The following is a 144,179-nucleotide window of genomic DNA, read 5'->3' on the forward strand; positions in this document are numbered from 1 at the left end:
CTGGAGTTTTCGTAGGCTGTATGCCGGAATGCCGTTGTACAGGGCATTGGCATAGTCTAGCCGGGAGATCACCAAGGCAGACATGATAAGTTTAAGTGCCAGAGGGGAGAAAAACCGGGAGACAGTGCGGATAGTGCGGAGCATCAGAAAGCAAGAAGAGACGACAGAACTGATTTGTGAGTGGAGGGTGAGCTGGTTGTTAATTTTTATGCCAAGAGTCTTGACCGTAGAAGAAGGAACAGGAGGGGAACCAAAAGTGGAAGGCCAGAAGGAAGAGTTCCATGGACTGGAGGAGCCACCAGTAAGCACCAACTCAGTTTTATCTGGGTTCAGCTTCAGATGGTTGTGGCTCATCCAGTCCCTGATAAAAATCATAATAGTTTGAAAATTAGAGATAGCGTGAGGGGAAGAAGAAAGGTTGAAGACAAGCTGGAGGTCATCCGCATAGTTATAGACAGTGACCTCCAGCTGCTGAAGTGCAAAGATAAGAGGATAGATATAGAGATTAAACAATAGGGGGGACAGAGAGGAGCCCTGGGGGACACCACAAGTGATCTTAAGAGGGGCTGCCGTGAACTCACCCAGCTCACTCATATGTCAGGTACTTTTGCTGGTGGGCATCTAATTCATGATATCTTTACTCATTTTAAGGTGGAAGCAGCTGCCAGCTTTAATCACCCCCTCCAAACCTATGATAATCCTTTCACGTTGGCCAAACAATGCTGCAAATTATTCCAAACTTGCCACTGTACACCAAAAGTTTGAGAAGAAAATACATCCACACATACAATCAATTAATCAATAAAAACGTTGGCGAGTCCTATTGTCAGCAGCAGCACTTTATTCCTTCGATTATCAACAGAAATCGATCTCCTGTGAAGAGAAAAGATTAATGAGTAGATGAAAAACTGGCTGATGAAAAAGTAATGCAAACAAATGTATATATGCAGGTGTCCCATCTAGAGAGATGTTTACTGACCAAGTTGAGGTGCAAGGGAAGACAGAAGTTATTGTCATTAAAAGAGTACACATTGTCAATGTTTCTTAGCAAACAAATTACTCTTGTCAAGAATGTCCGCCAAGAGAAATTGTTCTGCAAACCAGTTGCTCTACCTCACAAAAAAGGCATGGAGATCATCAAAAAATGCCACTCAAAAGTTGACCAGTAGGGAGATGCGGAACATGTGATGTGGCTTGGTGGAAACAACTGCATTCTCAAGCCAGTAGGTCTGTTGTTACTTATTTACAGGTCTAATCTGTACGTGGTAGCGTTCTGCTCTAGGCAATCGGAAATAGAAGTTGGATACACTTAGGAATAGAACTATTGAAAAGAATATGGGTTTTAAATGTATATCTGACTTTTATTAGGTAGCTTAGCTGGAGCCCTCTCCGTCTTTGTCTCGACGCACACTCTATATTCTTGTTTTGTTCAGAAAGATGAACACTGCATTATTTATGCTTTGTTTTTGAAAGTAGCGAAATTAATAGCTTTGTCATTTACAATGCCAATAGTTTTAACTTTTGCAAATATGACACCTATAGCATTTGTAATGCAATATGTGTTGTATTTACGTGACTTAGATGTATTGATATTACAAATAGCAATGGCTTTAATTTTTTTTTATAATTAATACGTTAATAAAAGTTATTGTAATTTATAATGGCAATAGCTTAAACTTTTGTAAATAACTTTTGCGAAGGTTATGTTCAGTGTGTTTTATTGTGACGAAAATCCAAGAACAGAAGTGAAATATTAACATCTTTTGGTGACATTTGTAATATAGCTTGAAACATTGAGAGAACATACTTGAACCAGTTGTTGTTGAATGGTTGCACAGATTGATGCAGTGGTGGCGCTGAGTGATGCTGTGGTGGCACTGAGTGATGCTGTGGTGGCGCTGAGTGATGCTGTGGTGGCGCTGAGTGATGCTGTGGTGGCGCTGAGTGATGCTGTGGTGGCGCTTGAGTCTTGGTTACCTGGTAGCGCCTTAGGTTGCAGCTCTGCAGCATTACTCAGGCCAGGAGTAAAAGCCCCAGCACCCAGCTGGATATGCTACCCTTGCTCTACAGAGCGCTCAGAGGACTCGCATTTGTTAGCGCCTGCTGTAGGTGCTGTAGGCGCGCTGCGTCGTGCTTTTAAATACTCGTTTTTCGTTATCAGTTGTAATTATTTTATTCTCCCCTGTTTTTAAACTTTGTGCATTTTCCTCATACCTGCATCTTAATTGTGGAATCACCGCTGCTTCAGCGGGCCCGGTCCGGGGGTTTTCGATACCTGGGGGAATCGGCCGCCATCTTGGATGTGGCTGTGACGCTTCTGGGCGACTTGGTGAGCATTCTAGTGGTTTGTAGTCACACGCTCTCCCTTCATAAGCCAGTTCTCCGCGCGCAGCGGTATCGCGCATCGGGAGCGCCCTCATCGCGCCTGAGTCAAGCCAGAGTCCTGCCCGTCTGCGCCCGTCAGCGCTACGGTGGCGCTAGGCGTGGTGGTACTCTGCTCGTCGGGGTTATTACCATGTAATGTCGTCGTCACATGTATATTCCCGGGATGAGTTGCTCGGCATCAGGCGTAATGTCTCATGCTGTACACACAGGCCTGTCAGTCCTCTCTGCGGCCCTTATACGTGTGCTTGTGGGGAATGGTCTCTTTCAGACCCCTCTTTGATCTCTACCGTTACGGAGTCTTCCCCGGTAAAGCCTCCTTGTAGCAGACTGCCGGTCCCACGAGACATTACTATCTGGAATCTAAATATTAGGGGGCAGATTTATGAAGGCCTTGCGCCGCCGGTGCGTCTCTTTATTTGACGCAACGGCGGCGCAAACAATGCGCCCTATTTACAACGTGACGCATTTAGGAGATGCGTCACGTTATAAAGCCCTGCGCCATAAGGAGGCGTTCCTGCGCAGGGGGGGGGCGTTCCTGCGCAGGAACGCCTCCTAAAAGTGGCAGAGTGAAATCTATAAGATTTCACTCAGTCACTTTCAGGACAATGCTGCGTCAAAACCCTGCGCCTGCTTGAAGCAGGCGTAGGTCTTGACGCAGCATTGTGGAGATGGGGCACCCCCGAGCCTTGCTGGAGCTGCGTCGCGCTTGCGACGCAGCTCCAGCAATGCACCACCTTTACGGCACAGATGCGTCACGCATCTGTGCTGTTTTTGCCCCATGGTGCGCCGCATTGTATATGCGGCGCACCATGGGTGGCGGAGCAGCGGCGCAGGATGACTGCCGCATCCCTGGGGATGCGCCAGTCATCATAAATCTGCCCCTAGATCCCTTCCGAAGCATTATGCTGAACTTTATGATCTAATAATTGTTGAGTTACCAGATGCTTTTTTCATGACGGAAACTTGGCTGCAAGAAGCCGACTCAGCAGTCGTGAATCTTGCATTCCCCCCTCAATACTCCATTTTTACACACAATCGGGCATCTAGGGGTGGTGGCATTGCTGTTGCCGTTAAATCTTGCTACCCATGTGATTGGAGGGTGGTGGATCAGGCAGGGTGTGAAAGCGCGTTTTTTAAAATCTCTATCAGCCATCAGTTTACGCTGTCCGGTCTCTTAATTTATCGCCCCCCTGGCTGTGACACGGCTTTCAGAAAGGCTCTTCCGGAGTGTGTTAGCTCCTTTGCCTTGTGCTAATTTTTGCATCCTGGGCGATCTTAATTTGCATTTTGATTCTGGCCACTCGCCCGTTGTCAGCAGTACCCTGGCTGATTTGGAGGCTCTTCAGCTCACTCAACTGGTCACCTTTCCCACTCACGTGGGTGGCCATATTCTTGATCTTTTTTTTCCAAATCTAAGTGGGACCAAAGTAGCCAGGCCCAGTCCAGTTGCTTGGACTGACCACTTTTTAGTGAACATTTCTCTCGTGACTAAGGAGCATCCATTCAAGCCCCTGGATAGATTAGTGCTTAAACGCCATTGGCGGAAACTCAATCTGGAGGAATTTCATCATCTCCTAAAGGTCAACTCATTAGGCTCTCACCTTAGTGTACAATCTGGGTATGACGCATTTTGTGATTGGGTTTCCTGCACTTTAGATGCTCTGATTCCTGCGGTCTGGACCAAATGCCGTTCTAGAGAACCCAGCCCTTGGTACGACAGTTCCCTGGTACTGTTAAAAAAAACTTGTAAACAGGCTGAAAGGGACTGGCGGAAATCCTATGATGCTGGGAAAAAATCTGTTTATTTTTCTAAAATTAAACTCTATCATAGAGCGGTATGTAGAGCTCGGGCAGCCTACTACTCCCAGGAATTTAGAAACAGTTCTAATCCGTCCAAGCTTATCTTTAAAGTCCTCAAGGACCTTACGGTGAAGAAAGCTACTGCAGCAGAAATCTGCTCTGCTGAGCACTGTGAAAAGTTGGCTGCTTTTTTTATTGATAAAGTTCTAACGATTTACCGTGCCTTTCCCATCGTTGAAAAGGTTGCTGAGTTCTTCAGTCCTACTCTAGTCTCGGATGTACTCTTAGACTCACTAAGATCCATCTTGAGCCCCCTCCTGTTTAACATCTTTATGGCTCCTCTGGCAGCGGTCGCGGAGTCTTTCGGCGCCCGGATTGTCACCTATGGCGACGACACCCAGCTCCTGTTTGTGAGCAACAGGAATGGTCTGTTTAACGACGATCAGGTCAGAGGTTGTCTGAGTGCGGTTTTCGAGTGGTTTGGACACCATGGACTGAAATGCAACTCCGACAAGTCGGAGCTGCTCTTTTTTGGGTGCACCTCTGAGCCGGACTGGAAACCCTGGTGGCCGCAGGATATGTCTCCCCCCGTTAGTTCATCCCGGAAGGCCAAAAATTTGGGAGTGATCATTGACAGCGACCTATCTTTTGGACCACATATTTCCTCTCTCACTGGGAAATGTTTTGGCATCCTTCGGATGCTACGTAAATTTTTACCTTTAGTATCCATCGAGCACAGGAAAATTATCGTCCAGGCACTGGTTGGCTCCAGACTGGATTACGCCAATGTTTTATTTCTGGGGCTTCCCAAATACCTGGTCAGGCGTCTTCAAGTTGCTCAGAACTCTGCAGCCCGAGCAGTCTTCGGCCTCCCAAGAAGAGCCAGAGCCACTGCTCTTCTCTCTACCTTACATTGGCTCCCGATTGATAAAAGGATTCTTTTTAAAACTCTGACTACGACCTTCAAGGCCTTACATGGTATTGGTCCTAAATATATCTCCAAACGTCTGTCTTGGTATCAGCCCTCTAGATCTCTTAGATCTGCTGCGCTATCCAAAGTGAAGGTTCCCATTATCAAGCGCGCCAGAGCAGGAGGTCGGTCCTTCCGTTATCTAGCTCCTCGTGCTTGGAATGACCTCCCGATTTCTCTAAGACAGGCTTCTAGCCTGCTGTCCTTCCGAAAGGCCCTTAAAACATGGCTTTTCCCTTAGACCGCTGCTGTTTTTTATGTGTGTGTTGCATGTCCCTTCAGTGTTATGTTTCTCCCTCATCTGGTGGGTACCTTCGAAAAAGCGCCGGGATGCTCCAAATGGAGTGGCCGTGCGCTATAGAAGCATAAATATAACATAACATAACATAACATAACTCACTGCCTAGCCTGCCGTTGGAGTCATTCTACAAGTTGGCTTCTAAAATTAAATCGGGCTCACCGGATGATCCCCTTAGGCCTACTCAGTTTAGGGAATCTGCTGCTGTCTGCCTCCCTTCAGTGTGCCATCTTATTAATCTTTCTCTCGCCTCGGGTGTTGTTCCTACTAAGTGGAAACAGGCGGTTGTAACACCTATTCTTAAAAAGGCGACTTTGGACCCCTCTAAACTTGAGAGTTATCGTCCGATTTCTCTCCTTCCCTGGGCCGCCAAAATTGTGGAGGACCATGTGAATGGGGTGCTGTCCGAACATCTTGCGAGGGCCTGCATTCTTGACCCCTCTCAGAACAGGTTCCGGGCTGGCCACAGTACGGAAACTGCCCTGCTCTCGATGACGGAACATCTTCGTTCTGTGCTCGATTCTGGTCAGACTGCGGCACTAGTACTACTCGACCTTAGTGCCGCGTTTGACACGGTTTCGCACAGAATTTTACTCCAACGTCTTCGTGAAGCAGGGGTTGAGGGTACAGCCCTTGACTGGTTCCGTTCCTTTCTTGCTGATAAGACCTTCAAGGTTGCCACGCCGCCGTTTGCTTCCAATTTATATCCCCTGGACCTGGGTGTGCCCCAGGGTTCGTCTTTGAGCCCCACATTATTTAATCTTTATGTGAGGCCGCTGGCTGCTGTCGTCAAGCAATGGGGAATGACTATGGTCTCCTATGCTGACGACACGCAGCTGGCGGTCGCCTTGAGTGGGGACTCCGACCTTAATGCCCCCAGATTTCGGGATGGACTCTTGGCAGTGGCTAGCTGGATGAATTCTAACTGTCTCCAGCTTAACGCTAAAAAAACGGAGGTCATGATAGTGGGCAAGCGAAAGGATCTTTGGGGCAACATGTGGTGGCCCCCTGAGCTAGGTACAACCCCTACTCCAGTCTCCGAGGTCAAAAACCTGGGGGTTTGGTTAGATCCAGCCCTCAGTTTCTGTGGCCATACAAAGAAAGTAGCGGCCACCTGTTTTGGCATCCTAAGAGGGTTGAGACCTATTTTGAGGTTCTTTGATGCCTCGACTAGGCAGCTGATCATACAAGCATCCATACTATTGAGAGAGCACAAGTCTGAAAAATGTATAAGTGCACCATATTTACAAGCACGTAGTTAGTTTAAACATGCTTTTGCACACGAGTGTTTTATATTTAGAAGTGAAATACACAGAGTGTCTTATATTCAGTAGTGAAATGTATAGAATGTTTAAGTAGAGTAACAATAATCATAACTGTGTGAGATTAATGTAGAAATGTTGGAATGAATATGAAAACCTCATGTTCTCATGTTAAAGGAATCATGTTAGAGTTGAATAGAACTCTAAAAATCCAGTATATTGTGTAGGCCTTAGGGCAATTCACAGCAAATCTAAACGTGCTGCTAAAATAATGTGAGATGGAGTTAACCTGGTTCTTCCACAAATGTATTATCGAATTAAGTTTAAAATATATGCTTTATAGATGTGTTATTTTAGAAACGTATGCTAGTTAAGAATGTTGCTGTTTAAATCAAGTTAATGTTTTAAGAGTGCAGGGACCTGCTTCATGTAAATCAAGTAGGCCTGAACTGATAATGTCATATCGTTTGAACTGCCATGTGCTCGTTGGGGAAGAAGTCGAGAGGTGTCCAGCACTGAGCTTTGAGTGTGTTTTACGACCTAAAGATATGGTGGAGTCTGGAATTTGAGGCCCACTGCAGGACGGACTATATGCAGGTGCGAGGGTCTTAATCAGCTAGAATGAAAGGGGCTTTGTTCAGTGGCGCTTGGCGCAGGCCTGTAGGAGTTTCCAGGAATTTCAGGGGGTATCAGCGCACTGGAGAAGAAGCCTGGGAACCAAGGTCAACTATAACGAGGGTCTTGAAGAGTACCATCATGGAGTTTACCGCGCAAAGATGTACCACGTGAGGGGCGTCCCAAGGGGCGTTCCTATCCGAAATGTGATTTGGTATTAGGGAAAGAGACCCGGGAGGAGAGCAGAGCAGATGATTTTGGGAGCCTAAGGAAGCGGATGGGTAGGCAGATAGGCTGATCAGGAGAGACCCATTATCAGAGAAGAGACAAAGAGAAGTGAGTGATCTTCTTAGGAAGTCATCACGGCTGACACCTAGAGGGGTAAAGATCTTGTTAAGTAGGGATGTCACTTAGTATAGTGTAGGGACAGACTAACCTTAATTTTCTTTTCTGTAATGACTTTGAGGTTGCAACTTGTATCCATTTTGGCAACGCTTATGTTATTGGAAGTTGTACTCATTATTCTGTTTTTCAGACTCAGATTATTCAAAAAGTTCATGTTCATAGTGATTCCAATTTATCTTCTGAATCTCATTTTGAGAAGTTTGTATCTTCAGTTATCTTTGACTTTATATTAAATCTTTGAAACTTAAATTTTGGTCAGTGGTCATTTAGAGTGGTGTAAGTTCTTAAATTGATTGACTTATTGTTAGATTACCTTTTACTCAATGACAGGTACCAACGATTCAGTCGACTTAGTTTGGGATCTGGTAAGGTAACTAATAACCAGTAATCCCGCGTTAACAGTTGGTAGCAGAGTGAGGATGGTTATCTTCTTGAGGAAGGTAATCTAGAGAGGTTAGTTTACCCCAAGGCCCGAGACGCCGAGAGACGAGCAGCGGAAGAATCGTGTGCCGAAAGGTGCAGACGGTGCGAGAAAAGCAGCAGTATCGGAGAGTGAGTATAAAAAGGGTCATGCGTGAACAGATTGCGGTGTTTTGTGTTGTATTTGTATTGTAATGTCTTGCGGAGTTGAATGCCTGTAGTGTGAATGAGAGAAGGTTGTGAGCGCGCGCAACCTGGTAAGCTGGTTACCTGGTAAACGGGTGAACTGGTGAAATCTTAAGTTCAGGCCAGAGCTTAAGTGGTTTTGGGTGTATCGAACATCCAGGGTAGTTGTCGACTATAGTACGGAGGTCACGAGGTACCATTGACCGCCGTGGATCCAAGATAGGGGGAGTGTAAGAGTGAGTGTATGTGTAACGGACGCTGGTCGAAAGTTACTGTGTGTGTGAGTAACCTATCGGAGAAGGCGATTGTCTGGAAGTAAACGGAAAGACATTTCGCCAAAGTTAAGGTGACAACTACAGAGAAGACTGTGGGCGTACAGTCAAGAAAGGTGATCGCTTGGACGGAAGTAATCATTTTTCGGAGTATGAATGGGACGCGTGCATGACCGAGGAGACGAGCTGAGAAAGGAGGGGAACTGCTGCGAAGGGGGACGGGTGACGTCGGCTAGAGCCGCGCTGTGATTGAGCGGTTGGTGTGACGTTAGCTAGAGCCGCGCTCTGGTTGGGCGGCTAGAGTGACGTCGGAGGAAAGTCGCGTACGGATAGGCCAGTTAGTGAGAACGGGGCTGAGATTGGTGGAATATCATCAGGAAGTAAACAAACGCGGAGAAAGAGCGAAATCATGAAGTGTTTTAAGTGTTTGAAAGGGATTTTTAAACGTAAACGAAGTGAACATTATTATGGGGAGGAGGCTCCGCCGGAGGGTACGCCAGCTCATTATATGGCAACGAATGTTGGGCTGCATACCATATTATGGATTGGGGCTTGGAATAAGCTTACGGAAGGGAATGAGGAAATGCAGTTCCCGAGGTACGGGACGTTTAAGTTAGAGGTGTTACATCGGCTAAAAGCAACCATGTCCTCATTGAAACCCTCGCCCAGACCAACACAGTTTGAGGCCCTTAATGCATGGATTAGGGCTGCACACAACAGAAATTTGAACAGGCGTCAACAAAGACTGACGCGATCGGTAAGAGCAGTGTGAGATTCTAAATGGGATGAGGAAGCAAAGCGGTGGAGGGTACAGGTTATTGAGGTGGAAAAAATGTATCCGATGAGGGAGGTGGCAGGAGGAGGAGGAAACCTCATGGAAGAAGACGAGGAAAGCGAGTCGGAGGACAATCTGATAAACAGATTGTTAATGGATAGACCACCTCCGAGAGTGGGGGTGATAGAAGATAGAGGGCTCGCAAGGGAAGATGGGAATGCCATTGAGGGGTATACACCACTCCCTATATCGGAATGGACACCTACCAAAGGTGGGGAGACACCTCAACCCAGCACAGTACAGAGTGTAGTGGGAAGGTTTGTGGTGCAGAAAACGCCAGCCACCGAAAGGGTTGAGTCCTTTGGATTGCCAGATGCTCTTCAAGTGCCTGTTACCATAGGACCTATAGTATCGATCTATAACCCAGAGAGCGATAGAGAGGAAGAACAGAGGCAATTGGATAGAGAAAGGATCGAGATGGAAAGGAGGAATAACGTGACAAATGCATGGAAGCAATTGCCAGGTTCGGTAACGTGGAATACCCCATTAGATACATCTGTGGGTCCCAACACAGGACAGGGAGGTCTGAGAGGACCGATGGACCTACGGGGACCGCGGCCAAAGTCCTATACAGAATTAAGAGCTGATTTGAGGGAATGGGATGGGTCCGCAGTAACCCCGAGTAATAGGTCAAGAACAGAACCAGAATGGGAAAGTAGAGGTAACGGGACTGTATCTCATTGTGGGGGCAGCGAAAGTAGTCAGGGGCGGGAAGGCCAAAGTCAGGAGAATAGAGGAGTTACACGTCCTACGGAGGAGAGGGAACAGCAGGAGCAAAATAGTAGGAGTGTAGAGTGTGAGGAGATGTCCCGTCTCTGGGAGAAAGGAGGAGATGAAATGGTACGAGCTTTTCAGAATAGATTTAGGTGCCTTCATCATGTACTCGGAGAAGATGTTCAACATTGGAGAAAGGAGAACAGCGATAGGTCCCGCCACGCCTCGAATAATCAGGAATCACAGGGAAGTAGGGAAGAAAGAGGGAGTAATGGAACATCTTACCCTGCATCCCGTGAAACTAGCCAGGATGGGGAGAGAGGGGCTATGAGGCGTGAAGGAGTGTTTCACCACCCACCCCGAGAAGATGGAAAGGCATGGGACCTAGAGAGATGGGAACAGGGGAGGACTCCCTATAACTCACCAGTACCTAAACGTAGATCTCGGAGCTGGGATGGGAGAGATGTGGATGGAGGAGCTAAATTGAGTGTCTTGAAAGCTGAAATTAAGGCAAAGAGGCTCGATGTTACTAGTTTAAAATCAGATGTTGATGAGATAATAGATGGAACATTGCCTTTGGAAAGGATAGAATTGTATGAACAGGATGAGTTATTGTTCATGGCAAAGGATATTACTAGGAAAGCTAGAGCGTTTCATGAGAAACTGACTGATTTGGCAGACAGGTATGCCGTGGATTTATCTAGGACAAGGGCATTGCAGAGTAACCACAGATTACAGTACGCAGACCAAGATCTAGATGAGAAGAGAACTACTGGACTAAAAACACACATAAGAGAGCTGGTATCAGGGATAAGAGTGTGGAGAGAATTGGACAAATGGGAAGAAAGGTGGTCGAAAAAGGGCACAGTTAGACGAAGTGCAAATGTGATGACCCCCGAGGGAAGGGTAATGCACATGGAGGCATTCCCTTTGCGAGAAATATCAAAGGAAATTATGTACATGTGCCCTGGAGTAGAGGAGACTTAGCTGCATTTACCAACTCATTTCCGAAGTTAAGGGACAATCCAGTAGAGTGGTATAAGCAGGTAGAAAGGTTTGTCAAGATCTCGAAAGTATTGTGGATTGATTTGAATACGTTGTTTGACATCGTGGTCCCATCTGATTTGTGGACCCCGTGCAAGACTAGTGTTGAATGGCCAAATACTGAACCAGTGAGGGATGCTCGGACTAATGGACCGTCCGAGATTGTCATGCGAAAATATGAAAGGGTAATAGCATGGCTGAAAGATAAGGTACCACCACAGGATATAGATTGGGTGAAAATAGACCGAACAAGGCAGGAACCCAAGGAGACAGTTCACAAGTTTTATGAAAGATTATTGAAAACATTCAAGCAATACAGTGGACTAGATGTAATGGATCCCAAAGATATAGGGCAGTTTGTGTCAAAGTTTGTCTTGGGGTTGAGACCTGATATTTGTTTGATGATACAGAAACATTTAATCTGTTGGCAGAACAAACCACTAGATGAGATTCTACGTTATGCGAGATACTGTAGTGACGAAATAGATTCTAAAGCTAAGAATTTAAAGGAGAAATTAATGGTGGTGCAAATGCAGTCCGCTGGGAAGGGGGGCCAGCAGAAGCAGGGGATGGGACGAAAACCAAACGGTCAGAACAAAGATAATGAAGAAGGGCAGAGAACTAGGATAGACTTTGCCACTTTAAAGAAAACGATGAAGTGCCATCAGTGTCACCAGGTGGGGCATTGGCGACGCGAGTGTCCCTTTAACCCTGAAAATGGAGAGCTAGAAGTAGAAGAGCAGGTCCAAGAAGTCCCAACTCAAAAGGTGACAGTTCCAGGTAGCAAGGTGGTCAAAGGGGGGACTTCGGCTCCACGGGCCCAGTTCCCACAGCCACCGAAGGTAGCGACAGGGGGAAAGGTCTTTAAACAAATGCCTCTATTCATCGAGGAAGAAAAGTGTTATTATATTGATCCATTGACAGGACAACGTGTGAGCAGTGAAGAGGACTGTACCCTCGGGGCAGTCCTAGAGGTGGATCAAAGAGGGCCATTTGTTGAGGCAGAGGTGGCAGGGTGTCCCACTACGTTCTTGGTGGATACTGGGACTACCCGATCAACTCTGAGATCGGCGGTGGTTCCAGACTTGCCGATGTCAGGGGAAACAATTCAGGTGGTAGGAGTCGCGAACAAAAGGCTGACTAGTCCCTTGACAGAACCAGTATCTGTGAAGATAGGAAACCATATGAACGAGCATCAGTTTGTGGTTTGTGACTCAAGTCCGGTATGTCTGTTAGGAAGGGATTTGTTGTGCAAATTGAACTGCACCATATACTGCACCCCGCAAGGAGTGGAGGTACAGACTACCGACGATGATGCTACCTTTAAGGTGGCCAATTCAAAATCCTGTGTAGAACTATATCCTACTCTGACAGTAGAAGATCTTCCCCAAGACTTACGAGATACAGTGGCGTCAGAGGTATGGGATTTCACAGGAGAAGAAATAGGATTGATTAAAGGGGTAGAGCCGGTAAAAATACTGGTAAAACCAAATGCCGAGTTTCCAAGAACGCCTCAATACAAATTGTCCCAGGAAACGATTGCGGGGATAAAACCTGTGATCGAGTCAATGATACAACAGGGAATACTGAAAGAAATCGTGGGTAGTCCTTGTATTTCCCCGATTATGGGTTTACAGAAACCTAGCGGAAAATTCAGGATAGTGCAGGATTTACGAAAGATTAACAACATAGTCGTTTCATGTTGTCCCGTGGTACCGAATCCTTCAGTAATACTATTTCAAATACCATGTCAGGCAGAATGGTTCACAGTGATAGATCTTTGCCAGGCTTTCTTTTCAATCCCATTGGATGAAGAGAGCAGGTATCTTTTTGCTTTTAAAATGGAAGATCGCGTTTTAACATGGTGTCGAATTCCACAAGGATTCACAGACAGTCCATCCATCTTTAATCAGTTGTTGAAAAAGAATCTCGAAAATCTAGTACTGCCCCAGAACTCGGTTCTGGTCCAGTACATAGATGACCTACTTGTTGCGTCAGAGACAGAGGAAGCCTGTAAAGCAGACTCAATTGCCTTACTGAACCATTTAGCTGAAAATGGACATAAGGTATCTCCGAGCAAGTTGCAGTATTGTCTGACAGAAGTACAGTATTTAGGGCACCGGTTAGAGAAAGGAAAACGTAAGGTGTCACCAGAGAGGATTGAGGCGATAATGAAGATGAATGCGCCTACAACACAGAGAGAAGTTAGAATGTTCCTAGGAATGGTGGGTTACTGCCGACAGTGGATAGTTAACTTTTCACTGAAAGCAAAGCCCTTACAGAAACTGACGCACAAGGAGGTGAGTGATCCGGTACCATGGGACGAAGAATGCTTGGTGGCGTTCTTGCAGCTGAGGGACGATTTATGTCGTGCTCCGGCTCTGGGAATGCCCGATTACGAGAAGTCATTTTCACTCTATTGCTGTGAGAGAGAGGGATGTGCTTTGTCAGTCTTGGCACAGACCCACGGAAATGCCCGTAGACCAGTTGCATATTTTTCGGCTACATTAGATCCAGTAGCCGCAGCGTTGCCCGGATGTCTCAAATCCGTTGCTGCAACAGGTGTCAGCATTGAAAGGAGCGAGAGTATTGTGATGGGACATCCAGTGGTGGTGTATGTACCACATTCAGTTGAATTGCTAATGACCAGGACGAAGACGCAGCATCTGACCAATAGTAGGCTCACGCGCTACGAGCAAGTTATTCTTGCCGCGGAGAACGTGACCCTCAGGAGATGCTCTGTCTTGAATCCTGCTACTTTAATGCCATTACCTACTGTAATAGAAGGCGAAGGATGTGAAGACCACGATTGCCTTGATGTGACTGAACTATGCACGAAACCCAGACCAGATATTGTGGATGAGCCGTTGTCTGACCCCGATGAAATTTATTTTGTTGATGGCTCATGTTTAAGAGACGATACTGGTCGATTGAGAGCAGCTTATGCTGTTTGTACCATTACTGGAGTTGTGGAAGCCGCTTGCCTGGAAGGAGTACATTCCGCACAGGTAGCAGAAATCATTGCCCTAACTCGTGCCTGCATAGCAGGAAACGGAAAGAGAGTCACCATATACACTGACAGCCAATATGGTTTCGGTGTGGTTCATGATTTCGGGCAGTTGTGGTCTCAGAGGGGTTACATGACCTCCTCTGGTTCGCCCATTCGAAACGGAGAATTTGTGAGATTGTTGTTAGAAGCATTACAAGGTCCAGTTGACATTGCAATCGTAAAGTGTGTAGCTCATACTAAGAATACAGATTTTGTGTCACAAGGCAACAGATACGCTGATGAAGTCGCACGTTATTGTGCGGAACAAGATTATTCGATTTCAAAAGTGGAAATAGATGGTGCTGAAGAAAAGACAGAATTAAGCATGATGTTAGAAACTGTAGACACTTGGGAGGATTTAAGAATGATGCAGGAGAACGCACCTGAAACAGAGAAAAAGGCATGGGAAATAGCAGGTTGCGTGCGAAGTGAAATGGATTTTTGGGTTTCAGCAGATGGGAGGGCTGTGTTACCTGAAGAATTAGCAAATCCCATGGCGAGAGAAATACATGGTCCAGTACATCTAGGAAGGGATGCTATGATGAGAGTGTTTAGGCAAACTTGGTATTGCCCTAAATTTAGAATAGCAGCAGAATCAGTATGTAAGCGATGTGTTACCTGCCAACAACTGAACGTAGGCAAACGAACACCAGTCACACTGAGTCACATTGGGAGGTCGGGGGGGCCTTTCAATAGAATGCAACTAGATTTCATCGAAATGCCAAGAGTAAATCGCCTTCGGTATGTGTTGGTGATAGTATGCGTATTTTCCAGATGGGTTGAAGCGTACCCTACACGTAGGTGCGATACACTCACAGTGGCTAAATTGTTGCTCAGGGAGTTGATACCGCGCTTCGGGGTGCCTGCCTCTCTGGAATCGGACAGAGGAAAACATTTTAACAGCGAAATAGTGAAGATGTTGTGCTCCACACTGAATATCGATCAAAAGCTGCATTGTAGTTATCGACCAGAAGCTTCAGGAATTGTGGAACAAGTGAACGGCACTTTGAAGAATAGATTGGCTAAAGTAGTGGCATCCACATCTTTGAGTTGGCCAGATGCTCTTCCTTTAGTGCTTATTAGCATGCGCAGCACCCCTGACAGGAGGACAGGTCTCTCTCCACACGAGATTCTGATGGGGAGGGCCATGAGACTTCCCACAGTTCCAACTGCTGCCCTATTGAATATTACAGATGATCTGATCTTGGATTATTGTAAAGGACTGTCTGACGCCATCCATTCTGTGTCCCTTCAGGTGCATGCGGCTGAAGTTCCAGCATCGAGGAACCTGTGTCATGACCTGAACCCAGGGGACTGGGTGTTGGTTAAAAAACACCTCCGGAAGAACTGCCTAGATGTTCGCTGGCGCGGGCCCTTTCAGGTAATCCTGATCACGAACACCGCGGTGAAGTGCGGGGGGGCTACCAAATTGGATCCATGCATCCCATACTCGAAGAGTTCCAGCACCTCTAGAAGAAACAGCTCCTATCCCAGACGAAAGCCCGGAAGTGGAAGAAGAGTCGCAAGAAGGGATCGAAGCAGCTGAGGGGATGTCGGAAGAAGTTGGGAACGCATCGGATTCAGAAGAAGAGCGAAGGCAGGACGGCAGTGAGACTGAAGACGCAACTGAAGGAGAGAGCAGCAGTGAATACGAAACAGACACAGATCAGTACCAAAGTGATCAAGAACCGAGTGTGAGGACGAGAGATAGGAGAACAAGGTGTGAGGCTGCCACTTGGCCGGGAAGAGACAGGAGGCTAAGTTTGAGGTCGGCCCAGGAAGAAACACTTGTTCCTATATCCGAAGACTCGGATCAGGAAGAAGATACCCAGGAGGGAACCGAGGAGGGCCCTAGAAGATCAAGGAGGGTGCGAGTGCCTAGTAGAAGATACTCTACTCCTGATTGGACCTACCTCGTTGCAGATGTCGGTGGGGCACAGAACCGGGAGGGTCAGGGAAGTGAACCTGATCAGAACTGACCCAATCATCACTGTACAAATTCTGTTCCTGCTACCGGGGGCGGAGACTGAAAGGTTGCTGACACTCAACATCGTCTATCCTCCTCTCCTAAGCGGAATAAGAAAATTGATTTTAGAAACAGTTGAATTTCCAGTTTGCTGTTCACGATATCCAGTGTTGGAGGGAACTCTCCTTCAGTTAGAAATGCTTGAGCGAGTAGTGGAAGCTCTTGGAATGCTCATTGTTTTGGACTAACACTTTGTTGTAAAAAGACTTTTTGAAAGGACTTTGAAAAATTACTGCAAGATAACCTAGCGCCGAGTGGAAGAAGAAAATTGGTAGGGGTTTCCTTTTAGCGGATGGAGAAGGGCTAGGGTTGTCTGTTTTCTACAGGACTTTAAAATGTTTTGCGGAGTAAATTGTCGGCTTCCAAGTGTTCCAAAGAGGGACAATATGTAAAGGAAAGACTTTGTACAGAGAGAAGAAGAAGAGAATGCTGGAAGAAAGTCAAGAACTACACTGTTTGAGAACATGGAGGCTGGCAACCCGAACCGCAGGGCAAAATGTATAGTTGGCACATTGTTGGGAGTGGTGATTTCCCTGATAGTTTTAGTGGTTACTGTCTCATACATAGTGGGACACGAGAGAGATGCAACTGCAGTCAAGGAGGTCAAGGGAGTGTCAACACCGAGAACCACTATTGTTAATGATAAGGGAAACATCAACGATAAAGACAAAGCGTTGTTAGATGCAGAAATAAAAAGGTTACACACAGATGAGTCACAGGGAAATTACAGGTCAAATGCTTATGCTAAATTGCTTTATGAATACGTTGATGCCATGGAGGTGAAGAATTGCTACGTTTGTATGCAATTACCAGCTTCTGTGGAGGAGGGTATCAGATACCATCATCTTCCATTGACATATGGAATCACATGCAGTTTGTTGTTGAGCATATTTTATGGACGAGAGGGATTTGAGTATTATTTCTCGAATTTCGACTCGACATTGCCAGAGGTCCCGAATTTCAAGCATTTGAACAAGTGGGACTACTACAAAAGCGAAGACAGATTACACAAATGGTTTATTCCATGGAAAACATTAGATACTTCACATGCTTGAAGAAACAATCTGACTTGTCAAGTGTCAGAAATTGAGAAAAAGTTTATAGGGCAGGTAGATACTAGATACGGGAGGCAGAAGATTCTGAAGGCCTCAGGACAATGGGAAACAGATTGGACCAAGGAGGAAAGGGCACATCAAAGAAAGGGTAGTATTGGTCCAATTGCTTTAGATAAGGAGAAACGGGGGAAACTGTGCCTCCACAGGAGTTACTCCTATTATGAGAATTTTTATGTAGGTCAAGTCAATTGTGAACATGCCTTTCAACTGGAGTATTACTCTAAGGATTTTTTGAAAGGGATGCAAGCAATTCCAAATGTATATTTTGTATGTGGAAGAAATGCCTATGTGAAGCTACCCGATAATTGGTATGGGTCATGCTATCTGGCTGTTGTCTTCCCTAAAATATATCATGTTGAGAATTTAGAAACGACAAAGAAAGAAATACCAACTAGGTGGAAGAGAGGGCTGGGTGCAGCAGAAGTAGTTGGAGATGTACTCGGTGCTGCATTCCCTATCTTAGGACTGATATTGAATGACATTAAGATCAGGAGGTTAGCTACAGTCGTAGATAGGCTATCTGCCAGTACTGCTAGATCATTGATGCTGATAGAAGGTGAGATGCAATCGATTAGGGCAATGGTTCTTCAGAACCGACTTGCTTTAGACGTTCTGTTAGCTAAAGAGGGAGGAGTCTGTAAGGCTTTGAAGGTCCAGGAGTGCTGCACTTACATTCCAGACAATTCAAAACCTCTAGAGAAGTATATACGAAACATCACTGCCATACACTACGAAATTGAGGATCTGACAAAGATAAATGTGTGGGAAAAAGTAGGTCATGGAATGGGTAAAGTTGGAAGTTGGTTTGCAAACTTAGGAAAGGGTATCGTTTGGTACATACTGAAACCCATCATCATAATTGTGATTTGTGTAATCACTTTGTGGGGATTGGTGCGTTTGTATCAGTGGTATAGAGCAAATAGGTTACAGAGAACTATGAGGAAACAGGAGGAAAAGTTGACAGCGATGCAGGACACCCAATACAGGAGTCTAAAGGCATTAGAGACAATGAAAAGAGGTGGCACTGCTACGACTTCACTTTGAAGGGTTCCACATTTTGTAATGGTGTCTTGATGGTGATGACGCCTGAAGGTCATCAAAGGGGGGATTGAGAGAGCACAAGTCTGAAAAATGTATAAGTGCACCATATTTACAAGCATGTAGTTAGTTTAAACATGCTTTTGCACACGAGTGTTTTATATTTAGAAGTGAAATACACAGAGTGTCTTATATTCAGTAGTGAAATGTATAGAATGTTTAAGTAGAGTAACAATAATCATAACTGTGTGAGATTAATGTAGAAATGTTGGAATGAATATGAAAACCTCATGTTCTCATGTTAAAGGAATCATGTTAGAGTTGAATAGAACTCTGAAAATCCAGTATATTGTGTAGGCCTTAGGGCAATTCACAGCAAATCTAAACGTGCTGCTAAAATAATGTGAGATGGAGTTAACCTGGTTCTTCCACAAATGTATTATCGAATTAAGTTTAAAATATATGCTTTATAGATGTGTTATTTTAGAAACGTATGCTAGTTAAGAATGTTGCTGTTTAAATCAAGTTAATGTTTTAAGAGTGCAGGGACCTGCTTCATGTAAATCAAGTAGGCCTGAACTGATAATGTCATATCGTTTGAACTGCCATGTGCTCGTTAGGGAAGAAGTCGAGAGGTGTCCAGCACTGAGCTTTGAGTGTGTTTTACGACCTAAAGATATGGTGGAGTCTGGAATTTGAGGCCCACTGCAGGACGGACTATATGCAGGTGCGAGGGTCTTAATCAGCTAGAATGAAAGGGGCTTTGTTCAGTGGCGCTTGGCGCAGGCCTGTAGGAGTTTCCAGGAATTTCAGGGGGTATCAGCGCACTGGAGAAGAAGCCTGGGAACCAAGGTCAACTATAACGAGGGTCTTGAAGAGTACCATCATGGAGTTTACCGCGCAAAGATGTACCACGTGAGGGGCGTCCCAAGGGGCGTTCCTATCCGAAATGTGATTTGGTATTAGGGAAAGAGACCCGGGAGGAGAGCAGAGCAGATGATTTTGGGAGCCTAAGGAAGCGGATGGGTAGGCAGATAGGCTGATCAGGAGAGACCCATTATCAGAGAAGAGACAAAGAGAAGTGAGTGATCTTCTTAGGAAGTCATCACGGCTGACACCTAGAGGGGTAAAGATCTTGTTAAGTAGGGATGTCACTTAGTATAGTGTAGGGACAGACTAACCTTAATTTTCTTTTCTGTAATGACTTTGAGGTTGCAACTTGTATCCATTTTGGCAACGCTTATGTTATTGGAAGTTGTACTCATTATTCTGTTTTTCAGACTCAGATTATTCAAAAAGTTCATGTTCATAGTGATTCCAATTTATCTTCTGAATCTCATTTTGAGAAGTTTGTATCTTCAGTTATCTTTGACTTTATATTAAATCTTTGAAACTTAAATTTTGGTCAGTGGTCATTTAGAGTGGTGTAAGTTCTTAAATTGATTGACTTATTGTTAGATTACCTTTTACTCAATGACAGGTACCAACGATTCAGTCGACTTAGTTTGGGATCTGGTAAGGTAACTAATAACCAGTAATCCCGCGTTAACACTATCCCGGCTCGATTACACCAGCTCACTATTATTGGGGGCCAACCTGGCTGAAATCGCCCGGATGCAACGTGTCCAGAACGCTGCTGCCAGAGCCTTGGTGGGACTACCTAGGTTCTGTTCTGCTGAGAGTACCATCCGTTCCCTTCATTGGCTGCCTATGGCACAGAGGATTCACTTTAAGACCTTGTGCCTCTCTTTCAAGATCCTCAGGATGGCCTCTCCCCAGATCCTTGACAACCTGGTGAGGCCTTATGTGCCCTCGCGTCCTTTGAGATCTCTGGGCCAAAACCTGGTCATAGTCCCGCGGTTTAGACTATGTAGAGCGGGAGGTCGCTCCTTTAGGGTCTTGGCTGCAAAACTGTGGAACTCTCTCCCACCTCACATTCGTGAAATTGATGAGCTGCTGATATTTAGGAGGGCTATCAAAACGCATCTGTTCCCTCATAGTTCTTAGGTTTCTGCTCTATGTGCTACTGTCCTGTACTGCTGTGTTGTGCCTGGGTACTCTTCCTGAAGCGCCGGGACGCCCCTTGGCTGGGGCAGCTGTGCGCTATAGAAGTGTTATTAACATAACATAACATAACACCCAGGCCAGGAGTAAACGCCCCAGCTCGTCTGCTGCAGCTTTGGCAGATTTGTTAGACCGCAAGAAATTTATATGTAAATAATTAAGGGAGAGGTGCTTTGGTGGAGCCCTTTCACTCGTTTTTTGGTCCAGTCTACAATTACAATACATAAATACAGATTTCTAAGTATGCTTTCACCAAATTAGCTTGTTGTTTTCACAAGGTTTAAAACACCTGAGCCCTGTAAATGGTTTGAAATAAAGGAGATGAAAGAAGTTAATTTGTTCGTTGTGTTTTGCTCGGCCTATCACTAAATAGGTTTTCCATGCGCTCTGCTCCCTTAATTATCACACTGAATGAGTTGCTATTTTCATCATGTGGCTGAACCTGTAATCTGTGTGTTGCAAAGGGGTGCTATGCTGTTGGAAACCTTGCTGAAGCTGATAAGCTGGAGGGTACTTTTTTTTTTTTCATAACCAATTTTATTATGAGTTCAAGCAAAGCTCAACACAGCCCTCCACAGTCAGGAGGAGACTGTCAACGACAGATAGAAAGAGACACATCATTAGTACAGCATCGAACCCAGCGTTATATAGTGAATGACAGCGAACTACCCCACCCACCCAACCCCAAAAACACCAACCAGCCCCGCCCGCAGCTACCCACCCCTTATCCCACCCTAACCCAGAGCACGTGATCACAGTCCAGCAACATGATATAACCTACAAAGGTGGAGCCGGCCAGCAGCCTAGAGTGCGGGATCCACATCCAGCTGTAATGCATCATCAATGTCCACGGGGGGGTCAAGGAGCAGGCCCCGGTATTCCGCCCACCGTTTCCAGATTTTGTAGTGTTTGCGGGGACATCCCCGGGCTTCAAAAACAGGCTGCTCTAGTCCCATGAGGAAGTCCAGGCCCGCCCTCCAAGCCCCGATTGGGGGGGCGCGCTCGCTCTTCCAGGCCTGTGCCAGGTCTCTCTTCGCCACCACCAGCCCCAGCAACAGCAAATGGCGTTTGTAAATATTGCCCCCAACGTTCTCCAGAACATGAAGAAGGCCCAGCCTGGGGGTACGGGGCAGGTCCCAACCCAACACCTCTGACAGGCAGTCCCAAACCCCAGCCCAGAATCGAGTCAGTCTCTCACAGGACCATACCGTATGAAACAGGGTGCCCTCTTCAGAACCACACCTCAGGCATTCCGGAGTCGCAACAAGGCCCGCCCGCCATAGGCGGTGTCTAGTATAATAAGCCCGGTGGAGGTATTTGAACTGGATGAAGCGAAGGCGGATGGCTATAGCAGCACCACGGGGAGATTCCAAGGCCTCACGCCAGTCGTCATCATCCAATGGACCAACATCACCCTCCCAAGAGGCTCTCAGCGCCGCGAGTGAAGGGGAACAGTGGGTGACCAGAGAGCGATATATCTGCGAGACCTTCTTGTCACCTAGGTCTCCCATAAACAGCTTAGCCTCGATAGGACTAAAATCAGGGAGCTGTTCCAGGCCCACCAGGCTAGGAGTAAGAGCGTGGCGAAATTGAAGGTAGCGGAAAAACTGGGTCTTGGGCATGCTAAATTCGGAGCTAAGATCCCGAAAGGACTTTAGAGTAGTACCCGAGAGGACATGACCTAGGGACGAGATCCCAATTGCATCCCAGCCGTCAAATCCGGACAGAGACGCCAGTGCCGGTAACAGGCCATTGCGCCACAACGGGGTTTCAGCTGTAAGCCGACCCCACCAACCCACCCGGTGCAGGGCCCGCCGCCAGACAGCGAAGACCACTTGGGTGACTTGCGGAAGCAGTCGCCTTGCTGGAGGGTACTTTTAATGCCAATATAGGAGTCTGTAATAGGACGGAATGTATGAAGCTCTGTGGTTATACTGAATAAGCAGCTACCTATGTTATGCCATCTATTAATGTAATAACTGCACTTTCACAATTGCTTTATTAACCGCATGCGTGCGGGCGGAATTCCGCTCGTACGCGGACTTTTGCGAAACCGCAGGTTACGTGACGAGCTGGGCTCGTCATCAGCGTAGCAGGAGGCTACCTCATGACGAGCCCAGCTCGTCATCAGCGTGCAAGGGGTTAACCTTCCTGCTTTCTCAAATTTGCTTGAAAATGCATGATTTTTCATCTTTTTTTCCAAAATTTTCTTGGGGGGGGTATCCCCCCAAACCCCTCTTTTGGTGTTCGGGCTCGCTCCCTGCGCTCGCTCGCTACTGAGCTGTATGCAAATCACTTTGCGCCCCACCACTTTCAAATGTCACCCACCGCCCCTGGTACCGGTACTCATCAAAGATAAGCTCATTGTTGCTGATGCTCACGAACATGAACGAGGCTGTCTGACAGCCAAAGTGCCTCTAGCCCAAGCTGAGCCACCTCTAAACAACTCAGCAGGGGTCATTTGCATAATGTCCGGTTTTCCCCACCGGCTGTGTTTGCGAGAGCAGGGTCCATTCAGGTCATGAGCTGTCAATCACTTTCACACCATGGTGTGTATTTGTGCACACACTCGAATCCAGGCATCCCGCTGACAGCAGCAAGTAAGAAAGCCGCGTGAGATAAGGGGTGTAAAATGGCCTTTATCCCACCTGAGTCTTTTAAATGAGTGTCTGTGTGCTTGTGTCGGGGTGTTTGCCCGCTTGTGTGCGCATGTTTGTGTGTGTGAGAAAAGTGAGTGAAGAAGGGAGAGAATCCAGACACTAGGGAGGTATTTTAAAGGACATTCTTGGAATGCTTTGTGTGAGCATTACTGCTTGTTTCTGTGAGTGTGCACTCAGGAATATATAAGTTATTGGCCACATAGTCGAAGTGTCTTATATGTCTTGTCATTAGCCCCGCCCCTAGCCCCACCCACCTGCTACACTCAGCTCATTTTAAGAGTACCTGCACTTATTTTTTCCCCTTTTAAAGCACTGGCAGCAAGCATCCCTGACCGATGCCGTTGAAGATTGCACAACCATGGAATCATAATGTCAATTCCCTTAAGTTCACCAGACTCTAAGGGCCTTATTTATGAGGCCCCTTGCGCCACTGGAACGTCACTTTTCATGACGTTCTGTGGTGTAGAAGCCTGCTCCATATTTACGAGTCAGCACCAAGCCAGTGTTTTGGGCTTAATGCTGCCTGTTAAATATCAGCCCCTTTAACGCAGTGTTCTGCATTAAGGGGGCGTGCAATGGGTGTTGTTGGGGGCGTTCCCAGCAACATCCATGGCCTTTTGATACTGATCCGGATTTACGAGAAATCGTAAATCTGAGGCAGCACCAAAAGCTTACGCCTCCCCAGTTGGCATTCTGCAGCACACATAGAAAGAGGAAAAAGCCTCTTGTGATTATTTTTGTATAGAAAGGTTTCCCTTCCTGTACAAAAATAATCATCCCCGCAACACAGGCACCCATGCACCATAGTGCAAAGGTGCCTGCGTTGGCGCACGACAGCCCATTGTACGCCGGGAAAAAGGACAGGAATTGGCCGTATCTGATAGATATGGTGCATGCCTGCCCTTTTTCTTTTGCCATAGGAAAGCAAAGCAGGAAGGCCTGCGGCGCTGCCCAATGGCAAAACCTCATAAATGAGACCCTGATTGTTTACACAGACTTATTGCTCTGGCATATCTTTCTGTGTGGGTGGTTGTGTTACCTTTTATTCACTTTGCCAATTGCCCCCTCTTTTGAAGACTATCAGTACTTGTTGCCTGACAGTGATCCACATTGCCCAGTATATTAAGCATTGGCATGGAACAGTCAGAAATGCTGTCAGCTGACAGCTAATATTTCATTTCAAACTGACAGTCCTGTAACTCGACAATCAATGTTTTTTTTAATCTGTGGTGAATAGTAAGATGCAGATCTCTGGGACAGAGGTAGAGAGTGCTTACAGTCAGAAGCAATGTCTGCAACTGCAGAGCTCTGTGATTGTTACCTTTTCAGTCTGTGAGTGTTTTCTGCATGGTTGTCACAACCCAGCTTTGATGAGAAGGATTTCTGTTTGTTGCACACCACCCATGTTCTGACCACTTGGAAGGCAGTTTGCCTTTCACCATATATGTAGTTTTATAAAGGGCGAACTGCAAAGTAACAGAGCCCCGAACAGTAAGAGGGGGCAGCAAATAATAAGGGGGCAGGAGCCCTTTGTAGGGGTTAAGAACAGGTAAAGGAGGGTAGCCATGGTGACAAGGCATAAAGAGGGAAAAGGGCATGGCGATGTTCTTCTGGAACATCATTAACCGCATGCGTGCGGGCGGAATTCCGCTCGTACGCGGAGTTATGCGAAACCGCATGTTACGTGGCGAGCTGGGCTCGTCATCAGCGTAGGAGGAGGCTACCTCATGACGAGCCCAGCTCGTCATCAGCGTGGAAGGGGTTAATAGGGGTGCTAGGCAGAGCAAGGTTTTTACTTTTTTATTAATTAGAGGTGAGGTGGAGCTCAGTGGCAGCGGCGGCTCCTCCGCTGAGCCGGAATAGCCTCACCCCACTGTTTTCATTTTAGTTTTCCTATTGTAGTCAGTGGCTCCCCACGAGGCTATAATGCACAGCCTGGTGTGGAACATGCCCAGCCTCCCATTCCCTGCCAGAGCACCGAACCACGGCACTCGGACCAATCACAACAGGGGAGCCTGGGAGCCCAGGTGCTTCCTGTTGCTGGGACCGGAGACAGAAAGAAGGGGACAGAGGAGAGGAGGAAGCCAGCCGGTCGGCCGTAGCAAAGCATGTGTTTTTTGTTGTTGTTTTTTTTGTCCCTCTGGGCCCGGGTGGAGCCCCTATTGTTTGGCGGATTAGATGGTGTTAACATTCCATACCCTTCTTAGAATGAGAAGTTTGGATGTTGTTTTTTCTCTTTATTTCATTTCTCTGCCTAAAGTCTAGTGACGTTACTGTTGCCTGGCTAGCCTTCTCGAGAACTTCATTTGGATGTGAGATACAGTGGGGTGTCACTGTGTGGTACTTTGTAGAGTTTGCAGCAAGTCTGAAAAGTGATGCTGGCAGGAAAAGGGAGCCACTGGAGATCTCCCGTCAAACATCTGGAAACCCTTATGTGATGTGCTGCTACAAAATGCATGGGGCAGAGCCATCTAGATTCATCTTGTTAAACTATTTCTGTACCTGAAGTTGTTTGCTGCTGTAAGCTATCAGAACAAACATCATCTTGGTGGGGCTTCAGTTTGAGGTATGTCCTAGATATCCAGGGTTAGACGGTGGTAAGTGGGTGTAAATCCGTTCAGTAGTTCCTGAGAAATGTAAAGATTTCTTAGATATACAAATATTGCTGCAGCGGATCCGCGAACCCTCCCGATCTCAACCCTGCGATCTGATTGGCTGCCAACACAAAGCAAAACCAAAGGGGATGATGGACGGAGTGTTGAACATTGCAAGCACTCACCCCCAGTCAACTGATCTGGGTTTAATTCATCATCATTCTTTACCTCACTCCGCCACCCCAGTTCAGACATGGCCATATGCAAATCAGTCTGACCCTGTGCCTCATGGGAACAGTCCAGCCCGAACTGTCAAGCAATGTCTTCAAACCAGGAAGTTTTGGCAACCATCTTGTTGAAATAAAAAAAAAGGAAATGCAGTCTCCTGCGCTTCGTTTCCTTTAGGCCCCTGGTGGGCCAGGTCCTGGGGGCAATTGTAAATAGATATTCAGGGGCCTGCGGAGGCCCCCGCAGCCCCGGGGACCGCCACCTCCCCAGCACTATATAGTTAAAAAATGTGTGGGGCTCCTCCCTGGGCCTATGTTTATCAACTGCTGGGGGCCCAACCCTGGGGACCACCACCTTCTTGGGGTTTAAAAAACAAAGGCATGGGGGGCTCCTGCCTCCCCATGCAGCCCTAGGGACTGCCACATCCCGGGGGCTATTTACTAATTAGGCATAGGGGCTAGTGCCCCCCACGCAGGCCCAGGGACTGCCACCTCCCCGGGGCTATCCTCAAAATAATGAGTGGGGGGCACAAGTCCCTCCCCCCTACACAGCCCCAGAGACCATCACCACCCTGGGGATATTTTGCAAATCTGGAGCCGTAAATGGCCCTGGGGACCATCACCCCCCCAGGGCTGGCTCCAGCAATGTCCATACCATTTGAGATGTCATCAGTGATGTCATCAGTGTTGTCACTGACCATGTCATGAGTGATGTAATATGTGACGTCATCCGCAGTGCATTGCGGGGACGCGAGTTATAGTTACCTCAGCTAACTACAGCTGCTAAATTTCTCAGGTTTTGTATGACTGAAATGTCAGCCTAACTATAATGTCTCTGTAACCTTGGTTTTTTTCTGTGAATTTCTAAGGTTTTTTTAAATGCTAATTCCTAACTATAATGTCCCTGAAACCTGTGTTTTTTTCAGTGAATTTCTAAGATTTTTTTTATGTTAATTTTTAACTATGACGTCCCTGAAACCTGTTTTCTTCAATGAATTTCTAAGGTTTTTTAAATGATAATTTCAAACTATAACGTCCCTGAAACCTGTGTTTTTTTCAGTATACACATATAAATATCTTGAGTAAAACATAGAGTGCTTGGCTAACACCACATCTAATGAAGAGAGGACACATGTTCAAGTGCTACAAAAGGGGGTGGTGATGGGCGGAGCATCAGAACCAATCAAACACTCACACCCAGTCAAAAGATCTGGGTTTGATCCATCACCGTTCTTTAGCCCACTCTGCCACCCCAGTTCAGACATGGCTATATGCAAATCAGTCTGACCCTGTGCCTTATGGGAACAGTCCAGCCCGAACTGCCAAGCCATGCCCTCCCTGGACCGGAAACAAGCTTCCGAGGACCGGTTTCTGGCATTCCAGCCGTCTTCAGCCTGGCTTGCTTGAATCCAGTGGCAAAGTGAGCAAGGGACTCACGTCTGAGCATACCCTGCCACACTTATGGTGGCCAAAAGCGGTACAAAAGGGGGTGGTGATGGACGGAGCATCAGAACCAATCAAACACTCACATCCAGTCAAAGATCTGGGTTTGATCCATCACCGTTCTTTAGCCCACTCTGCCACCCCAGTTCAGACATGGCTATATGCAAATCAGTCTGACCCTGTGCCTTATGGGAACAGTCCAGCCCGAACTGCCAAGCCATGCCCTCCCTGGACCGGAAACAAGCTTCCGAGGACCGGTTTCTGGCATTCCAGCCATCTTCAGCCTGGCTTGCTTGAATCCAGTGGCAAAGTGAGCAAGGGACTCACGTCTGAGCATACCCTGCCACACTTATGGTGGCCAAAAGCGGTACAAAAGGGGGTGGTGATGGACGGAGCATCAGAACCATTCAAACACTCACATCCAGTCAAAAGATCTGGGTTTGATCCATCACCGTTCTTCAGCCCACTCTGCCACCCCAGTTCAGACATGGCTATATGCAAATCAGTCTGACCCTGTGCCTCATGGGAACGGTAGGCCTAATCTGCTCATTGTAAATTGCATGGCTAACCATAAGGCCTCCAAGCGTGGAGACGACAGAGCCGCTCTATTACCTCAGTTTTATACAAACAACCAGGATTTCAACATCTAATTGAACAAATGTACATTAATTTTTAAGCTTATGAATCTTCTTAGGCTAGGAATTCCAAAGATTTAGGGCCTGGTAAACAAAGGATCGATCCCCACTTCTGGACTTTTGGGATTACCACACCGATTGAAGTTGCGGATCTCAGCGCCCTCATGGAAACGTAAGACTGCACGAGAGACCATGCCAGTTGCTGGGTCTGGTGGCTTAGTAGACTAATGCATCCATTGCTGCAGTCTGTGTTTGACCTCATGGTCACAGGTTCAAATCCTTGCGGTCCATTCAGACTCTCATCCTTTCTGAGATCGATAAAATGAGTACCATTGAGTTGGGTATCAATATACATCTGTTATTTAGTGCCAAGATGCCCCTTGGGGGGTGAACATGCGCTGTACAAAAACACATTTTATGTCAATTGTGGGCCTTTTTTTATAGTTCACTCAATGGGTTATGCAAAGTGCCTTAAAGTGAGTCCTTTGTTTGATGGATAGTTAGTGCAGTGAGAGTAGTAGGCTAGAACCTGAGTGAGGTTTAAGGTTAAATTGTTTTTGCACTGGATTTATAGTAGGAAGACAGGTGATTGTTTTGTGAAATCTCACAGATTGCTATAGTAGGCAAGAGTTTGGTATAGGTTAACTCCAATGACAAACCCTGGGAGTAGAAGAGCTTCCCTCTTATAATCTTCTTTAAGCCCACTTAAGAGTGGTTGCATATTATATTACCAGCTGTAATTGTGGCCCCTTTTGCAGTTTTATAGCTTTGCGCCTGGTAATTTCTTTGTGGAAAAGTTTCTGGTGAACACAGTGGACTTGAGTTGGTGATGGCAACAAGACAAGGATAAAGGCTTGATTGGTTAACTGCGAAATATGTCAGATATCATAGATCTGATCAGTTTATTATGAAATGTTACAACAAAGGCAGTAAGCATGAATTACTTATTATGAACCACATTCGTTAAAGACAATAGCCTTTAATAGTGGATTGGTATTATACTGTGTTAAAGCCTGTAAATGCAAATCCTAGGGGTAGAAACGTTTCACTTTTATAACCCATGTTAATGTTCTCATAAGTTGTGTATTGTATTTCAACAGCACTTTTTCCATGTCTCAAATATATGACTGTATGCCTGATGGGTGCACATTGGGAAAGTTTAGGTGTAAAATAGCAGGCTTGGTTTGCTTATGCTGAGAAGCCAAAGATAAAGTGTTTGGGCTTGATTGGTTCATTGGGAAAAGTTATGTCAGTTGCCATAGGTTCAACTGGTAGTAAACCTTTCACCACTCCTAAAGGCCTTTAGGGTGGCTTGCTATTTATTACACTGTGTTAAAGCCTGTAGGAAGCTATTTTGGTGCATGGCTGCTTATAGAGGGTGTTGGTACAGAGTTGGCCCCTGTGACAAACCCTGGGGATAGAACATTTTCAATATGATAATCATGGGCATTGGAATTATGTGGCAATGGAGGGCAAGTTATGTGACAGAGTTGCTAAAAGCAACAAGAAAAGGGAAACATGCAGCATAATGCAGCACACTCAGTGATAGTATTATTTTGTTATATTATCATTTTAACACCTCTTAATACTGTGGGGCAGATTTACAAGAGCTGACGCATCTCTACATATTAGCAGAGATGCGGCAGTTAATTTGCGTCACGCAAAAAAAACTTGCACCACCATGTATGCGTCGCATTTACAATGTGGCGCACCGTGGAGCAAGGATTGACAGATGCGTGACGCATCTGTTGGTGTAACGGCAACGCATTGCTGGAGTTGTGTCGCAAGCACAACGCAACTCCAGCAATGCCTCGGAATGCCTATTCCTATTATGCTGCGTCACTCCTTACGCATGCTTCAAGCAGGTGTAAGGTTTTGACCCAGTGGCGTCGTAGAAGTGACGCAGTGAAATCTTGTAGATTTTACTGTGTCACTGTGGGGAGGTGAGAGAGAGCCTGGGAACCTGGTCAGAAATGTTCGCACTAAGACCCTGGGGGTCTCTTCCCCGGAAACAGAGGCGGAGAACTTAAAGAGTCCTTTCAAAGATGGCTTTATTTTAGAGTAAGCCTTTCTCTGTCTGCTGGTTAGGCGCTCTCGGGCAAAAGCGGCCGGGTCGTAGGTCGCTGACGTCGGGGAATCCAGGATGTCGCCGTCTCTGGTCGGTTCTCCTCAGGAACCAGGGCGCCCCGTGTGGAAGAAGAGAAACAAGTATTAGACTTGTTCGGGCTCTATGATTGTAGGGGACCGGGAGTGAGGGGAACCAGTGCTCAAGTGCATTCACAACAATGTGGCTCGTGAAGGGTTGTGCACGTGAAAAAGGGGATGCAGGGCACTCGATTCAGGGTCGGTATGCTTAGTCTACGGGTGGGAGGCGTTTCTGTCCCAACCAACCCACCATGCGCCCCCGTACCTGTTGGAGCCACACTCCTCCCGTGGGAGTGTGGCGGGGCGGCTCGTGTATCCGGTGGCCTCCTGGCTTCTTCGACTCTTCTCCGGGACTTGCCAGGTTCTCCACGTCTTCGGGATCACGGGTCACTCGCTCCTCGGCTCCTCTTCTCTCCAGGGAAACGTTGTCCGTCGCTTCCTGCTTCCGGGGCTCTTTTGACGCATGCACGTCCATCGTCAGGGGCGGGGCTTCCGGTGTGGCTTCCCATCCCTTAAAGGCATAGTGCGGGTTTTCGTCCCTCGTCGGCCACCAGTACTCGGGGTCCCCGGAGGTCCAGTCTTCTCCCTCAGGGCGGTCAGGGTGCTGTGTAGCGGGAACGGAGGTACGTGAAATACAGGTGGCGGACCACCAGTCCGAGTCCTGAACACTCTCATCAGGAGCCGACAACCCCACCCCGTCACAGTCACTTTTACGAGGCTTTCTTACATCAGAACGCCCATCCTGCATACATTATACCTGACACAGGTATAATGTAGCGCAGGGCTTTACAACGTGACGCATCTTCCTAGATGCGTCACGTTGTAAATGTGTCGCAACGTGGCGCATTGTTTACGAGGCTGCTGCGTCACAAAAGTCACGCAGCGGTGGTGTAAAAGTGTTGCATGGGGCTTGTAAATCTGCCCCATAGTGTATAAAGGTACACCACATTAGTATCAGTTTAACACGTGAAATCAGTCAGTAGCAACTGAAAACCTTTGCAAAGTGCCTGCCATTGAACAAATGTTGTTCCTTTACTGTAACTTTTGATCTGTTTGATTTAGAAACATTTGATCGACAAAATACGAACATTAGGCAGCAGATGATGAAACGTGGCAATTCCACAATTATGAAAAAAAGCAGTGGCCACAGAATTGTATAATTTCCGGGGGCCTGTTGATAATTCATTATGCCCTCTTAAGAGGGATTTATATTATTTTGCAAACTGAAATTTTGTACATATGTACTATGTTATGACTATATGACATGCATTTACTACATGCTGTAAGTGTTATGCCAGACAACATAGGTCTGATCTGATCACTCTGAAATGTTAAAACAGGAGCAGACCAGATTTATTTATTGTGAAAAGCTTATGTTAAAGCCAGTAGGCATGTAAGGATGGATTGTTGTTACACTGTGTTAAAGCCTGTAGACACCATAGTAGGCGCTCATCCCTCGGACAAACACTGGTTGTAGATTTGTATTGTGATAATACTTAATAGGCCCACCTAGGAGGGGCTGTGTATAGTTTTGCCAACTGAACATTGTATATATTGGTCAATCTAAGCCTATATATGTGATGGGTTTTCATGGGAAAGTTTATCATCAACCTAGTAGGTCTGAGTTGGTTATTGGGGCAAGTCAATGGGGAAGACTAGAGGTCAGATTGGTTAGTTGGGAAAAGTTTTGTGATTTGATATAGGCCTGATCTGTTTATTATGAAATTTTAACACAAAGACAGCACGGGCGACTTATTGTGAAAAACGTGTTAAAGCCAATAGGCCTTTGAGGGTGCATTGTTATTACACGGTGCTAAAGCCTATTGGCAGATATTTTGTTAAATGCAATTTCACAATTCACTTTGGGCTGTATATTACTTTACCAACTGTAGATTTATGCATATTTTTAATTTTACAACTGCATGCCTGATGGGTGCCTTATGGGAAAGTTTGCACGCAACGTAGCTGGCCTGAGTTGGTTATGCTGTGAAGTTCATTTTAAAAACTATAGGCCTGGTTGATTATTTAAGAAAGGTTATGCAGATGATATAGGCTGATCTGTTTATTATGAAAAGTTACAACAGAGGCAGCAGGCCTGATTGATTTATTATTTAAAGTATAAGTTCAAGTATGTCATTTGTTATTTGATGATACATTTTATTGCATTTCCAATCAAATTTCTTTTGAAACTTAAAGAATAAGTTCAAGCCAATAGGCGGGCCATTAAGGGTGCATTGTAATTTCACTGTGTTAAAGTCTGTAGACTGCTATTCTGTTAAATGGAATTTCACAAATTACTTTAGTGGTTGATGTTCGTTACCCCCTTTGGCAGACCCTGGATGTAGAAGGTTTGCACTTTGATAAGCCTAGGGAGACTGTCTTTAACTGCTTAAACGCGGCGTGAATTTCACTGCAGCGGTTTTAATGAGTGGGCGGGGCCGCGTCAGCCAACGGACGTGTGCAGCACTATGGAGGTAATGCTTGCGACAGCTGTTGGCCAACGGGAGCACTTAAAGGGTTAATTGTCTGCCAGGCTCGTACACACACATAAACGTCTTCGAGACATATATACCTGGAGGCCCTCTAGAGCAGCACCATCCTGCCATTCGTCTATAAGAATGTCATTCACTCTTCGGTTCTGCCCACAACAACAAACAGCATGGGGGAATTGTTTCTATAGTCCCATGAGTGGGATCTTTCTGCATGAACACATGACTAGATCCACCTGAAAACCGGTGCATTTCAGTGCCAGGGTGTGTGAGACAGTCCTTTATTAGTTTTCTATTTTCTGCTGTTATAGGTCCTGTTTCATTTCTTTACTCCTTCTTTATTTATTTTAGAAGACTGACCGTGCTCACCTACGGAGAACTGAGGGGCATATTACCAAGCAATAGCGATAATTATCGCTATTGCTTGGTTAGAGAGAAAATGTTACCGCTGAGCTGCGGCGATTTTTACCGCAGATAAACTTTGGTATTACCAAGGTTTATCGCAAATGCGATAAAAAACGGCCGCAATGCATGAATATCGCTGAAAAGTCAGCGATATTCATGCATTACCGAGCTAATGCTCTTAGCCATGTTATCCACCTCCCATTGGATAACACGGCTAAGAACTGCTCAGGGCAGGTGTTAGCTTTTGGAGATATTCGCGCTTAGCGCGAATATCTCCAAAAGTTGGTAATAGGAGATAGCGATGTTAGCGACTGTTTCCAGTCGCTAACATCTTGGCACGCCCACTTTGCATATCATTAGTGATAAATATCACTGACATGCAAAGTGGGGCCCAAGATGGTCGCTATCTCCTACTAGCTGTCGCTAACTGGTGTTAGCGACAGCTAGGTAATAGGGAGATCATTTTATCTCCACTTTCTTGGCTTTTAAAGACAAAAAAGCGGAGATAAACCCCCTTGATAATATGCCCCTGAGTACCTAAACCCACGAATGACCGAAGACCACTTTAAATTTATAGGCCAGACCTAATGGCATTGCCAAAGCTTGTTTAATGTAAGACTTGTTTACCTTCATTGTGCGGATTATAAAAGCAACATATTCAATTACAAATAATACGTATATATATTAACATGATGGCCAGATATAACAGTATATTATAGCTTGCGCTACACACGCTTGCTGGATGCTTACACAATTAGAGTGAACTACAGAATAAATAGGGTACATTCAGCAATGAGTAACCAAAATGAAAGCTTTTATAGCAAAGCATCCTGTAGATAAAATATGAGTGAAATACATAAAACTGACACAGTATTATTTTTAAAAAATCTAGAAGCAAATATTCACCAATAATTCAAGAGCAAAATACTGTGTAAATGTATTGATCAAGTCAATAATACGGGCAAGTAAGTGTAGCGAAGTTATCCCATTTTTCCCATTCACAGTTGTCACGGTTTAGGTTATAGTTTTTAATTCCCAATAATGCTGAGCCGCAGAGATCCATTCAGCGCCTTCATCCCAGAAAGCGCAATCTTCAAGAGATCCTGGAGGGGATCTTTACGTCAGTGGCGACCCGGAAGAGCCTTATTTCGATTTCTCTTCTGCTTCCTGGAGCCGCCTGGTCAGATCATCTATCCGGACGTTCTTCAAGTGGAGAAGCTGTTCCAGCCTGCGCACCTTCGCCTGCAAAATCTGCAATGGGAGCAGAAATCAGTATTATTCAATTATATGTCACATGTTAAACAGTCTCTCTACTAATAAAATATAGACCCCCCACCCTGAAAAACCTAAAAAATAAATATTGCACATTAGGTTAAGCCATGAATTTTACACAAAAAGAGATGTACATAATCTTCCGTCTCGTTAAGTACCTGCTACTTTAAATAGTTATTTTTTCCAGAAAATTCCAGAGAGATTTGAGAAAAAAAAGTTGTACATTCCAGTTTAATGTAACATGGCCTTCTGGAAAAGAAATCTCATCTGACCTAAAAAAAAATGCTTATTTATGTGATGCAACATAATGGCATGTTATTTGAAATGTTGTCCAATTAAAAGTAATTGTTTTTTATACTATTTGCATAGCGATAAACATTTACGGTAGGCGTATAGTAAAAGGCAGATGTTTATTTTGGGGCATGCTCATAAATATAACCAGAGGTCAAAATAAAAGTGTTTTGACAACATATATAGCCATATTATAGTATCAAATGTGCTCTCCCTGTAGAGTTCTTGAGGAGTAGTTGTTCCTACTGTTACTAGGATGGATGACTTGGGGGTCTCTTCACTTCATAGTGGCAGAAGCATTAACACCCTCTGTATCAACTATGCTAGCTTCCCATTTGTTAAAGGTTTGGGACCTGTTCACTTGTAAAAGGAAGTCCAGATACTAAACATCCTATCTTCTAAGGATCCGTATATTTGCAAAGTACTGGAGGCAGATGCTGTCTTTGCCTTCATGTTCCTGCTGTGTATCGTTCAGGTGAAGAGTAGTGGTTAAATGAATAGTTCTCTTGGCCATCAGGCCCTTTTTATAGTTAAAGTTATTGTGGTAATTTAGAAAAAAAAAATCTGATATTTTTTGTGCTTTATTCCTCTCTTGAACACAGGTGGTGCAACCAATCTTGCCTCTCACACCAACCAAGACAAAGATGGAGTTATATCAGTGAAGGAACCCTGACAGAGGTAGAGCTGACCCACTGTACAGGGAAATGCACAGTTTTTAGGTCAAGCCTTAAGCAGCGCATGCGCTGCTTGCTTGACTTTAGTAAGGGGCTTTTCAAACTGCTACCCGCCGGCCACCAGCTTGCGGTTACGTGCACAAGCACGCGTGCCTCGCTTCGCCTCTCCAATCGTTGCTGCACACGCATCCCTCATGTGCTTAGCACGTCATCGCGATTACTTTAATTTTCACCGCGATCGCGATGACGTGCTAGGCCCGCGAGGGATGCGAACGCAGCAATGTCCCCTGAAAAGTACCGTTCCTCATAGCTTATTTCCAGTGTCATTGTTGTGTGACTGAGCCACATCCTACCCGTTGCTGCTTCTTTGGTCTTCTGCTCTATTTGTGTCATGTTTATGGTGTAAACAAAGGAGCCTCAGCCTATCGTGACTGGTGGCTGCTTTCTCCACTGGCTTGGTAATATAATCTGTAATAGACTGCCTCAGCTCGCACACGCCGCATGCTCCTGTTAAGTCCAGGTACAGGGGGCATCATCATTGCAGAGGGAAAGGAGAGCAGATGGTAGCCTCAGAAAATAAATGCACCAGTGATCCTCAGCAGTGCACGTGCACCCACCCTGTGTGCACCTTAATACGCAGACAGCTCTCGGTGTTTTGTACCCATCCATTAAAGTGGGTTCAGATCCACTTCACAGAACCACCTACAATAGTACCTTTAAGGAAACAGCCTTTTAAATGTTGTCTCACCCTCGGCGGCTGGCACCTTTCATTGACTGCGTCTGCATAGGCCACTTTCAATTGTTTGCCTCTGGCTGCTCTAACTCCCTTCCTGCCATCTTTCTGCCGCTCCATAGCCCTTTCCAGGTAGCGCAGACGGACGTTATCCCACTCTAACTGCTGATGCATGAGGCGCAGGGCCCCTCGGCAGCTCTCCAGCTCGTGCTCCAAGTTTGGGCCAAGTGCAGATCCATTCATGGATCAGAACATCTGAGGAACGGCTCCTCCCAGCAGCTACTTTTTCCTATCTTGTGTGGCCCTGCTGCCTCCTGACTGTCGGCTCTCTGTGCTATCTTGTTACAAGATGTCCCTGATCCCTCATGGGCCTAGCCTAATCATCTGTTGGGAACTTAAATGGCGTGTGCTGTTGTCATGGCATCTCTGTAAAGCACTTTCTCGTCCTTCTAGACCACGTTTATAAAAAACAAAAATAAAAAATATAAAAATCTACCTTTAGAGGCTGATGTGCTTTCAGTAGCTCTCTTACCTGAGGTCAAGGAGGCGCTATACAAGCACACAAATCAGACAAGAGCAACAGGTTATTTCAACAGACAATCTCCTCGCGGAAGGGGCAGTGAATCTTGACGCTTTGCCTATTACTGGAAGCAGAGCACACTGATAGTAAATATAAGCAGATCGATATTGACTCCATATGATTGGCGGCTATAGAAATGTTAATTTAGTCGCCATCTTGAAATGGGGGCTTTCCCTAATATATAGTGCAACAACAGCCAATACAAGTGAAGTGGAACATTCTTCTAATGAATTGTCAGTCTATTTTCTAATTATTAATTATTATGGCCATATCCGAACTACTGTTTGCCATAACATGCATGTAAACAGCATTGTGTTACTGAGCTGAATTATTATTGCAAACGTGTACACCTTTTGCACTATGCTGTGGCAGTTGTTGAGATGAAAATTTGAAGAATGCCTTTGTCTTGTAATTCCAGAGAGCAGGGCCAGCTCTTATTGCCCACACGTCTCACACTCAGTCAGTTAAGTGAAACCATTAACCAGCCTGCCAACTTGTGAAACATTTTCATCATGTGAGGAGGGAGTGGGGCTCGAAGGGGGTGGGGCTTAGTGCCAAAAACAATCCGAGGCACTTTTAATGACCTCTACGTCCCTCCTCTTCGACCCAGTCATAACTAATGAGGTATATTCCACTGACAAGAAACAAAACAGAAAACACTTTTAGGCTCCACCCACCCTCCTGCCAGGTGCTATAACGACATAGCCAGCAGAAAGCACTTCCTATTTTGTTTCCTGTCGGTGGACATGACAGGGAACGCTGTGGTAATTGCTGGGCACTTACTATGTTTTTGGATGTCTTTTAGTTGCCTCCTTTGCTGAGCTCTTGGGGTGCTTTTGGACCTTCATGGGAGCAGCTGGAGTCAGGATGCGTGGCCTCCTGGACTCCGTAAGTGATGCCGGTCGCCTGAGTTGCTGGGCCTGTCAGGCCTCGGTTGTCTTCTGGCTTCTTCTTTTCCCTTCTACGGTGCATGATCCTTGGCGGTTGTGCCTCTCCACAAATTCCTGGTGGTGTTGTCGCTGCACCCGGAAGTCTGTCATACCGACCACACTTTTGCCACAGTACGGTTTTTCTTCTCTCCCGCTATTTGCAGTGCGGGGAGTTGTTTTCCTGGCTGTTCTCCTTCCCCTCCGCTATAGGTGGAAGTGGTGGGGATCGGGACCTGCTGCAATTGCCTCCGGTTACTTGACAGTTTTGGCTTCCGCTGCTCTGTGCTGCAGGAAGAGGCGCATTCATGCTGGGACACAGTTCAGGGGAGGCACGGAGTCAACGGCTTCCCTAGGAGCTGCGTGTGAAGTCCTGCGCCCTCCTCTGTTGGACCTGACTATGGGTAGGAGGCAGGTGGCGCTACGGGGTAGCAGGCAGGTACTGAGCTGCCCAAGGGCCGGCGAGTCGGGTCAGTCAGCCTCACAGGATGCCGGCTGTTAGGAGGACCGCTACTCCACTACACAGTAAAGCTGGAACTCCTCTCCTTGCATTTTGGCCTACGGTGGACAGGAAATTCTGTTATTTCAGCGTGTTGTAGGCCATGCCCCCTCTTCATACCTTTCGTTCCTCAGAGTCAGCTGACGACTGGCTGAGTTGCCTGTCAATACGCTTGCTGGAATTGGTGCAGACTGCTTCTACATTTTCATTTGCATAACATGGGGAAAACATTCATACTGGTGTTACTACTGACTCAGTTACTGTTTGTCGTTATGGGGAAGCTTCACCTGAAGCGCAGGCATGTTTCTCCTGTGTCTTCTCTGTTTTCTCCAGGGGACAGTGTGGATTCCGGCCCTCCTGTGAAGCAGGCCAGGTGTGATGATGACGTTCGTTTGAAAAAGCAGATTTTGGAGACCTTGTCTGATTTGAACTCCTCCAAGAAGTCTGCAGGCGTATGTTCTGGTGGGGGTCATGACCTCTAATTCTATATTTCCAGCTCTGAGTCTTCCGATGGTTCCTCCTTTGGTGCAGTAAACCTTAAGGGGAAATATATTTCCAAGGATATGTTGCCGGACATTCTGTCCCATGTTAGTGAAAACATGGGTCTCCCTGATTCGGGGGTTGCCAGCACATCCAGGGATGCAGTGTTGCTGCAGTTTCAGAAGCGGTACAAAAGAGGGTGGTAATGGAAGGAGCATCTTAACGAATCAAACACTCACACCCAGTCAAAAGATCTGGGTTTAATCCATCACCGTTCTTAAGCCCACTCCGCCATCCCAGTTCAGACATGGCTATATGCAAATCAGTCTGACCCTGTGCCTCATGGGAACAGTCCAGCCCGAACTGCCAAGCCATGCCTTCCCTGGACCGGAAACAAGCTTCCGAGGACCGGTTTCTGGCATTACAGCCGTCTTCAGCCCGGCTTGCTTGAATCCAGTGGCAAAGTGAGCAAGGGACTCACGTCTGAGCATACCCTGCCACACTTATGGCGGCCAAAAGCGGTACAAAAGGGAGTGGGGCGGGGCGGGGCCCAGCGCTGTGGGCTACCAGGTGTCATACCAGGCAGTGAGGGATTGTCCGAGGATGAGGACCTCCGTCTTGTCTGAGTTCAGCTTCAGACGGCTGAGCTTCATCCATTCTGCGACGTCTTTCATTCCTTCCTGGAGGTTGGTTTTGGCGGTGGCTGGGTCCTTGGTGAAGGAGAGTATCAGTTGGGTGTCGTCGTCGTAGGAGATGATATTGATGTTGTGTTTGCGTGCGATGGCGGCGAGGGGGATCATGTAGATATTGAAGAGAGTTGGGCTGAGTGAAAAGACCTGGGGTACGCGGCAGATGATCTTGGTGGCTTCGAAGCGGAAGGGAGGGAGGCGGACTCCCTGGGTTCTGTCGGAAAGGAATGATGTGATCCAGTCCAGGGACTTTCCTTGGATCCCAGTGTTGTTATTAGGGTGCGGTGGCAGACGGTGTCAAAACATGTAAAGAGAGTGATTGGTATAGAACAAAACACAAAATATATTTCAAAGGTACTGAAATACATCAGTTAAAGTGATTTTTCATAAAACATGCAATACTGCACTGCACAAAACTAATATCTAATTCTGACTGACCACCAGCACACCACCACACAAGCCCTTTGAATGGACGTTGTGCACCTGGACAGGACAGTGTTCTCAATACAGAACCAGGCAGACAGAGACAACTGAGATGACTGGGGGAGCCCGAGCTATTGGCTTTGAGTCTGTTTAGGGCCTAAGGGTGGGACAAAGGGGTCAATACTGCTTGATTTATCCTCCGCCTTCGACACTGTTAATCATGACAAGCTACTATCACTATTAGAAAGAAGGATGGGCCTCTCAGGCACAGTGTTACACTGGTTCTCCTCTTTCCTCAATAACAGGTCTCAAAGAATCAAGATGAAGAATGCTCTCTCTCAACCATCTGGGGTCGACATAGGCGTTCCCCAGGGATCAGCCCTCTCACCTATTCTTTTCAACCTACTAATGGAACCCCTGGCTAATGCATTGAAATTAGCAAATATTCTTTATCACTTGTAAGCGGACGACACCCAACTGTATTTGAAATTCTCCACTCCAGAAGACTTCATCTCCCTCAATGCTATTCTTCTGAACACGCAAAGCTGGCTCATGAACAACCACCTCATGCTTAATACAAAAAAACCAGAATTCATTCTCATCTCCCCACCCAATCACACACCAGAGATAGAGCAATGGTTGAAACACCTAACCGCCATGGACTATGCACCACTCATCATTGACTCAGTGAAATCCCTGGGAGTCACCATAGACAAACACCTGAATATGCAGTCGCACATCTCTAAGGCCACCAAGGGAGCCAATCACCAGATGAGCTTATTAAGAAAACTTAAACCCTTCCTCCTTCAGACCGACTTAAAAATGGCAGTGCAAGCCTTAGTGCTATCAGGATTAGACTATGGAAGCAGCACTCTCTGTGGCCTCCCAAGATACAAGCTGGCTCCGCTGAGGGCCTTACTTAACGCTGCAGCACGAATGGTATCAGGATCTAAAAGAAATAGCCACATTTCCCTGACCTTGAAAACACTGAATTGCTACCATATGAGGCAAGAATACAACTAAAGGTTGCTTGCATGACCCATAAAGCACTTTATAACAACACACCCAGTTATCTAGCCCTAAAGCTTGAATGATCCGGAGGTTGCAGACAACTACCAAGCGCTAGTTCTTTACTTCTGAAACCACAATCCTTTCATAAAAAGAGAACTGGTTGCAGAGCCTTTTCAGGGTACGCTCCTAAGATCTGGAACGCCTTATCCCCAGTGGTCCGGGGAATCTCCTCCTTTACCGCCTTCAAAAAGGAGGTAAAAACACTGCTAATGAACAAATTTACATCCTAAGATGTCACAATCCTCTTATATCTGGGTACTGCCTGTCATTATATGCTCGTTTATTTCCACAGTATTGACCTAAGGCGTAATGACCGATTAAATTGTAATGTACCGTTGCCCTCTATGATGATCATGTGCTGTCCATCGGTCACCTATGCTATCTCATACCTCTTACCTCTTTTGTGAGTAATGTTGTTTATCAAATGCATGTAGACTACCTCATTTCCTATGTCTTTAACTATATACCCTCGTGGGTCACGTTCGCGCTATATAAAACAATGTAAATAAATAAATGATTGGGGGTGTCAGAATGTGGGTGATGTCACTTCTGCTGCCCCTGGCATTTTCGTGAATTCTTGATCATGGAATCGACTAGGTAGGACATCCTATGTTATGTTACATTGGTTTGTACCATGCACTAATCACCCTGAAGGTTATCCAGGCGCTTCGGCAAGGTGTGTAGGTCGATGGTCCCAGGGGTGCTTATACGAAGAGCCAGGTCTTCAGGTTCTTGCAGAACTCAAGAAGTGAGGAGGAGGCTCTGATGTGTTGAGGGAGGTCGTTCCATGTCTTGGGTGTGATGTAGGCGAAGGGAAACAGCGTTTATAACACTGTCAATACCACGCAGGTAGGTAACAACGCATGGCAATACATCGCAAGTCGTTTCTACGACTTGCGCTAGATGGCGCACAACACCAAGGAATGTGTCGGGTTTTAAATCCAACACATTCCCTACTGTTGTGCTAACTGGCGTAGGAATAGTAATTTATACTATTTCTAAGTCCAGCGCGCCATCTAGTGGAAGTCGTAGAAACGACTTGCGATGTAAAACCATGCGTGGTTACAACGCGGACGATGTAACGTCCGCGTTGTATCCTACTGCGTGGTAATGTATGTCGTAGTAACGTCATACATTCGTAGGAGAAGGAGTGACCTCCAGTTTTGTTTTTGCAGGTGCGGGGAATGTGTGTGAGGGAGAGTGCGGCAGAGCACAGGTGTCTGGTGGGTTGGTGAAAGTGCATACGGCGGTTCAGGTATTCTGGTACAGTGCTGTGTAGGGTTTGTATGTGTGTGCGAGGAGTTTGAATTGGCTGCGTTTGTGAATGGGGAGACGCTGAGGCTTCCTGAGGTGCGGTGTGATGCGGGTGCAGCGTGGGAGGTGGAGTACGAGTCTTGCGCTTCACTGCCAACATGTTTAAACCAATGCAGTATCTGCGTGCGCATGAGGTGCCGGTGCAGTGGTTCCTTTGAGTAGTGTGTATTTAACAAGGACCCCCTGAAGGTACAGATACAATAGTTCCTAGGTCAGGGAAATTAAAACTTATGATAAAAAACAACCTAGGCAACTCATATTACACAGTGTAGTATACATAAGGACAATTGGCTACAAAAAATTAGAAAAATATATGTTTTATTGTAGATTTATTTTAATAAAAACAAAACGTATGGCATGAATAAAAATGAGGACAGTGAACACAAATAAAATCATGTGTCATACAATATCAGTGAAAAGTTCATACATTTATAACATTTAATATCAACACATATCAGGTAGGTTAAAAAACTGAGAGTGGCAAAATGGGTCTCTACGCGCGTTTCGGCGAACCAGCGCCTTCTTCTGGAGTAGCCACACAAGCTAAGTAATTTTTGAAAAGAACAACGAAAGTTGATAGTAAGTCTGATTGATGTCTGGATATTTTCTGAGTAGAAGAAGTATTCTAGATGCTTATATGATGTAGCAAATCAAGATAATTCCCGCCAGCCGGAGACTTGTCAAAGATGAGTCATGTTTGGTATCGTTTCGTTTTGTTGACTTGATTTGTCTGTTATGAGAGTTTCTTAAACGTATCCAAGACTCGAAGATATACGATGTTTTGATTAAAAGATCTCCCTGCCCGAAATATTCGGCAGGGCTCTTTAAGTAGAAGGTTTATAAAATCTCCCTGTCTTAGGATTCAGAGGAGATGTTCCACGATTTGTTGGAGGTAGATATACGGTAGTTGTTTAAAAGATCTCCCTGCCCGAGATAATCAGCAGGGTTCTTTCTGTAGAATGTTTAACCCCTTCGGGGCTGATGACGAGCTGGGCTCGTCATGGCGTAGCCTCCTCGCACGCTCATGACGAGCCCAGCTCGTCATGAGTCCCACCCTCGGGGGAAGCGCCAGCGCTCCCCCCGAGTCAGCCCGATTTTTTTAGTTTCTGCGGGGATGGCAGGGGAAGACCTTCCCCTGCCTCCCCCCGCCCTCCCCGCCCGCGTCATCAATGACGTCAGCGCGCGAGGCGCGCTGACGTCACCGGAGGCTCCATTTGTTTACCGACGCGCAGGGAAGCCATTTGCTTCCTGCGCGTCGGATTGCAAACAGGTTAGTTTTGCGGCTGGGGCGGGGGAGATTGCAGTATTACTTCTAAGGAGGGAAAGGAAAGGCTTTTCCTTTCCCTCGGTGGCATTTAGAGGTTTCCTGCTGCACGATCGTGCGATCGTGCAGCAGGAATGTTAGGGATTTTTTTTTTTTTTTGATTGATGATCAATTTCGTTGTTCGGGGAGCGGCCCCTTGGGGAAGGGTCGCTCCCCTTGTTGGGGGAACATTATCTATGAAGTCTTCTCTTGGCTGCAATGTTGTTGAAAGGCCGCTTTTTCTACAAAAATGCTGATGGGGGTCATTTATAAAGTAAAATAATAGTGCTCATTGTAATGAAGGATGCAAGTGCCTCTGTCCTTCATTACTTATACTGATGTGTGTTTCTGAAGTGGCTAAAAAACACACCTGTGCTGCCTAGGCAAAGCTCACTAGTGTTTTTGGCCTGATGAATGTTTTTTTTTGTGTGCTGCTTTTCAAACACATGCTTTGTCTCCAGTGACCATGTGTGTGTTACTATGCCATGTGCGAAGGGGTCCCTTGAGTGAGCTGTCCATCATAGTGGGAAGCTCACAAATGTTTTTGGGCTGTTGATTGTTACCTGAATTTGTGCTGCAACTCTAGCGCCATCTTTGTCTCCATTGACCATGGGTGCGTTACTATGCAACTGCACAAATGTGCGCAGGGGTCCCTTGAGTGAGCTGTCCATCATAGTGGGAAGCTCACAATTTTTTTTGTGTTGATGATTGTTTTCCTGAGTTTGTGCCGCAACTCGAGCGCCATCTTTGTCTCCAGTGTCCATGTGTGCGTTACTATGCAATTGCACAGATGTGCGCAGGGGTCCCTTGTGTGAGCTGTCCATCATAGTGTTTGGGGTATGCACGAAACATGTCGACGATAGGAGTTGATAGGTACATCTGGACACATTACGTTTAGGGCAGCCTATCTTTGCACCCCGTTTATTACCACCTAGAGGCAAGAATAAAGTTTATTGTAAACCTACTGGGCAGGTATTTCACACATCACATAGTCCACTCCTCAAATACACATGCACCACACATAGTCTAATAAAGTGCTCCTACGTAACTTTCGCAAGTCGCAGCACGCCCCAGCCCGTAGAGGACTGGGATGGCCCCAATGATGAAGCATGTCACCGTGGGGCAACCCTGGTGAGTGAGGGGACACCTAAAAGAGGAGCATTTCTCCCCTTTTTTGTACACAATACCATATTTTCACAATCGACCCCAGTGTGTGTTGGTTGTTATCTGAATAAACTAGCAAGGCTCTTAGGTATCGGGAAGCAGAGACCATTTGTTCATCATAGTGGGAAGTTCACAAATGTTTTTGGGCTGATGATTGCTTTCCTGAGTTTGTGCTGCAACTCGAGCCCCATCTTTGTCTCCAGTGTCCATGTGTGCGTTACTATGCAATTGCACAGATGTGCGCAAGGGTCCCTTGTGTGAGCTGTGAATCATAGTGGGAAGGTCACAAATGTTTTTGGGCTGATGAATGTTTTCCTGAATTTGTGCTGCAACTCGAGCGCTTGCTTTGTCTCCAGTGTCCGTGTGTGTTACTATGCCATCGCACCAATGTGTGCACAGGTCCCTTGAGTGAGCTGTCCATCATAGTGGGTAAATTTAGGAAAGATGGTGCACTCCGCTAGTTGGTGGGCGTTGCCAAACGGGGATCTTCTGTGTGAGTTCACATGCCTCTTATGTGTATAAATGGTCAGAGACTGTTGAGAGCAGCAGATGGGGAGAAAGAAGCTCCTGGTTATAGGAACTGTTTTAGGATTGCGCTTGTGAAAATCAAGGATGCAAGTGCCTCTGTCCAGCATCGCAGTGAACCACAGTAATTCTGTTGTCCCCCTCCCCATGAGAATCCCTGATGATGTCAGCGCGCACAGCACGCGCCAACATCTTCAGGGATTCCCAGGCGGTCGGGAAGCCATTTGCTTCCTGCGCCTGGAGGTGTTAGGTTGGTTTTGAGATATTTGGGGGGGTTTGCAAAGAGGCATCAGGGGAGAGGTAAGTGATTTTCCTCTCTTCTGATGTCTCTTTGCAGGGCATTTCTGGCTCACGGTTGCGCACAGCATTGCGATTGTGCGGTGGAAATGCCCCCACTTGCACCAGGGATTTTATTTTAGATTGTAGGAAGTGACCCATTGTGCAAGGGTCGCTTTCAGGTGGGTCGGATTTTAAATTTAGATTTTCTGGCCTCCCCCCCCCGGTGGGCAAATCAACCCGTACTTTTGTCCGTTTTGCCCTTTTTGATGGCCCATCTGTGTGGATGTGATTTTGGGGGTAAATTTGTGTATTGTTTATTCATTTGTTATGTTGTTTGTGAAATGTAGTATTAAATTATTTTTTTTCTTCTTTGTTTTTGATCCAGGCTTTTGCTGTTTGTATTGGTGTAGGTTGTGGTTCGGTTAATGCTGGTTTTGCAGCTTGTGTAGTTGCATGTGCTTGGTAAGTAAATGTTTTTTGTACTATTTTTCCTAGATAAATGTGTTGTTATGAAAAGTGAAGTTATTGCTGTGTGTGTGGCTTTGTGTTTCTTGATTGTTAACTTTTTTTTTTGTATTGCTGCTTGATGTGTACTTTGTCTAATCTATACTTTTTTTTTTCTTTCCAGTGGGATTTCCTTTCTTTTTGCTGTGTTTCAGCAGAGTAGGTGCTGGTGAGTCTTCTTATATTTGGTTAGATTTGAATTGTTTTTGAGTGTATTGATTTTTGTGTGAAGACTCTACCTTGTTTACTTCTTCCTTTGCACAGTGTAGGTTGTTGTTCACTTGTGTGTGTAGTCTTCTTGATTTGTAAGGATAATGGCTGCTCGCAGGATTACTGCTAAGCAGGTTGTTAGTTTGCTTTTTGAGTCTTCCTCTGACCATGGTCCAGACACTGACTCCGATTCGGAGCATGAGGTAGGTGCAGAAGATTCAGGCAGTGAGTTTTCTCTTCGCATGGTATCATCGGATGATGATTCTTCTTCTAGTGCTGATGAAGTGCCTGTGGTAGAGAGGGACATTGATGTGCCGGTAGAGAGGCAAGAGCCATGTGAGCGGCAGCCTAGGTCCTCAAGGTTTCCCTTTTTTTCACGTCAGGAACAGGCAAGTGTGGTAAAGGCTGCGCCCAAAAGGTTTCACATTGCTGTGGTGCGCCAAAGGTTATCTGGTGCTGCTAGTCTTCCTGTTGTAGAGCAGCATGAGGCATCTGGTGCTGCTAGTCTTTCTGTTGTTGTTGAGCAGCAAGTGGCATCTGGGGATGCGAGTTCTTCTGTTGATGTTGAGATGCAAGAGGCAGCTGGGGATGTGAGTTCTCCTGTTGGTGAAGAGATGCAAAATGTATCTGGGGATGCTAGTATTCCTGTTGGTGTAGTGAGGCAAGAGGCATCTGGGGATGCTAGTGTTCCCGTTGATGTAGTGCAGCAAGAGGCATCTGGCCTGCAGGCTAGGGTGGCTTCTTCTCCTCATGTTAGTGATGACGTCTGGGTTGCCCCTGGCATGGTGCAGCCGGAATTGCCAGACTTCACTGGTGTTCCAGGGTGTAGAGTGGATACTGACAATTTTTTGCCAATTCAATATTTTCAGTTGTTTTTTGACGATGAGTTTTTGCAGGAGATTGTGGAGCAAACTAATTTGTATGCAGAGCAGTATTTGAGGGACCACAGTGCCAGCCTTAAGCCCCATTCCAGAGCTACCCATTGGTCTCCCACATATGTTGAAGAGATGAAGAAGTTTTTGGGATTAACTTTTTTGATGGGCTTGCTAAGGAAGCCATCAATGTCTTCTTATTGGTCCACTAGTCCCTTGATGGCAACATCTATATTTCCAGCAGTTATGACTCGTGATCGATATATGCTTCTTCTTCGCATGATGCATTTTGTTGATAATGATTTAGCGTTGCCACGCGATCACCCTGATTGTGACCGTCTTTTTAAGATTCGGCCTGTCCTTGATCACTTTGTTGATCGTTTTCCTGAGATGTTTGCACCTGGAAGAGAAATAGCTGTGGACGAGTCTTTGGTATTGTTCAAGGGCCGCTTGGTTTTTAGGCAATACATTCCTAGTAAGAGGGCACGCTATGGCATCAAACTGTATATGCTGTGTGACAGTGAGACTGGATATGTTTATAATTTCAGGGTGTACACCGGTAAGGATTCCAGCATTAACACTTCTGCTTGTCCGTCCACTTTTGGAGTGACTGAGAAAATTGTGTGGGAACTAGGTAGACGATTATTTAACAAAGGCCACCATTTATATGTAGATAACTTCTACACTAGTGTGCGTTTGTTCAAGGAGTTGGCCAAAGTGGGCACTGTTGCATGTGGCACGATGCGCAGTAACCGGAAAGGTTTTCCAATAGAACTTGTTTGCAAAAGGCTTGTGCGGGGACAGTCTACTGCATTGCGATGTGGGAAGCTTCTAGCTGTGAAGTTTTCAGACAGGAGAGATGTTTACATGCTGACTACTATCCATGACAAAAGCACTGAAGCTCTGCCAGTTCGGGGTGAGACTGCTGAAGTGCGTAAACCTGTGTGCATTTTAGACTATAATAGGCACATGGGTGGTGTTGACAGAGTAGATCAGAGGTTGGAACCTTATGCTGCTCTTCGAAAGGCTTACGTTTGGTACAAGAAGTTGGCTATCCATCTTTTCCACTTGGCATCCTTTAATGCTTTTGTTGTTTTCCAGAAATCTTGTCCTGAGTCAAAGATGCCTTTTGTTAAGTTTCAGGAGACTATAATAGGCAGCCTTGTACTAGTGGAACAGGCAAGTGTGCCAAGATTTGGAGTGGTGGAGGAAGTGGCTAGACTGAAAGATCGCCACTTTCCAGAATACATTCCTCCCACAACTGCAAAAGACAAACCCACTAAAAGATGTAGAGTCTGTTGGCGAAGAGAAGTGCGGAGGGAGTCTCGTATGCACTGTCCTGACTGTCCTTCAAATCCTGGATTGTGTGTGCCAGCTTGTTTTAAATCGTACCACACACAAAAGAAGTTTTGGGAGTTTCATTGAGCTTGTAAGTGTACTGTCTGGTCTTTTTTCTGTAATATTTTTTTGTTTGCTTTTAGGTTTCCATTAGTGCAAAGCATTTAGGTTTTGAATTTGTGTTAGCAGATTTGTAGGTTTCTACATTTGATTTGCGGTATTTCTTTAAAAAATTCTAATTTCGATGGTGGTGTGTGCAGGATTGTGCTTGGATTGTTGGTGTGCGTGGACTGGCGCTTGGCTGGTGGTGTGCGTGGTCTGGTGCTTGGCTGGCATAGTGCATGGATTGGAGTTGTGCTGGGGGGGTGAGTGGATTTTTGCTTGGCTGGCTGAGTGCATGGTTAGGTGCTTGGCTGGTGGTGTGAGTGGATGGCGCTTGGCTGGTGGTGTGCGTGGTCTGGTGCTTGGCTGGCATAGTGCATGGATTGGAGTTGTGCTGGGGGAATGCGTGGATTTTTGCTTGGCTGGCGGAGTGCATGGTTAGGTGCTTGGCTGGTGGTGTGAGTGGATGGCGCTTGGCTGGTGGTGTGCGTGGTCTGGTGCTTGGCTGGCATAGTGCATGGATTGGAGTTGTGCTGGGGGGGTGCGTGGATTTTTGCTTGGCTGGCGGAGTGTATGGTTAGGTGCTTGGCTGGCGGTGTGAGTGGAGTGGTGCTTGGCTGGCGGTGTGTGTGGAGTGGTGCTTGGCTGGTGGCATGTGTGGAGTGGTGCTTGGATGGTGTTGTGTTTGTGGAGTGGCGCTTGGCTGGTGGTGTGCGTGGAGTGATGCTTGGCTGGTGGTGTGTGTGAAGTGGTAGTTGGCTGTCGGTGTGCGCTGAGTGGTGTTTGGCTGGCAGTGTGCATGGTCTGGTGCTTGGATGGTGGTGTGGGTGGACTGGCGCTCGGCAGGCGGTGTGTGAGTAGTTACTTTCTGTTGGTCAATACACACACTGCTAGTTGAGTGACACTCCACACAGTCCATCATTTTGTGTAGTTGCAGTGTCAGAAATGTGGGCGTGTGAAAGTGATGGGCCCTTGAATGGCGCTGTTTGCTGGTGTGAGTGTTGAAATGTGATGGGTCCGCGGCTGGCGGTGTGAATGTTTTGTATGTGTCACGCGTACGAAAGGTGTATGAATGGCCTGTAAAGAGGTTGGTGCCTTGACGTGGCTTTACAGCTCACGAGCTGCGAGTCAGTGGTTCAGTTTATCATACTTTCAATTATACGCAGTGTATTTCATTTTTGATGAAATTACTTGCGTATCCAATTGTATGTACTGAATCATCACTCACCCTCGTGCCAAATCCAACCAGTATGTGTGTATGCTTGCGGATTAGATGGGTGTGCAGTAATAATTGTTTTTTTTCTCTTTCTGCAGTAGGGTGTACATTGCCCCTTATTGTGATTGTTCTTATGTGTTGCTTTTCCATTCGGATGGTGTCAATGGTCTGGTTTGTATCAGGTATGAAAGGTGCGTGAATGGCCTGTAAAACGGTTGGTGCCTTGTCGTGGCTTTACAGCTCACGAGTTGCGAGTCACTGGTTCAGTTTTTATGCATTTATTTATTGACAGAGTATTTCATTTTTTTGAAATATCTTGTTAATAAAATTTTATGTACTGAACCATCACTCGCCCTCGTGCCAAATCCAACCTGTATGTGTGTGTCTTTGAGGAATAGATAGCCGTGCTTGAATGTTTGACTTTTGAGTAACTCTGTTAAGGTGTGGTATCCTTTTACTCGGGAGAACAAGGGGAGCGCAGGGTGGTAGGACTTTTTTGCCGGCACGGCGATCCCACGCCAAAATGTTTGGAAAATTGCTATTTTTACCTATTTTTAAGGTTTGCAAGGAGTTCTGGGTAGGAAAACATTGGTGGACCCACACATGCCATACCTCCCTGGACTCTCCCGGGTGTCTAGTTTTCAGAACTGTTTGGGTTTGCTACTTTCCAAAGAATACCACCCACCCCGGCCCAAAAACTCAGGTGCCTCCCCCCAAAAAAATCAAAGTTATATTGCTTCAGGGTATTTTATATTCACCACTGTTAGATTTGGACCTTTTCCTGTTGCAGCCACTATGGCTACCCACGCAAGTGAGGTACCGTTTTTATCGGGAGACCTGGGGGAATGCTGGGTGGGAGGTAATTTGTGTGAGCCCAGTGATGCCACGCTTTCCCAGACTACAACGTGTGAAAAAAAGTAATTTTTTTCTGCTAAAATTGAGGTTTGCAAGTGATTCTGGGTAAAGGAACGTTGGCGGATCCACGCAAGCCATACCTCCTTGGAAGCGCCCGGGTGTCTACTTTTCAGAAATGTGTGGGTTTGGTAGGTTTCCATAGATGGCTGTCTCGCACGGGGCCAGAAACCCAGGTAACCCCTAAGTCCACCAGCTTTTGCAAGAGGGGTTACCTGGGTTTTTGGCCCCGTGCGAGACAGCCATCTAGGGAAACCTACCAATCCCACACATTTCTGAAAAGTAGACAACCGGGGGCTTCCAAGGAGGTATGGCTTGCGTGGATCCTCCAACGTTCCTTTACCCAGAATCCCTTGCAAACCTCATTTTTTGCATGGAAAAAAATCAGTTTTTTCACACGTTTTAGTGTGGGAAAGCGTGGCATCACTGGGCACACACAAATTACCTCCCACCCAGCGTTCCCCAAGGTCTCCCGATAAAAATGGTACCTCACTTGCGTGGGTAGGCATAGCGGCTGCTTTATGAAAAGGCCCAATTCATACTGTGGAGACGAAAACATTACCTTTAGCCAAATAATCTTATTTTTTGAGGGGGTCACCTGAGCCTTTGGCCCGGGGCTTGGCAGGCATCTTTGGAAACTACCAAACCCAAACAGTTCTGAGAACTAGACACCCGGGGGAGTCCAGGGTGGTATGGCATGCGTGGGTCCCCCAATGTTTTCCTACCCAGAAACCCCTGCAAACCTTAAATTTTGGTCAAAAAACCCACTTTTCCATACTTTTTTGGGTGGGATCTCGCTGCCGGAACAAATGTCCTACCACCCAGTGTTTCCCTTGTTCTCCCGAGTAAAATGATACCTCACTTGTGTGGGTGGGCCAAAGGCATGTGACTTAGGCTGGGGTGCTTAATTTGTAAAACGTAAATATGAGTAAAAACTACTTTTTTCAAAATTCATTTTTGGCGTATTCTGCTTTGGGGCACCCACACAAGTGAGGTATCCTTTTACTCGGGAGAACAAGGGGAACGCAGAGTGGTATGACTTTTTTGCCGGCCCGGCGATCCCACGCCAAAAAGTTTGGAAAAGTGCAATTTTTACCTAATTTTAAGGTTTGCAGAGAGTTCTGGGTAGGAAAACATTGGGGGACCCATGCATGACATACCTCCCTGGACTCCCCCGGGTGTCTAGTTTTCAGAACTGTTTGGGTTTGCTACTTTGCAAAGAATACCACCGAGCCCCGGGCCACAAACTCAGATGCCCCCCCCCAAAGTCAAGGTAGTTTTGCAATAAGGTAATGTAAATTCACCACCGTACGATTTGAACCGTTTCCTGTTGCAGCCACTATGTCTACCCACGCAAGTGAGGTACCATTCTTTTCGGGAGACCTGGGGGCACGCTGGGTGGGTGGAAATTTGTTGATCCACGCAGATTCCAGAACTTTCCACCACAGAAATGTGAGGAAAATGTGTTTTTTTTGGTCAAATTTTTATGTTTTCAAGGGATTCTGGGTAACAAAACCTGGGGGTAGGCAGGCGAGTCACCCCATCCTGAATTCCCCTGGGTGTCTAGTTTTCAAAAATGTATAGGTTTGCTAGGTTTCCCTAGGTGCTGGCAGAGCTACGGCGCAAAAACAAAAGGTAGTCTTTTTGTCCGAATCGTGCTAAATTTCACTGGGAAATTGAGGTGCGACCATGCTGCGTTTTGCGCTGTTTCATGTCGCAGCCACTATGCCTACCCACGCAAGTGAGGTACCATTTTTTTTGGGAGACCTGGGGGCACGCTGGGTGGGTGGAAATTTGTTGATCCACGCAGATTCCAGAACTTTCCACCACAGAAATGTGAGGAAAATGTGTTTTTTTGGTCAAACTTTTATGTTTGCAAGGGATTCTGGGTAACAAAACCTGGGGGTGGGCAGGCGAGTCACCCCATCCTGAATTGCCCTGGGTGTCTAGTTTTCAAAAATGTATAGGTTTGCTAGGTTTCCCTAGGTGCTGGCAGAGCTACGGCGCAAAAACAAAAGGTAGTCCTTTTGTCCAAATCGTGCTAAATTTCACTGGGAAATTGAGGTGCGACCATGCTGCGTTTTGCGCTGTTTCATGTCGCAGCCACTATGCCTACCCACGCAAGTGAGGTACCATTTTTTTCGGGAGACCTGGGGGCACGCTGGGTGGGTGGAAATTTGTTGATCCACGCAGATTCCAGAACTTTCCACCACAGAAATGTGAGGAAAATGTGTTTTTTGGTCAAATTTGTATGTTTTCAAGGGATTCTGGGCAACAAAACCTGGGGGTAGGCAGGCGAGTCACCCCATCCTGAATTTCCCTGGGTGTCTAGTTTTCAAAAATGTATAGGTTTGCTAGGTTTCCCTAGGTGCTGGCAGAGCTACGGCGCAAAAACAAAAGGTAGTCTTTTTGTCCGAATCGTGCTAAATTTCACTGGGAAATTGAGGTGTGACCATGCTGCGTTTTGCGCTGTTTCATGTCGCAGCCACTATGCCTACCCACGCAAGTGAGGTACCATTTTTTTTGGGAGACCTGGGGGCACGCTGGGTGGGTGGAAATTTGTTGATCCACGCAGATTCCAGAACTTTCCACCACAGAAATGTGAGGAAAATGTGTTTTTTTGGTCAAATTTTTATGTTTGCAAGGGATTCTGGGTAACAAAACCTGGGGGTGGGCAGGCGAGTCACCCCATCCTGAATTGCCCTGGGTGTCTAGTTTTCAAAAATGTATAGGTTTGCTAGGTTTCCCTAGGTGCTGGCAGAGCTACGGCGCAAAAACAAAAAGGTAGTCTTTTTGTCCGAATCGTGCTAAATTTCACTGGGAAATTGAGGTGCGACCATGCTGCGTTTTGCGCTGTTTCATGTCGCAGCCACTATGCCTACCCACGCAAGTGAGGTACCATTTTTTTCGGGAGACCTGGGGGCACGCTGGGTGGGTGGAAATTTGTTGATCCACGCAGATTCCAGAACTTTCCACCACAGAAATGTGAGGAAAATGTGTTTTTTTGGTCAAATTTTTATGTTTTCAAGGGATTCTGGGTAACAAAACCTGGGGGTAGGCAGGCGAGTCACCCCATCCTGAATTCCCCTGGGTGTCTAGTTTTCAAAAATGTATAGGTTTGCTAGGTTTCCCTAGGTGCTGGCGGAGCTACGGCGCAAAAACAAAAGGTAGTCTTTTTGTCCGAATCGTGCTAAATTTCACTGGGAAATTGAGGTGCGACCATGCTGCGTTTTGCGCTGTTTCATGTCGCAGCCACTATGCCTACCCACGCAAGTGAGGTACCATTCTTTTTGGGAGACCTGGGGGCACGCTGGGTGGGTGGAAATTTGTTGATCCACGCAGATTCCAGAACTTTCCACCACAGAAATGTGAGGAAAATGTGTTTTTTTGGTCAAATTTTTATGTTTGCAAGGGATTCTGGGTAACAAAACCTGGGGGTGGGCAGGCGAGTCACCCCATCCTGAATTGCCCTGGGTGTCTAGTTTTCAAAAATGTATAGGTTTGCTAGGTTTCCCTAGGTGCTGGCAGAGCTACGGCGCAAAAACAAAAGGTAGTCTTTTTGTCCAAATCGTGCTAAATTTCACTGGGAAATTGAGGTGCGACCATGCTGCGTTTTGCGCTGTTTCATGTCGCAGCCACTATGCCTACCCACGCAAGTGAGGTACCATTTTTTTTGGGAGACCTGGGGGCACGCTGGATGGGTGGAAATTTGTTGATCCACGCAGATTCCAGAACTTTCCACCACAGAAATGTGAGGAAAATGTGTTTTTTTGGTCAAATTTTTATGTTTGCAAGGGATTCTGGGTAACAAAACCTGGGGGTGGGCAGGCGAGTCACCCCATCCTGAATTGCCCTGGGTGTCTAGTTTTCAAAAATGTATAGGTTTGCTAGGTTTCCCTAGGTGCTGGCAGAGCTACGGCGCAAAAACAAAAGGTAGTCTTTTTGTCCAAATCGTGCTAAATTTCACTGGGAAATTGAGGTGCGACCATGCTGCGTTTTGCGCTGTTTCATGTCGCAGCCACTATGCCTACCCACGCAAGTGAGGTACCATTTTTTTCGGGAGACCTGGGGGCACGCTGGGTGGGTGGAAATTTGTTGATCCACGCAGATTCCAGAACTTTCCACCACAGAAATGTGAGGAAAATTTGTTTTTTTGGTCAAATTTTTATGTTTTCAAGGGATTCTGGGTAACAAAACCTGGGGGTAGGCAGGCGAGTCACCCCATCCTGAATTCCCCTGAGTGTCTAGTTTTCAAAAATGTATAGGTTTGCTAGGTTTCCCTAGGTGCTGGCAGAGCTACGGCGCAAAAACAAAAGGTAGTCTTTTTGTCCGAATCGTGCTAAATTTCACTGGGAAATTGAGGTGCGACCATGCTGCGTTTTGCGCTGTTTCATGTCGCAGCCACTATGCCTACCCACGCAAGTGAGGTACCATTTTTTTCGGGAGACCTGGGGGCACGCTGGGTGGGTGGAAATTTGTTGATCCACGCAGATTCCAGAACTTTCCACCACAGAAATGTGAGGAAAATGTGTTTTTTTGGTCAAATTTTTATGTTTTCAAGGGATTCTGGGTAACAAAACCTGGGGGTAGGCAGGCGAGTCACCCCATCCTGAATTCCCCTGGGTGTCTAGTTTTCAAAAATGTATAGGTTTGCTAGGTTTCCCTAGGTGCTGGCGGAGCTACGGCGCAAAAACAAAAGGTAGTCTTTTTGTCCGAATCGTGCTAAATTTCACTGGGAAATTGAGGTGCGACCATGCTGCGTTTTGCGCTGTTTCATGTCGCAGCCACTATGCCTACCCACGCAAGTGAGGTACCATTCTTTTTGGGAGACCTGGGGGCACGCTGGGTGGGTGGAAATTTGTTGATCCACGCAGATTCCAGAACTTTCCACCACAGAAATGTGAGGAAAATTTGTTTTTTTGGTCAAATTTTTATGTTTTCAAGGGATTCTGGGTAACAAAACCTGGGGGTAGGCAGGCGAGTCACCCCATCCTGAATTCCCCTGAGTGTCTAGTTTTCAAAAATGTATAGGTTTGCTAGGTTTCCCTAGGTGCTGGCAGAGCTACGGCGCAAAAACAAAAGGTAGTCTTTTTGTCCGAATCGTGCTAAATTTCACTGGGAAATTGAGGTGCGACCATGCTGCGTTTTGCGCTGTTTCATGTCGCAGCCACTATGCCTACCCACGCAAGTGAGGTACCATTTTTTTCGGGAGACCTGGGGGCACGCTGGGTGGGTGGAAATTTGTTGATCCACGCAGATTCCAGAACTTTCCACCACAGAAATGTGAGGAAAATGTGTTTTTTTGGTCAAATTTGTATGTTTTCAAGGGATTCTGGGTAACAAAACCTGGGGGTAGGCAGGCGAGTCACCCCATCCTGAATTCCCCTGGGTGTCTAGTTTTCAAAAATGTATAGGTTTGCTAGGTTTCCCTAGGTGCTGGCGGAGCTACGGCGCAAAAACAAAAGGTAGTCTTTTTGTCCGAATCGTGCTAAATTTCACTGGGAAATTGAGGTGCGACCATGCTGCGTTTTGCGCTGTTTCATGTCGCAGCCACTATGCCTACCCACGCAAGTGAGGTACCATTCTTTTTGGGAGACCTGGGGGCACGCTGGGTGGGTGGAAATTTGTTGATCCACGCAGATTCCAGAACTTTCCACCACAGAAATGTGAGGAAAATGTGTTTTTTTGGTCAAATTTTTATGTTTGCAAGGGATTCTGGGTAACAAAACCTGGGGGTGGGCAGGCGAGTCACCCCATCCTGAATTGCCCTGGGTGTCTAGTTTTCAAAAATGTATAGGTTTGCTAGGTTTCCCTAGGTGCTGGCAGAGCTACGGCGCAAAAACAAAAGGTAGTCTTTTTGTCCAAATCGTGCTAAATTTCACTGGGAAATTGAGGTGCGACCATGCTGCGTTTTGCGCTGTTTCATGTCGCAGCCACTATGCCTACCCACGCAAGTGAGGTACCATTTTTTTTGGGAGACCTGGGGGCACGCTGGATGGGTGGAAATTTGTTGATCCACGCAGATTCCAGAACTTTCCACCACAGAAATGTGAGGAAAATGTGTTTTTTTGGTCAAATTTTTATGTTTGCAAGGGATTCTGGGTAACAAAACCTGGGGGTGGGCAGGCGAGTCACCCCATCCTGAATTGCCCTGGGTGTCTAGTTTTCAAAAATGTATAGGTTTGCTAGGTTTCCCTAGGTGCTGGCAGAGCTACGGCGCAAAAACAAAAGGTAGTCTTTTTGTCCAAATCGTGCTAAATTTCACTGGGAAATTGAGGTGCGACCATGCTGCGTTTTGCGCTGTTTCATGTCGCAGCCACTATGCCTACCCACGCAAGTGAGGTACCATTTTTTTCGGGAGACCTGGGGGCACGCTGGGTGGGTGGAAATTTGTTGATCCACGCAGATTCCAGAACTTTCCACCACAGAAATGTGAGGAAAATTTGTTTTTTTGGTCAAATTTTTATGTTTTCAAGGGATTCTGGGTAACAAAACCTGGGGGTAGGCAGGCGAGTCACCCCATCCTGAATTCCCCTGAGTGTCTAGTTTTCAAAAATGTATAGGTTTTCTAGGTTTCCCTAGGTGCTGGCAGAGCTACGGCGCAAAAACAAAAGGTAGTCTTTTTGTCCGAATCGTGCTAAATTTCACTGGGAAATTGAGGTGCGACCATGCTGCGTTTTGCGCTGTTTCATGTCGCAGCCACTATGCCTACCCACGCAAGTGAGGTACCATTTTTTTCGGGAGACCTGGGGGCACGCTGGGTGGGTGGAAATTTGTTGATCCACGCAGATTCCAGAACTTTCCACCACAGAAATGTGAGGAAAATGTGTTTTTTTGGTCACATTTTTATGTTTGCAAGGGATTCTGGGTAACAAAACCTGGGGGTGGGCAGGCGAGTCACCCCATCCTGAATTGCCCTGGGTGTCTAGTTTTCAAAAATGTATAGGTTTGCTAGGTTTCCCTAGGTGCTGGCAGAGCTACGGCGCAAAAACAAAAGGTAGTCTTTTTGTCCAAATCGTGCTAAATTTCACTGGGAAATTGAGGTGCGACCATGCTGCGTTTTGCACTGTTTCATGTCGCAGCCACTATGCCTACCCACGCAAGTGAGGTACCATTTTTTTTGGGAGACCTGGGGGCACGCTGGGTGGGTGGAAATTTGTTGATCCACTCAGATTCCAGAACTTTCCACCACAGAAATGTGAGGAAAATGTGTTTTTTTGGTCAAATGTTTATGTTTTCAAGGGATTCTGGGTAACAAAACCTGGGGGTGGGCAGGCGAGTCACCCCATCCTGAATTGCCCTGGGTGTCTAGTTTTCAAAAATGTATAGGTTTGCTAGGTTTCCCTAGGTGCTGGCAGAGCTACGGCGCAAAAACAAAAGGTAGTCTTTTTGTCCGAATCGTGCTAAATTTCACTGGGAAATTGAGGTGCGACCATGCTGCGTTTTGCGCTGTTTCATGTCGCAGCCACTATGCCTACCCACGCAAGTGAGGTACCATTTTTTTCGGGAGACCTGGGGGCACGCTGGGTGGGTGGAAATTTGTTGATCCACGCAGATTCCAGAACTTTCCACCACAGAAATGTGAGGAAAATGTGTTTTTTTGGTCAAATTTTTATGTTTGCAAGGGATTCTGGGTAACAAAACCTGGGGGTGGGCAGGCGAGTCACCCCATCCTGAATTGCCCTGGGTGTCTAGTTTTCAAAAATGTATAGGTTTGCTAGGTTTCCCTAGGTGCTGGCAGAGCTACGGCGCAAAAACAAAAGGTAGTCTTTTTGTCCAAATCGTGCTAAATTTCACTGGGAAATTGAGGTGCGACCATGCTGCGTTTTGCGCTGTTTCATGTCGCAGCCACTATGCCTACCCACGCAAGTGAGGTACCATTTTTTACGGGAGACCTGGGGCCACGCTGGGTGAGTGGAAATTTGTTGATCCACGCAGATTCCAGAACTTTCCACCACAGAAATGTGAGGAAAATGTGTTTCTTTGGTCAAATTTTTATGTTTTCAAGGGATTCTGGGTAACAAAACCTGGGGGTAGGCAGGCGAGTCACCCCATCCTGAATTCCCCTGGGTGTCTAGTTTTCAAAAATGTATAGGTTTGCTAGGTTTCCCTAGGTGCTGGCAGAGCTACGGCGCAAAAACAAAAGGTAGTCTTTTTGTCCGAATCGTGCTAAATTTCACTGGGAAATTGAGGTGCGACCATGCTGCGTTTTGCGCTGTTTCATGTCGCAGCCACTATGCCTACCCACGCAAGTGAGGTACCATTTTTTTCGGGAGACCTGGGGCCACGCTGGGTGAGTAAAAATTTGTTGATCCACGCAGATTCCAGAACTTTCCACCACAGAAATGTGAGGAAAATGTGTTTTTTTTATCAAATTTTTATGTTTTCAAGGGATTCTGGGTAACAAACCCTGGGGGTAGGCAGGCGAGTCACCCCATCCTGAATTCCCCTGGGTGTCTAGTTTTCAAAAATGTATAGGTTTCCTAGGTTTCCCTAGGTGCCGGCAGAGCTAGGGTGCAAAAACTACAGGTAGGCACTTTGCCAAAAAAGGGTCAATTTGGAACTGCTAAATTTAGGTGTGACCACGTTGCATTTTGCGCCGTTTCCTGTCGCAGGCACAAGGCCGACCCACACAAGTGAGGTACCGTTTTTATCGGGACACTTGGGGTAATTCAGATTTGTAAATCAACTGTTATTACCAATTGAGCTTTCATGGATTTCTCCCTTTGAATGAAAGACATTGTGTAAAAAAAAAATCTTTATGAAAATTGACCAATAATTCTCATGCTAGTATGAGTATTCCCAACTTTGAAAATGTGCAATTATATACTGTTTCTGAACTCTATAATTTGTACCCAATTCAGAAATACATAGGTGTCTTTCATACAGATTATTCCATGTATACATTTTCCAAGACAAAGTGCACTATACCCAGTAAATGAAAAAATACCATTGCAAGTTGCTGCTCAGTTTTTGGATCTGGGTTCGTCGGGTTCTTGGTGAAACTACAAGTCCTATATATCCCCACAACCAGGAAGGTCTAACGAAAGTGTAACGGTATATTGCTTTCCAAGAGCTGTCAAAATTAGAAAAAGTTATAGGTGAAAACGTTGAGACAAAAGGCTGTTTTTTTCAACAAAATTTCAAATATTCCAATATCTAACTGTTAGTTTCTATAACGAAACCTTCATGGATTTAGACAAATGACCCCTTTCTGAATTCAGAATTTTATCTACTTTTCGAAAATGTAAAGCTTTCCAGGATCCATTATTGCTTTCAAACTCATTTCTACCATTAACTGGAAGGAGGTGGAAAGCTCTAAAAATAGCAAAAATAGGCCATGTCCCAGAAAAATGCCAAAACTGAGTGAAAAATTTCGGTTCTCTGACAAAAGTCTGTCATTCCCTGAAAGCTGAGAAAATGGAGATTTCAGCCCCACAAACCCTTTTGTGATACCATTTTCAGGGAAACACCCAGAGGCTTTCATTTGCAGCCCGTTTTTCCCATTTTTCTGAAAAAAACAAAAAAATCACTATATTTTGGTTAATTTCTGGGCCCCCTCCAAGGGAATCCACAAACCCTGGGCGCCTTTAGAATCCACATGATGTTGGAAGAAAAGGACGCAAATTTGGCGTGGATACCTTATGTGGTCAAAAAGTTACAAGGGCCTAAGTGCGCACTACTCCAAAACGCCAAAAAAAGCCTCAGCACAGGAGGGGAAAAGGCCTAGCAGCGAAGGGGTTAAAAGATCTCCCTGCCCGAAGATATTCAGCAGGGCTCCAAATGTCCGGCGGCGGGACGGTAACGAAGGATGGCGATTCGGCCGCAACAGATGGCGGCTCGATTGTGGGATTGTGGTTTGTTTCTACACTGTGTAATATGAGTTGCCTAGGTTGTTTTTTATCATAAGTGGTTCCTTTGAGTGCCTTTGCATTTTGGCAAAGTTCATCCAGGACTGGCAATATGATTTATTAGAATATTTTATAGTATATTTTGGTGTATCTGGGTGCATTTTAAGCACTGCATCTGCTGCAGACTGGTTATGTACAACAGCATCCTGTATCCGTCACGCCCAGCTCTGTGCTGGTCCCATGACACACAAACGGCCTCCGTTCCACCAGTCCATCCCACAGCACTGGTTACCACCTGAAGGTCCCTGTGAGCGCCGACACAAATAGCTCTTGTATCCTCTCTAGACCAGTAAGAGCAGGGCACATGAATATGTTTTCACAAGGAGGAGTAAACGCCCTACAGAGGTGGTGGAGAGCAGGAGTAAAGGACATCAGAGTCGGGCGGCGTAAACAAGGGTCAGTGGGACGGAGTAACGAAGGGTTAAATTGGCACCATGTAGTGGAGTGGTATCTGGCCAACTTGTAACGAAGAACTATTGTGTGTAAACACTGGGAGCATTTGCCTGTTCCTCCTTGTCTCTTGATAATGTTACATTTTTTTCAGTTTTTTATGCAACTAATAATCTTCATGCAGGAGTGCTCCATAAAAAGAGTTAAACTCAAAACAACAATAACTGCAAAGCAATTACACGAAATTCAAGTATTAACATCGATTTTTCATAGTTTTGTAGCGCTTAAAGCGGCGCAGTTGGGCAGGTGAAACGAAGCACTAGACAACAAACATGATAGGGCCTGGGGAGAGGTTCCCTCCCTTTCCAAACCTCTTAACATTCACTGTGTTGCTTTATTTACTTTCCTCTTAGGCCTGTGATGTAAAGTGCAGTTCCTGACCCGTGTCTTCTGCGTGAGTAGGTAAGTGGAATGTAAACACACTTAAGCCAGGCTTCAAAACTTTCACAACTTTGTAGGATACTTGTTAACTTTCCACATTCTTAAGGAAAATATTTCTTTTATGTCGAAATAACATATTTTGTTTGCACATTATCTCACTCAACTGCAAGGTTCACCTGCCTCAGGTGTAATTTGTACAGTAGATTCCAGCAACACATCTTGTATTTTTTGGGTGATGTGAAAAGGAAGAAAGAGTAGTGCGCACCTGCACGGATTCCTGCGACGCCAGCAGCGCCTGCTCTTTCTCAGCGAGCTGAATGCGGAAGCTGGTCTCGCCGTTCATCGCCTGCGCGTAGCCGTGCTGCGCTTTGGTCGTACTGTGGAGGCGGGAAAAAACAACCGTTTAGGACTCGGCTAAAGATGGCGGGCAAACATGCGTGTTCTTGTAGAAGCAGATTCACAAAGAGTACGGTGGACGGTGCACATCAAAATGGACACATACAGCTTGCTGGCATGCCTGTATTGCTCAAGAGATTTGGGGCCTCGTTATGAGTTTGGGGGTCCGGGGCGGGACCGCCTTATACCCGCAATCCCAAACCCATGTTTGAACCGCCTACCAGATTAGGTGTTTTCTTTTGTCTGGCGGGCTGTTCTTTGGCGTTCCCATGGTGATGCCTATGAAATAGGCACTGGAATGGGAACGTCATAAGAAGTACCTGCAAGGCATGGACTGCTGCATGTTGTGCTCCCCTGTGTGCATCCACATGGTGTGAGACTCAAGGGGCCCCTGTAGGGCTCCCATTGTTTCGTCACTGCCACACTTGAAAAGAGTGGCAGTGAGGAAACTTGTAATATGCTTTGTGAGGCTGCGGTGGCCCTGCCAAGCATATTGTAAATGTAAATGTCATGGTACTTATAGAGCGCACTGTCACCAGACGGTCACCTTGCGGTGTCGCCTATTCGGCTTCCTGGCGCTGATACTCATACCGCTGTGGAACCCCTCCTGGCTTTCCCTGTGAAGTGTCCACTCCTGGGCACCCCATGGGTGAAGCCAGGCATCCTTAGCGCTGTTGGGGCCGGTGTGGAGGCTAAGCAAGCTATTGCCCAGAGTTGCAGCGTGGGGCCCGTGATTAGAATAGGCACCGAGGCGAGAATTAACAGGTCCGAGGAAATTGAGGCCAAGACCCCGCCGAGGCAGGAATCGAACCCTGGTCCCGGGCCAGAACTCTGCATCAGGGCCTCAGGACCACCATGCAACCACCAGGAAACGGCGGTTCCCTGTAGGTAGCACCAGATGCGGTGGTCCAAGGGTGGCCCGACTGCCCTAGTCGTAATTGGGTGGTCAGGAGACTGCCACCGCGTGGACCGCCAGACTCATAATAAGTCCCATAGAATTCTAGATGGGCAAATTAATTACACATTTTTAAACTAAGGGGTCCTGTGTGTTATCAAATAGACAAGAATGAAGCGATGTCACTAAGAACCCCAAGATGAAAAACATACCCATAATTCACTTTTTACCCATCTAAAATGTTATGCTATGTATGGTCCTGCCCCACAATCTCCCCCCCACCACCCCGACATCAGCTGTGCAGGAGTGGTGGAGTCCTGAATACATTCAGTGCATGGCTAACCTGCATCTGGCACCTGCCACTTATTAAATCTGGTGCCTTACAACACCCCTCTAACCGAGGACCTCCTTCTGGTCATTCGTTCTCTCTACCACCCAAATTTTAAAACAAGATAATACTAGGCCTCTGGTGACCCACCCCACCAACCTCTGCATTTATCTGCCCTGATTTTGCCCAAATTGAATAAACACACTTCATCCTGGCACCCAACCACACCAACCTCTCTTCAATTCTTCACAGACCCAAATAAAAAAAACAAATAACATGGCTGCCTGCCACTCATCCTTACACCCTCCATGCCTTCCCTCCCCCATACACACCGAAGCCATACTTTTCATGCTAGATGGTCGGATGTTGGTAAATTTGGAATTGTGAACCATTTTACTATATTGTTAGCAAACTTGGCTCACACTTGCTGAACTGTCCAGCCTTGTGCCAGGGTCACTGAAAATCTACGTCAGACGGCAAACGAGGGCAGAGAGTTAATTGGTTCTGGCGTTCTGCCCCATTGACTGGCAGTAGTAAAGCAGAGCCCGCAGTGGATCCAAGGATCTTAGTGTTCTGAATATGTCCACATAGGACAGTACCGGTCATTGGGCTCTGTTCTGTTTGAGTAGTGTGTCAGTGTGGCACTTGCTTTGGGCTTGTATTGCAGCCCTAGAAAGTGCGAGGATCTTTCGCGCTCTTTTGTGTTGTTCAAAACCAACTGTCCTACATTCCTATCTCGGAATAATGTACATATTATTTGCAAAAAATAAAACCAAAACTGGGCGTTGAGTTTCTTGAGTTTGTTGGGGCTGATGGAACATTGAGATTCTTATGTGGAGTTTAATAACTTATCTCTGTTGTCAATATTCCTTTTTAGTGGGACAATTTTTCCTGCTCCCCCCCAAAACTAAATTTGAGCTTCTTCATACCGTGGGGCACGGTCCTCTAACTTGTAAAAATAAGTACTCCACCTGACACTCTTCGGCGTACCTCTTTTCAGTTACACGGCTTGTATCTTAATGCACGCTCTATTCCGAAACATGCTTCTTAGCTCTGGGATCCTCTAGACACTACCAAACCAGATTTATGCGTTATTACTGAAACATGGCTTCACTCTACCGCCTCCCCATCTATTGCAGTAGTATTCCCCGATGACTATAACCTAACCAGAATTGACAGGCAGTTAAGAACTGGTGGGTAGGGTCTATATTGCTGCACGAAGCCCATTAAAGATCAAATGTCTAGACTCCTGTTCCACGACCTGATAGGAGATGATTATTTTTCGACTGGAAACTACCTCAAATCTAACCTGGAAGGGGGCTTTGGTCTATCGCCCTACTGGTGTAAAGAAAGATTCTAGTTCTAAGCTCATGGAATGGCTAGCTCAGTATATTCTAGCAGCAGATAGTTTTTCGCTTTTAGGAGATTTTAATTATCATGTGGACAAAAGTTCTGATCCTGATTCTATCCATCTACTTGCAGATTTGTAATCCCTTGGCCTCCATCAAAAGGTGGTAGGTCCTGCCTTACTGCCGGATACACTTAGTGGTTGATCCCCCCGTTGCTCGATGTGGACTGACCACTTTTCTATAATCTCCATCTGGTCATACATAAATATAGAGCTGTTAATCCTAACATTGTAAAATATACTAGACCTTGGAGGAAGGTAGTTCCTGCTGTCCTCTCCCCTGCCTTTACCCCCTCCTTTGAGATATGAATCTTGCTCTAAATGATTTCGAGGACACTTTATGGAGGAGTTAGACAATATTGCTCCTCTGAAATCGAGTAATATTAAAACAAAAACCCTTCTAACTCCATGGTACAGTGAATGCCTAAAGTGGGGAAAAAAACATATGTAAGAAATGTGAGCGTAAATGGAGAAAGTCCAAATCAGATGAGGATAAACTCCTTTTTATATCTGCTGTAAGAAAATATTTAAAATACACCAATCCTGCAAGAAGGACCTACATAGTTGATAGAATAAACTCTGCAAGGAATTCTTCAAAAGAGCTTTATAAACTTTTACAAGAATTCACCGATCAGACAATGTGTATCTCCACGATCCCAGCATCCCAGGTGTTCTGAGATGATCTTGCAGTACACTTTGAACAAAAGATCAATAACCTCTACCAATCTCTCTCAAATAATGTGGCGTTGACAAAACCTTTCTGGAAATCTTAGCTAGTACTCCGCCTACCACCTTGAAGTTTTTTAATTCTTCTACCCCTGAACAAATATTGAATCTGCTTCAAAGGATCACATTCAAATCTCCTGTGGATCCCTCCCCCCATACATGATAGTCACCTTGGCTCCAATACCTCTTGCTCCTATCACAGACCTATGTAATCTTCCATTTAATCTGGCAACCCTTCCCATAAAATGGAAAGCCGCTCGAGTCAGAACCATTCTCAAAAAACCTATGGCTGAGCCTACAGATTTGCAAAACTACAGAGCAATATCATTGCTCACTTTTCTCACCAACGTTACGGAGTCCTTGGTAAATCAAGAATTGGAATCATTTTTAGAATCAAACTCCCTGTTAGATTCCTCCCAGTCAGGATTCCGTGCCTCTTACAGTACGGAGTCAGCGTTAGTGGAGGCTACTGACACAATCAGACTTGCCTTAGATCAGGGGAATTTGGCTATGCTGATTCTCCTCGATCTATCAACTGTGTTTGATATAATTTCCCACTCACCCCTAATCCAGAGATTGGGTGGGATTGGTGTCAGCAGTAAAGCTCTGAAATGAGTGGAAAACTTTTCATCAGCGCAAACTCATAAAGTACAACTGGATCGTTACAACTCTAAAGCTATAGTCTTGGATAGAGGGGTGCCACAGGGATCGATTCTGAGCCCCAATCTCTTTAACATATATGTGGCTCTCCTGGTCAATCTTATCAGGGCACGCGGCTTCGATAAATGTCATATGCTGATGACACATAACTTGTCCTCACTATGGTTTCTAATCTGGAATTTACCAAAATCAGATTTAAAAATCGAATGCTAAAAATTGCCTTATGGATGACTGCTAATTTTCATCAGATTAATACTAGTAAAACAGATGTCTTATTCTTTGGAAAGGTTCTCAGTCTGTTCTACCCACTGGCGGCCATCTGAGCTGGGATTGTACCCGACTCCAAAACAACTGGTAAAAAAATGTGGCTGTCCTTTTGGATGACAATCTTTCCATGAATGAGCATGTTCAATCTATCTCCGAGACCTGCTTCGGCCTGACGCGCATGCTCAGGAAAGCCATTCACTGGGTTTCTGTGCATTCAAGGAAAACCCTATTCTAGGCGTTGACAGTGAGCCGCCTGGACAATGGGAGTTCCCTTATGGTCGCTATGAATGTGGGCCTCTTTTCTAGACTTCAGGTGGTACAGAACACAGCAGCACACATTATCTGCAATCTTCCCCTGTGATCTCCTCTGAACCTTTATTATGTTGCCTCCACTGGCTTCTCATAAAAAAGCGTGCACCTTTTAAACATATGTGTTTGTTTTTTAAATCATTGTATGGGAAGGGACCATGTTATCTTAAAAACAAGTTGCTGCCATATATCCCGGCACATCTGCTCAGATGCAGTGAGCTACTCTTGATGTGCCCCAAACGTATTTGAAGTGACAGCTCCTACACTATGGCGGAGGAGCATCACTCCCCGCCAGCAGCCAAAAAATATAAACTAAAATGATAATGAACCTGTGTTTATTACTGTTTTATTTTTCTCTGTAGTGTCGCCTATGGGGCGGGGCCACGGGGATGAGAGGCAGAGGGGGAGTGGTAGGTGCACTGGTCGTCAGTGCGCATGACGCTTTGGCTGACTTACTCCGGCTGGCCAAACCCTCATGCGCACTGAACCTCTCTTCTTCCACCAACCAACTAGACACTTCGGCTCCGCAGGCTACCTACTCACACACAGACCCAGACCAGGTGGACGGGCATTCTCATTCATCGCTCCTGTGTCAAGGAATACCCTCCCACTCCACATCAGAGCCCCCTCCTCAAGAAGCTGAAGACCTGGCTTTTCAATTAGCCAACTTGTCATAGACCGTGCTCGGCACACACACCGGCTCAGCGCCAGGATACCCTCGCGGGTGACCGCGTGGTTTACAAATATACCTAACATATGTTTTGATATGTATGTAGCCTAACACTTAGTGACGTAAAGCGGTGGGATATGCCAACGTATCAGTCAAACGTGCAGTTGTGAAGTACAAAATAACTGTGGGTAGATCTAGTTTGTTGAAGCAGGTACGTGGGAAAGTAAGTATTGGGATTGCCTGTCAGTATAAGAAAGAAGAAATCGCCCATTTTTATTTTCCAAACATTTGACAACAGAAAGCCATACCATAACAGTCTACAATTTTTGCATAAATAGACACCTGAGGTGCCTGCTCACTCCCACAAAGAGCAAGTGCCTTCAACATTAAGGTAAGTATTGCTGAACAACGCTTGCCATATAACATTAAATATCTATTTCTTACACCTGTTGAAATGGAGATTAAACTATCCCAATGAAAGAGTTGCAAACACATTGGAGTAATCAGATCCATGACTATCTGTCACAACAAGTGTAATTCTTAGGGGGGTAATACAAAATGATGGCCTTTCGAAAAATGTGGTGGGGGAGATTAAAAATGAAAGAGTTGAGATATAGAAAGGCCATGCACTGAGGACAACACCGAAGACTGGTGGGGGGACCCTGCACCGCAGGGGTACAAGGTCCTACTTCATGCCTGTACACGTTCACAGGTTAATCCTGGAGTGGGTTGAACACCTGGCTGACAGACGCAGGCCACTCTGGGACCCTACATAAGGTGGCTTGTTGTTGGTTGTCCAGCGTTGATTGACCAGCTGCTGGTGTTGTTGATGCTGGACTATGGAACTCCCTACCATTATTGATGGGGCACTTTGCTACACCTGGGAAGGATTGCAAGACTTGGCTTCTCATCACCTGTCTCCTCACCCATTCTCTTGCCCGACAACATCAAGAGGCTACAGAAGGACACCTTTGTTATTGACAATCGCTCTATGACGTACCACAATAGACGATCATGATGCAACACAGCATAACCACAAAGTTCACTCCTTCATGTTTGTACCAACACAGGAGCCATATCTCACCTTCTTAGGTTCTACCCAAAATGCATTTCATTATGTGAATCTACTTCTGTTGGTGAGAGCTTACCCAGCAGGTTCACTTTTCGCAGGAGGCTGTGCATTGCTGACTGGGGCATTGTTTTTTTGTTTTGGTGAATAACCTGTATAAAATAAAAAACAAAAGAACCGTATAAAAATGTACCATTAAATATTCAGATGCAACAATGAAGACGACCCTACATTGAAGAGCTGCACGGGATAAGTTCCAGACCAGACAACAAAGATTGGCTCATTTAGACTCCAGGAAAACATCATTGTCACCAGCATGAGATCTCAAGGTGGAAATCCATCTGATGTAACACACACAGGAAGCTACTGAAAGAAGGAAATCACAAACCCTCAGACCTAGAGAGCTAATTCATACCCACCAGCCTACCACAATGATAAACCAGGGTGTCTTTCTCGCACATTGTTATCATCCATCTCAACACTAAGGGCCTAATTATGAGTCCGGCGGTCCAAGGACTGCCAGACTTGGGGGGCGCGGTGGTTGCTGATCACCCTATCCCCTTCACTGCTTCTGACGGCCAACGGCCGTCATGCGCACTACCTCCGTAGTGCTGCGCACGTCTGTTGGCTGTCGCAGCCCCGCCCACTGCGCTAAATTGCTGCACCGCGGTTAGGCGGTTAGTAGGACTTTGGCGGTCAGACCACCATTGCACCGCCGCAGCTGCCAGGGAACCTCTGTTCTCTGGTGGTCCCGCAGCACTCTGAAGACCGCAATATATGCTTGGTGATGCCCTGAGGTACCGCCAAGCATATTACAACTTTCCTCATCGCCAGCGCTGTCATAGAGGTTCTTTCTCCATGAAAAGGCTGGTGGTGAGGAAAGAAAGGGGGCACTACAGGGCCCCCTCTAGCCCCTGTGCACAGGGGTGCATGCAGGGGGGCATATGTTGTGCCCCCCTGTATTTATGCATCCCGACTTCCTGCACAGGAAGAAATGCACAACATGGTGCATTTTTTCCTATGCAGGAACGTGCACTGGCGGTCCCACGGTGGCGCTGTTTCAGGCTCACAATGATTGGCGGTGTGGGGGAGTGGCGGCGGCGTGCCTCCTTCCTGGCACCGCCAAAAGTCATAATAGGGCCCTAAATGCCACGCCCCAGGATAAAGACAAGAGCACTTCTCAGGTCACTCGTGGGCTACACAAAAATGCTTACCGTGTAAGCACATTTTCATTGACAAAACTTTTAAAACCACACAGCCCATTCCGGATGTAATGAATGACCAGAGACTTGCTCTTATCTTATGATTGGGAGTAGAGCTTAGGGTGTGATGGGAAAACTTGCAGTTTTGTCGTTTTAGTAGATTGTGGCTCTGAATTAATTCTGCCAAACATCATTCTCTGCTTCCCTCCTCCACTCACCTATCACTCCCTCCCACCCCCTTCCCGCACAGGAGTAATTGCAGACATTAAGTAGGTGGTAAGTATGTTAACCCACCCGAAATAGGGAATACCATGGGGAATTCTGCCTCTTAACTCCTTCCGTGCTGATGACGGAACCGCTCCGTCATCAGCCGCGGTGGCGCTGTGCTGATGACGGAGCGGTTCCGTCATGGCCTGCCCGACGCGCCTGCGCGGCGCTGATTTCCCGCCTGCACGGCGCGTTCTATTAAGCGGGCGGGGCCATGACGGAACCGCTCCATCATGAGCACAGCTCAACCGCGGCTGGTGACGGAGCGGTTCCGTCACCAGCATGGGCCCGCCGCGCCGCCCCCCGCCCCCTTAGCGCTGCGGCGGAATAGCTGCCGCAGCGATGTGGTTAATTCCAGGTCTTCACGGTTGCTCCCCATTCCGAGGGGTAACTCAAAAGTACAGGAATTCTATGCAGAGATTCTGGCTGGTGTTGGAATTGTCTCAGAGAATTCCTGACATCCAGTGCTGGACTGGGAAAATAATTAGGTAATTGTGGGCGGAGAGGGTGGGGAAGATGTGACAGAGGAAACAGGGGGGGGGGGACATCAGGAGTGACGCTTGAAAAGCAGATCTGACAGTCAGCTCATGCACTCATTTAAAAAAAATCTGCTGCAAAGAAATTGTCAATAAGGACATATGTGACAGTAAATCTTTTTAGCTTGATTAATTTGCCACAAAGAGGTGGCCTTTTAAACTATCTTACTGGGTTCTGACACCTGCTGCAGAGATCTCTGTGTGTCCAGCAATTTTAAGGGGGTTATAATAGCAGTAAAATACCTCTGGTGGTTAAGGCAGCTCTGGGAGAGTTATGTGTTTTGTCCAGTGACAGTTTTGATTCATGAAGTAACAGAGGGTTAATATGCCTGCTGCAAAGCACATTGTAGAACATGCAGATCACAGATTGGTATTTTATATAGATGGTAAATGGCAGTGCTTATATAGAAAGGCAGTGCTTTTGAGACTGAAATTCTTTTGTTACTTCTGGTAAGTCACAATCTTTGTAATATAGCACAGTGATCTATTTACCAGCATCAAGGAACTACATGTAAAGTGTAAATCATGGGTTTACATGCTTATTGTTTCTGATGTTATTCTAAGTTTGCAAAAGAGGGTTCCTTTGGGTTGAAATAAAGTATTGTTAGTGCAGACAACCTGAATCACTGCATTACGTTTTATTTCCTGATTATGTGTTTTTCCTGATCATTCACTTTTAACATATACTATCTATAAATATGGACAACATGTAATTCCTACACCTTATAATGCTTATTGTCTTATGTAACATTTCCTGCGCTACGATTTTCACACTTTTTATTTGGTGTATTGTGCCTCTGTGTTTGATGTAAAGTGCTCCAACACCCACGCTGGGACTAGTACGCTACAAAAGAATTAAATAAAAAATTAGTAGGTGCTATTTAAATCATTGTGTAATTACTCTCACACACTGAAAAATTCTGCATTTGACAGTGAATGCACATCTCTTACATAGGAGGTTGAGCAAAGTCAATAACCTGCGTCCAAGACATAGTTTTTCTAAAGTACTTGTGAAGTGATAAACTATGTGCCTTTATTCCTTCCATTACATTGGCATGTAGGTTATGTGCTAGGGGCCAGATGTACATAGGTAATTGTTTGTGATTACCAAATAGTGAATTTTTGTGATTCGCTATTAGGTAATCACAAACACACATGTACAAATGTGTGTATTACACATTTTGTGATTCCCAATGAGTTGCAAATAGTCCTACCTCATAAATATTAATGAGGAAGGTATCGGTTTTGCGACCCATTGGGAATCGCAAACAATGCCAAGGATGGTGGCCTGCAGGGGTCAGCAGAGCACCACGTCTATGATTACTTTTCGATAAAGCAAACTTTTTTTAAAAAAGGCAGCCCGTTTTCCTTGAAGAAAAACAGGATGCATTTCAAAAAGAAAAATTAAAATTCTTCTTTTCATTTTTGAAGAGTAGGCAGTGGTCCATGAGACCCCCTGCCTGCTCTTCAAAAGTGTTTTTACAAACATTCACAAAGCAGAAGGGGGTCCCTTAGGGACCTCTTCCCATTTGTGAATAGGTTATGACGTACTTGAAGTAGGTGGTAAAATGCAAATGTTTTGCAACCACATTCTGGTCTCAAAACATTCTTACATACCACTGTGATTCGGTGGTTGGAAGGGATGACCTAAACACACCAAAACCCAATTTGTAATTTGGCAATAGGTTACGATTTGGTAATTTACGATTTAAATAGGGATTTGTACCTTTCAAAAAGCCCTTTTGCGTTCGAAAACGGGCCTGTTTGCAAGCACAACATTGCCTAGTCCATCTGGCCCGAGAAGGCTCCCAGCTAAGATCATTCTTGATTAAAAGAAGGGATGATGTCCCTTTAAATCAGGCCTTTGTTTTGGGCTTGGTTAGAAGTAAAAATAGGAAAGTCCCATCGCTGCGTGCAGGTTGCTGCTCCAATCGGAATGCAGGCAATAAGCAGGTGCTGCTCAATTATGTCCTGGTATCTGAATTTCACACCAGGACACCAAAGTCAGCATGTTTTCCAGTGTTGACAGGTCTCGGATCCGGCTAAGAAATAGCCGTTAGAACCATGATCCGGCTGGACCCCCCTACTTTCCAGCACTGCTGACAACTCATTAGCAGGTGCCAGGTGGTTACAATTACTTAGCCATCGACATACTACAGAGGAGATAATTCTGTCTCACCTGAATCTTCATGGTTGTTCTCTTCTGCATTTTGGCCTGGCTCCTGCAAAAAATAAAACACATATAGTATTTAGTTTACCAAATTCTTTGAAATTGTTGTTGTTGCTCTTCCTAGCACAGAGGATTTATGGAGAGACATATGAAACTGTGCTGGCCTTCAGACTTTCTATCCAAACACTGATTCAAGACCCACGCGGGTAGTTCACAGAGAAGTCTGGCCAATGACTTTGCCGATGAGGATCCAGGTCTTAAAATGGCTCCCAACTACAGATACAATGGATGCTGAGGCTACCTGTTTTTGAGAGGCCTTATTTAAAAATCCTGTACAGTAGAGGCGGTAATGCCTCTGGATCCAAATGGCATGGGTGGAGTTACAGCTCAACTAACAATATGGTGTAATTCACCTTATCGCACCAACGCTAGAACCTATGTTTCTAGGTTCACTTATGAGTACCAGGTTGGATGATACCAACTCCTTATATCTGAAGGTTGTCAAAGACTACTTGCCAAAATCCAGGTGGTACAGAATACAGGGGTGTGACTGGTAATGGGGCTAAGAAAATTCGACTATTGGTCTGAACTCAGGAGAAAACTACATTAGCTTAAGATGGAAATGAGTATTCGATTTAAGACCCAATGCTTCTTACACCACTATATCTATCTATATCAATTTATACTTCCCCAAAATTATAATATTGTGTTGAAAGAGATAATAAATATCCCTACAAATTTTACTCTGTATATAGACCTGGCAAAAGAATTAGGTTGATCTGACATTAAAAAATATAGGAATTGACCAGATGTACAATACAAATCAAAACTAATTTGTTTATCATAAAATAGTCGTTTAATTTAATAAATTCCCAGTTATCACAATCACTAGTGAAAACAACATTGTAATTCAAACTGAAAATATAAATTCTTAAAACTTTTTGGGGAAACTAAATTCTATATTCAATGGAATCACCTTCTCGCCTGATTGGTGTAAATAGGGCGCAGTGTGGCACATTGTCTATGCCGCCGCAGCGTCACAAAAAGTGACGGAACTGCTTCGCAAGCCCTTCATGAATAAGGGCCCATATCTTTTACATTAACAGCAAGACTCTAGCAAGTCAGAAACCCATATATATCTCTAAGCTGTAGGCAACATAGGTGCGCCCTATGTAACCAGAGGTCTTACTCACCCGAGGGGTGTCTCCCGCCTCTTTGCCTTGCTTCTGTTTCTCATCAATTTTCTGTCTCAGGGTCTTCAACACAAGCTCCACCACCCCAGGCGAGCCCTGGGCAACCTTCTGGACCACGTCATATGGGATGGAGAAGTTCAGTCGGCTCAAAACTTTCCTGCAAATGGTCAACGTTACCAAAGTGGCTGAAGTATTGTCAGGTGCATCAAGGCATTGGGTCGCAAAGCTTTGTTTTACCACTTAAAAAAGAACCACCAGGTAGCCACTGATTGTAAATATCACTTTTTAAGGTGGCTGAACCAGCTGTTTCCCAGTACTGACCACAACTGGTATCCAACTATACATAGAACATTATCCTATATTGATTGCTTTATTATCAGTGGCGGCCCATGCAGGTAAGCACGGTGGGGAGGTGAAAGTGACAAACAACGGGATAGGGAATGTAAAATAAATAAATAAAACACATACCTTGCACTAGTAAGTGTTTTTATTTATTTTACATTCCCTTTCCCGTCGTGTGTCACTTTTAATTGCATTACACCTTTCATACACTTTTTTAATAAATACTTGCATGGAATTCCAGTCTTATTTATTTACAAAAATACCTTTATTATAGATGAACATAAACCATATAAAATGATTCAGTTTTACAACATCAATTACGTATGTACACATTTAAAATCGAATAAGAATGATATAAATGTTCTACAAATTTCCAGAAACCCTCTGACAATACTCAACAGCATTAGGTGATGCTTGGTCAGAGCTGAAGGAGACTAAAAAACCCAAGTGAAGCCCGCTTAGTACAAAGGGAGGGCCTCATTCCGGTATTGGCGGTCCGACCGCCGGACAGCCGCTGTGGTGGAGAATGCTGCCAAGCCGGCAGCATCCAGACTGCCATATAATGAGTACGCCGCCGGGCTGGCGGTGTTGTATCGGCGGTGCCACGGTGGTGGCATGCTTTAGCTCATAGAAAGAGCCCAAAGCATAAGCCGTCACTGTGGCAGCGCCGCTTGAACGTTGGGGCACTTTGTACCATGCACCATGTCATGCGTGGCACACAGTGCATGCACGACAGTGCAAGCAGAGGGGATTACAACATGTGCCCCCATGCACAACCACTATGGTCAAATTCGCCCTGAGGCCCTCTTTGGGGCCCATTCCCTGCCTTTCCGCTGACTTTTTCATGGGGGGGGGGGTTCCGCCATGAAATGTTCAGAGTGAAAAGGTTGTCGGAAAGGCAGGTTGTGATCAGTGCGCCGGTGCGCACCACTGCCATTGATTACTGCTTTCCCCACCTTCGCCCTGTCGGGAACCAGGATCCTGGTGGTGGCGGCGGTCTAAGGTCTGGCTTGTAACGGTCCAACCACCAAACTTGTAATCAGGAGGTCGAACCACCATGGAGGCGGCGGATCGGACTGCCACCAAGGGTACGTTGATCTTGGGACCGCCGTACTCGTAACCAGGCCCTAGGTATCCGAATGTGACACAAGTGACGTTATACAGAATGGAGGATGTCTTAATGTGTAGGTTTGGTGTTGAGCAGGTCAGGTTATGTCTAATGTCCCTATTTACATAGAAAGGCAGAAGGTGTGGGTCAGGGGTGCTATCTAGGGCCAGCAATCACTGAAGCAGAATATTTGCTTGCTCAACACACCCTCAAGAAAATAAAGGCTTTTCAGTGATCAATGTTGAGTCTTAGGTGGCCCAAATGTTACTTCCAAAGAATCTTTGATATGCCTGCTATGGTACCTTTAGCCAATCAGCAATAACGTGTGTATTTCTAGAGGACATGTTGACCCCAAGGGTTACCTTGGTGCTGTTGACATATAACAGAACTACACAGTTAACACTAGTATTATGGTCAACTGGAATTTGTACCAGTGACTACTGGGTTAAGCAAAGATCCCTTAAGTGGTTGCATTAATCCAGCGTTTTCCAAAGTTGGTCCTGGCGGGTGGATCCATGCCAGATTTTTAAGATAACTACATTTATCTATATGGGGATATGCTAAAAATCTGGCATGGATCCGGCCCTCCAGGACCGACTTTGGGGTACCCTGCATCAATCCATTGAGCCTCCAGTCGCGGCTGGTTCACTGGGGTAATAGTACTTGGCATGATGTTTGTAGCCCTATTCCTATTATAATAAAAGAAAAACTACACATCCCAGAATGCACAGAGCCGTTACCTAAAAACCCAGAAAGCGCTGGCATGGGGCCAAATGGCAGCAGCGAGAACTTTTAAACAGCAAGCCCTCTGTGTTTCACAGGCCCAGCTGCCTAGGGTCGTTTGAAGTATCCGACTTTACAATACAAATGCCGGCAATTTATTTTCTGATTAAAGCGACAAAATAAGCCTCTTCCTTGCGTTTACCTGTTGAGAATGGTCCAGTTGCTGAGCTTCTGTTGCATGGAGTTGGCTGGAACGTAATTGTGCATTTCCACAAGTTTCGGGAAGAAATGTTTTACAACCTCTGCAGCCAGCACTGGAATGAAAACAAAACGTTTTAGGATTATGGAAGAGTGGGGCTCGTGCTGAACGGTCCTTTTGCTCTGTCTTGTGGACGTCTGAACTAGAACCAAAGAACAGTGAGAATAAGATAAACGCTGGGGTTTATGTACTCACAGCCCGTCTTCGCCATCGGTGGGATCACAAACGCATCTCAAACTTGAAATGTGTTTATTGTAAGTCACATACGTTCTAAGGCAAAATTACAGCATAGACATTACCACACAAATGTTTAGTTGCTAGTTCATCTAATAACAAGAGCTAACATATTTTCAATTAATGAAAATTAATTATTAATAAAATTAGTGCAAGTAGGCATACATAAGAGAAGTCTGTTGACAGTTAGGAGAATCTGTAGAGATAGACATTTAAAAATTCTGCAAAATAAAATGGTAACAGCATCAGTATAGTGAATGCCTCATACCAATAAAATAACCATGTTAGCTAGTGGGTGACTAAGCAGAGCTGGTCTGGGAATGGTATCAGGGAATCCAGCCTACACATAAAGGTATATTTTAGGGGTAAGCACAGTTTTCAAGATTGTATAGTAAATGAACAAGGCCACAAAAATGTGCTTACAACATTAGGGCAGTGTATGTTACAGAAATTTAAATAATTAATGAGTGGAGAACTATGCACAACTCGCTGTGCCGTAGTGGGAGGTCGGAGTGGTGTTTCTCTTATACAGGGAAGGCTATTTTTGAAGAAGAAAAGTTCTGGAGATCGTTGAACTTTTTAGAGATTTTTGCATTAGTTGAAAAGATGTATGTGATATCAGGATAGTAATTGAGAAAGAAACTTTACACCCTTAAGTGATTTACTTTACTTAAGTTAAAGGCACTGGGAGTTTTTAGTCAAAATTGATGGCAAACTTTAAAAATAATGGAGGCTAAGATATAGCATTATTCTGAAGATTTGACCTGATTTTTAATGATATGTAAAGAAAACTATGAAACTGACCAGACTGTTATATTACCGGGTTAGGCCCATGTAGCGAAGCAGCTAATGTCTTATATTATTCTCACAATAACATTTCAGCTGTGAACTTTTGCACATATTTGTATGCATGACAATGTTGTTTTAGTTTTCCCAAAACTAAACTTGTTTTTACACATCTATCTTCGCTCAACATTATCACAATGCCCTGAACATCATGTACAAGGTCTCTTTTCGCACTATGTACAAATGTCATCTCTATCTTCATCCTCGGGGCTACAGGGCCATCTACATATCCATAACATCACTAATCTATACACACATCGCAAGGCTGCTTTCTATTATAAAAGATGAGTGTTAGACCTGTCAGCCCTAGGGTGGGCTTTCCCTATTTTTTTCACCCTTGCCTCATTTTTCCCACCTTCTTTTTGTTGGCCTTAGGTCTCTGAGCACCTTCTCATTGCTAACCAATGCTAAGGTGCAGGTGCTCTCTACTAAAAACATGGCTGCCATAGGCCCCTGCTACTGCAGCATGGTCTTTTTGTGTAGCACCCTAGTTGCCAGGAGCTGGCTGGAACCCCTAAACATTGTTGCAATACAAGCCTACCTTGCCTGCCCATAGTTAGGGTAGGGAAGCTCCTGGTACCTTCTAGAAGAAGGGCGGGGTCTGCTTTTGCCGCCTTAGAGAGTGGTCACCTGACCTGGGCATATATAAAGAAGGGAGGGAAAGTTTTCAGTCAGTTGGGGCATCACTGACCTGGGGGACCCTACGCAGGAGGTTTAGGCGGTAGGGCCTAGTCAGAAACCTATACCACTGGGGATGACAGGGTTTGGGCGCGGCCCACCAAGCTGTGAGGAACACTGAACTAGCCCACTGATCTGGCCCAGCGGGAGGGGAATCCAGAGACCACCTGCAGTGACCTGCTGAGGAATCCTGTCAGCAGCCTTCAACTCAACCCCCCTCCTCTTCAAGTAACTGCCTCCCAAGGGAGCTAGAACCACCAAGCGCCAACAAGAAGAAACCCACCTGCTCTAACCAGGACTACTGGGGATCAACCAGGTACTGGACTGTGCTACCCCTGATTTCACCTGGGCCCTTCGCTGTCCTGCCTAACTCCCCCTGACTAAACTGCCTGTACTGCGAAGCGCTCATCCTTCATAGCGCTAGCCCCCTGAAGCGCTGTGCCTGAGAAGCGCTATTGCTGAGACTGCCCAAGCACTAAATCTGCTGAGTGCTGCTCTACTTTGTGCCCTGGCGCGAAGGCCCTTGAGCGCTGTATCCCCAAAAGCGCCGCCGGACTTACCGCTATACCGCGGGAGCCTCTGAGCCTGCCTGCCCCCGCTGTGGCCCCGCACTCTGGGAGGCGCCGACGTCACCTTCATCTGCCCCCTTGGCGGCCCCCGGTGCCAGGAGAGGGCCGCCGCCGTGTGCTGTGGGACGCGCCAGGCCCGGAGAAGTGGGCGGGAGAGGCGCCGTCTTCTGGCGCACCCAGGGGCCAATATCACCGCCGCAGCCCGGCCCAAGAGCGAAGAATCCCCGCGGCGGCCCCTGGACCCTGAGGTAGGCCGCCGCGACTGTGTGTAGGCCGCACTAGGCCAGGAGGCCACCATCTCCACTCATGTGACGGGGGCGCCGCGTCATTAGCCGCGCCCCCGCCCCTACTGCTGCCCGATTGGCTCGCTGGGCCGCACCCCCTCAGGCGAGGCCGTTGATTGGCCTAACGTCGGGAGAAGCCCGGTCGGCCTGAGAATCCTCACGGAGAAGGCCCGGAGGAGCAAGAGCCCTCTCCGACGTGCTGCACCCCTGAGGCTGGCTGTATCATCGGCGCTGGGGCCCGGGTAGCCCGGCTGCGTCCCGCGACCTGCCCCCACAGCGCCAGCCACACCGGAGAGCTCTAGAAAGAGCACAAGCCCTCCCCTAGCACGCCGAACCTCCGCAAGGGCCCGGAAAGGGCCGAAGAAACCAGGTAACCCCCGGGGTGGGGGGCAGAAGGTCACAGGAGACCCAGAGTTCGCCCCTCCCCTGGGGAACACTGTTGTTGGGCCCCGTTGGCCCTAATTAGCCAAAGAAGGCCCCTGGACTCGGGGCTAGTTGAGTAACCCCTGCCTGGGAGTAAAGTTGACTGCCAGACACTGGAGCTTATGCAGGGGTATTCTGGATAACTGAAATGCTCATTTTTACCTGATGCACTGTTCTCTTTGCTTAATGAAATGTTGCCTTATCTCCAAAGAGTTTTTCTTGCCTGATGAGATGCTTATCCCTGATTAGGGAACTGTTTATTCTGGCCTAATGACATGCTCATCCTTGCTTGATGATTCGGTTGTCCTTGCCTAATGAAAGGATTAATGTTACCTGATGAAATGCTGGTTCATACCTAAGGAAATGTTTTTCAGATGCTCACTGGATGATTTTACCAATGCTTAATTAAATGTTTTAATCCTGTCTCATGCAGTGTTTCCCTGAACTCCTACAGGTATATGATGAGATGTTTACTGCAGAGTAATAAAGCCTTTATTCCCCTGATGCAATGGTTATTGATACATGCATTGATTAAATGCTTTGAGGAAATGTACTAAGGAGATGCTGATGCCTTGATTTCTGATTTCCCTGAGCCTTGATCTAGATAAAATTTATTGATTTGAATCAAACCTACTGGTGTGGTGTCAGTCATTGCGTGCGTTTTATAGTCTCAGTGGATGTGTGTGCTGTGTAGTCACTTTACACCTAAGCTTCGGGTGCCTACCTGCTCGAGCCAAGCTACCTCCCGGGAAACTGGTGACCCCAGTTCCTACAATGAGCATTCCGATAGATTAGGAGAGGAGGCAGTTCAGCTAACACCAAGGGTCCCTGCATGCTGAGACTTCACCATGCAGCAGTCTGACATCTCGTGAGGGGTGTCCAGTTTGTGACCAAGATGGGGTCCTTCATTCTCTCCCATCAGGTAATGGGGTTTGGATCGTCCCTTGGGGGTATTCTTGACTTTATACCTACACACACTCTAGGTACACTTAGTGTAGGGTTTGTAGGAGTACGCTCAATTACTTCCTTGGTTTATATGCCTGCATACATACACTTTTAACACCATGGTAGAACTATATCTACTATTTGCGCTTTTGGTGCTTGTTATCATATTTATATGCTTCTGTCTATTAATCATTGATGCACACGCTTTTTAAACAAGAATAACATTGGTTCAATAAACTTATAGAAAACGTCTGACTGTGTGTTCTCTGTATACTTCCCTGAGAGTAAGTGAGCACGAGTGGCTGAGCGAAAAGGTTCTGTACTGTTTCCACGATCCCTGAGGGGACAGGGTTGTCATGTTCAGTGTTTGCCAGAAACCGTTCGCTCCCTGGTAAGGTTAGGGGAGCTTACGGTGGGACTGTGAGCTAGCTAGTCTATAGGACAACATATCCTGTGGAGGTGTCTAGAATCAGTCTAGACACCAAGCCCATAGTTTATGTTGTCCAACAAATGTGCAGATCCTGTCGATTAGTAGGAACTACATGACAAGACTACTTTATTTGGCCTAAGAGCAACCTATGCCACCATTATTCAGCCCGGCCCAGGATAAATGTACTTGGCATGCTGGTATTTGTATGCCTGTTCATATAATGGTAAACTATTTATTCATGTAAATGGTAATGGCAAACGTTCCGTGCCTGCAAGCAGCAACAATGCCTCCAAGCCAGAGATCTCCAACCTTTTCACTAATAAGAGCTAATTATGTTAAAAGAAAATCATCCCAATTTACTTATATTATTAGTGTTGTACACATCAGACAAGATTACATTAGTGGCCACCCGAGGTAAGATCACCAGCCGTGGTCACCTCAGTTGCTAGCAGGAATACAAAAAAGGCTTCATCAGTTTGGAATGCCTTTGCCAGGGTAATACATAATGGCCAAAGCTCTAATGCCCCCTGGCACCAAGGAAATAATATTAGTAATACGCCTCCCAGGGCTGCATGATTTATCATTCAAATACCAACTTTCAATATATTTTGTAAATTATGGCTCCTTAGTACATTTCTATATCAAATACACACTTTTCAATTTTGAGATACATATATTAATTCAACCCAACTAAAGCTTCTAATTTAGTAGCTTCTCACAGGTAGCTGGAGAGCTACGAGCAGCTCATGACCTACTCACCGGAGAAGCCTGGTGTAAGCTATGCTGCGGCTGCTGTGGTGCCATTAGAAACTAGAAGGTGCTGAGAACAGAAGAATACCAGATTTAGAAGGAATACCAGATTTAGAAGGGAAGCAATTTAAATAATTCCTTGTTATCATAAGGCCAAGTTGAACTTGTGATTTCAGTTCATTGAGGGCAGACGCGAGATTGGGAAGTAGTTTAGCTAATATATCTATTGTGATATTGAGTTATCTCAAAGATAGTACGTTACGGGGGTAGCCTGGAGTGTGTGTGCACTTATGTTGATGTTGTTATTTCTTTTTTCCGTTAGCTTTTTTTTTCTTCTAGTCCTATATCACCTGTTCATGGACTGGTCTCAGTGGACTTTGCACAACTCAGGGGGAATGTGGGGGGGAGTTTAATATCCTAATTGACACACTATGTCAGGTGTTTTGGTTGTTCCTTTGAAAAGGTCAGTTGCTTTCTTGCTTATATACAATCTGATACTGCAGTTGCCTCTGGGGTACAGAGCCCTGCGACATATGTGCAATTTGACAATAAAATATGTTTTTAAAAAAAAGATAGTACATTACATCAAGATCTTTATCAATAAAGCAATGCCTTTGCCCTGGTACAGTCAATGTTCATGATAAATGGAATCATACTAAGGACAGCATAACACCAATGAAGAACTGGGTTTCCGATAAATGAGGCCAGAAGATAAAGGTCTGAGGCAGTAGAACTCTGGAAAACCATGAGGGAGAACCAAGAAGTTAACATATATTGGCTAAACAGGAAGAGGTAGTTGTGAAGTGGAGGGGGTGATCTAATAGGCCTACTCTGGGGGCTCAGTGACTAATGCATCCACTGCAGGAATCAATGGTGACAGGTTTGAATCCCAACGTTTCTATTTAGCCTGTTTTCCTCACCTCATCAAGTTAATAAAATAAGAACCAAAAAACTGGGTAACAGTATGCATGTTCACCATCACATCTGTGTTTTTTGTGTGCTACATTTGGGGGTCACATGTTCATCCAAGAGAGCTGTTCTTCATACTCCCCTCTTGGTCTGGATCGCCTCATTTTTGTTCAAATTTTTAGTATGTTAAAAAAAATTATGTAAAAAAAAATCTAAAGGCACTTTACATTTTTATTTTATGCATGGAATATATCCACATAAACCACACACATAGAACCACATAAATAGGACTGGGTTTTGCATGACCACACACATATTTTGTTATGCTTACACTTTCAAACAAGAATTGTCAAAGCCAACAGGTCTGGTGTTGGCTGCAAAGCAATTGACTTTGCCAATGTTTGTTTCTTATGAATGGGTTTTGGTAAACCATTCAAAGATACGTGCCCGTGCAGGCACATGTATGTGCAGGGGCAGCAATCTCTGAATGAGTATGAAGCTCATATGAAGATGGCTGCCATATGTAGGGCACAGCGGGTGAGGCACATTGCGAACAGTTGCGAAGGCCTATGAGGAGTATCTGGGGAGCTCCTGGGCTCCCAAAATTAAAAATAAATATGTTTAAAGAAAGGCAAAGAACACTTGTTTGAAAGAAAGAACACATTGGTCTGCCAGACCATGGCCCGGAAAATAGCTATTTTGTATGTGGATAGCGACACTATGTTTAGGCAGAATGCTGTCATTCATGCAAAGGGGAGCTGATGACTGAAGTGGGCAGACCCTTTGTTCCACACTGTATGTGGAAGCTGAATTTGAATGACACTACAACACACCAATGAATGAAGAGGGCTTACTGCAGGTCCCTGTACATAAGTGTGTATGATCAATCAATTTCACCTCACGTGCTATTACTCTTTCAACTGGAATGCCCCAAAGACATGGGAAAATCCCCCATTTTCAGTTGTCTCAGAGCCATGGATCAGTGGATGACTCAAATTGAAAGCTTCCAAAATGGAAATACTCATGTGTGGCGATTGGAAACATTATGACCTGCTTGCCGCCTGGCCTGATGAACTGGGATCACAGCCTAAAGTATTGAAGGAATGAGAAACCTTGGAATGACCATGGACTCCAAGCTGTCGATGAATGCCCAAGTAGACAAACTAGCAAGATCAAGCATTGTCACTATAAAAACGCTGCAACAATTTTTCCCTCATTTGGGATTTCCACAAAAAGTCCAAGCTACCATCTTCCTTGTTCTGTCCAAACTCGATTACACCAATAGCCTCTACCACGGATCACCTTTAACAACCATGAAAAGACTACAACGGTTTCAGAACTCGGCTTCCAGACTACTTTTGCATATCAAACCGCGAGACCACATCTCACCTGCCTTGAAAACCCTGCATTAGTTACCGGTTGCCTGAAGATCTTTGTTCAAGCTGCTTTGTATCACCCACAAAGCAATACATGAAATGGGACCCATCTTCATCAGGAATAAAATTACCAAACACATTCAACAAAGGAACCTCTGCTCTAAAGGGGCATCTCACCTCAAAATCCCAAAATACAAGAAAAAAAAACATCGGTGGCACATCCTTCTCTGTTCAAGCAGCCAAACTATGGAACTCTTTACCCCCAACATAAGATCCACCGACAGCCACCTTATCTTCAGAAAACTACTCAAGAATTGGTTCTTGCCCACATAAGCACCATACGCAAATAAAAATCTACAGCATATCCCTCTGTATATAAACATTTATTTTCACTATAGATATGTACCTATCTTTCTGTATTGCTTTGTATAAACATGTAGAATAATTATGTTGTTAAAAAAAATTCACTTTTTTTTTAAAATCATCTTTGGTCTACATGTACTTGCTTCCATTGTGCATCAATGTACCTCCATGTACTTGGATCTGTTACTTTTCCCCTGAAAAAGCATATCCAATGCACTACCCTGTTTCTCACCCTGTACCTCTATCAATATCTTTAATCTACATAAACTTACCTCCTTTATGCATCTATATACTTTTACTGTACTTATGGATCTATATATACTTTCTTCTAATTTAGAATTTCCAATGCACTATCCTATTTCTCAGCCTATACTTCTCTCAATATATCTTCTAGCCCAACTTTCTGACTCATCTCAAACTTCTTTCTACTACTCTTTCCAATGCACTACCCTATCTCTCACCCTATACATCTATCAATATTTCCTCTCCATTAACTCTCTCATTTATCCCAAACCCATACCACTACTTCTTTGATCCCCAAAATAACCCTTTCTAGACTCTCTCCTACTCTACCCCTCCTTGCATCATCTGACAACTCTTTTACTATACCGATTCCCCAAAACAAACCTTTCTAAACTCTTCCCTTCGACTCTTCCCCTCCAAAAACCCTTTTTACTCATCCAAAAGTCTCTTCCTACTGCTATGACCAAAAAAAAGAAATAAAAAAAATCCTTCACTCTTCTATCCCTCCAATATCCTTTTCGATCAAAATAACAGACTAACATGTTCAAGTTCAAGTTCAAGTTCAAGTTCGGGCATTTGTATAGCGCACTACTCACCCAGAGGGTCTCAAGGCGCTTGGGGAAGGGGTTCATTATTTGTCGAATAGCCAGGTTTTCAGTTCTTTTCTGAAGGAGATGTGGTTCTGAGTAAAGCGGAGGTGGGTTGGGAGTGAGTTCCAGGTCTTGGCAGCCAGAAAGGAGAAGGACCTGCCACCCATGGTGGATTTCCGGATGCGTGGGACTGCGGCGAGGGCTTGATTGGACGATCTTAATTGGCGGTTGGGTTTGTAGAAGGACAGTCGAGTGTTGAGGCATTTGGGTCCTAGATTGTAGAGGGCTTTGTGTGCGTGGGTGAGAAGGCGGAAAGTAATTCTTTTGTTGACGGGGAGCCAATGAAGGTCTTTTAGATGTCCGGAGATATGATCTTGGCGCGGGATGTCTAATATGAGTCTCGCTGATGCGTTTTGGATACGCTGGAGTTTTTTCTGTAATTTTGTTGTGATTCCGGCGTAAAGTGTGTTACCATAGTCCAGTCGACTCGTGACCAGAGCATGGGTGACAGTCTTTCTTGTCTCGAGTGGGATCCAGCAGAAGATCTTTTTGAGAATGCGAAGGACGTTGAAGCAGGAGGACGAGACGGCGTTGACTTGTCTGGACATCGAGAGAGAGGAGTCCAGGATGAAGCCCAGGTTGCGTGCGTGGTCTGTGGGTGCTGTGCCCAGAGCGGAAGGCCACCAAGAGTCGTCCCAAGCTGAGGGGGAGGAACCTAGGATGAGCACCTCGGTTTTGTCTGAGTTGAGTTTTAGGCGGCTCTGTTTCATCCATTCGGCTACTTCTTTCATGCCTTCGTGAAGATTGGATTTGGCTGTGTTGGGGTCTTTGGTGAGGGAAAGGATTAGCTGGGTGTCGTCGGCGTAAGAGATGATGTTGAGGTTGTGTTGACGCGCGATGGAGGCGAGAGGACTCATGTAGACGTTGAAGAGGGTGGGACTGAGTGAGGATCCTTGGGGTACGCCGCAGATGACTTCGGTGGCCTCTGAGTAGAATGGGGGAAGTCGGACTCTTTAAGTTCTCCCAGCGAGGAATGAGGTGATCCAGTCCAAGGCTTTTCCTTGTATGCCGATGTTGCTGAGGCGTTGTATAAGGGTGCTGTGGCAGACTGTGTCGAAAGCGGCGGAAAGGTCGAGTAGGATGAGGGCCACTGTTTCACCGTTGTCCAGGAGTGATCGGATGTCGTCTGTCGCTGCAATGAGGGCGGTTTCGGTGCTGTGTTTGGCTCGAAACCCGGATTGAGATGGATCAAGGGAGTTGTTGGATTCAAGGAAGGCAGCGAGTTGGCTGTTGACGGCTTTCTCGATGACTTTGGCCGGGAATGGGAGGAGGGATATGGGTCGGTAGTTTTTCAGTTCTGAGGGGTCTGCTGTGGGTTTTTTCAGAAGGGCGCTGAGTTCGGCGTGTTTTCAGCTATCTGGAAAGGTGGCAGAGTTGAAAGAGCAGTTGATGACATCGCGGAGTTGGGGTGCGATGATGGAGTCAGCTTTGTTGAAGATGTGGTGGGGACAGGGGTCAGAAGGCGAGCCAGAGTGGATTGAGTTCATGAGGCGAATGGTGTCTTCAGTGTTGATTGTGTTCCAGGCACTGAGGTTGTTAGTAGGGGGATTAGGGTCTGGAGGGGGTGGGGCGGGTTGATCGCTGGGAGAGTTCTTGAAGCTGTTGTGGATGTCAGCAATTTTGTTGTAGAAGAAGGAGGATAGCGCATCGCAGAAGTCTTGGGAGGGAGTGATGTCGTTGGATGCTGCGGTGGGGTTGGTGAATTCTTTGACGATATTGAAGAGTTCCTTGCTGTTATGGGTGTTGGTGTCGAGACGATCCTTGAATGCTGATTTCTTGGCGGATCGAATCAGTTGGTGGTGTTTGCGGGTGGCTGCTTTGAGGGTGGACATGGTGTCGGTGGTTGGGTTATTTCTCCATGTTTTCTCCAGGGTGCGACATAGCTTCTTGGATTTTTTAAGGTCATCATTGAACCAGGGAGCCTTTTTGCTGGTTGATTTGATCTGGTGCTTTTTCAAGGGTGCTAATTCGTCAGCGCTGTGGGTGATCCATTGCTTGAGATTGGTGGCCGCTTGGTTTGGGTCCGATGAGAGGGTGGGGGGGTTTTGGTTGAGTGATGTGAGGAGTTGTTCGGAGGTGATTTTGTTCCAGTTTCTTCGGGGAATAGGTTGTGGGCTGTTGTGGGTCAGGGTGGTTTTGTAGCTGAAGTGAACACAGCTGTGGTCCATCCAGTGGAGAGCTGTGGTGCGATCGAAGGAGATGTGTTTGCTGGAGGTGAAGATAGGGTCGAGCGTGTGTCCGGCTACATGGGTGGGGGTGTCAACAAGTTGTTTGAGTCCGAGGTTGGCCAGGTTGTCCAGAAGGGTGGTGGTGTTGCTGTCGAGTATGTTTTCAAGGTGGTAGTTGAGGTCTCCTAGAAGAATGTAGTTTTCGGAGGCGAGGGCGTGCGGGCTGACGAAGTCCGAGATGTTATCGCTGAATTGAGTGCGGGAGCCTGGAGGCCTGTAAATGAGGGTGCCTCTGAGGGTGGTTCTGGGGTCGGTGTGGATCTGAAAGTGGAGATGTTCGGCGGTTATAAGATTGTCGTCGGAACTGGTTGTGATTTTGATGGTGTTTCTGTGGACGATGGCGAGGCCTCCTCCTGTTTGATCGGTGCGGTCTTTTCGAATAATCTTGTAAGCGTCCGGTATGGCTATGGCGATGTCGGGAGCAGAAGATGTGTTCATCCATGTTTCAGTAAGGAAGGCGATGTCAGGTGACTCAGTGTCGATTAGGTCCCAGAATTCTGTTGCATGTCTGTGGACCGAGCGGGTGTTCAGTAGGATGCACTTCAGGCCGTTGGGTTCGGAGCTGTGTGTGGAGAACGTGGGTTTGGTGAGGATCCTGAAACAGTTGAGCTTGCAGGAGAGGCAGGTGAATGGGCCGTGGGTGCGTCCTGGGGTGGCTTCGCAGCAGTGTGGTGCGCGTCCGGGGTTGTGGGCGAGGAGAGTAGCGGCATCATATGTGATTCGAGGGGGTTGGGAGTGGCGGGGACCAGGGGGTCTGGCGCTGGGTGCGGTCCAGGCGCGGATGGGCGCAGACGGGCTTACCTTTGGCGCACCTGCGGCGCGACCGCTGCGCGTAAACGCTGCGCGTGTGTGCATCTGACATAAATGGAGAAGTGGAGGGGGGCGGAGCGTGGGAGGGGGCAATCCGGAGCGTACACAAGACAGATATGCGAAGTAGGCAAGGCAATGCGGAGCGTTCGCACTTTAACTATTTAAGACACACAAAGCAATGTGGAGCGCTACGCAGCAGAGCGGGTGCTAATGCGATACAAATAGTATTAAATTTAGGCTGTGGCAGTGGTGGGGGATCAGCGCTACGATACCGGTTGCAGTGCTATGTAGTCAGGAGGAAGGGTGGAGCGACCGCTTCACACGAAGTCAGGCTCACTTCTCGAATTCCATATCCCACTATTCTAATTCACCACTAATCCCTTAAGGGTTCCAGAGTAGCGTGCTACTTGCCAATAAAGGGTTTCAACACCCCATCAGGGTTACAAGCGCTATATAAATGCAAACCTTTTCCCCTTTTCTACCTCTCCCCAACCCTTCTCAATCCAAATAACTGACTAACATATCCACTACTCAAATGAATTTCCTGTTTCACCATACTAATTCAACACTAACCCTTTTGAGTTCCAGAGTAGCGTGCTACTCGCCAAAAAAGCCCTTCAAAACCCCGTCAGGGGTAGCAAGCTCTATATATATATAGAAACCTATTTCCCTCTTCTATCCCACCCCCTACCGTTCTCTATCCAAATAACTGAATAACATATCCACCACTCCAATTACTTCATATTTCACTATACTAATTTTCAACACTAATCCTTTATTGGTTCCGAAGTAGCGTGCTTCAACACCCATCAGGAGTAACAGGTGCTATATGAATGCAAACCTTTCTTACCCTTCTATCCCTGCGCTATCCTTCTCTCTCCAAATAACTGACTAATATCCACCACTCAAATTACTTTCATATTTCACCTTACTAATTCATCACTAATCATTTATGGGTTTCCTGAGTAGCGTGCTTCAACACCCCATCAGGGGTAACAAGCGCTATATAAATACAAACCTTTTTTCCTCTTCTATCCTTCTGCTAAACTTCCGAATCCAAATAACTGACTAACCTATCCACCACTTAAAATTTACTTGCATGTTTCACTATACTAATTCAACACTAATCCTCTATGGGTGCCGGAGTAGCGTGCTACTCACTGAAAAAGCGCTTTGACGCCTCATCAGGGGTAGTAAGCGCTATACAAATGCAATTACAATACAATACAATGTATGCTTTTCTAAGAAATGTTTTAGAAAACAACGTCTTGGCTAACACCAGACATAAAAAGAACTAGAAATGTTTTTAAATTTATCAAGAAAACCATTGTTTTTTAAAGATAGGTTTCCTGACTCAACCGGATTCTGAAATCCACCCTCCGATTCTAAATTGAGAGTTTAGCGGCTGGCTTCCAAATCCAGTAGATCTGGCACTAGCTGCCAGCTTTTTGTATTTGTCAGTGATTGTTCTTTTTTTAAAACTGTATCGGTGGGCAAGCTGCTGAGCCCTCAAAAATACTGACATAAAGCAAGAATATTTTCTGTCTCACTTTCTCTTAGTAGTCACTGGTACTTAAGGGAACTTCAGCAATGCTGGCCTAAAGGACATTGGAATAGGAAGGTTGTCTTTCTAAGGTTGTATGACGTTACAACCCATTCCGTTGCAACGCAGGCCTTTACTATGCATGTGCTACAACGCAAATGCAATTACTACGCATAACCTTTACCACGAAAATGCCTTTACCACGCATATTTTTACAATGATTTTCGTTGTAAATCCATGCATGTTAATGGCATTGTTTTGGCAAAGGTAATCTCCGATCCCTGCCCCAATTCTATAAACTGCTCCCGATTCCCACCCACAAACCCTTTTATCAAATACCCCTCCCCTTAACCCTAATAATTTACCCCATCCCTTCACAACCCCCTCATCCCTTAATTTTTTTTTTTTTAAACTAAAATCCCCTTACATTTCCTCGACCTCTCCTCTTCAAGCTCTTCCGTTGTGACGTTGCACGTCGTAAAGAGGAAGCGGAATTGTATTTCCGTTTCCTCTAACGACACCGATTGCCTCCACATTGCGATGGAAACAGGTGAGTTTTTTTGGGGGGAGACCCATCCCAAGCTCCCTTCTTTTTCACATTTTTTGGGGGGAAGGGTAATGCGTGATACAGGCTATTCGTGGTAACCACGCATGCGTGGTTAATGTTATGCGTGGAAACGGCCGCGTTGTAGTGGCCATGTCCCCTTTCTAATATAATCAAGAAAGGCTTCTGTGTTTATTAACTTTTCTTTGTAAACTTTTTGTAGTTAGTTTTTTGTATATTCATAAGTTAGTTTGTAGACAACACATCCGAAAAGATGTACATGCAGTTGGCAACTCTTTAGGCTTCTAAAAACTTAGTGAGTGTGAGAAACAATTGAAAAATACATTTTCCTAATCACCTCTTTCTTTATTTCAGAGGAAAAACTGCAAATATGTCTAATCTGAAGATTGCACCCACTGCTTAATAAGTAAAAATATGACTGCCAGCACCCTGGTCAGGATGCCACTGCAGCTTGCGCCACCTATTGCTCCACCAGTGCTGCCAATGACAGTAACGAAAAGTACCAACACAACTACTAACCATCACGCGCCTACAAGTGTGACAATTCGGACTATTCCAGGCGCCAAAAGCTATAAGAATATCCTGGGTGGCAGATATTAGTCATTTTTAATGTTTATTGAATAATAAACAACTGTTGTACTCATCTCTAAGTTAGATAGACAGCGCCACCACATGGCAGACTGTCATAAGTGCCGGTGTTGAAAATTTAGTGGAGGTGGCAGGCACCGGAAATCACCGGCTCAAATTAAGCCCTGATTGCGCCAGAGGTATCCTGAAGCAACATTTAAGAACTTATAACTGCTCGCTTCTAAAGAGTCTGTTTTTAGTCATCTGGAGATATCGGTACTGTACAATTTTCTAGGGTTTAATAATTAAATGATGCATTACATGCTGATTTAAATCAGCATATTGGAGGCAGGGTAGCACTCAAGTGGCATTGTTATATAAACAAGCACTGGCAAAGCCAGCTGATAGGCCTTTTGTAGAAGAATGAAGAAGTGTGAATGTGTGAAACAGAATTAAGTATTTTATTTTGTTTGTTTTGTTTCATGAATACAGAGTTTAAGACAAATCTGGGGTACTGGTGGCATAAATACTGATAGTTCCATTCTTCAGGATAATGATATATAGGTAAGATGCATAGTAATAAAAACTAGAAGAAACAAAACAGATATCTTTATTTCCTACAGTAACGAATAAAGTAGGAATTACTGATAATTAGAAAATATGCTTGTAATAATGAATTTTGATTTAAGCTTAATTTATACAATCCCTCTAGTACCTTTTATCAAGCACCTTCATTGATGTTCTGCTGTGTAACAATATAGTATAACTGGGAAAATCATGAAAGGAGTCAAATGGTGGGAATGCATTTCGAGAACATTAGTTTTTATTTATTTTTATTTTATTGTATTTTTATTTATTTTTATGTATTTGTTCCTGCTACATTGATATGGTGTAGGATACAGCAGTGCTTTAAATGGGCGGTTACTCTCGGGTACTAAACTCAGAATCCCATAAGAAAGACTTCATACTAGTATTTGGTGCCACATAAATAGTAATCATTCATTCATTCATTCATACAGTAGTGTGTGGATTCAAAACATCAACCATTTCATGGTGTGTCTTGCAAGGGAGGGACATAAACTGGTCTGCAGAAATGGTGTCTCTTGCCTAATATTATTCCTCAATTATTTACATTTTTCTAGAAATGAATCAGCATCTTTCACAGTATCTTTCTGGTACATAGAGTTTTTCCTTTATTTACGTTCATATTTATAATATTTATGCAACACATTTAGCATTCTGCTGTCTCTGGGCTCTAGGCGTTATGATTCTAGGGTACGGTCCATTGTAAATAATAGAGTGAGCCGCCCCATGCTGTGACTCGCTGGTGCAGCAGTTCTTAACCTGTGGTCCAGGGACTCCTGTGGGCTTGCAACGCTTACTTAGGGGTCCGCGACAGCTTAGAAAATTAAAAAAGATTAATAAGATGTAAGAGAAATATGGAATCAAAATTGAGAATCTTCAATCGTTCTGTTAATGAGAAGGAGTTTTAAATTTGCATCTAAAAATCTGGTGGACGCGGATTTCAGTACGGATTAAGTAGAGGTCCACAGAAGTCAAAAGTCTCTGGATAAAGGGGGTCCCATGGACCCCTGACATCCACTTGAAGCTGGTGCAGTTACTCACTGCAGCCCCCTGCAGGGGGATCTCTGTCTCCTCTCTAAAGTGCAGGGGGTGACCAGTGGCATAACAAGGTCAGGTGGTACCGGGTGTGGAAAAATTCTTGTCACCCCCCCCCGCCCACATTTAAATTATTCAAATAAGGGAAAAAAGATAGTCATGCATTTTTTTGCCATTTGGTCACCCCCCACAGTGCCATTTTGTCACCCCCTCAGTGATGACACCCGGTGCTGCCCGCACCCACCGCACCTCCCTTCCTACGCCACTGCAGGTGCCGCCTGTACAGTGACAAACGGAGCAGTTGATTAAAGCAGCCAGTTTATATTTCACTGAATGCGCTGTCCTCAGGGCAGCCTGAGTTCTTGGCTGCTCTGAGGGCAGTGCATTCATTGTAATCCAGCGCATTGTTCATTTTTGCGGCTCTTTAACCCCTTCTCTGCTTATGACAGAACCACGTCGTCATGAGCCATGGGCGGCGTGTGCTCATGACGGCGTGGTTCCGTCATGCTGTGGCCACGCGTCACTGATTCCCCACCTGTGCAGGCGAATTAGTGAGTGGGCGGAGTCGTGACGGAACCACGCCGTCATGAGCACAGCTGGCCCGTGACTCATGACGGCATGGTTCCATCACGAGCATGGCTACGCCGCGATCACCCCCCACGCACCGAGCGCAGCGGCCAAGGGGTTAAAGGTGCACCGTGGTACAAACATGAACAGTGCGTCTGATATATAACCCAGATTAGCCAGTACAGAGATGGAGTGGGGCAGCAAGCTGAATGACCCCGTCCTACCCGCTCCCGGCATCTTCAGGGTTGACTCCACACCCAAGGAAGCTGAGGGGGTCTCTCACAGATAGGAGGATGAAACAACCATAACTGGGGTTGTCATTAGAAACCCATAACATCAGTACAGAGTCTCACCACATCCTGTGAGAGACCAAAGAATTTAACAAGGGGGGTGGGCGGTCTGTAAAGAAGGTGTGGCTTACAGAAAAGGTAAAGAGGCTTTGTTACAGGTGTGAGCTATTTAATGGTGTTTTCTAACACTTGTGCATAGGAATCTTGTGTTTGATAAATTCCTTACCGAGAGAATATCTCAATTAGAAAAATATGGGATATATTCGTATTATCATTTACATGATTCTCTGTGTAGTGCTTGGCATGGGCTCTTTCATGGTGTGACTTTCAGGCACGGAGTGGTCAGGTAACTCTATGTGTATAAATTACTAGCAGCCCGTCCCGACGTTGTCCGGGTATGAAATAGAATGTGTGTAATGTGTGTATTTGGCAAGGGCAATTTATTTTAAAATCTCGCGGTAGACAACATTTTTTGTTTCATTAGAAGAGGTACGGAGAAGGCCCAGCTGCAGCCCTGGTTGATGTTAGCAGGCGCGTGTCATTGGTGTAGTGATCCGCCGCCTGAGCCCGGCTACAGCCCTGGTTGATGTTAGCAGGCGCGTGTAATGTCGTTGAATGAGAGAGTTATCAGCCGCGGGTAAATCCGTTTAATGAGAGAGTTGAGTGACAGCGAGTAGGAGAGGCTGCAGTAATTGTCCCCGCAGACACGCTCATTTGTGTGATCCCCCGCTTGAGGCCCAGATGCAGGCCTGTTTGATGTTAGCAGGCACGTGTTCTCCCGCTTGAGGCCCAGCTGCAGCCCTGGTTGATGTTATCAGGCGCGTTTAATTAGTGTACTGATCCGCCACCTGAGCCCGGCTAGAGCCCTGGTTGATGGTAGCAGGCTTGTGTAATTTAGTTGAATGAGAGAGTTCAGTAACAGCGCGCAGGAGAGGCTGCAGTAACGTTACTTACCAGGCCTCCAGGTGAACGCGTTTGTCACGCCCCCAGCACACGGCCACAGCAGACAATCTTCTGATTAATGTACGACCCACATGGCATGAAGGGCGGAACGTAGTACACGCCCCAACGTTTCTCTCGCCCCCAGCGTGCCCCTTGATGCGGCGCAATTGCGTTCACATGGCATGAAGGCCGGACACACACCCCCAGTGTTTCTCACGTCCCCAGCGTGTCACGCCCCCCAGCGTGCCCCTTGATGCTGCGCAGCAACGTAATTGGCGCTTGTATGTATGACTCACATGGCATGAAGGGCGGACACACGCCCCCAGCGTTTGTCACGCCCCCAGCACACGCCCACAGCCCACGATGTGATGGCCGTACCACATGCCCCCAGTGTTAGTCACGCCCCCATCCCACGCCCACAGCACAACGCAGATACGCCCACAAGGGACTACTTTGCTGGCACGGTTCTTTTACCTTTTAAATGTATAGAGGAGTTGGCCTAACGTCTAAGGCGCTCGACCTCGGACCTGGGGATCTGGGTTCGAGTCTTGGTAATGACGCCAAACATCCTGTGATTCTGGGCAAATCACTTAATCTCCCCGTGCCTAACAAAAATGAATGTGTGTCCTCATGTAACGTAACTGGTGCTATGTAAAGCGCTCTGATACCTGATTCAGTTCGGGTCAAGTTCGCGCTATGTAAAACACTGCAAAAAAATATATATATATGGTGGCCGTCTGCATAGCCTATGTCCTTCTGCTGCAACTGCCCTTTCCAACGCTGTATTGTGTGTTGTGATTGGTGCTGTGGTTACTGAGATTACCCGCCTCAATGGTTTGGGCTCTCTCTTTATAATATTAGTATGGATGAATTAATCAACATTTTATATATGTAGACATGCATATATGACAATGTGTTAATGTCTGCTGCTTGCTAAATTGGAGTTATACTGCATAATGATAAAATTATTCTTTTCAATAAAGGATTTTGACATATTTTCTAAAATAGAACTTTTTTTTGCGCGTTCTGTGACACACATGAATTCTAATTGTTCACATGCTGGATTACTGTGCCTGGCATGAGCTCTTCAGTAAATGTATCAAAAGAATTCTGGGATGGTGTGAAGCGCTCATGCCCCTTCTCACAACTGTAAAATGTGTTATAAGTTTTCTGTGGTTATATCGCCTAACACCTTATCCATGTGCCTAATTATTGAGTTCATATACACTTTTTCACGCCTGTCTAGCATGCGTCTCTAAGTACATGTTATTCCACAAGTGCTGTGAAGCAGCCATCTTGTGGCAAAAGTGCTACATAAAGAAAATAATACAATTTGTTGTAGAGATCGAAGTGTATCCTGCAGGCCAGAAGTTCTAATCATGCTAAAATTGCTCAGTAGGTTATACACCAGCTCCAAAGATTGGAATTTGAGCTCCAAGGCTTCAGCTGAACTATTACAAGACAAATGTAAGCTTTCATTCTTCTGAGGTTGATAAAATGAGGACCGGTGTAATTAACACAGCGGCCTCTGATTCATTCTGACACGGCATGCATTTGGACAAAAATACACCGATCCTCTGGACGGCATTTCCTGGTTTTGGATTTAATTGTTTTTGGCCTCTCGGTTCAGGGGTGGCGATTACTGATGGGTGACAACAAATGGGTTTTATAATGTTGCACTATCTGAAAAGAGATTCCTATTCAACAGATTTCGTACACCAATATAACAACATAGCCCTTTTCTAACACGTAACCTCTCTATAAAGAAATTTTACCCATCCGCTTGCCATTTCACATAACAAACCTTGGATTAGTATTCCTTGAGTTATATAACCACGAAGATTGTATGACTATTGCCTCAAATTCTTCCGGGTTCTCTTTCAAACTTTGGTCCTGATGATGACCCTTTTCTAATTCATTTGGCATAGCGGGTCGAAACGTCGACAATTTATAAATGTGGACTGTTTTTAAGTGAAATTTGATTGTAGATTGCGACACTCATAATACGAATGTCGTAAATAACATCACATTATCCCGGTCAGTCATATATACATAGCATTGTATATAGCACTAGCACACTATTTATTCACCTTATCACCTGTTCACAGCGCCGGCACTTTAAAAGGAGCACCTTACTCAAGTTTGAAATTATCAAAAGTTTATCTTGATTTCAGATAATAATCCTTTTTTGAAATGAGAAATAAATAGATTAATTGCATAAAGATACCTTATTTGTAAGAAGGGTTCGTTAATGTATTATTGCCACACTTCACCCACAAGAACCGCTTGTGTTACTAATTATTGATCTACCCGGGTCCCTGGATTACTGGGTTATCCCCTTTTTTCTTGGAAGGAATACTGTGCCCGGCATGTGCCCTTCGGTAAATTTATCAAAAGAATACTGGGATTCCATGAAGCGCTCATGCCCCTTCTTACAACTGTTAAATGGGTCCTAGGTTTCTTGCAGTTATGTCGCCTTATCCATTTGCATAGTTATGGAGTTAATATACTCTCTTTCGCGTCTGCCTACCATGCGTCTCTAAGTCCATTTTATTCCACGAGTGCTCTGACACAGCCCTCTGATGGCATAAGTGCTAAATAAAGAAAATTAAGAAAATTTGTTGTAGAGCTTGAGTATATCCTGCAGGTCAGAAATTCTAACCGTGCTAAAATTGCTCATGCATCAGCTCCATCCAAAGAATAGCATTTCAGCTCCAAGGATTCCACTGAACCATTACAGGAAACATTTAAGCTTTCATTCTTCTGCGGTTGATAAAATGAGGACCGGTGCTTGGTTATTTACACCTATTTTCACCTGGAATGGAAGTTTGTGCAAGCCAAACATCATAATTAGGGCTCCCGGTTTTATGGTATTTATTTTTTCGACATTTCCGTCTGTATTTGTGCATATTTATTTTTTGCTAATTTTTTCTGTATTTATCCATTTTTATTTTGTGTTTTTTGTATAAACGAAACTACAATGGGTATTTTTCTACATTAATTTGACTAATAAATGTATACTCACCTTTGAATTTCCTAAAGGTTTCAGCAGTATACAGTGCATTAGCATTTTCTGAAAACACTTTCCTTGTAGAATTGCATAAATAACTGTAGATTTGCACTTAATTGAAGCTTAATTAGGAAATCTATTGTCTTTTTTTTAATCTCCCCTACCTCTCAATCTGTACATTTACTGACCTGGCACTAATGACTGACAGTAGAAAAAATTATCTAAAGGAGACCTATTTTTAGTATTTTTCTGTATTTAAAAATAAATACAGACAGGAAAATAAATAGTTTTCTGGCTGTATTTATCTGTAAAAATCAGTAAAAACAGAAAACTGGGAATCCTAATCACAATGCTCCCTTTGCAAGCTATATCGAATAAAACAGGCCAACAAAGGGAGCCTTCCGAGGCTGTCAGCTCCCAACATCCCTCCGGTGTGCTGTGGTGAAGCGCTGGTCAATGCAAAGGGTTCTGCAGGAGCTGTAGCTATCGCTCACCCGAGTGATGGGTGAATAAACAGCTCCATTCCTCAGTGGTGCTCCTTCACACTCTTCTTAAACAGCTGGTTCTGAGAAGGCTACCCAGGCTTCTCCCATTCCTTTTTTTGAGAGGGAAGCTCAACCAGCCAAAAAAAAGCATAACAGATAAACTCAGTGGGCCTGATTCACAAAGAGTCTCCGCACATGTGGCGAAGGTTCCGCATTCGTGGGAGAGTCTCACCAGTGAGAATTCTCATTACTGAAAATCCGCCCGAGTGTGGAGACTCCCCTACGACTGAGGAACCTCTGCCATGCATGGGGAGGCCCTTTGTGAATCAGGTCCAGTTTGTTTTAAGTTTTTCTACTCCTGATGTCCTGCTGGGTCTGGAGAGAGGATGTGTCTGGAGGAACATCATCAAACTGTGTACCCCCATGACCTCTCACTCCTAAGCCAAGACCATCTACCTACCCTGAACAGAATCAGCACATTGTTCTATTGATCAGCCTTGACACAAAGGGGCCCATTAGTATGTCGAGCGGATCGCCACCGACCCCGTGGCGGTGGAGATCTGCCCGACAATACCCTCTGCCCGCATGCAATATACCCCTCGCCTGATTATGTTGGCGGGGGCACCGCGGCGGACGGGATGACCGTCTGCCACTTTCCCGCCGGGTCGATGAGTCGAATGGGCGGAAATGGTTTGAATATGGTGGCGGTGTCTGCTAGACACCGCCATCCATATTACAATGGGATTGGGAAGCAGCCTTAACGCCGACACGCAAAGGCATGCGGATTGCTCAGTTGGGGTCTCGTTGCGGGCCCCCAGGATGTTGGGAGGGTGGGGGGCAGATGGGTGGTACCTATGGTACGCCACTGCATTTGTATGGACGACGTGGCAGGCACCGCGCGGTGCCTGCCACGATGTGCATGCAAATGCACACATGCTTTTTTTGAGGCGTATGCTGCTGACAGCACCACTCGCCGCAAAGCAGAAAATACGGGAAGCGCCCGCCAGTGTGGCGGGCACATCCTAATTGCGCATGCGGGCCCGCCGCACACATGGCGGGTGGTACCATTTCCCGGGGCGATGGCGGGCGGATAAAGTCCGCCCGCCTTCGTAATAGACCAACAATGCGTTGCAGAGAGATATCGGAGGTGAACTGTTGTTTGGCTGCATCCTCAGTGAGAGTCATTTTTTATTTTCACCAGAAGAAGGCTACAGGGCGTCTTGGCTCATTTTAATCCCTGGCTGTTCATGGTATGTACTTCACAGCCACTGACCACAGAACATTCACACATCTTGACCACAGATAAGAGGAAGCAAAATCAAGCTTTCCCAGCAGCCAATGGGGGGTCAAAGGGAGAGACGACAGTAGGAGGTCCCCCCATGTGAGTGGTATAGTCCAGGAAACATGAGTACAGGGATTAGCATGAGGTCTGGGAATGTTTTGGGGCTTTTCGGGTTTCAGAAATTGCTGGAAGGGAGGCTGGAAAGAGGTTTACTCATGCAGGCTGTTAAGGTGTCGAGAAATGGTGAAAGGTATGCAGAATAGGACTGGGAACCCAAAGCAGCCCTGGCAATTTTGTCGGATCATCCCCCAGGTGGGTGTGGGGGCTGCAAGTGTGAAGCACTGCTGCTTTTGTTACTGGGGGCTAATATTGCAGCACCGCTGGAAAACCAGCCCCACTAACAAAACCAACCTCCACCACTGCAAAACCGGCCCCCACCCTTCCAGCCTCCCGGGGAAACGCTTGATACCCGCTACAGCCAGTCTGGTACTGCAGGTATTGTTGATGAAGGGTAATAGAGATCAGAGTGGTCTGGGTAAATAGATATGCATGGCAGGATATCCAATGGGGGATCATATGTCCTATCAGAAGATGGCACGGTTATGTGGGGATGGGTGGACGTAAGGAAGTTTTGGGGCATGAAACGAGGTTGCCGTTGACACGCTGTCAGATTCTGTATGTGTTGAGATTGCTTTTCAGGAAATTGGGCTTGCCGGAGATTAATTTTGGGACCCATTCATTTCATATAGCAGTTGCCATGAGGCCAGTGAAAGAGGTTGTTCAGAAGAGATGGTCAGAAATATGGGGAGATGAGGCCATAATGCAAATTGGGGGGGCGGGAGGAGGGGGCTGAGTAACATTTCTTTCTTTCTTGCTGTTTTCTCCTAGCCTGTGCTGCTGGCCCAACGTCACCGGTTACGTCACTATGAATCTGTGGCACTCATTTGTCCAATGATCGGCGAAACAAGCTGAGTGAAGGCAGTTTGGCGAGCCGATAGGATCTGATAATACAATTATGCGCAGAAAATTGGTATATATCACAGACCAGCTCTGCATCTGGGTCAATTGAAAGGGGTCAGATAATGGGTGTGTTTCCCTGACAATTATCTATTCAGATCCCTTTTAGTCACTGTGCTGTGTTGCCTTCACCTGGTACCCAGCCTCCTCTTTTTTTAACGTGAAGGAAGCGGACAGGAATCCTCGTCTCCCTTTCATTGGCCTTTTTTACAGCACGGAAACCATGTGGGAAAACACAGGTTCCACTTTTCCTTAGCGACGCTCCCTTACATACCTTTCTTCTTGCCCTTACCATCAGGGCCAGCCTGGGAACACAAACCAACCCTGCCAATCCAGCTGGACCGGCCCCTGAAGGGGTTGGGGGGTTGGGTGCTAATGAGAAGTAGGGGGGGGAGGGTAGGGGGCATGGCAGGTGAAGTACTGCTGCTGATTTTGTTACAGGGGGCCAATATTGCACCACAGCTGCAAGAGCAGCCCCCACTGCTCCAAAACTGCCCCCCACCCTTCCAGCCCACCGGGAAATTGCCCGGTGCCTGCTACGACCCTTCCAGGCCTGCTTACCATGCCACCATGCCTGTCACTATTGTCTTCTTCATCCTCCAGCCTCTTTTGCTCCCGCCCTTCTCGCCACAGGTAAATTTGCACCTCTGCAGGATTTCAATAGCGATTTTATGAGGTTTCTGCAGAAATTAGCCCTTCTCCTCCTGTCTTATATGTCTATTAGGCAGGTAACCAGGGCTTTAAGGTGGATACAACAAGTTTGGGGTCTTTAAAAGGGGTTTGACCTACTCAACTCAACTAGGAATCTTTCCCAAGAAGTGGCCTATGTAATAAGGGTGTGCTTAAAACATGTAAACTAAAATCATGTGCTTCCTAAAGTGTGCCAGCCGACCAGTATGTTGGTACCCTCAATTAGCTTTTCGTTATTGCATCCAGACATTTAACACAAACAGACCTTCACCTCAAACAAGCCAGATCTATTGGCTTTGTCAATGCTTGTTAGCATTATAAGGTAAATGAGTAACAATATTTTTCTTGTGAATAATTGGAATTGAAAATGTTTTAGATCTGAAAATATCAGACTGTGAATTAAACATTACTGAGGTCTGTGGAAGGGGTAGTGGTCTTTCGAGTCTTAAGTGTGCCTGCTCTTTCCTTCACACCACTTTCCTCTGCAGTGTTCTCGTTAGATACTTAAACTGGTATTTCCCCGCATCCTCCTGAAATCTCCACCTGCATATCTCACACCTCATCTCTTTCCTCTTCAGCACCCTCTTTTCACTCTCTCACGGATGTACTTCCTTGCGCCTCTTTTGCCATCGCCCCATAGACACACCCACTCCCCTGTAAGTATTGCACTATATTTTGCTCGCCATGAAACCCCAGTTTGGACCCGGCCATATACAACTCAGTCTTGACCCTGCTCTCCATGGGAACAGTCCAGCCTGAACTGCCAGGCCAGGTCCTTCTGTCCGGGAAAGAAGCATCCTGGGACCGGTTTCGGGTATTACCTCTCATCAGCCAGGCTAGCTTGAATCCAGTGGCAAAGCAGCAAGAGACAGAAGTCTGGACATAACCTTGGCCACTTAGGGTGCACATGCCATCTATGCCCTGGTGAAAACGTAAGAACATGTAGAGGGCACAGGAGTGGTCGTACTCACCCTTCCGGTCCACCGCTGACTTGGTCAGTTTGTTGTGGAGGGAAGTCGAGCACAGGAACACACCGGAAGTGACTAGACTTCCGCTGTGCATCCTGCACCAGTCAGGGGCCCGGCACTATATAAAGCAGCAGAAGCCCGCTCTCCAAGCTGAATGAGAGTAAGGAGACGCGCGCAGCGCTTTGATTGTATTTTTTGTGACCAAGCAGTGTGGCATCTGTAATTTTTAAACTTGTATGTTTCACTTGCCGATATTTTTTAAATCACTCACCATCGCTTCCCCAGTCCACCGCTGACTTGGTCAGTTTGTTGTGGAGGGAAGTCGAGCACAGGAACACACCTGAAGTGACTAGACTTCCGCTGTGCATCCTGCACCAGTCAGACGGGCCCTTAGAAGCTAAAAGGATGTCATCCCATGCGCGCAGCAGACGCCCGCAGCGGGCGCGCTCTCAACGAGCCGAAGACGCTCCCAAGACAAGCCCGTCTGCGCCCGTCCGCGCCAGTATGTCGCCTCTCGCCAGGGATCCTGGCCGGGAGGGGAGGGATAGTATTGTCTATACTAGGGATGTTCTATTGGGTCTTAATATGTCATCAGCCTCATGTACAAGGATATCCTTACAACATCTGAGGGGATGCTCAAAATGTACCTGTGGACATACCCTTCCTAAACCTATGACACTTCAGTCTCTGACGACCACCTGCCCTCAACAACAAATTCTGGTAGCACAGCTTAATATTAGATCTTTGGCAAAACATCACATGGAAGTTCATGAATTACTCAAGAAACACTCTTTAGACATCTTGTTCCTCACGGAGACCTGGTTGCAAGAGGACATGAACTCTGTCATCAACTTACCCACTCCAGCAGGATATTCTACCCACCTGCTGAATAGGCAATCTAGGGGTGGAGGTATCGCGGTGATGGCTAAAACTCAATACTCATGCCTGTTCACTAAATTGGACATCGAGGGAAGCAAATGTGCTCGCTATAACATCAAGATAAATCCCCATTTAACCTTATCGGGGATCTTGATATATAGACCCCCGGGACAGGATAGCAGCTTCATCAAAGCTCTCCTTGAAACTGTCTGCTCTTTGGTAATTGGAACAGCTAATTTTAACATCTTCGGGGATCTAAACATCCATTTCGACCTCATAATGGATAAAAAGATATGGGGCCTACTAGCAGATCTTGCCGCATTCCAACTCGACCAGCTAGTTAGAGGCCCTACTCACAGAGTAGGCCATCTTTTAGACCCCATTTTATCTAACCTAGAGGGTGCGTCGGTAGAGGTACCTATTCCAATGCCCTGGACCGACCATATGCTAGTGATCATGTCGGTACCTATTCACGGCACACCTAACACGAGCCAGGCCCAACGGGTGCTGATGCGCCCTCGGCGGAAGCTACGACTCGAAGACTTCTATGCGTTGCTTAAAGATGTCCCTCCCAAAGTCGGCGACAACACTGAACAGGGTTATGAGAATTTTTGTAATTGGATTACCCAGGCTCTAGATGCACTGATCCCGATAGACTGGATCAGGGCTCGTTCCCATGAATCCAGCCCTTGGTGTAACGAGGCGCTTACCATCCTCAGGAAAGAATGCAAAGTTGCTGAGCGCAAATGGAGAAAGACCTACAACCCTGTGCTCAAGACCCAATACATTCTCGTCCAAAAAAACTATCATAGAAACATCTGTAGGTCGCGAGCTGCATACTATGCCAACGAGATTAGTATTAGTCAGAATCCTTCTAAAACGATTTAAAAAATTTTAAAGGATCTCAGCGCTAAAAAAGCTGTCAAGGAGACAACTGCCTCCTATACTCACTGTGAGAATCTGGCCTCCTTTTTCATAGATAAAGTGCGGAAGATATATGACTCTTTTCCAGCCACACCATGTGTTACTTCTTCTACCACTGTACCAAACTGTGGATTTCTTTTTCCACAACCACGGACCTACTGCTCCATTGTCCAGGAGGGAGCTGAGGGCGGTCGGTGCTGCCTGCGCTGCCTGTTGCCTGCTCCCGCCGCTGCCTCTCGCCGGACCCGCTTCGCGGGTCCCGCTTCGCGGCAAGGAGCAGCCTGCAGGGCTTTCAGGTGTGTGGGCTTTGTGTCCGGCGGGGCTGCGAGCTACAGCGGGGGACTCCAAGTTCCAGGAGCCCCCGCGTGCCCGTGGTCATCTGGGCTGCTCTCCCTGCCGGCTCCGCCTCCACCAGGACGAATAAAGCGGCGTCCCTCTTCAGATCCAGCGGATTTCTTTTTCCACAACCACGGACCTACTGCTCCATTGTCCAGGAGGGAGCTGAGGGCGGTCGGTGCTGCCTGCGCTGCCTGTTGCCTGCTCCCGCCGCTGCCTCTCGCCGGACCCGCTTCGCGGGTCCCGCTTCGCGGCAAGGAGCAGCCTGCAGGGCTTTCAGGTGTGTGGGCTTTGTGTCCGGCGGGGCTGCGAGCTACAGCGGGGGACTCCAAGTTCCAGGAGCCCCCGCGTGCCCGTGGTCATCTGGGCTGCTCTCCCTGCCGGCTCCGCCCCCAGAGGCCTATCAGCTAGCAACAAAAGAGGAGCGTCATCCCCGCTGCGCGGGAGCGCGCGGGAGAAGCCCGGGACAAGGGCGGGACCGTTTGAGGCCATTCGAGGACAGAGAGGACTGGCCTGGCCCACCCCCCTTGGCTCTTCGCAAGGTGATCGTCCCTGGGCATTGACTCTAGTGAGTACCATATAGAATATAGAAAACTGCCACTATTATGTGTACCCGGGGGAGTCGCAGCAAGACCGCGCTGGGTCTAACCAAGCCAAAAGGCACCTTGGACACTTTCCTCGTAAAAACAAACTTGGCAATAGATGCCGAAATCTTAAAAATGCAGAAGAGGGTCTCCATTGAGTTAGATGCTGCACGCAGACTTTCCCAAACATTTGCTAACTCTAAAAAATCCTCCTTGGGAAATATCGCGTCTGCTGCATCTCCCCAACGGGTGGAACGTCCGCCTCCTTTATTGATCTCTGCCGATGTCCATCATTCCCCCTTTCCTCCCTCTCCTCCAGCATTAGATTCTTCATTTATTTTCTCCCCCATGACTGTCCAACCTAGAGAAAGTGACCCATCTATTGATCAGGGAAACCCCTTCACCCTCCCGGTTATAACTGCTCCCTCTTTTTCTGTACCAAAAAGTACAAACCCAGGTCGCCAAGCACCGAGAAAGAAAAACAATGTAAAATCTGCCTATGCTCGTAAAAAAGCTAAAGTTGCAAGGCAGCAGTTTTTCAACCATAGAAGACGATTACCCAATGTAGGGGACCATAAACCAACATTACCCCCAGCTATCCACCAAATAGGGGGGAAAAGTAACCTCACTATGGCTCCTGTGGTAGAAAATCCCATTACCCCAGCAGAAAATCCAACACTGGGAGGATTAAACGAGATAGCTAGGAACGAGGACAAAGCGGGTGATGATGAAGATTTTCTTCAGACAGTCTGGGTCACCTTAAAACAACTACTGACACCGTTTGAACTCAGACTGTCACGCATTGAGAGTCACTTACTCGAGATGGATAAAACGTTAGTATCCCTGGCCACGCTTAGCTTAAAACAGCTGGAAGCCGCACATCCCCATATCAACGATAGCCAACCCCTGGTTAGAAAGTCCGACATCCAACCTGTTCCAGCCTCTAACACTGGCACTAAAACAGCTACAGCGCCTAAGGAGGCTTCTTCAGCCCCCTTGACTCTTCCTGCACCCGTTCTACCCCCGTCATCCAAGCCGACCCCGATCCCCAAACCGAGGACGCTGGCAAATGTTGCGGCCAACCCCCCAAAAACTGAGGAAAAACCCCCTATTAAACTTCTTCAGCCCAAACCCCCTCCCAGAGCCGAGCAGAAGGCGAATAATCCCATCACTCCCCTCCTAGGGTGCACACCAAATTTACACCCGAATTACCAGAACTTCCGCGGAGGTTACATTGATCTTCCCCCTGAGGCTGGGCCCTATGTGGTTATCCTGGCAGGGGTACCACCACTTGCCCTGGATATTGTTGAAACCCAGTGGTCCTTAAAAAATAAAGTGATCCACTGGTTTAATAATAATAGGCAGATTCCTTTCCCTAATAGGAGCAGGATACTAATGGTCAGGAGAGTCCCTTGGGTGGGCCGTACCCACAAATCGATATCAGGAGACTGTATCGTGGTGTCTTTTGCAGACCCTCATACAGCCCACCTCATTTCCACATGGGACCAATATGTGACTGAACAGATCATTGTCACCAAACCCCTAACCTTTTTCTACCCTCCAAAACAGCTAGTAGAGTACCCTGGGACTTGGACCACTATCCACAATCACAGACGGAAGGGCCAGATGCAGGGATGGCAAAACGCCAATGATGGGTGGGAAGGTATACATACCATGAATAGGTTTGGATGCTTAGATCAGGTGGACTGACTGGGAACAGTAGATCAAACACCCCGATCAAGCGATCAGAACCACGTAATGATTACCACTAATAGCCACTCATCACCACCCATAGCCAAGCACCTGACCCATTCGATGGTGGTTCCACCCACCCCTGTCCAGTACCCGTCCCCTGTGCAAGTTATACAACACCTAGACAGGGCACATTTTCAAGATCAGGTAGAGTTAATAGAGAGTGAGGGCCACATACATCAGGTAGATAGCGAACCGAAACATTCACTTTTGTCCTGGAATGTAGCAGGACTAGGCAATAAGATCAAGCATCCACTCTGGTTGGAGACGGTTCACAAGCATAGCATACTTTGCCTGCAAGAAACCTGGCTGGTGGAACAAAGGCATATCCTGGGGTACCGTACGTTCCATACACCTGCTGTTCCTGCCACTCAGGGCCGCAATAAAGGGGGTCTGTGTATATACGTTTCGAATGTGGGGGACATAAAAGTGTATAACTTCCACTCAAACCAATACTTTCAAATTCTTTCTTTTAAATGGGGCTCTACACAAAAGGTTTTACTGGTGAATTTCTATAATAATATGCCACTTAACGAGATGGAATTCATCTTAAACAAAATGCTTAGTCGCATCCATAAAGCAAGAGATCAAAATGCGGGAGACCATACAATTATCTGGGTGGGAGATTTTAATTGTGCAGTCTGCCCACTTTCTGAGTTAGGTTTGTGCGGCCTTGCAGATCGTGAGGAGGACGGTCCTTTTCACTTCGCACACACCAAATTGGGGTGTCTCCTTAACAGTATTATGTTTGCCTTTGACCTCACTTTCGTTAATCAGGCATGCTCTCCCCCAGTGCCCTTTGCCCCAACATATAATGGAAGAGGTTGTGAATCCACAATCGACTTTGCACTGATATCCCCCACCGCGCCCAACTTTATAACCTCTTGGGAGATAGGGAAAGATCCAATGAGTGATCATTACCCTATTACCTTTGGGGTTAGGCTCTTAGTGGAGAAATTAAAGGAACCTAGTGGCCCACAATATCCATTCGAGGTTTCCTTAGCAAAGATAAATGGATATGTGGTAAAGTGGGAGAATTTAAACCCCAGCATTTTCTTCCACAAATTAATCTCATCCTGCCTTGAAGACATATTTGTATGCTTAGAAGTAGACGCGGAACCTAAGGCGATTATGGCAGCTTTCGCCAATATACAGGAATACATAAAAGGGGTTTTAACCAAGAGCCATAACAGGAAGGGGAGACGTGCATCCAGGTGGTTTGATTCTAGGTGCACAGCCGCCCTAAAGAACTTGAAGAAAGTTTTGAACACCGTCCCGAAAAATAGGCCCCAAATCTCTGAGGCTAGACGAGAATACAAGAGAGAAATTAACCTCAGGAAAGCAACCATAAAAAAGGAGGCCTGGGAAGCACTGGGAGAAGCTGCCAGGAATAAAGACACCAACCTTTTCTGGAAAGTGATTAGATCAGTATACAACCCAAAGCATACTGATAACTGCATAGATGTAGCAATTACAGCAGAGCTTTGGGTTGAACATTACGGGAAACTCTACACTGATAGACAGGGGAACAGCACGAATCAAGAAAAGGCACTTTTAACACCGAAGAAACCCATGCGGGACTTCCAGCAAAGTGATCCCCTACCCTCGTCATACCCAATTGACTTGGTCTTCACCATCCTAGAGGTTGATAGTGCAATCAGGGAATGTCCTTCAGGGAAAGCTCCTGGTCCGGATCACACACCAGTGGATGCCTACAAAACAAACTTGGAATTTTGGGCCCCGCTTTTAACGAACGTTTTGAATATGGGAAATAAATGCGGCTTAATTAAGACCTGGTCAGATGCCATTGTAGTTCCCATTTTCAAAAAGGGAAACAGGGACGACCCGGCCTGCTACCGTCCCATATCCTTATTAGACGGCCTCATGAAAATTGCAGGAAGGATCGTTCTAAAGAGGATCCAGCATTGGGAGGTAGAACATAAGGTTATTTCGGAACTCCAATATGGATTCCGAAAGGGACTGGGAACCCAAGAGCAATGCCTAAATCTGTCCTTACTAATGTCCAAATACTCTGAGGCTAAAAAAGGGGATCTTTTTGTTACATTTGTTGACCTTAGCTCAGCTTTTGATTGTGTTGATCATCGGCAGCTTTGGTCAACTTTGGAGAACATTGGGGTGGATCCCACAATAGTGGTTTTTATCAAAGAACTTTACAGAGAGGCTGGTGCAAGGGTTAGGTTTGGGACCCAGGGGCAGTGCACACAGAAATTCCCTATAAATAGAGGGGTTAGGCAAGGGTGCATACTCGCGCCCCTTCTATTTAGTTTTTATATTAATTCAGTTGTAGAAGACCTAACAAATCTCCAGAATGACTACCCAGCTATCAATGGTAGGCCTGTTCCCATCCTATTATATGCCGATGACGCGGCTATTATGTCTAGGACTAGGGTAGGGTTGCAGAGAGCGGTAACAGAATTTTCGTCCTACATGGGGAAAAGAAATTTGAAAGTGAACATCTCAAAAACTTTCTCCATGCCGTGCACCCTAAAGAGTATAAGGCCACAATGCTCGATATACCTTGACGAGCAAAAAATCGAGACTACAGACACTTTTTGCTATCTGGGTGTCGTTTTTGAGAGAAAAGGAGCCTGGAAACATGCAGTAACGGCTAGGAGGCTTGCCTTTACCCGTGCTATTGGTGCCCTGAGAACTTTTGCAGCAAAAATTGGGGGCAAACCGACTGCCGAGATGATACAGATTTACCAAGCAAAGTGTATAGCGACAGTCACCTATGGAGCAGGCTTATGGGGCTTTGAAGATGTGTCCTCCCTCCAAATTTGCGAAAATCACTTTATCCGCTACTTATTGGGGGTGAGCAAATCTACTTCAATCTTCATTACTCACATTGAGATTGGCCTCAAATACCTTAGCGACCTTATAAAGCTATCACCATGCTTGCTCTGGCACAAAATTTGGTCCACTAGGGAATGCCAACTTAACAGAGAACTAATCAGGGATTGCATGAGCTTGGATGCCGCAGCCAAAATTAAATGGTTGCGACACGTCCGGTTGATGTTTGCCCAGGTTGGCTGTCCGGAATATTATGATGACCCAGAGTCCCTTGAAAATCTGTCCAGGTCGTCTCTTAAAAAACTTTTACTTGCCCACTTGGAGGGACTCAGATGGGATGCAGTGCGACTCAAAAACACTATCCTGAGTTACCAAAGAATTACTCCCACCGAAGGTTTGCAATTGTATCTCAGGACGGAAACGGCACCTTACCCTCGTATGCTTCTCACCAGGCTGCGCCTAGGTACCTTCTTTCGTATGGTCACCCTCCCTAAACAAAATGATTGGACTGCCCCAAACCTCATTTGCCCATGCGACGATCACTCATCACAAAGTAATATTCATATTATGTTCTTTTGCAACCTGTATTCTGCCCCAAGGAAATTGTATTTATTACCTCTTTTAAAACAATGGGGCTTAAGAACATGCAAAGACGCTTACCTTAAATTACTTTTGTTAGATGAGGCGTATGTCATCTTTGTTGTTTCACGTTTTTTAATTTCAGTAATGAAATATAGAAATTCCATGATGTAACTTGTACATGTTTTAACCTTTTCTTATGTTTTTACATGAGGTTAATTGCTGCAATTTCATTATTGAATCTTTTTTAACTGGAAAACTGTTTCATAGAATCTCACAAAAACTTCGTTGGGGTAATCTTTTTAAATTTGTTGTATGAAATGTACTTGTATGCTTTTATGATTTTATCAAACAAATCGAATAAAGTTAAATTTTTTTTTTTTTTTTTTTTTAAACTCACAAACTCATGAACATACCTGACCTAAGCTAAGAGGAATTTTTCAAACTCTCTGGGAAAATCAAATCGGGCTCAGCTGCGGACCCTCTTAAACCCGCGCAATTCAGAGCAGCAGATAGGCTGGTGCTTAACCCCCTTCTAGATATTATAAATTCTTCATTTACAATGGCCACAATACCCACCAGATGGAAGCAGGCGTGGGTATCCCCCATTATTAAAAAATCTACACTGGACCCCACTATGCCCGAGAATTTCAGGCCCATTTCACTGCTCCCTTGGCCTGCCAAGGTGGCCGAGTCCCACGTCAATAGCATCCTGACAAAATTCCTTAGCTCCAATAGCACTCTGGACGCCTCCCAGCATGGCTTCCGTGCGGGCCATAGCACCGAAAAGGCACTCCTGAGTGTGGCGAAACACCTTCGGACCATTCTGGACTCCGGCCAGACGGTAGCATTGATTCTATGAGATCTCAGTGCTGCCTTCGATACGGTTTCACACGAGGTTCTGCTACTTCGGTTGGAGGAGGCAGGGATTATGGGGCAGGCTCTAGACTGGTTCAAGGCATTCCTGACTGGAAGATCCCTTCGGGTCTCCAGCCCTCCGTTCCTTTCCAAAGAACGTTTAATCGAACAGGGAGTGCCTCAGGGATCTGCGCTCAGTCCGACGTTATTCAATATATACGTCCAACCACTGGCGGAGGTCGCCAAACAATGGGAGCTATCAATAGTCTCATACGCGGACGACACTCAGTTAGTGGTGCTGTTGAGTGACGAGTCCGGACTAAACGCGCAGAACTTTAACTGGGGCCTAACAGCAGTAACCAACTGGATGACAGCTAACTACCTCCAGCTAAATGCTGGCAAGACCGAAGTCTTGCTGGTAGGTAAGGAGGCCAAGGCATGGGGAGACAATTGGTGGCCTGAGATTCTCGGCAATCCCCCTGAGCCTAAAAGTTAGGTAAACAATCTTGGAGTTTGGATTGATTCATCTCTTAATTTTATCCATCACACTAAAATGATTGCCGCCACGTGTTTTGGGATCCTTTGGAACCTGAAGCCGATTTTAAAGTTCGTTGATCCCCGCACTCGACAGCTCGTGGTACAGTCTGCCATTCTTTCGCGGCTGGACTATGCGAACTCCCTATTTTTGGGGGTCAATCAGGCGGAGAGGGGAAGGCTGGAAAGTGTGCAAAATGCAGCGGCTAGAGCCTTGACCGGGCTCCCCCGCTGTCACGCGGTTGTGAGCACCCTCACCAAACTCCACTAGCTCCCGGTGGAGAAGAGGATCCAATTTAAGACTTTATGCCTTGTATTTAAAATCTTAAAAACCGCCTCGCCACCCATGCTCTATCCCCTCTTGACCGCGTACATTCCTCGGCGGACACTACGTTCAGAAGGCCAGAACCTAGTAGTGGTCCCTCGTATAAAGCTAGCTCGGATGGGAGGACGCTCCTTCCGGTATCTCTCGGCAAAACTCTGGAACGCCCTTCCACCCCAAATTCGCAACTTAAATGACCTTCTGTTATTTAGGAAGGCCGTCAAGACTCATCTTTTCCACTAGACTGCTTTGTTATGTTATTAAAACATTATTCCATCTGCTGTGGCCGACTTTTCTGCCTCTCTTAGAAGCGCCGGGACGCCCCTTAGCTGGGGCAGCTGCGCGCTATATAAGAATATATAACATAACATAACATAACAGATCAATTAAGCAAGTGCAGGGGAGAGCGGTCACTTGTGTATTGTCACCGCTGAAACTTGATGTTCTAGTACTAGGTTAAAAATGCAGGGCTGCACTGGGCACCTCACTCAATAATGCACACAGCAAAGAAAGCAGTAAATGTCAAGGCTCACAGGCCCAGCCTCCTCCCTGTGGCACAAGCCGTATCTGTGTACCCATCTGCAGTGAGCTGAAATGTGTAACCCATCTCTTATTAATGTGCTGTGTAGAACAACAGCTTCTGAACTTTCACTGCTGGAGCTACAGAAGCAGAGGATGTGGTGTAAGGGCAGAGCTGCTGACTTTGAAACACAGGATTCAGGCTGGAGTCACTGCTTCGGCTCAACATCCTGTGATTCTGGGCAAATCACTTAATCTCTCTGTGCCTACCAAAAATGAATGTATCCTTGTGTAATGTAACTAGTGCTCATGTATATTGCACCAACACCTTCGGGCCGAGTTTGCACTGTATAAAACTGCAAAAAAAATAGGTGTCGTGGTCAAGGGCAGGTACTTACAGGGCACACAACACATAAATGTGGTCCTTGGACCAAGAGGGGTTTTCCAGCTCTTGACTTGTAGTGTGCCTGTGGGATCTCGAGAAGAACCCAGTCGATGAGCGGTAGAAACATTCACAGGTGTAGAGCACTAGCACAGAGACGGAAGAAGGGGGTCTTCCAATGGTGGCCGGCAGTGTCTGCAAGGCCACTCCGTTATCCCCGGTAGCCAGATGAGTGAATCATAAATACGAGGGACATCTTCCTGCACAAAAACAATCCTCTGACGCATTTTCCTCTTTCTTTGTGTGCTGCAGAACGCAGCAAGCACAGAAAGCGGAAGTAACGAGGAGAAATAAAGATAATTATCCTCGTTACACCTCACCTGGGGAGGCGTAGCATTTTGACGCATTCCCAGTTTTACAACTGATAGTAAATCCGGGAATGCGCCAAAATCCATGGGTGGATGTGTGGGAACACCCATGCCCCACTCATGAAACTCCTCGCTGGGGCGGAGTAATGAATGCAATGATTTGCGCTGCGTTGCGTTACTCTAGCTTTATCAAGCCCCGCAAGGCCACACAAGGCAGCATTGCGTGGCCTGATAACTCTAACTTAGTAGTTGTGTTGTCCTTGTGCCCCATTTCATAGTGCAAGGGCGACATTACTATTTGACGAATCTGGCCCTAAATTTGTGATTAACCAGGTGGATTGTATCGGCAATCCTGTAGTCTGCCTAAGCCCAAATATTTTGAGAGATCGAGTTTCTCAATTGAGGTGTGCTAGAGGGGAAACATCCTTTACAACACGACTTTTACAACGCACTACCATTACGACGCAACTATTACAACGCAAGTCATTACAATGACTTGCGCTGGAGGGCGCTCTAGGATAGGGAATAGTTTAATTACTATCCAACACCTTCCCTACTATCCACGGGGACTGGAGTTGGAATAGTAAATTAAACTATTCACTATCCAGCGCCCCCCAACGCAAGTCGTTGTAACGACTTGTGTTGTAAAAGTTGCGTCGTAATGGCATGCGTTGTAAAAGCATGTGTTGTAATGTCATACATCCGTGCTAGAGCGTGTTTAGGCCTCTTAGGAGGGGAATGCTTTGAACTCTACATGACTGGACCCTTGCAGGGAAGGATCCCTTTGGGATGGGATAGGCCACTGATGAAGCCACAGAGTTGATAAGTTGAACATTATATCCCGACTGAGTCACCGACGATTGTTCCCCTTTTCAGTATTGGCTTCTCCAAGTGACAGATTGGACCAGAACCGATGAGGAGATTGTACCTAGATGGGTTGGCATGGAGGGCCACAACACATCTTCCAACCCTTTGAGTGGGTCTGTGAACTAGTTAGTCTCCTTCCATCGTCTAAGGTTAGTAAGTGTTCCTACATGGGGCTGGCCAGTTCCCTGGAGATCTGCCTGGCATCCTGTAGAGATGGGATCTTGGGGTAGTATTCTTCACAGCCTAATCCTGGTGTAGCTTGTTAGAGAGAGAATGGCAGAGTCACCCATCTCTAAAGGCCCACAGGAACTGTGCTGTCCAGCCACAAAGTTACCGTCCTCTTTCTCCTACACCAGGGGTGTGTTTAGGAATGTTTTATGAAGCAGAAGACAGGGCAGCCTTGACACTGGCTCACTGACACAACTTCGGAAACAAAAATAGAGTGTGGACAGAATATTGTGTCAAAGATATTAAGGACCAAAATATCGAGAAGGTAAGTGTAAATAGGTAAGTATAGATTTACTATTCTTAAATCCATACCTAAGTACCATGAAGATCTATAAATCACCAAGGTACATATATGTGTAGTTATCTATAGTTAAACTTTGCTTACCTATAGAAAATTACCTTCACAATATATTTGACCTCAATATTCTTGACACGATGTTTGGTTCCACTTCATTTTTGTTTCCAATATGCTGTTTACACAGCGTTGGGTTCCTCACATGAGACACGGCGTGAGTATCGCAGGTGATACCCTGACCCAGAACAGTATTCCTGTAACACATGTAACATGTGTAAAAGGTGCCAGGCCATGAATGGGTGTGTTTCTTATCTGTTTGCATATGTTGTGTGACTCCAGGCTGGTTCCAGAGAGCCAGTCAGTGTCTTCATCGCACACCCACAAAAAGGAATCCTTGTGTAAATGTCCTCCAAGGGGACCACCAACCACTCTCTCTTGCAGGGCCAGACTGGAAACCAAAACCGGCCCTGGCAAAGTGCTCGGCCGGCTCCCCCACCCCGAGGGGGGGTTGGGGGTGCGACCGCGCTCTTTGCCAGGGTCGGTTTTCGGTCGATTTCGTTACAGGGCCGTTTGCTCTGTAACAAAAATGGCCCCAGGGGCCCAAAACCGGCCCCCACCCTTGCGGCGCACCGGGGGATTGCCCAGTGCCCGCAACGGCCAGTCCGGGCCTGCTCTCTTGTGTAACACCAATACACCAATTACAGTACACATTTTTGCTTCTTAACAAAAAGTATGGGAACTATGATGCTGCTTGCGGTGGGGGCGATATCAGTAAGGTTTGGAACGGGGTCAAAGGTGTTGCTAAAAACAGCATTTCCTTAACGTTTTTTGGTCTTTCGCCTTTGGTTAACTACATATAAAATAACACACAGCATAAATGAAAAAATATAAAAAGTTGTTAGTAATCAGTGGGAAATGCACTCTAGTAGTTAATGCACTGCAGATGTGTGTGTGTGTAACCAGAGAGCCACAGAACTGAATCTTGGTTGGTGCAGTGGAAAACATTGACTTGCATATTTTTTGTGCTACGAGGTATCAGCCTGTGACAGAAAGCACTGTAAACAAGTAAGTCATGATTTAAAACTTGCATTTCACACAGTATATTGCTACAGTTGCTACAAAATGTGCAAAAAGATTTAGGATAAAATGGTGCTACCAAAATATAGACTTTAGTAATACCCAGAATACACATAGTGCTTTTTTTTTTATAGAACTTTAAAGCACACACTTCACAGCTCAGCTGGAAACCCCCTCGCACTACCACTCAAAAAGAATAATTCTTTGTCATCACAAAGCTTCAAGTGATTCCTTCAATTAAAGCAAGTACAGCTTCCAGGCACCCTTTACATTTGCAGATTGACCAGTTGTGTATATTTGCATTTTTTTCAGGTGTACAGGCACCCTGGCAAGAAGGCTTGTTTATTGTGTAGCCTCCTGCCCGCCTTCCGTTGCACACTGCCTTACACTTCCTCGGCTGAAGCATTTAAACTACGCCCACTACGACCTCTGTCTGGGAAGCCCAAAGCATCTCCACAGACAAAACAGCCTGCATCTACCAAGGTGACTGACTTTATCCCAGCCACTCCGACTTCTGCTGATTTCTCTTGGTGCGCATTCGCCCTCTAGTGGACACTTACAATAACAGTCTGTGTGTAATGCAGACTGATATGCAAGTGGTTAGTGGCTTGCGATTCCAAACAGGTTTTATTTTTATTGCTGCTTTTGAACGTTTTGTTGTATATTTAACCCAAACCGCCCAAATAGATCATTAGCTTCCAGAACATTCTTCTCTGTTTTTCTACAGGAAGTACCTTTGCTCTTATTTATTAAAACTCGGATTGTTTAGCTTCTAACTGTGTTGTTAATTGAACCCTGCTACACACTCACCGTCTATCTCCAAAGAGGTGCGGGTGGGGTTGGAAGGGAGAGTGGGAGGGGGTAGATCTGGCTATAAAGTCCCCACAGACTTAAAGTCTCACTGACCCCTCCCCCCCCTCCCTGTGTTTGTTTACCTTGGCAGGTGTGCTAAGTCAAGTGTACCAAATTCCATTCTTTGTGAGTGCCTTGAGTGTCAGGCATTGGGGCATTGTTCACACGAGAGCCCGTAGGTATGTAAGTTTGGTAAGACTTCCATGCCAACGTGACATCCTGCCTGACACCACTTCTACCCCCTACATATTTATATATACCTTATATTTTTTCCAAAAGTTTCTAGCACCGTCTGTAGACATCAATGGGACACAACGCGCACACAATACCAGTGAATTCGAGTAACATGTGGATTTGTAAAGCACGTTCACCTGAAGGCATCTTGGCACTGAATAACAGATGTCATTTTATCGACCTCAGATGGATGAAAGGCTGATGACCCTCCGGGATATGAACCTGTGACCATGAGGTCAAAAATTGGCCGCTGCAGTGGACGTATTAGTCCACTGCGCCACCAGAGACGAAGGTCGCAACAACAAGGTGTTAAATTACTCTTCATTCAACAGTGATGTAACTGGATCTAACCTCACAATTCACAGGCATAAAAAGGGGGCGGGGCAGGCACAGAAAATAACTGCGCAACAAATATTACTGTATTACAAAGTTAACTGAATACTGTATTAACTGTTGCGCAGATATTTTGTCAGATGAATAGTGACTGTCTTTTAGCACTACCTAACATATGTATTAATATTACATATTAATAATACATATTTCAGGTAGTGCCAAAAGACAGCCACTGTTCATCTAACAAACGCGAGGACCAGATATACCAAAAATAAGTGTGAAGCAGCAGTTACAGATGAGTATTTTAGATTTCCCCTCTCACTAAAAGCAGCGTGTTTTTCAGCTCCGGATAGTTATAAAGGGTTGTACAGACCTCCGTCGCTGAAGTCCCTCGCGATGTTCTTCTTCGGTCGCGACAGAGGGATGTCGTCGACCCAGGCGTACAGGTCGTGCAGCGTTTCCTCATCGAACTGGGCTGACATTCTAGCGTTCGAGGCGCTACAATCCGCGAAAAGTGTCTTACGGGCCGAGTTTGTAAATAATGTTGATAATATAAACAAAATACCTTATGCTAGCCATGCACAACAAGGAGCAAAGTTAAATGAAAATAAGTTCAATGAAAATCCCCTGGTCCCCCGGTGACAGGCTCACTCGATAGACGCAGCTATCTGCTGCAGGCAGCATGAATCCATATTGTTTGATATCTCCATGGCAACTGTTCATGAGCCGCGTCAGTGTGCAGGAAGTGCGAGGGGCGCATGGGAATTGTAGTCTCGCTCACATTCCATTATTTTCAAATTACTTTTAAAATAGGTCACGTGCCAATCAAGAAATTATAGGGGAGGCGTAATTACAGAAGAGTAGATTGTTACCCCACCTGCCTAACATCTGCATTTCCGTAAATTATGGACTGACTGTCATTCAGGCTTGGCAGCAGCTAAGGTTTTTGAAGTGGCAAATAATTTCCTGTTTTAAGTGAACTCCGTTTTAGAATTTGTGTGAAGTAAAATCCCTCTGTACTTCCTTCGATCTTCTTTAGAAATGTAGGGGCAGATTTACAATAACTCTGGCGCATCCCTGCATATCAGCAGGGATGCACCAGTAATTGTGCGCCGCAGCTCCGCCACCCTGGATGCGCCACATTTACAATGCGGTACAAAAGGGGGTGGTGATGGACGGAGCATCTGAATAGTGTGGCAGGGTATGCTCAGACGTGAGTCCCTTGCTCACTTTGCCACTGGATTCAAGCAAGCCTGGCTGAAGACGGCTGAAATGCCAGAAACCGGTCCTCGGAAGCTTGTTTCCGGTCCAGGGAAGGCATGGCTTGGCAGTTCGGGCTGGACTGTTCCCATGAGGCACAGGGTCAGACTGATTTGCATATAGCCATGTCTGAACTGGGGTGGCAGAGTGGGCTAGAGAACGGTGATGGATTCAACCCAGATCTTTTGACTGGGTGTGAGTGTTTGATTGGTTCGGATGCTCCGTCCATCACCACCCCCTTTTGTACCACATTTACAATGCGGCGCACAATGGGGCAAAAACGGTACAGATGCGTCACGCATCTGTGCCGTAAAAGCAGCGCATTGCTGGAGCTGCGTCGCAAGCGCGACGCAGCTCCAGCAATGCTCTGGGGGCCCTATCTCCACAATGCTGCGTCAATCCTTACTCCTGCTTCAAGCAGGCGTAGGGTTTTGACTCAGCATGGGCCCAAAAGTGACTGAGTGAAATGTTGTAGATTTCACTCAGCCACTTTTAGGAGGCGTTCCTGCGCCGGAACGCCCCCCCCCCCTGTGATGCAACGCCTCCTTCTGGCGCAGGGCTTTACAACATGACGCATCTGGGAGATGCGTCACGTTGTAAATACCCCGCACCATGGCGCATCTTTTGCGCCACCGCTGCATCACAAAAGTGATGCAACGGCGGCGTAAGAGAGGCGCTGGGGGCTTGTAAATCTGCCCCTGTACTGTTTAGGGCACGTAGCCTATGCAACAAAATTAGTATTTATTTCAAATGTGCCAGTTTCGTGTTTTAAACCAGTGTTGTAACCAGTGTGTCATGGGCCCGGGTGCAAGCACGTTGTGGCCATTCGCCCCTGGTGCCACTGCGCCCTCTGCACCATTGATAGCTACAATGCGTAAAATTAGAATAAAGTACAACCGAATCAGCTGCCATGCTATGCCACTGATTAATCCTACAACTATGTTTACATTGTATGCTTTGTTTCCATATGTCATGAGTACACAAGCCAGATTTGTAATAAATTACAGTTACTTTTGTCTAGACCAGTGCTTCCCAAACTTTTTAGAACCACAACCCAAGTTTTAGAACATTTGCGATCCACTTAGTTTTAATGGGCGTGAGGTGTGGCGACTCTCTACTTTCAAGCAGCTCTGGGTGCGCCTGGCAAAGGGCTCCTCTAAATTTGATATTCAATTGTGCTTGAATGCTTTCAAATTCTATTCTTCACAGTTTTATGTTACTTACTTTCCTCACCTGCACACGTTACTAATAGTTGGGTGCCTCCTGTTCCATCGCGGATTGTTCCGATTGTATGGAGGCAGTTGACACCAACCGGAAGTGACCTAGGAGCACTTCCACCGGATACTAGAGTTGAGGTTAGCAGTTCAGCTGCCTGCCTTTCTATAAAAACAGACGCCTGGCTCGACACGCAGCGGATGCGCCCAGCGGGCACGCCGCTGGCTCACCTAAAGCAAGCCCGCCTGCGCCCGTCCGCACCTGGACGTCGCCAGGAGCCAGAACCCCTGCCGGTTTGTCTTCTAATCTAGCAAATAGTGTTGGCGCCCCTCTCATTTAATCTAGCCATGAATTGGAAAGGATTAGAGACAACTATTTTTCTAAACATCCAGTAAACACGGCATGCACCACACCGGCAGGCGTAGGACCTTTCTCATGCAGGACTTGCAGATTCCAGAGTATGTTGTCCACACAGTCTCAGACTAACAAAACAACCACACTGCACTTGTGAACGGAAGATCCCCCACCTACCCTCCACCACAACAACGGAGGCTGGAATTGTTTCCTGGCCAATGTTAGATCTTTGCCCAAACATGCAGTCAATATTTGGGACCTGCTCTCCTCCACTCTCCCTCATATTGGGTTTCTGACTGAAAACTGGACTAAACCCTGCTCCAATACTGCCATTGCAGTGGCGCTTCCTGATGGCTATCACAATAAAAATTTGGATAGGCCCCACAGGGTGGGGGGGATTAGCTATCGTTTATAAAGACCCCATTAAAATCTCCATTTTAGACCAGCTACGTAATGACATCTTCAGAATTGACCTACACTCACAACTTAGGGGCTCATTAGGATTGCGGACGGAAATGTGTCCCGTTCGCCATGGACGCGGCAAAAACACTCCCGACCGCACCGCAGATAATCCGCGGTTGCGATTAGGATAATAATGTCAAGAAACTACGACCGCGGCGGACGGATCACATCAAACACCATCCGCGGCGGACGGAGCACATCAAAGACCGCCGCAAGCGGACAGTACCAAAAAAACACCCTCCGCCGCGGACGAACATGACCGCGGGAACAGGCACAACCGCCACCATACCTGCGGAGGCTCCGGCCGCGCGATTAGGATAACGCCGCCATTCCAACGGAACTCACCACCTTCCTCTACGGCTGCGCAAACAATGCATCGACAAACGGAGCATGACTGCGGAAGGACCACACGAACACCATCCCTGGCTTCAAACCGATTTCAAAATGGCAGACGGAAGTAAATAGAAAACACACTAAACAGGACACACACCCACCTGAAACACCCACCCCCAGCAACTACACGCCCCAATGACACCCCCCCAAGCACCGAAAAATGCACCCAAGCCACCACACCCACAGAACACCTGACTGGCAACAACCATTGGGACACAACCACCACACAGAGTATAAAATGGATCCCTCCCACAACCACAATCCTTTGCATCACAACATAGCTGCAAGCAAGAGGCAGAATACCGCTAACAGCAGACACACAAAAACACACATACAACCTGCATACAAACACACCCACCACACAAACACCCACAACACCATCCCTACACACCACACACCTGCACATCCCACCCCACCCCACCAACACCTTGCACATCACACACCATGGCACCAAAGAAAAATCCCAAGTTCACAAACAGTGAGTTGAAGGTCATGGTGGATGAAATCATCTGTGTCAAACCACATCTCTTCGGTACCCTATTCCAGCAGACCACCTTGGCAACCAAAAACAACATGTGGGACAGGATAGTGACCAGAGTGAATGCGTCAGGGACCATGCCACGCACCAAACACGAGATCCAGAGGCAGTGGCACGACCTCAAGACAAGGGTCAAAGGCATCAGGGCAAAGAACCACCTGCGGGCACACCACACTGGCGGCGGCACTCCCCCGGAGCCCATACCATATGCAGAATGGGAGGAGAAGGTGCTGGGCATACTGCACCCTGAGAGCCTGGAAGGAATCGAAGAGGGACTAGAGGCTGGTAAGTACAAACCAATGACCACCATCACACTGCCATGGTCTGCCTTGCACAACTACCAAGACACATCTCCCTGGCCCCAATCCATGCATGTGGGCCACATAGTTACCCAAATGTGAAGTCCTGGGCTCAAATGCACCCACCATGACCAAACACAAATGTTGCCTCCTACGTTCCCAGGCTTGCATTTTGTCAAAGCAGCCAGCACCACAACTCCCAACAGGCCCCCATGTCCACAGGGAGGGTGGTGGGGTTTGGGGTGTGTGAGAGACCAGCACTACAACTCCCAACAGGCCCCCATGTCCACAGGGAGGGTAGTGGGGGTTGGGGTGTGTGAGAGACCAGCACTACAACTCCCAACAGGCCCCCATGTCCACAGGGAGAGTGGTGGGGGTTGGGGTGTGTGAGACCTGCACTACAACTCCCAACAGGCCCCCATGTCCACCGGGAGGGTGGTGGGGGTGGGGGTGTGTGAGACCTGCACTACAACTCCCAACAGGCCCCCATGTCCACAGGGAGGGTGGTGGGGGGTGTGAGGGAGGTGTGTGGGGTGTGTGAGAGACCAGCACTACAACTCCCCACAGGCCCCCATGTCCATAGGGATGGTGGTGGGGGTTGGGGTATGTGAGAGACCAGCACTACAACTCCCAACAGGCCCCCATGTCCACAGGGAGGGTGGTGGGGGGTGTGTGAGAGGTGGGTGGGGTGTGTGAGAGACCAGCACTACAACTCCCCACAGGCCCCCATGTCTTATCCCAGAGCAAGATTGAGTCATCACACCATTTGCTGACCACTGCATCTCCTTCTGCAAAGTGACAGGTAGTTAGACATCTGCACAGGGGGAACATCCAATAGCAGGACCGGACCACACATATCCAAGTATTGCCTTCCCACCTCCACGCCACCAGATTGGCCTGTACTGTCAACCAGAACAACATGATGACAACAACAACTATGTCCTGATTACATAGTGATTTGTAATGTTGGTACCAAAAACATGTCATGTCCACAGCATTGATTCTGAAATTCTTGTCCCTCAGGTGATCGCAACTTGACCGGCGAAAGCAGCAACCGCCAGCACCAGTCGCCCCCCTCACAGCATGGACTCTCTGGGGATGATCCCATTGACAGCTCGGGTGCAGAGGACGATGCGGGAACAAGCAGACTCCCAGGGCCGTCAGGCTCCCAGGACATCGCTGCCTCCACCACCTTGGCCTGTGTCACTACAGCAACACCTGCCATTGTGAGCTGTGCAGCCAATACCACCACCACCACCACTCCTGCCTGTGCCACCCTGCCTGGACCATCGCCCGATGATGGCCCATCGACATCCCAGGCAAGCAGGGAGAGTGGACGGGATAGGACACAGGTGAGGCCACAGCTCACAACCAGGAGTGCAGTTGTTAGGCGAGGTGGTGAAGGACACCCACCCCATCCTGGGGCCGAGACCCTGGAAGCCATCGCCAGAGTCCATGCCTCCTATGAGCGGTCGCAGGCACAGTCCGATCGGGCCCACCAAGACTCGCAAGAGAGCAGCCAGCTGCTGCGGTCCATTGACACTCGAATTGGCCAAAGTGTGGACCTCATGGGCCAGCAAACTGCTCTGTGGAGGGATTGGTTATCCCGCGCCACACTACCACCCCCTCACCCAAGTGCCCAGCGGGACAGGTCACCAACACCACCGCCACCCACACCTGAGCCCACGGACAGGGAGGTGGCCCCTGACCAACCTGCCCCCACAGCTGTCTCCGCTCCGGCTCCAAGACGGCCGTCCGAGGCTGGATCCAGCTGAGAGCAGTGGAAATACCTCTACTACCCGCTCTAAGAGGGGCCGCAACTGACTTTACACATCCTTGAGCCTGCCATTCACCCTGCCAACTATCCTGTCCCACAATGCCAAGCATTGGCACACGTCTGTTGGACTAGGTGGACATCACACAATGTGGTGTCCCCACGGTGTTTTCATCTGCCATGACCTTCAACTCTCACTTCCCCCCAACACCTAATTGTAAATATGCACCAACATCAATCCACAACCTGTTAATAAACACCACGTAAACACTCAATGCTGTGTGACCTCCATGTTTTAATCACATGATTGTCTTAGAATTTGTCGTTACCAGGTGCAGGGATCAATGTTGTTGAGAATCATGCCTCAGTGGGAGTGACCTAGGGATAATGAGAGAACAACAAACACAGGTCAGGAAAGTGATTCGCACCCATCCCAACACACTGTACTGCAACATCCCACAAACCACACTCATCACCAATTAAGTGGCTCACAGGACACACATCAGGGAGCTTAGCATGTACACCATCTACCACACACATTTGCTAACAGAACATACCAGAACAGGCAGCATAGACACACCACATCAACACTCCACCAGCAAACATACATCACGCATTGTCTAGCTGCACAAGATGTAGTTACTCACATTCAAGGAAAATAGCGATCAATGAGCTGACGCCTCTGGTCCACACCTTCTTCCTCACCACTATCCTCATCAGTGGACATGGGTGGGTTGGGAGGCGGAGCAATCTGTTGGTCTTCAGGGTCCATGATCAGTTCAATGTTATTGTGCAAGGCCAGGTTGTGGAGCATGCAGCAGGCAATCACGATTTTGCATACTTTGGCTGGTGAGTATGGCAGGGCCCCTCCGGTTTTATCCAGGCAGCGAAACCTAGACTTCAGCCGTCCAAAAGTACGTTCCACCACTCAACGTGTCCTCCCATGTGCATCATTTTAACGCATTTCACCAGGGGTAGTAGGATTCTGTATGGGGCTCAGCAGCCAGGGCCGGTTTGGGTACGCAGTGTTGCCTAGGTGGGGGGATGACATACACAAATATCATTACCAGGATTGGTGGCAATGCCACACATACAACACAATTGTCCTCACAGCATACTCACCTACAAGCCACGCACGTTCTGGACGCAGATTAGCCATCAGTTGGGGGACAATGCTGCTCCGCAGGATGTGTGAGTCATGTGCAGAGCCTGGAAATCGGGCACACACATGTGAGATGATGTTGTCAGCCAGGCACACCACTTGCACGTTGATCGAATGGTAGTGCTTTCTATTGCGATATACAGGTTCACGTGCCTGGGGTGGAATGAGACCAATATGTGTGCCATCAATGGAACCCACTACGTGTGGTATCTGGGCCAGGGCATAGAAGTCCCCTTTGACTGCTGCCAACTCTGCTGGCCGTGGAAAATGGATGTAATCATCCTTGTAAAGCATCATGGCATTCAGAACATCCTGCAGTACCATGCTGAACATGGATTGTGACACCCCTCCGGCATGTCCAACTGTGTACTGGAAAGTGCCAGTTGCAAAGAAGTGAAGTGCCGCCATCACCTTTGCTGTGGGTGTAATAGCTCCTGGATATGTTCTGCGTGGCTGCAGATGAGGTGACAATTGGGCTACAAGCTCCAGCAATCTCCGTCGATCAAGCCAGAATTTGCGGATCACCTCCTCGTCAACCATGTCCTCCAGCACAGTGTATGGTCGATGCACATTTGGAGCCCTCCTGTGTGGGAGTAGATGGGACCAGATGTCAATTGGCCAACAACGCATAGCTGTGCAACACTATCACATGTTGACCAACACAATGCAAATAAGACATGTTGTAGACAATGATTATATGTGTGACGTGAGAAATAATTAATGCAATACAGATAACTACACACACAATGTTCACGCACAAACACCATCATGTGTGCAAACATTTCCAATGTAACGTCCACACATGTAGAAATAACTGCAAACAGCACATTACTGAGGGCCCAAATGTGGACAAGCGTCACCACAGACACACATGCACGTGCACACACAACACGAACATGGAACACATCCTCCTTGTCTTCATGCACCCATGACCCCACCTACAATGCTGGGCATCCTCACATGACATGCATGGGCACACAACAGGCAACACACATACGCATATGTAGAATGCATGTATACGCCCATCATTGTTACTTGCACACACAAACCACACACTCACAACAGCTTCTGAATGTGGTTAGACACCCTTGATGTACTGTGTAGATGTGTACAAATGGAAACGTGTGTCGGCAAAACCAAGACGTCAACACGTCGCCATGCACATCTTACGCAACTTGGGTGCACATCAATAGCCTTTGTTAACCACTGGCAAGGTCAATAGTATAAACACACATGCAAAAAATGAACATGAAAGACACACGTGGCCACGGGCCATTGACTTGACATCATAATTCTTGCAGCATTCTGGACATGTCCTAACACACATGTACAACTATCAACATTACATGTTTGCGGAAACATGCAGTGTGTGTACATACGTCATGTGTGGATGCCTTCCACCTACACACAAGTTGATCGTTGATCCTGCTATTGTGCATGCCATATGCTGTATGGTCAAGGACCATCACGGTCATACCCCGCAAAACGCATGTGCGTACTACCGCGACGGTGCATCAATGATCACTCAGTGGTGTCGCTATGGCGGTGCACGCATTCCGCGGGGGCGGTGCAGTCTAAAACATACTTTTGAATTTGAATGACAAAATGGCAGTTGATACCCCCCTTACAGTCACATTGCAGCACCCACCGCGGACCGCCGGTCCTGGCCGTTCACCCACCGCCGGTCCTGGCCGGTCACCCACCGCCAGTCCTGGCCGGTCACCCTCCGCCGGTCCTGGCCGGTCACCCACCGCCGGGTGCTGGCGGTGGGTGACCGGCCTGTGTATTGAGGTCACCATGGCATGGTTGGGCCTGGCCGGTCACCCACCGCCGGTCCTGGCCATCCACCCACCGCCGGTCCTGGCTGGGCACCCACGGCCGGTCCTGGCCGGTCACCCACCGCTGGTCCTGGCCGGTCACCCACCGTTGGGTGCTGGCCGGTCACCCACCGCCAGGTGCTGGCGGTGGGTGACCGGCCTGTGCATTGAGGTCACCATGGCATGGATGGGCCTGGCCGGTCATCCACCGGCAGTCCTGGCCGTTCACCCACCGCCGGGTGCTGGCCGGTCACCCACCGCCGGGTGCTAGCGGTGGGTGCCCGGCCAGGACCGGTGGTGGGTGACCGGCCAGGCCCATCCATGCCATGGTGACCTCAATGCACAGGCCGGTCAGACACCGCCAGCACCCGGCGGTGGGTGACCGGCCAGCACCCGGCGGTGGGTGACCGGCCAGGACCGGCGGTGGGTGCCCGGCCAGGACCGGCGGTGGGTGCCCGACCAGGACCGGCGGTGGGTGACCGGCCAGGCCTATCCATGCCATGGTGACCTCAATGCACAGGCCGGTCACCCACCGCCAGCACCCGGCGGTGGGTGACCGGCCAGCACCTGGCGGTGGGTGACCGGCCAGGACCGGCGGTGAGTGAACGGCCAGGACCGGCGGTGGGTGCCCAGCCAGGACCGGCGGTGGGTGACCGGCCAGGCCTATCCATGCCATGGTGACCTCAATGCACAGGCCGGTCACCCACCGCCAGCACCCGGCGGTGGGTGACCGGCCAGGCCCATCCATGCTATGGTGACCTCAATGCACAGGCCGGTCACCCACCACCAGCACCCGGCGGTGGGTGACCGGCCAGCACCCGGCGGTGGGTGACCGGCCAGGACCGGCAGTGGGTGACCGGCCAGGATCGGCGGGCTGCGGTGGGTGCTGCAATGTGACTGTAAGGGGGGGTATCAACTGCCATTTTGAATTACATATTCAAAAGTATGTGTTAGCCTGCACCGCCCCCGCGGAATGCGTGCACCGCCATAGCGACGCCAGTGATTGATTTTTTTCAAATGATGCACCGCCGCGGAAGCGCGCACATGCGGTTGCCGATGTGTGACTGTGACGGTCCGTGCACATGTAGCCAATGGAAACAGGTAACGCGGGGCGCGTATGCGCATTCAAAAATAGAGGAAGCCGTGCACCACCACACCCGGGCCAGTCATTGGCTCTTTTTGAATGAGGCATCCAGGGAAAACCAATTGCTGCAGACGTGTGCCACTGATATGAGCTCAGGGCTCTATATATGTGTGAATTTCTGCAGCACACATTCAGTGCTTCAAGCCACTGCTGCCTGCGACCATCACCTAGACCTGCTGCTGCTATGCTATCCAACAACTGCTGCCTGCGACCATCACCTCGACCTGCTGCTGCTGAGCTATCCAACAACTGCTGCCTGCGACCATCACCTCGAACTGCTGCTGCTGAGCTAACCAACAACTGCTGCTGTAGAGCCACAGTCCTGGACCTTGCCATGCAGATAGTGCGAGAGATCCGGTCTCGTCCCTTCACCGCAGCGGAGCTGGATGTCCTTGTGGACGGTGTGCTCAGCCACTATGAACGGCTCTTCGGTGACCCCGGACAGGTGGTAAGTGCAGTGGGGAACATGTTGGTGGGCATGAGGTGGTCACTGACTCCTGGCTCCTGCAAGCTTGGCGGTGTGCTGTGTGACCTTCACATGTGTTATACTGAGCATGCCTGCATGAAGATACGTGTTTCTACGATGTTTGTGAATGTCCAACTGTCCACTGACGTTCCCCTCTTGTCTCCCATCATGTGAGGTCAAGCTGCACCTTCGCAAGGCCGTTTGGAGGAACATAGCACGTGATGTACGGGCAGTGGGGGTGTGCAATAGACGACACACACACTGCCACAAGCGCTGGGATGACATGTCCAGGCTAAGCAAGAATGTTGCCGAGATGACACAGGGGATGGTTACAAGATCAAACCGTCTGGCCCGACGCACCATGACCCCTCTAATGCACCGTATCATTGCTGTGACGCATCCTGACCTGTCCGCCCGGCTGAGAGGGGCTCAACAGCAAACTAGCGGTAAGCAGACTGTATGTGTCTGTGACTTGTGAGTGCATGCATGTATTGGTGCTCAGACACAGTAGTGACATCCGTGGTGCGTTTGTTTTGCTGCAATTGCATGTTGGTGCCATTAGCGGAGTGAGCGGTAGCATCCATGTCTGCCAGGTGGACATACCATTTGCTTTGTAGTGGATGGTCCCAGGACATGCCGTTGAGGTCTGTGGTCCCATGGCATGACATGTGTGGTGGTCTGCATGCACTTGCCCTGTTTGTATGATGTACACGTTTCACAGACACCACCGGTTCTTTGATTTGAGGATGTCTGGTAGGGGTAGGTCGTGTGCAGGATGGGTGCTACATGTTATTCGACTGTAAGGAAAGTTGTGATACTGTAACCTTCAGTACGAGAGTGTGGCACTTAGGTAAACCTCTTTCCTCTCTCTTTCAGCTTTGGCAGAGGGCACTGACCCACAGACGACGGAGATGAGTGGTGGCAATGCATCCGGATCCGAGATCACACACACGCAAACTGACACTGAAGAGGGCAGCCCCGGAGAGGGGGACAGAACCATCCCTGAGGACTCACATGTGGAAACACGATCGTCCTCATCTTCAGACAGTGTTGGTGAGTCAGCACTGTTGTCACAGACAGGGAGTGGGCAATCAACACCTTCAGTCGGGACACAGCACACAGGGCCCACACTGCCACCAACTGCAACAAGTACTGCTCGTGCTCGCCAGAGTAGGGGGAGCAGAGTTGCCTTCGGTGTAGGCACCGCAGACCCTGCCCCTGTGACACAAAGTGCACTTTGTGCTGAGGCTGTTGATCTGCTGCGACAGCTGTGTGTAGGGCAGACCAACATGATCAATGCATTCCAAGACCACGATAGGAAGTTGGGGCAGGTGGTGGCATTCATGGAGGGGATGCATGGCGATGTTGCTGGTCTCCACAGAACAGTACAGTCATTAGCAAACACTGTGTCTTCAGCCATTCTACAGTCACATAGACAGGGTGCTACTTCTGTTCCCCCATCCACACCACTTGATGTCTCAGGGGAGAGTGAATTTTCAGACCAGGCCTCATTTACAGGTTATTGCACTAGAAGCAGCCACAGGCAGCATGCCAGGGCACGGAGGGCACAGACACCATCCCCTATGACAGGGACATCTTTCACTGAAGACAACGTGAGCTACACTGGAGTTGACACACAGGATCCTCAAGGGGTGTTGGGGGAAATGGCTTCACATGCTACACAGGCATCCTCCACAAAAGGTACTCCCAAGGCAAGGGCACCTCCCAAGTCCAGGGACACTCCCAAGGACAAGGACCCTACAAGGGAAAGGTCAACTCCCAAGAGCAGGGACACTCCCAAGGACAAGGACACTACAAAGGCAAGACCACCTCCCAAGTCCAGGGACACTCCCAAGGACAAGGACACTGCAAAGCACCTCCCAAGAGCAGGGACACGCCCAAGGACAAGGACGCTTCAAAGGAAAGGGCACCTCCCAAGAGCAGGGACACTCACAAGGACACTGCAAAGGAAAGGTCACCTCCCAAGAGCAGGGACACTCCCAAGGACCAGGACGCTTCAAAGGAAAGGCCACCTCCCAAGAGCAGGGACACTCCCAAGGACAAGGACACTGCAAAGGAAAGGGCACCTCCCAAGGCAAGGGACACTCCCAATGACAAGGACACTACAAAGGAAAGGGCAACTCCCAAGGCTAGGGACACTCCCAAGGACAAGGACACTGCAAAGGAAAGGGCAACTCCCAAGAGCAGGGACACTCCCACGGACAAGGACACTGCAAAGGAAAGTGCAACTCCCAAGAGCCGGGACACTCCCAAGGACAAGGTTGCTTCAAAGGAAAGGGCACCTCCCAAGGGCAGGTACACTACAATGGACAGGGACACTACAATGGACAAGTCTGCACCCAGGGACAGGGCACCGCCCAGGGATCATGGACATTCCAGAGACAGGACACCTCCTATGGCCAAGGCACATCCCAGGGCCAAGGGTTCTCCCATAAACACGAGCTCCATCAAGGACAGGCAAACATCACCCCTGGCTGCACTGCGGCTGATGTTGTTGAAGGAACGTAAAACACATGTGTCAGCGGTGGAGTCCCCCATACCTCTACCCCCATCCACACCCCGCAGAAGCAGAGGAAGGAGTACACTGTTGTTGCAACCCCCATTACACATGATGCAGAGGGCAGAAGGCAGGCCCACAGCAAACGGCAGGCAGGGTCCAGCACGTCCCCAGAGAGCAGACCCCCACCAGCACATGATCCACCTTTGATGGGTGATGTTTCAGATGAGGCCAAACCACTTACCAGTGCAGTCATGTCCAGGGTGCCCTCACATGTCCCTAAGAAACGTAGAAACACACCATTGACACCTTACCACCCCTATGTCGCTCCAGTACAGCTGTCCCCAGCTCCCAGGGCCACCCTGCCTCCTGGCCCATACAGCCCTGTGGCTCATCATTTCAGTGGTCCTAGTGGGTCAGCTGCAGTTCACTCTCATGTGTCAGATAGTGGCACTGTGTCTGTTGTTCGCTGTCATGCATCATGTAGTAGCACTGTGTCAGTTGTGCCCTCTCCTGTTTCAGGTACTGGCACTGTGTGTATCCGCCACTCTCATGTGTCAGATGCTGGCATGGTATTTGTTGGTCACTGTACAGGGACATGTCCTGACAGTGTGTCTGGGTCTATGGCTCATGTGTCAGTCACTAGAGCTGTGGCTGTGTCTCACACTCCTGTTTCTGGTGCAGGCAGTGTGTCTGGGACTATGGCTCATGTGTCAGTCACTACAGCTGTGGCTGTGTCTCACACTCCTGTTTCTGGTGCTGGCAGTGTGTCTGGGTCTATGGCTCATGTGTCAGTCACTAGTGCTGTGGCTGTGTCTCACACTCCTGTTTCTGGTGCTGGCAGTGTGTCTGGGTCTTTGGCTCTTGTGTCAGTCAGTAGATCTGTGGCTGTGTCTCACACTCCTGTTTCTGGTGCTGGCAGTGTGTCTGGGTCTATGGCTCAGGTGTCAGTCACTACAGCTGTGGCTGTGTCTCACACTCCTGTTTCTGGTGCTGGCAGTGTGTCTGGGTCTATGGCTCATGTCTCAGTCACTAGAGCTGTGGCTGTGTCTCACACTCCTGTTTCTGGTGCTGGCAGTGTGTCTGGGTCTATGGCTCATGTCTCAGTCACTAGAGCTGTGGCTGTGTCTCACACTCCTGTTTCTGGTGCTGGCAGTGTGTCCGAGGCGAGTAGTTCAAGCAGTCCACCAGATTCTGTGATGTGAGGTTTAGTTCCCATCACTCACATGTCATTTGACTTGGTGTGTAGATTGTCCATTGTAACCACCCTTGCATTATTAATGTCCTTGGGACGGGACGCTTGACCCACGTACTTGTGTTGCCAGTGATTGACCTGTTCTGTCCTATGGACTGTTGTTGCACTTAGCCCCTCTCATGTGCTGCCTCTCAGATGTACCTGCTCTGTTACGACCACTGCCCTGTTGCTGTTCTGATACTGCATTGTGCCCTCTCATGTGCTGCCTCAGATGTACCTGCTCTGTTACGACCACTGCCCTGTTGCTGTTCTGATACTGCATTGTGCCCTCTCAAGTGCTGCCTCAGATGTACCTGCTCTCTTACGACCACTGCCCTGTTGGTGTTCTAATACTGCATTGTGCCCTCTCATGTGCTGCCTCTAATGTACCTCTGCCTTGACATGGATTGTTGATGCTCATGGACCCTTTCATGTGCTGCCTCTGATGTACCTGCTCTGTTGTACCCAATGCCCATGCTCTTGGCTACTGTAAGATTATACCCCTATTATGTTTAATAAAGGAAGTCAATCATGTGTAGTGGTTTGTCATTGTCATTCCTGGTTGTGTACTTGAATTGTGGATATATTGGTGCGATCGTAAATGAAGTTTCTCAAAAATGACACTCCCCCTCCCAACGTCACAGCCCTGGCAGGAACTCCCCTTCCGACAGCAATTGGTGTGTTGGCGTACCTGCGTCGTCGTCGGTGATGGTCCATGACTTGCTGGTGGTGGAGCACGAAGAGTATCGGAAATGCGCGTAGCGCTGGGTCCATGACGGCGAGCTGCTTGTGGTGGGTATCTCTGCAATGTGTTGTATCTTAGCTGTGGTGAATCCGCCGTGTCCAGGCAGGTTGTTTTTCCGCAGCAATTTGATGTGTGTTTTCCGCCATCGTGATTTAGAGGACAGTCGGAGACGTCATTCCGTACGGCGGTGTCTCTGGATTGGTTACGTCCGCCGCGGGGTCGGGTGTAGTTCCGCGGCGGTGCGTGCTCTTCCGCCACGTACGTACTTTTGACAGTGTTTCCCATCCTAATATGGCGGACGTAGTGACCTCGGCAGGCGGACTGGAAAAAGGCATTTTCCGCCTACTCCAGGTCGGCGGTCGTCCTTCCGTCCGCCATCGTAATCGACCCTTTAGTTGGAAAGGAGCTCTGGTATACCGATCCCCGGGACCAGTTACTCATTTTGCCCCCCCAACTCATGGATCTCATCTCCCCTTATGTTATTTTGACCAGAAACTTCTTACTTCTCAGAGATTTCAATGTGCATAGTGAAAATCTTGCTAACCTAGAAGCTTCCTCACTATTGACGGACCTGTCAACACTTGAATTAACTAAGAGAAATAATGAACCCACTCACGTTAGATCTAATTCTAACCAACTCCCCCAACATTCTTTGTGGAGCAACCTGTCTTTTGACATGGTCAGGTCATTCATTGATCGAATTCCGAATTAACGGTCCTAAAGAATATATTGCTTCCAAAACACACCTTATAAGGAGGTACAGACAGTGGCACAGTCTCATGCCTACTCAGTTTCAAGATACTTTCATACCACCTCAGAATATTGATTCTGATAGTGTGGAGCAGCCCTTAGCCTCCATCAGTGCTAGTATTAAATCCACTGTCGACCTCCTAGCCCCCCTGAAACAGTACCCACTGTCCACTAGACGCCTTCAGACACCACAGTACTCTACAAATTTCCGGACCGAAAAAAGTCACTGCAAAAAACTTGAACGACACTGGCGCCTTTCCCATGACTTGCAGGATAAAGAAAGATTCAAGCATGCACTGGCACAATACCATAAAAACCCAAAAACCTCCCATAAAACGCATATTGCATTGCAACTTGAATAAGCAGAGAACTCCCCTAGAACACTATACCACGCTTTAAAGTCTTTAACTAACCCTAAGGCGCGTACCACTGAAGAGGCCCCATCCCAAGTCTTATGCGACAACATAGCAAATCACAGTGGCGGCTCGTCCATGGGGGCGTTTGGGCGCCGCCCCACTGCTTTCTCGCCGTGCGAGAAGGCAGAAACACATGGTAGTTATTACCGTAATAACTACCATTTGTTTCTGCCTTCTCACAAGGCGAGAAAGCAGAAGTTAGAGTGGGCGGTGTTACTCGAGGGCAGGGGGGAGCGGCTTGCCCACTGTTGTTAATACTGTCTGTTTGGGCAGCCTGAGAGGCTGGCAAACAGACAGTATTAAGAACATTGGGCAAGCTGCTCCCCCTGCCCTCGAGTAACCCCTCCCACTCTCCCTGCTCTCTGTATGCTGCAGCATACAGAGAGAAATGACGTGATTGGGGCAGCCGGCCGAACCAATCACAGCGCTGGCTGCGGTGGAGGGGAGGGAGGCTGCCTGCAGCCTTCCTGTTGAAGGGAGCCCAGACGTTTTCAAAATCCAGGACGGCGGGATTCGGGAGTCTGCAGTCTCAGGAGAAAAGCGGGAACTGAAGCCAAGGTAAGTTTTATTATATTTTATTATTTATTATCGTCGACGTCGCATGTAAAGTGCTCTGATGATACATGCTCCGTGTACCCGGTACATGTATCAAGTGCAGCTGGTCCTCACACTGATTTATCTTTAAAGTTTTGTAGTTTAGGAAAGATAAGTAATGTGGCACTGTTGTGTTGTGTAGTTTTACAGTAGTTTAGTTGACTATGCATTTCTTTATTTCGATTTGTTACGTTTCTGTGTCTTTAATTAAATATACAAAATATAGAATTTTGATTGTGATGATCGATTCTGGAGCTATCATCTGCCAAGCTTGTTGCTAGTGGCTCCAGAGCGAATGGGGACTTTGCCTTGTCGAGGGTCGCGTATCTTCATGCACAAACTCACCGACTCTGCAGCGTGATCTGGCTTTGTGATTGTTTCTCTTATGCTTGATAGTACACAGCCTGAACTGCAAACATTATAATTATTCGTTAACTTGCGGGAGTGAGAAAACACTCAATACCTCATTCCTGGGGCAGTTAAAGTCTGTTCCTGGGTGTTACACACGCATGCCGAGACAGACTCCACACTGGCTTCCCTGGTCTCCACATGGCGTGTACAAAGTCCACCTCCCCGCGTGTTCACCCTCTTGGCCAGTCACGTGCCCCCTCCACGGGTGTTTTATTACTGATGGGTATCGGAAGGACCCGGTGGCCTGCAAATTATTAATCCCGCGCCTCTTCCTGCTCCCCCAGGTGCCCGTCGAGGAGCCAGCGAGCCGCTCCCTGTGCCCCAAGGCCCCCGAGATGGACGTCTTGTACAACTCCACGCTCAACATCTACAAGGTGACAGACACCCGGGAACCGTGGCACGGGGAGGGACGGGGGGGCTCGGCCCTATCTTCTTTCTCCCTCGAGAAGAACCTTGTCCTGGGGTGGCCCCCAACCACGTCTTCATGAGCTCCACCCTCGCCATCTGTAAGGCGAGATGCCAGGTGGACTGGGCACGGGAAGGTTGGGGGTTTTCTGCTTTGATTTGATTTTATTAAGGATTTGTAGAGCGCGTAGCTACCCTCGGGCGTCCCAGCGCTATCGTGACAGCCTAACAGTTCTCCTGGAGAGGATTATTGGGGAACAACCAAGTTTTCAGTAGTCTGCGAAATGCAAGCAGATTGTTTTCTTTGCGGATACTGAGGGGGAGGCTGTTCCAGAGCTTAGGGGCTTTATATGAGAAACGGCGGCCGCCCATGCGTGCTTTCCTTATTCTGGGGACGCTGGCCAAAAATAGGGAGTCCGACCTGAGCTGTCGGGTGGCTTTGTGAGGTTTGATGAGAGGTTTTAATATAGGTGGGCCTTTGACTTGTAGGATTTTATGAGAGATGCATAGGGTTTTAAAGGCAATGCGCTCTTGGAATGGAAGCCAGTGGAGTGCCTTGAGGGAAGGTTTAGCTGAGCATCTTGATTCCGCCCCCGTGAGTAGTCTTGCTGCGGAATTCTGGGCGTGCTGAAGTTTCTTTATGACAGCTACTGGCGCGCCCAGGTACAAGGCGTTTCCATAGTCTAGTCTCGATATGATAAGGCCCTGGATCAGAATTTTACTAGACTGGGGGGGGATAAGAGGAAGGATCTTTGTAGTAATTGTATTAAAGATGATTCAAGCAGGTAGAAACTTGTTAAGATGAAGTTTATTCGCAGCACAGAATAAACCAGCAGAACACCATCTGGCCAAGCACCAACTGACCACGAAGGAATTCTCAGTGGAATCATAACATTAGGAACGCACTAAAGTTCCACATAAGAAACAGTGAAAACAGACTACACACATGAAGCTATTTACAACATATCTCCCTCCCTTAAACCCATGAAACAAAATAAAGCAAAAGAACAACTAATGAACATAATCATTGAGATAGACAGGTGGACGACGAGATCGAGCACTTCTAAAAGCATTACCATTTGTAGAGATTGCTTCACTGGAAAAAGAAGGTGCAGGAGTAGAGACAGCATCACCAGAACAAGAGGGTGCAGGAAAAGAAACACCATCTCCAGAGAAGGAAGATGTAGAAGCATCACCACAACCCACCTCCCCCCTTACGCTGGATTGGGAACAAGAATTTGAATCACAATGAGCAGATAACATGTAACCATTGCTTGAGGAAACAGAAAAAGGAAGAGTAGCCTTCTGGCCACATCAGAATGACTCTTATACAAAGCTGCCCTTCGAAAATTCCACCACTCCCCATTTTCAAGAAGAACACAATGAGGAAAAACACGCTTTACAGAAAAAGGACCTCTAAATTTCGAGAGACCCTTAGAGAAACTCCCAGGCTTTACCGTAACCAAATCCCCCACAGAAATTGGTGAAGAAACACTAACCAAAGAAGACTTCACAGGAGAAACTTTGTCCTGATTCCTTAACCAAGAAGGTGTTAACTTAGTTACAGGAGGACGGCCACGCAAAGTTGTCATCTAAAGTGCCTTTTTCCTTTTAGGAGAAAAATCTTCCCCGTCTAATGCTTCAATGTAGTTGTAAAACATAACAATCCAATCCTCCCAGGAAGTAGAGGGATTTCCTGGTTCACTAAGAAATTGGGGTGGGAGTGCCACGTTAACTTGTTGTGACATAATTACCTTTGTAAGAAAATAAGTGATGATATTTAAATAAAAATAAAATGTATAAGAATCAAAGGTAAAAATACATGAAAATATTAATTGACACTAACAGTCTTGCTAATATTTCCAGTAATGAACCTCCACACCAACCATGTTAAATTTTAAATGTGTTTGTCTTACTAATTTTCCAGCGTTGAATCTCTACAGGAACATGTTTAAATGTCAAAGGTATCGCTCAAAGAGATCGCACTGAAACTCGTTGAATCCATAGAAATTGATGGCTGCAAGCGTATGACAAGCAGCGTCAGAAAGAAACTGACGGTTGAATGCGTTCGTGTGACGAGCAGCCTCAAGAGCGGAATGATGTAATCCGCGTAGTCCGTGTTGAAAGGGTCGCGCTGGGAAATAGCTTGCGCGAGGAGCGTTGGTTATGGCAACCAAGGAGAATGCAGGTCACGAAGCGTTGCGAAGCAGTAACCAAGCAACAGAGGTAACTGATTCAAGAAAGTTTATCGAATAAAAAATTATCCAAATAATCCCAAAAACGCTCACCTTCCAAAGACATAAAAGCGATGTCAGTTTTCCGAACACACAAAGTAGGGATGTCTTAATTGTTGCACACTGAGTTCTTTTGTAGTGAAAGCCGCATTTATTCTGTAAACTTAAATTCTGCTGCGCCGTTGATCATCTGGCCAGATACAAGTCCTTGTCGCCAAATGTAGTAATTGTATTAAAGATGATTCAAGCAGGTAGAAACTTGTTAAGATGAAGTTTATTCGCAGCACAGAATAAACCAGCAGAACACCATCTGGCCAAGCACCAACTGACCATGAAGGAATTCTCAGTGGAATCATAACATTAGGAACGCACTAAAGTTCCACATAAGAAACAGTGAAAACAGACTAAACACATGAAGCTATTTACAACAATCTTACGGGCTGCTCGCATGAGCCCGAAGCAGGTGCCGGCTGTCTTTCTTGCTTGGGCTCTGAAGCTAAGGTCCTGGTCGAGCCAAAAACCCAGGCTCTTGATTTCTTGTTTTGGTGTGGGAGGGGTGCCCATGCTGGGTGGCCAGGCAAGGGTTTTGGGAAGTTTGTTTGGGGCGCCTAGGAGCATGATTTCCGATTTCTCACCGTTGAGTATGAGTCTGGAGTCGCCCATCCATTTGGACATATCTTGCAGGCAGGTGACTAGGTTCTCCATGGATTGATCGGCCTGATTGATGGAGACGACTAGTTGTGTGTCGTCGGCGTACATGACCACCTTTATGCCGAATGGTGAGGCGATGTCGTCTAAGGGGGCCATGTAGACATTAAAAAGAGTGGGGCTCAGGGAGGATCCCTGAGGAACCCCACAGTTCAGGGGGAGAGGTTTGGAGTGACCGTAGCTGTCGGCCACTTGGAAGGTCCTATGTTCCAGGAATGATTTTAGCCATGCCAGGGCGGTCCCCGAGATGCCAGTTTTTTGGAGATGGTGGAGGAGGATGGTGTGGTCCACCGTGTCGAAGGCGGCACTCAGGTCCAGGAGGATCACTGCCACTGATCCTCCTGCGTCCAAGATTGACCTTGTCTCCTCTGTTACGGCCAGAAGGGCGGTGTCAGTCCCCTGACCTGGTCTGAATCCTGTCTGCGAGTGGCGGAGGAGGTTATTAGTCTCTAGGAATGATGAGAGCTCTTCATTTACAATTCTTTCAGCCACTTTGCTGATGCCTGGGAAAAGGGAGATGGCTCTGAAGTTTGAAGGGTCCAAGGGGTCTAGGTGGGGTTTCTTGATAAGGTCCCGAACTGTCGCACTTTTCCAGTTGGCGGGGACTATCCCACTGGAGAGAGAGAGGCATTTATCAGCCTGGTCAGCATGGGGGATATAGTGGGGGCAACTAGTTTCCGTTTACTCATGGGAGCTGGGTCGTCCGGGGATCCACTCTTCACACGGTTGAGAGTGTCCACCAACCTCTCGATGGAGATGGGGGAAAAGGTTTCCAGGACGAGGGCGTCTTGGTCAATGGTCCCAGCTGGGAGGTCTGCTAGGGGATAGGGCGTCGGGAAAGTCTTTATGATCTTGAGGATTTTGGATGAGAAAAACTCCGCGAGTTGGTTGCATCTGGCACCAGTGGGATCAGCAGCAGGCTGTGGTTCGGGAACTTTCATGAGGGATTTTACTATGCGGTAAGTCTCCTATGAGGAGTTGGAGGCGGCTAGGATTTTCCCTTCGTAATAGGAGGCTTGTGTATTTTTGATAAGGGTTTTGTATTGCTTCATGGCCGTTTTGTAGGTTTTTTTGCTGTTCGAGTTCCAATCTTTCCTCCAGAGGCGTTCGAGTTTTTTGCATTTTTTCTGGAGGTCACGCAGTTCAGAGGTGAACCAGGGAGACTTAAACGAACCCCTCTTACTAGGGAGTTGCTTGACGGGGAGAACCGTGTCAAGGGAAGATTCTATCCAATCTCGGATTTGGATGTCTGCTAGTGCGGGATCCGGGCTCAGGGTGGGGGTGGAGGCTATCAGCTGGCTGGTCCAGGCATCCGTGTCTAATTTGTGACACGGGCGGGTGGGTGCTTGGGGTTGGAGATTGGGGGTGATTTCGGTGGAGATTGGAATTTTGAGGATGATAAGGTGGTGATTTGTCCAGGGGATGGGTAGGGGTGGGGAGGTGGTGAGTTCTGGAATGTTAGAAAACATAGGGTCCAAGAGATGGCCCTTGTTATGGGTGGGCAGAAGGTTTTTCAAGGAGAGGCTGAGTGCTGAGAGATCTTCTTTGAGGTCTCCCGCTATTTTGTTCCCTGGGTCATCAAAGTGGATGTTAAGATCTCCTAGCACTGTAAAGTTGGAAGATAAACAGGCTAGGGAGGTGGCCGTCTCGACCAGGGAGTTAGGGAACCCTCCCAGTGGGCCCGGGGGTCGGTAAATGAGAAGACCCGACAGAGTTTTCTCCGGGGAGAGATGTAGAGAGAAGTGAACGTTTTCACAGTTGAGGATTGGGCTGTCTTTGAGATTGCAGCAGCGCGCGTCCACTGCGCATCCTTGGCTGGATTACTGAGGAATTTAATTCCTATCTCCTATGCCGATGACACTCAACTTCTTCTCTCCTTTGACCAAACCAACACCAACATTCAGACCCCCTTTTCGGAGATTATGAATGTCATCGCGGACTGGATGAGAGATAACTTTCTTCAGCTTAATGCAGAAGAATAAGAAATAATGTTGTTTGGAGAAGCAGCAGTGAGGTGGTCTCCCGGTTGGTGGACAGAGGAACTAGGCTCTGCCCCAACCCCAAAACAGGTAGTAAAGAACCTAGGAGTCCATAAAGATCACATATTAACATTGGGGGAGCATGCCACCACTACTGCTGGGGCCTGCTTTCACACACTCAGTCTCCTTCGAAGAGTCTTTCCTCTCCTGCCACTTTGCACTCAGAAAACCTTGATCCAGGCATTGATCTTAAGCCGCCTGGACTACTGCAACGCTTTGCTGATTTCAGACTAGGCAACCTCCTTAAACAAATTGCAGGTAGTCCAGAACACGGCGGCCCACTTGGTGGCCAGTGCCCCTCCTAGAACAGCCTCTCTTCCTCTACTCCAAAATGTACACTGGCTTCCGGTGCGGAAGAGGATTAAATTCAAGATCTGTTGTATGGTTTACAAATCTCTAAACAACCTGGGTCCTAGCTATCCGACAGATAAGTTGGCCAGATACATTCCATCTAGGCCCCTCCGGTCAGGGTCCAAAGCTCTCCTCCATATCCCTCGCTTTAAACAGGCTTGCATGGGTGGTAAAACTTTCTCCCATTTGGCTCCACTTTACTGGAACCAACTCCCTTCTCACTTGTGTCAATGCACTAACTTCCTGGCTTTTAGAAAGCTACTGAAAGCCACACTGTTCTGATTCATCTCTCCTTGGTTGGTAATGGTAGTCATTGCGCGGAGATACCCCTGTTGGGGTGATTCAGGTGATTTATGAATGGGGGACAAACTTACCTGACACGCCGACACCGCCAGGAGTCACGAGAGGGTCCAGGTACAAGTGCCGCCACCGCCAGGAGTCATAACACGCAAAGCATCGCGGCGCCGCCCCGGGGACTACATTACCCGGCAGGCTAAGCGGCGGCGCGCAACTTACACGGGACCAGAGCCCCTGAAGGCGAACTTAAACAGCGCAGATCCCGGCAGGAGCGGGGGACTAACTTACCTGACACGCCGACACCGCCAGGAGTCACGAGAGGGGCCAGGTACAAGTGCCGCCACCGCCAGGAGTCATAACACGCAAAGCATCGCGGCGCCGCCCCGGGGACTACATTACCCGGCAGGCTAAGCGGCGGCGCGCAACTTACACGGGACCAGAGCCCCTGAAGGCGCACTTAAACAGCGCAGATCCCGGCAGGAGCGGGGGACAAACTTACCTGACACGCCGACACCGCCAGGAGTCACGAGAGGGGCCAGGTACAAACGCCGCCACCGCCAGGAGTCATAACACGCAAAGCATCGCGCTGCCGCCCCGGGGACTACATTACCCGGCAGGCTAAGCGCCGGCGCGCAACTTACACGGGACCAGAGCACCTGAAGGCGCACTTAAGCAGCGCAGATCCCGGCAGGAGCGGGGGACTAACTTACCTGACACGCCAACACCGCCAGGAGTCACGAGAGGGGCCAGGTACAAGCGCCGCCACCGCCAGGAGTCATAACACGCAAAGCATCGCGCCGCCGCGCAACTTATATGGGACCAGAGCGCCTGAAGGCGCACTTAAACAGCGCAGAACCCCGCGTCGCGGGACGCCGGGCGAAGCCCGGGCCAAGGGTGGGCCCGTTTCAGCCCGTTCAAGACTGGACTAGGCCGGGTCAGGCCACCCCCCTGATATTCACCACGCGGACTACCCCTGTGAGTACTCTGTTACATGGTTATTCTCATATTATACTAGAGTGTATTGCAATGCCCCCTAAGGAGGTTAAGGGAAGAACGGACACAGTTATTTTCACGGGAGCTATGGATCAATTTATTACAAGGATGAACTGTGTTGTTGATGAGGGGATTTCCATAATGGAACGACGAGTCTCCCAGGAACTGGCCATTGCTAGGAGATCCTCAATGGGACATATTGCGAATGTACATACTCCAGTTAATTCAGTCATGAATGCAGGTAGGGACGCCATACCAATTTTAGAACTGCCCATTCCACAGCTCCCATTATGTGATTTATCGCAGGCCTCACTTGATAGTCAATCTACGGCCTCCGAATCCTTGCTGCTATCCCCCCAAATGTTGCCCATTGTGCCCAATACAGCAAAGGTGCATAACACTAGACTACAGCGTGGGAAAGACCAAGGGGTGATTTCAAAAAATAAGCAGGGACAAGTAAAAAGCACTGGTGGGAGAAAAAAGAATGCTCCTAAAATTACGAAAGAACCCCCTGTTACCCTGGAGCAGCCGATTGTAAACCCAGGCCAGGGTCCAGCAGGCCTGTTAGTGCCTAGTGTAGTGCACCCGGTAACAAGTGCTGCTCCAAATCAAGGTGATGGGGAAGGGGTGATGGTGAACGACCCGAATGTTATTTATGAGACTCTTAGAGCTCTTTTAGCTCCTCTAGAGGCTAGGCTGACTAATATTAAGGTCCATTTAAAAAGAATTGAACGTGACCTCAAGGGTATAATAGAACCCCCCTTAAAGGATAGTACAGCTAGTACTACTAAGTTTCCAGCTAAAAAAAGTGGGGATAAGGTTCCAGTTGTAGCTGTTCAGAAGAATAAAGTAGCATCGAATATAGCCCATAAGGTTTTGCGACCACTCCCAGTTGTACCCCCCAGTAACGACACAGAATCAGTTAAGATAAATAGATCACAAGGCCATAGCACACCGCAAGATAGCACAGGAGGCGACATTGCAACTGTCCATTCCAATATAGGGAAAAACATCTTCAACTTACCACCGCAGGTCTGCCCACTAGTGGTAATTCTAGCTGGGGTTCCGGAGTTGCACAAACGTGAGGTGGAAACACCCACTAAATTATACAACAGGGTTGTACACTGGTTAAATTCGAACAGACCATTGCCTCCTCACCTTGTTGGTCAAATACTTATGATCCGGAGGGTTCCATGGGTTGGCCACCTGGCAAAGAACATAAAGGGGGATTGTATTGTGATCAATTTTAATAACCCAAGAATTGTTGAGCATATTTGTAATTGGAGTTATCCTAGTGCAGGTGCATCCATTCAATCCCTTCCATTGACTTATTTCTATCCTCCTGGTCATTTTACCTCACAACCAGATGGATGGTCATTGGTACAGCGGAAAAGGAGGGGACCACTGCAGGGGGGATGGCCCATGCCTACATTTCATCTGGACCCTATTCTCAGTAACAACCGGTTTGACTGTCTGGAGGCGGTTGATTGACTTGATGCGGAAGTACAAGTACTGGATAGTCCCTCTCCTGCTTCAGGTGGTTGCTCTGCCCACTCATCTGTGTCTCTATTAAGTCCTGAGCTATTAACCTCCGTCCTGGAAGTTCCAGGGGTTACCAACATTGTAACTAGTCAAAATCTAAGTGTCATCGCATGTGTCCCGAATCCCGACAACATCCATATTGCCAACCTTAAGCTTGTTTTGTGGAATGTGGCAGGTCTACGAAACAAGCTTTTATTGCCCGATTGGAATGATTTTATAGAAGGTTATGACATATGTATGTTTCAAGAAACATGGTGCCTTGATCCCCTATATAAGCAGGGATTCTCGTGTTTTCATATACCTGCTACCACGGTTGGACGAGGACGTCCCTCGGGAGGGCTCATGGTATGGGTAAGGGTCAACCTTAACCTTAAGATTATCCATCATATATGTGCGTCTTTGGACATTATGAGACTCTCCATTGGGGATCCGAATGGTGTTACTACATGGGAATTCTTTAATGTTTATGCGAGAGGCACCCAAGGGGGGGCCAAATCATCCACCATTGCTACTTTATCGGATTTGCTTAAATTGTGTTCTCCCGACTCCTTAGTTCTGGTTGCTGGGGACTTTAATTGTTCATTTGAGCCTCTGGCAGTAGATGATATCCTTGGAGTGTATGAAGATGATGCTCGGTGGGGTATCCCGTCACTCCAACTCGCGCCCATAAGGAGATGGTCCCCAGTTGCTATCCAGCTGAATGCCCTTATGTTAGAAGCAGGACTAAGAGCTCTAAATGGTCGTACCATCTCCGACGCTCAGGGGGCGAACACATATAACAGAGTTTTGCACGAAAGCAGAATTGATTATATAATGGTGGATAGGAGAGCATGGAATTTAATGGTGGACATGGCTATTATACCGTCAGAGGAGAGTGACCACAATCCTCTATCCCTCACACTAGCGGATGTATGGCTGAGAAACAAGAGTAGTGTGCCAGATAATGTGAGGCTAATAACCAAGAGAGTGGTACCATCTAACTGTAAGAGATTCCTTAAGTGGCCCAAGTTCAGCATGGATGAAACCAGATTAAGTGCACTAGATGGAATCCTCTGTGAGCAGTCCTCAAGGCTTGCAGCAGCCTGTAATGGTGCAGCTGGGCCAGCTGAGGTAGAAACCATTTACACTGACACTATGGATCAGATTGGCAAACTCTTCATAGTCTCAGGTAATAAGTGCCCGATAACTGTCAAGCCACTGCAAAAATGGTTTGATAGCAACTGTAGAATGAGGAAGAATAACTTGATTCTTGCCATTAAATCAAGCAATCCAATTGCTGTTCGGGTGGCCAGATTGAATTACAAACAAGCAATAATAACAGCTAAAAGGGAGTGGGAAGAATCACATTGGGAAAGCCTAAGAGTTGCAAGCCATGCTAAGAACGGTGAGCAATTTTGGGCCCTAGTTAGAAGATCTGACGGGTGTGGCCCGGACCTAATCCCCAACCATATCACTGATACTGAATGGTTTGAGCATTTCAGCAAACTCTATGGGGGCGTCGAATCGCCCGGAGTCCCAGGGCATTTGAGCAGTGCCCTGGTTGTTAACTCCGGAGAGATTCCCCTTATTAGAGTAGATAAGAAAGAGGTGTTGGTGGCAATTTCTAAGATAGTATCTTCTAAAGCCCCAGGGCAGGATGGTGTACCGGGCGATCTTTTTAAAGCTAATCCTGTAGGCTGGGCCTCTTATTTTGTAAATTTAACAAATGCTCTCCTGGAAGGCGCTCCTGTCCCCTGTTCATGGAAGGGGGCTGAAGTGATCCCTATCTATAAGAAGGGCCCCAGGGAGGACCCTGCCAACTATCGCCCAATCAGTCTTATAGATGCAGGACAGAAATTGGTTGGCAGGGTACTCCTGGAGAGGATTATTTCCTGGGCTGATGAGAACAATATCATCTCACCCTTTTAGGCGGGCTTTAAGGCCTGCACGGGTACAATAGATCAGGTTTTTAGGCTGGTACTCCTACACAGGAAGGTGGTTACCATTGGCAAAGGCGGTCTTTATTTGGCATTTATTGACTTAAAGACCGCCTTTGACTTGGTCCCACGGGACCGCCTTTGGATGATACTGGAGGAGATGGGGATTCCCATGCCCATAGTGAATCTCCTGGCACGCATGCATGATGGTACCTACGCCCGTATTAGATGGGGTACACAGGAGCAAAAAACTAACAGAATCCCTGTGAATCGTGGAGTACGTCAGGGCTGCGTGTTAGCCCCAACACTCTTCACGTTATTCGTGAATGGTGTAGTCTCTTTTTTTGCTTGATATTAATGCTGATGCTCCGGCATTGGCAG

At 47.1% G+C, this 144,179-nt stretch overlaps 1 protein-coding gene across 1 annotated transcript; it reads right to left on the reverse strand.

Moving 5' to 3' along the window:
- Positions 1 to 33,953: 33,953 nt before the first annotated feature.
- Positions 33,954 to 116,363, reverse strand: SPEF1 (sperm flagellar and cilia associated 1). Its single transcript, XM_078677196.1, has 7 exons — positions 116,135 to 116,363; positions 75,687 to 75,798; positions 73,312 to 73,468; positions 72,128 to 72,170; positions 68,023 to 68,095; positions 61,481 to 61,592; positions 33,954 to 34,347 (listed from the first exon to the last, which is right to left on the reverse strand). Exons 1-7 carry the CDS (start codon positions 116,241 to 116,243, stop codon positions 34,240 to 34,242), a joined length of 714 nt encoding a protein of 237 aa, XP_078533322.1. The 5' UTR covers positions 116,244 to 116,363; the 3' UTR covers positions 33,954 to 34,239.
- Between the last annotated feature and the right edge of the window lie 27,816 nt (positions 116,364 to 144,179).

This window comes from Lissotriton helveticus, chromosome 2_1 (assembly GCF_964261635.1).
Source record: "Lissotriton helveticus chromosome 2_1, aLisHel1.1, whole genome shotgun sequence".
NCBI classification, from domain to species: domain Eukaryota; kingdom Metazoa; phylum Chordata; class Amphibia; order Caudata; family Salamandridae; genus Lissotriton; species Lissotriton helveticus.

Excerpts from the sequence above, each read along its gene's own strand:
- SPEF1 (XM_078677196.1), bottom strand. The coding sequence starts at position 116,243 with ATGTCAGCCCAGTTCGATGAGGAAACGCTGCACGACCTGTACGCCTGG. Across the intron at positions 73,469-75,686 it reads AACTGGACCATTCTCAACAG|GAAAGTTTTGAGCCGACTGA; the intron begins GTAAACGCAAGG and ends GACCATTTGCAG. Across the intron at positions 34,348-61,480 it reads CGTCGCAGGAATCCGTGCAG|ATTTTGCAGGCGAAGGTGCG; the intron begins GTGCGCACTACT and ends CTCCCATTGCAG.